The sequence below is a fragment of the Aquila chrysaetos genome, chromosome 4 (assembly GCF_900496995.4).
Source record: "Aquila chrysaetos chrysaetos chromosome 4, bAquChr1.4, whole genome shotgun sequence".
Lineage (NCBI taxonomy): Eukaryota > Metazoa > Chordata > Aves > Accipitriformes > Accipitridae > Aquila > Aquila chrysaetos.
Genome location: NC_044007.1, coordinates 42,709,506 through 42,829,626, shown reverse-complemented (window position 1 = coordinate 42,829,626; position 120,121 = coordinate 42,709,506). Strand labels below are relative to the sequence as shown.

General features: G+C 41.3%; 3 protein-coding genes, 1 long non-coding RNA gene and 1 other non-coding gene across 13 annotated transcripts; 1 reads left to right on the top strand and 4 right to left on the bottom strand.

Annotated features, from left to right (window-relative positions):
• Window positions 1-22,471: 22,471 nt before the first annotated feature.
• Window positions 22,472-27,948, bottom strand: LOC115340486. The gene is made up of 2 exons (XR_003923068.2): window positions 26,822-27,948; window positions 22,472-25,653 (listed from the first exon to the last, which is right to left on the bottom strand). It is a non-coding gene; the product is annotated as an uncharacterized LOC115340486 (long non-coding RNA).
• LYN (LYN proto-oncogene, Src family tyrosine kinase) lies at window positions 26,168-80,835 on the top strand. 8 transcript variants are annotated; one of them, XM_041122957.1, is made up of 14 exons: window positions 26,168-26,444; window positions 47,840-47,913; window positions 49,211-49,259; window positions 49,353-49,458; window positions 49,809-49,907; window positions 50,017-50,120; window positions 51,635-51,784; window positions 53,066-53,218; window positions 60,133-60,315; window positions 61,217-61,293; window positions 71,985-72,138; window positions 73,919-74,050; window positions 77,402-77,549; window positions 79,206-80,835. In XM_041122957.1, exons 2-14 carry the CDS (start codon window positions 47,845-47,847, stop codon window positions 79,267-79,269), a joined length of 1,488 nt encoding a protein of 495 aa, XP_040978891.1. In that variant the 5' UTR covers window positions 26,168-26,444; window positions 47,840-47,844; the 3' UTR covers window positions 79,270-80,835. The 8 variants fall into 8 exon arrangements, with proteins under 8 accessions (XP_040978891.1, XP_040978886.1, XP_040978888.1 ...); XM_041122952.1 differs by having other exon boundaries at window positions 26,169-26,444; window positions 47,840-47,976; XM_041122954.1 differs by lacking the exon at window positions 26,168-26,444 and adding an exon at window positions 26,610-26,728 and having other exon boundaries at window positions 47,840-47,976.
• A 712-nt stretch (window positions 80,836-81,547) lies between these two features.
• Window positions 81,548-106,562, bottom strand: LOC115340380 (kinesin-like protein KIF20A). Its single transcript, XM_030011936.2, has 18 exons — window positions 106,395-106,562; window positions 105,169-105,243; window positions 102,326-102,445; window positions 101,274-101,412; window positions 100,986-101,170; window positions 97,362-97,458; window positions 96,698-96,895; window positions 96,505-96,616; window positions 94,735-94,806; window positions 92,534-92,680; window positions 91,736-91,901; window positions 90,248-90,418; window positions 89,446-89,585; window positions 88,097-88,262; window positions 86,326-86,443; window positions 86,176-86,243; window positions 84,388-84,507; window positions 81,548-83,174 (listed from the first exon to the last, which is right to left on the bottom strand). Exons 1-18 carry the CDS (start codon window positions 106,524-106,526, stop codon window positions 82,899-82,901), a joined length of 2,502 nt encoding a protein of 833 aa, XP_029867796.1. The 5' UTR covers window positions 106,527-106,562; the 3' UTR covers window positions 81,548-82,898.
• Window positions 106,563-109,625: 3,063 nt separating this feature from the next.
• On the bottom strand, window positions 109,626-112,533 carry RPS20 (ribosomal protein S20). 2 transcript variants are annotated; one of them, XM_030012487.2, is made up of 4 exons: window positions 112,395-112,533; window positions 111,110-111,209; window positions 110,278-110,351; window positions 109,626-109,849 (listed from the first exon to the last, which is right to left on the bottom strand). In XM_030012487.2, exons 1-4 carry the CDS (start codon window positions 112,395-112,397, stop codon window positions 109,667-109,669), a joined length of 360 nt encoding a protein of 119 aa, XP_029868347.1. In that variant the 5' UTR covers window positions 112,398-112,533; the 3' UTR covers window positions 109,626-109,666. The 2 variants fall into 2 exon arrangements, with proteins under 2 accessions (XP_029868347.1, XP_029868346.1); XM_030012486.1 differs by lacking the exons at window positions 111,110-111,209; window positions 112,395-112,533 and having other exon boundaries at window positions 110,278-110,505.
• LOC115340878 lies at window positions 110,431-110,495 on the bottom strand. The gene has a single exon (XR_003923245.1). It is a non-coding gene; the product is annotated as a small nucleolar RNA U54 (small nucleolar RNA).
• Window positions 112,534-120,121: the final 7,588 nt, after the last annotated feature.

Here is a 120,121-nt window from a genome sequence, read left to right as displayed (position 1 = left end):
AGCGACTGTCCCCAAATGGGAAGCTGGAGTTCCCCAGGAAGCAGCTCTGCAGGGAACCCGGGGCCGCGGCTCCTGCTGTGGGAGAAACCATGCTCCGGGAAGTGCTTTTAGTGCTGGGTTTTGACATCAGAAAGACCAGTTCTTCCAAGAAATGCGAGTCTCATGGAGGTTCTTCACCTAATACAGAAATTACCAGCCAGGGTTTTCATTAACCCTATCTAGACGAGGTGGTGTTAAGAATCGGGTTTGAGAACAACCTTTGTGGTCATGTAACGTAGAGTGGGACATCTTCTACAAGCAAGGGCTCCTCATGGCTCAGGAATGAGCCGAGTACTGGGAGCAGGACAGATCCCAGGGCCAACTTAGCCACGTTCAGGCCGCAGAGCTGAATGCAATGGTGCCTGAATTGTAGCTTCTGCAAGAGACACTGTTTGTGTCCACTTTTGCTTCTTGTTGCCAAGTTTTGTGACTTTACTGGCAGTCTTTTGATTTTTTTCTGCAGCTTGTAAAGAGGATTGTCTGGAAAAAGAACAAGCTTTCATCCAAAAATAAATCTGTAGTCCTTGCAGTTAAAAAAAAAAATACAAACAGAAACAGCTGACACAAAAACAAGACCAAATTATAATAGTTCAGAAATCAGATAAGAATGTCCGAAATGTAACTATTTTGCAATTGCTTCATAGGCAGGTCCACCTCATGTTTTGGCCTGAGGCACAGAAATGGAGAGAGGCTGACATGATTTTTCAGCATTTGGGATTGACTATGCCGCTTGTCTCTGCTGCTGCTCTGATTTGTCAGCTTTGTTTAAAGAACTGGGGGAAATTATTATAAGAAGTAAGTTAAAGTGGGAAACAGTCTGACTTCCTGCATGTTTATTTTCTCTGTTAATGAGAAGAATGACCTAATCCAAAGTTCCTATCACTTGTTATAAAAATTCAAAGTGGAGAAATCAATTAATCTCTTCGCAAGTAGAAAACCAGTTTGCAAAGGGATGCGGAGGCTGAAGAATCAAGGCCTTCCAAGAAGAAATCCAGTTTGGCCCGTTTGGCAAAATTAACACTGTCCAGTTAGCTAAAAAAATGAGCTATGCTGGCACAGAAGACCCAAAAAACTCTAGAAGATTCATGATCTCAACTCATCGCAGAGGAAGAACCAGTGATGAGCAGCTGTTTGACAGCTATGAACCATGAGAGAAGTGAACCTGAGTATTTGGCCAGCTCAGTGCATGTGGACAGACATGATAAGCGGTGGGGATTAGGGACCTGGGAAAACTGCCAGGAGAAGAAATTCCAAGGAGCAGTGGGTCTCAGCTTGGAAGTCAACTGCTTGGGTGAGAAATATAAAGAGCCAGAATTTATAGATCACAGTTTATTGGTATTTGCTCTTGCAGAAAGTTCATGAGTTTTAAGAGAGCAAGAAAAAGCAGATCATCATGCCCAGGCTAGTGCAGGTGTTTGAGGGAATGCCTGGGAGCAGACCTGGATTACTGCACAGGTTTACTGATGCTAATGATGCTGCTGCCTTGCACAGCAGGACTATTGTGAGCAAAGAGGAATGGCAAAATCCATGGCAATTTGCAATAACTTAGATAAAGCAGTATTATCATGGAATCACAGAATGGTTTGGGTTGGAAGGGACCTTAAAGATCATCTAGTTCCAACCCCCCTGCCATGGGCAGGGACACCTTCCACTAGACCAGGTTGCTCAAAGCCCCATCCAACCTGGTCTGGAACACTTCCAGGGATGGGGCATCCACAGCCTCTCCGGGCAACCTGCTCCAGTGTCTCACCACCCTCACAGTAAAGAACTTCTTCTTTACATCTAATCTACATCTACGCTCTTTCAGTTTAAAGCCGGTACCCCTTGTCCTATCACTAAGAAAAAGATCAATTTCCTGCTGGAGTCCAGGTTGTGTTAAGCAAACACTGCCTCTTCCTTTCCTCTCTTTGTCTGCAATATGAGTTTTGTATTGCCTTTCAGGCCATGCAGTGAATTTTATTTTTCATTTACACTAGAAGTGCGATCAGATGACCTTGGTGACAGGTATCAAGTCATGTTTTTGAGACTACACGCCAAGCGGCAATGCTAGGATCCCCACCAGCAGTATCATTTTCCACAGCTTATCGCAGAGGAAGTAAATGCACGAGCTGCTCCATGCTGGCCACAGCAGGACTCCCAAGTGCTGTAGCACACCAGGCAAACTGAGTTTTAAAGAAAAATACCAGAGATGCTTCAGCCAGTAGGCCTGGGAGCCAGTTGTCCTGTGCTGGGGGTAAAGAAAAACTGGCCAATGTGACCCAGATAGGCAGCAGGGTGGTACCGGGTGCCCTCTTCACAGCATCTGAAACACTTCAAGCTCGCCATGGGTCTCTGAAGAAAGCTGGGGGAAGGAGGCAGTGCAACCAGCCGCCAGCCCCCATCTATGTGGGCTAGCACCTGTGCTGTCCTTTCCTGGTTAGTTTTTTCATTAAAAATAGGTCAAAATGAGTCAGTGGCCTGAGGCAGTGACACTTAGCTGCCGAGGTGTGATAACTGTTAGTTTTCTGGGCGTAAGAGAAAATAACAATGCTGTAGTTTGCTGCTTGCACTATAAAATGTATTTGCTAAGAACATTGGGGGTTAACACAAAGAGCTGTGAATAAACAATACATGTAAGAATATACAGTAGAAGTTTTGAAGTCATGACTTCTTGCTGATGCCTGGTTATTCTAGCTGAATGCTTACTTGGTACCATGGATGGCATGAGCCCCAAATCTCTTCTTTGCAGCCAAGGAGAGATTCCCAGTTTTCTTTCTGTCATATTGCCTTCCTACCATGGCAACCCAGATTCCAATCCCAAAATCAGTGTCCAGCCATGCAGGAGAGGTTACCAGAGCTAGGTCCACATAAGCAAGTCATGCAGCACCCTGGGAAGGGAGCTACAGGGGAAAACAGCCAGTGCAGAAGCCCCATGCGGCACACATCACTGGGATTTTATCACACACCAGTTCTAATCCAGTCCCATGAGCTGAGTGCGCATTGGTGGTTGAAGTGATCTTCTGGCTAAGTTTCCCCTGGCAGGAATCCAGCTTGCACACTCCAGGACTATGCTGCAATGTGAGCCACAGTAAGGTGGGCAGCCACAAAATTAATTTTAAAAACGTGTTATTGATCCCAATTAAACTACCAGTCTAGAGGTACCTAGAGATAATGGGTGCCTTACCCAGGGACTGAACTCCAGCTCAGCATCCTGATGCTCTCTAGCTGGAAGAACTGGAAAGCCAACCGGAGCTAAAAAAAAAAAAAAAAAAAAAAAAAAAAAAAAAAAAAAAAAATCACTGCTAGCCATCTGTGCTTCTTCTCCTAATTTCTATGTCTGTCTGTCTCTACAGACAGCAACTGAACACTTCTACTTTGCATGTCAATATAATTTCACTTTGCCTTCACTTAAAATTCATTTCAGTTTGAGCTGAGTGATTTCAGGCTGGCTGGCAAACTACCAGTATCTCATTCTCTAGGGAACAGCAGTCCCAGATGGGACTGTGAAAGCAGCTGCAGGCAAGGTCCCTGTGAATGCGGGGCACACGGGGCTGTTCCTGCTCCGAGCCGTGAGGGCTGGTTTGAAGCAGCAAAAGGCAGCAGGGAACTGGAGTATCACTGGCATAGCACAGGACAGGGAACACCCAAATCCTGGCTGCCTCTCCAAAATTATCATTCTTTCCCTTCCATGGCATTTTCTATGGACTAAAACGGTATGTCACCTCATGTGAGAGCTGCGGACATGCACCACCCTTACAGGTGTTGGCTCAGAGATTAATTTAATAATAAATATTATTCTGTTAATTATATATCTACTGTGGGGTTTCCTAAAATATCAGATGCTGCTGTGTAAACACCACAGTTATCTAGATAGGTTATCTCACACACTACCTCCACTTCTTTCCCATTCCTCTCGATCTTGTGAGCCACCGAGAGCAGACGGATGCTGTCTGTCCTTAGGCCTGCAGGTGCTCGGGACAGGGCAGCTCCGGAGCTGCAATGCAGAAGTGGAGCTGCTGGGTGTAACTCAGAAAAGAAATGATGCAACTGGGTCTAAGAAATTAATGAAGTGGTAGCAAGTAGGGCAAGATTGTTTTGAAACAAGCATGAATTATTATTGTATACTAAGCTGATTATGCATCCAGGTTGAGATGTACAGAATGGGTGGGCTACGCTATAGCTGGGAGAAGCCAGGCACACAGCCAGCCCCACACAATGTGTGTGTTTGTGCGGCTGGTGGCAAGCAAATCCGTCACCCTCACTGTAAATGTGAGCGGGGTCTGCCAGATGGCAGACATCCGGAAAGACACAAGGAGAGAGCAAAGCGTAACGGCATTGTGCGTGGCAGTAAGCACACTGGGTCTGTCCACAGATGGAAACCTGCAGATCACAGCCCCGGTGCGAGCTCACGGGAAAACGCTGACAAAGTCAGACTCCAGTTCCCCAGACTCCTCTGCGTAACTGAAAAATCAGGATGAGGGTCCAAATCGATCTCATCTTCTAAGGTTGCACAAATCTGGAGGACGTGGCAAGCCTGGCTGTGGCTGAGCTGCTCTTGGTGCAGGGCACGCAGAAGGACTGCAGGAAGGCAAACTCACTTACAGTGCTCCTGCAGCTCATTAGCGCTGGGGCTAATTAGAGACTGGATCATCCTGTAGTTTATAGCAGAATGAAATTCCAAAATCAGAAAGCACAAGGAATGCAAGTACGTTCCCTCTTCCTCCTCGCGCTTCCTTTGCTTGTCACTCTCCATGGGCAGCCGCAGGGTAAGGTATCCTAAAGCTGCTGAATGCCAATGTGGAATAGGGAGGGAGAATTTTCATGTAGCTGTTTTCTTAGTTGCATTATGCTACTAATTCCAAAAATTGAATTCCATGAAATGAAGACAAGAATGGCTGGAAGAAAAGAAAGCTTATTCCCCCCGCATCCCCGGGCCCCATCCAGTCTGTATTTGACTAAGTTTCTTGCTTCTTTGCAAAACTTTTTGTCTTTTTTCCCTTTCAAGGCAAGCTGGGGAAACAGATGGCAACACGGGACTCTTGCCCGTGTCCTCCTCCCTCACCTCGCCTGCCTTGACTCAGGAGACATGCGGGCAAGGACGAGCTGCAGCTCCCTGGGGAGAGGGTGCTTACCTGAGACTTCTGGCTCGAGCCACAAGTCTCTGCGCAGCATGCTTTCTGAATCACTCTGTGTGATAAATAGGGCCAGTCTTTCAGCTTCTGGTGTCTTTTAAGCTTTATTCTTATCCCATATGAGCCCAAATAAGAGAAGCCTGAGACCTCTGTCTGGTCCAAGTGAAAACAGGTAGCTCCGAAAAGTTAATTTGATTTACACCAATGGACAAACCTGTTTGGACAAACTGGTATGTGTTTTTGAAGCCAGCTACTGATACATTTTTTTTAAGTTCCACCTTACTCCAGTAACAAAAAGACCTAGCAGAAACACCACAATTTGGGTGTTGGGCTGTGACATATTTTAACATCTTCTGTGCAGCAGCTCTTTAGACTACATTGGGGTGTGTGTATTTGTCAAGGATTGACAGAAGGGTGCTTTGTAAAGATAGGAGGCTCTTCCACACTGCTGTGGTATAATGGGTTGTTAGTGACTTGTCAGTTCATGTTTTCAATTACTGTTATTACTATTATTTTAAAACTGTGGGTGTTTCTAAAATTGCTTTATATCAGATAATAAGTATACTCATTCTTCAGTTTCAGTAATTAGCATTCTGAGTTTGATTCTGCCACCTCGATTGCTCCAAGAGCTGGGACTGGTTACCACATACACAAAGCTCTTAGCTCTTTTCCATAAATAGATTACAACCTCACAGTTTTAACTCTTGATGTCCCAAAGACCATCATTCCTGCCTCTGTCTTTTCCATGGCTCATTCTTGTCGTTTCCTTAGAGTTTCTCTCCCACTAAGTGCTGTATCTTGCAAAGGAGTGCCTCTTTTTGACCCAAATAAAAACACAATCCCTAGGCAGTTCCCACCCCTTGGCACGTTGCTGTAGAGCACATTTACTCGAAGCGTCCCTAATGAACAGCTTCCGTATTAGCCTCTCCCGGGCCGCTCTTACGTTTCCTACCGATTGTGCATGCATTCCCCAGCCCCAGGAGGGGACACTTCTGACCATTGCCAGGCTACAGCCTGGAGCAACCTGAAAATGCTGTGCATGCACATCTAGCTGAAAACTAAGCTGGTGAGCAGTGAATAGAGCAGAGAAAAATCTTGCTTTTAAAAACTGTCTTTAAAAAAAAATCTGAGACCTAAAAAGAAGCAAAGTAGCAGAGCAAGTCAATAAGAGCAGAGGGGAGGATTCGATAGTGTCGCACTGCTGGATGCAACGACAGCTTAAGGTATGTTATTAAACGAGAAAAATGTTTTCCTGAAAAACTTACAGTATTTCACTGGAGAAAGCTCTAAATGGGCATTTCAAAGGAAGAACAAACCAAAGAAAGAAAGAAAAAAAAAGAAATCCAGACCAGATGAAACCTTGGAAGATAGTTCACAAGGACTTGCATTAAACTGAGGAAAAGTAATAGAAGTGACTGAATTTTTTTAAAAGCCTTGTTAGGAGGATGCATATGCATTTTATGGTCCACCTCCTGTCTGGGGAATATAATTTCTTGAAGAGAATCAAAATCTGGCTTTTAATGACTGGGAGATACCTAGAGCCCTGAAACTGTGGCACAGCCAGCTCTATTTAATCAGGTAAACTGCTGTCCTCCTCACTGGACTGCCTTGCACATCATTCAGAAGCTAAAGCCTGTTTACCTTGTTGCCTAGATGTTTGCTGCTCTCCTATTGCCAGACGAAGCATCTCAGCTGGTTTTCTTAGAGTATGAAAGTAAAGGACCTTCTGGCAGATTTTCATTATGACAAGTTATCGGGTTTGAAGCTCACTTCACACCTTGGGTTTGCCATCAATCAAGTCCCTTCACCTTCCAGGCCCACTACAAAGTCTGTGTTTTTTCTCACCACTGATACAGGGTTTTCTATCTGTGCAATAGCTCAAATAGCAAATGCATCTTCCATTTAGCTGCGAAGATGGGGAGAGATGAAATGGCCATATTGGAGGTCAGGACAGAACCAGGTCTGTTGATCGCTGCCTGGGTGCATTTGCACACAGGATCTATTTTGCTCCGACTGCAAGATAAAGCTGTGAACTGGTACGTGGCTTTACTAAAGGTGCAGAAAGAGCCAAACTGACTTTTTGTTGAACATGACAAGGTTAGAACACACTGGGTTTATTTTTAAGGCAAAAATATACAAATGGTACTATTTCTAGCAGGTCTGTTTGTAGCAAGTGTTTCCACCAACACTAGGAGACAACTCCCTGACCTGACCTGACCTAACCTAACCTACCAGTCCATTTACTGCGTACAACCAACACATCCTCCTTTCTGTAGCAATTGGGTGTATTAATAAAGCAAACAACAACCAAATAATAAAGGTGAGCTCAAAATCCTGCTCCTGGCTTGGCTGCTGCCAGGGGCCACATTGTAGACGTGCTGAACTCAGACACTTTCCCTTGTTTTTTATGTGCTGGGGACACCTGTCTTGGGGTGCCAGAAATGCCGTGGAAGCCATTTAACTCTTCCCTGAAGGCTTCATCCCAAAATAAATCCCCTGTCTTCAGGAGAACAGCGCCAACCCATTATACACTGCTGTTGAGGGAGATTGTAGCTCGTTAAGATGCAATGAGTAATATGTTTGAAAATGTAATTAAAATGTTTTTCAGTCATTCATGAAAACACTTTTAATGCAGTATAAAGCTTGATAATGTCTGCGGTTGTACTTTGACCTGATGAAAGCTCTGAATGGAAACTTATACAGTAGGTAATATTTACTCTGGCAGTGTGTCAGTAGGCAATGTCTACTGCTTTTATTGCTCTGTGGAATAAAGTTTTGAATTTTGTTCTGTACTGAACCATTTATTGTCTTGAAATTGGCAGCAGTAACACCCAGCTGGATGCCGGTATGTTTTGTGTTTGCGAAGAGGCTGATCCATGGGAAACAATCTAGCAGACAAATCAGCTTCTTTATGAATTAAACAAAATCTTTACTTGGGTATGAGGCATTTGAGCCTGAGGGAGCTATTATTTTGGAAAAGGCCCATAAAAGGACTTTTAAAGACATGGACTTTGTGAGTCTTAAGTATGATATTCTTAGACTGCCTTTAGTTATGCCTTGCTTTGCATGACCCAGTAGACTTTTATGAAACAATATCTTCATTGTAAATGGTGCTGGGGTGCAAAGCTCTGAGTTGAAAGTCAGAACAGAGCTCAGTGTCTGGCCAAGCTGTTGAGCTGCTTAAATTGTTCTTCTGCCTCCCACCTTTTTTCTGCCTGTCCCTAGGACAGGAACTGCCATTTCCTATCTGTTTCTCTATTGCATAGCACCGAAAAATTCCTTCTTATAAGCAAAAGAGAGGTAGAAAGTTTACCCAGAAATAGCTGAGTGCTCAGTACCAAAAATAAGCATAACATGTAGAGATAATTCTGTGTGCTTAGAGCCAGTCCTATCAACACTCACAATCTTATGAATGTCATGGGATCTGATGTTTTCTTAATTCTCCAGCTGATGGTAATCGAGGAACCACATGATAATCTTGACTTCATTAACACAATGAAAAAAAATCACATGTAAATTTTATAGCTTTGTGGTTGCTGAGAAAATATGAAGCAAGACAGTCTTAAATCCTGAAGGTAAATAAAATAATCTGATGGTCATTCTGACCCTTTATTCACTCCTCCTGCGTTAACATGCTGAATGTTTCTTGGCTGCTTCTTAGACAAGACTGCACAAAAAATTGGTTCATTGTGAAATATCCTGTAACAGTCTTTGCTCTCACCCCCAGCCAGCCACCTTTATGATTTTTTTTTCCTTTACAGGTCCAAAACTGTGTGCTGACAGTCAGCCTGCAGCAATGTGCATTGGATATTCTCACAACTTACACATGGCTTGTTCTCTCTGTAGCTTTAATAAAGGGCTCATGTGCTCTTCTTCCTTAAACGCTGCGTGCTCAGGCTATTACACTGGTACTTAATGGAAATAGGCTCCATTCTCACAGACTTCCCGCATGATTTTGGGAAAGTCACTATAAAAGTTCCTTCATTTTTTTCTGTATGAAATGAGGATAATCATATTTCCTTTCCTAGTCTGTTTTGGACTGCAGACTCTTTTGGACACGTCATTTCTTAGCACAGATCATTTCTTAGCACAGATACGTACAGGGCCATACCCAACCAGGCTTTATAAGTGATCTCTGTTTACTTTATACACCCCTTGGATCAGGGACTGGGATTCAGGTTTCCCTCCTCCCAGGCTGGTCCAGAGGAGATGTGACAAAGGGAGAAAGCAGACACCAAGCGTTCCAACAGCTGCGCACAGGCCACGTGCCAGCAGTCTACAGCCTGGGCACTCACAGGTGAGTAACCTTGCACTGGGTTCCATAAAACACGAACTGGGAACAGTTTAAGGTGGTTAATGCTGGTGTGAATTGTGGCTGGCATGGCTAACCATTCACAGACTTTTTTTAATTAAAAAAAAAAGAATCAGGTTAATAAATTCAGTATATAATCCATGTCAAAGAATATGCTCTGGGCAGGACTTTTTCCAGTGATCTGGATAATACCGTTTGCTTTCTTGTAGCACAACTTCCAGAGATGGGCAGGCACATTTTTGTCACGTGATTTTTTTCTGGACTGTGATAAGCTTTCAAAGACAGACTCAGTTACCTTATTCTTTCCTTGAATTCATGTAGCTTTAAGATGTCGCCTTTAACCATGTTTCAGAATTTGAATGCTTGATATTTTCAGGAAGAAATGTGAGAAAGAAAGAAAAACATAATAGTTTCCTATCATCAAATATTTTGGGTGAGTCATTCGCCTGCATCGCTAGATAAATGCAACAGGACATCCTGTAACCGTTGTGCAGTTTCTTTAACTTCTACTTTTTTTTCCCTACAACATGAACAGTGAAGTAGGGAAGAAAGTGGCCATGGAGTCCTGTCCGGGCACTCCTCTTTGCTTGGATCATCTCCAATATCAGGAGACGGAAGTCAGTCACCTCTTGGAGTCTCCTCCTGGCCAGCAGCAGCAAATTCAAAGGCAAAGCCTCCTGAGGGAGGTTAGAGAATCTGATGTTATTTTCCTGAGCCTTCTGCCTCATGGAGGAGTTTCTAGCATCAGAGGGAGAGCGTAGCTATGAGTCTTCACTGGAGCTTTCCTGGAAAAGACCTGGAAGGGGGGGTTTCTGGACCACCAGTCCTTTTGCTTGCTCACAGTCTCAAAACTAATCTCCCCCCAGCCATTTTTTTAGATCTTGCATGCTGGTAGAAGAATTTCTAAGAGATTTCTCTTCTTTCTTTTGGATGCTGATAAAGGGATACAGCTGACCAGAATACCAGTAAGAGTGGCATAACTGAAGTCAAACAAATCTTGCTCCCAACAAAAGGAAACAATAAATCAGAACACAATAATTCTGATCATAAAGTTGGCATATTTAAAGGTAACAGAGAAAGAAGGAAAAGTTGAAAAACTGGAAAAAAAAATGCTTTCTTCTTTCTACTCTATCTGCAAGTACAAACAGAGCTTTGAACCTTAGATCTATCAAAAGGCGATCTGAACTTACCCAAAGGCCTTGGAAAAAAAATACCTGATATCAAGTAGATAAACATCTAGTCAGAAATCTTAGAGTAAGCCTGAGAGCTTTATGATGACAGACCAAGTGAAAGGGAATTAGTGGAGACATAACAAATGAATAAAGCCTAACTTTCAGTAATAATTCCTGACAGAATTTCGGAGGCATAACTTCACATGAATAACTGGAATCTCCTGAAATTCATCTTCCTTCTCAAAATCCCTTTTCAAGACTTGTCCCTACTGTGACACTTTGAAGCCGATGAAACTGGAATGGTCATGTGTTACTGAGGTACAGAAGATTTTATTTCATTTTCCATTGCGACTTATATATTCCCTTTACTTAATGTCAGAAAATGCCCTTCTGTGTTTACACAGTACGTAGCACAGTGGTCTTCAGTTGTGGTTGTAGTTTCAATAAACCCTATTAATAATTACCAGGAACTGTCAATAAGTAAGTCTCATAACTTCATGATCTGGCAATGAAATGAGGAAAAGTCAGTGTCTAACTGCTGTCATGCATGTTTAATTCTGGCACTGCTCTTCCTCTCTCTCCCATACGCACACAGCCTCAGGAGGCAGAACAATAAAAAGGAGGCTCCTTGGTTTTTTTTGCTATTTATATCAAAATTTTCTCCAGTGTGAGAACTTCCCTGTAGTTCTTTTACACACTTCTCACACACACTTCTCCCACTCCCTCATTCTTTGAGTCTTTTCCTGACCTGGTCACAGTCATATTGGCAGCAGGCATTTTGTTCTTTATATTGGCAAACTTCTTTTTTTTCGCACTTTTCAAGCACTGATTCTCCTGTCCTCTCCCAGTGCCATCTATTTCACAACTGTTTTTGTCAACAAAACATCTTCCACTCCCTATCTGCTTTCCACATCAGATTCATGCCTTAAGTCTAGACTGGGAAGCCTCTGGGGCAGGGACTGTCTCTAGGTTGACATGTATGTATGTTTACTTACCCTCAAAAAGCCCCAGCTCCAAACCTCAAAGTCCTATTACGGTAACTAATGCCTGTGTGGATGAAAAAACTTTAACCTATTAATTCCTGGAATCACTCTAAACACTACTTTCTAGCCTCAACCAAAAGGTAGAGGCCACTATCAATTTCTTCACGGTCCTCCTAACCCTTGAGCTCTTCTTTCATCCAGCTTCAGGCTCTGCAGCGTCTGTTGAGGCTGTTTGACACTAGTAGTGCAGAGTCTTTCCCTTTTCTCCCTTTTAATTGCCATAGCCTTCCTGAATAATTTGGGGTTTCCCTGCTTTTCTTCAAGTATTACCTGAACCTTATCTTCCTCTCCTAATTGTTCTCACACTATTGTGTTCTAAAACCTTTGATTTAGTTGGCTTAGTAAAACATGCTATGAAAAATGTCACAGGAAAGAAAGTGTTGCTTTGTTCCAGATGGTCTTTTTATTTCTGTAATAGCTGGGAACTCTAGTTTACCCACTAACCTGCTTTCAGTGTTTGTTGATGGTGACTGTAGTATCACTTTTCTATTACGTTCTCATCACCAAGTCTGGTGTAATCACTGTAAACCTTCTCTTTGTAGTTCAGAGCACACTTAATACACCAGTTCAGGGTTGTACTTGTTTCTTTGATGACTGACACAGTTGAGCCAGTTCACAAAAATAGTGAGTATTTTCTGAGTAGTTAATTGAAAAGGTTTTTTTAAATCGTCACAGAAAATAAATAGTGAAGCTGGGAAGGGAAAGAGAGTTTGTGTCATGCTGCTGTTTGTTAGTTTTTACATTTATCACTGTGTGTGTTTATTTTTGTAAAGCCTGTTTCAATGTAACCTACATACTGGATAATGTCAAAAAGCATAATACTCACAAAGCATACGTAGCAGTGTGTTCAGAAGCGGCATGCTGTATTTTGCATGAGAGAGTGGGTAATTCTCCACCCGCTGTCAGTATCTAGCCTACGTCAGTCTAGCCAAAATGCATCTCTTTCAGAGAACCGGTGCATGGCTTATATGGAGGTCACCACTGTCTCCTTCCTCAAATACAGCACAAACCATCCTCAGGTTGTTTGAGACATCGTCATTTGCAGGCAATGCAGGAGAACAATAAGGAAACAAAGGAAACTGTCCTTTCATGGCTTGGCTTCGCCCCAGTCTCCTGGGGTTGGACAGTCTCGGTGATGGAGCCTGTCTGTAGCTGCAGAGCAGCAGCATCCAGGGAGGTGATGCGGCGTTACCTCGCAGAAGCTGCGGCCTGTGCCTGCGGTTGCACGAGGCTCTGGCAGATGGTGCATGACTCCTCTGCACAGGAGCTTGATCCCGGCTGACGCGCTCAGCCTCGGAAGGCGGTGGGCAGCTGCTGGCAGAGGTAGGTGCACAGTGTGGCTACCCTGTGCAGGTGCTTCCTGGCTGCCTTGGAGCCGAGGCTGGGTTGAACGCTCCTCCTCTGCATAGCCTTCGCTTCACCCACACAGCCGGCTAAACGATAATCATCAGACTGTCCTACCGATGTCTTTGTGCCTCACGAACGTCTGCCTCTGCCTTTCTTTGCCTTCATATCGTGCCAGAGTACAGTGTGGCAGACGTACTCCCCCTCACGAGCGTGACATCCAGGAAAGTGGTCCCGGGAACCTGACTGAAGCTTCCCCCCATAGCTGGGGGCTCTGACTTCCCCCCAGAACTCATCACATTCACACGCTCCCCACCTGAGGGTGCCCAAAGTCTTCAGAGCTCCCTGTCAGCTCCCTCCTGGCACATGCTACTGAAGTGGGGCTACTTGGTGGAGAAGTCCTCTACACCACTGAGTCCCTCTTTCCTCTGGCTGTCTCATCCAACTTGGCAGCGTCTTTGAGCAGTGGGAGTCTCGTGGGACTCCTTCACAGACATTTTCCGTGCTTCTCTTTTTAAAGAAGTAGCCCACGCTGGTTCCTGTTTATCTTTGTTCATACTCTCCACTACATAGGTGAGGGGGGAACCATGAGGTCAAAAGTAAATGGGCTGCTTAGTCCTTGAAGACTTTATCGGCCGTGCCTGAGGGATCTGTCTGGCCAACAACATTTCTCACTGCTATAATTTAATATTGTTATCATTCTAAGCAGCTTCTATTCTGAGCTGATTCTTTCAGAAATCATCAGCTTGCTAGGTTTCTTGGTGTGCTTATGATCAGCAAGTAGCCTTAACTTTGGCCTGCATGCCGTAATAGCAAGTTAATATCGTTGTTGGTAGTCAAAACCAGACTCTTGACAAAACTGCCTATTCATAACTTGCCTTTCAAGAAAGAATATACTGCTGACTACAGCTACCATGCAGTTCTCAGCTATTTGCTACTTTGATTTTTGAATGCCATTCAGTCTTCAAATGGAGCACAGAAACATTGCTCTGGCAGGCAAGGTTAAACCTATGCAATTTTTCATAGACTTTGCCTTAGTGATATACTTGGATGAAAACAAATGTGTCTTAATACCTTTGTTATGGTTTTATGGTTTTTTCATCAGGATATTGCTATTCTTGCCATTATACTAAATTGGATGTTAAGAGCCATATTTCTAAATCTGGCTTTTAATTATCAAGCCATGAAATAGCTGCACACAGTGTAAGACAGTGCTGTCCTATGCAAACACTGGATACAGCATCTGGATGCAATCTGGATGGGTGGGCTCAGCCTTGTATGCAACAAGCCGGGTGTGACTGTCTCAGCAGTTTTCTTATTGTTCAATAGATTTCTCCTAGCTGCTACCTGCAGAGCAGCTGAGAGCTAAAGTAACTTCTTCCAGTTCAAAGACAACTGGTGATGGGAGAGCATGATGAAAAATTGCAGAGTGGAAGGTGTGCACATGAATCAAAAGCACGGTCTCACTTTGGGGCCAGTGCTGCTGATGACTGACTAGGTAGTGCGAAACACTTGAGTGGGGTGGGTTAAAGGGAAACTTATTTGAGAAGAAGGATTTAAGAAAACAGAGATTAGCAGACCAAAGAGACTTGAAGACAGAATCACAGAATAATTTGTATTGGAGTTCAACTTCCCACTCAAATCAGGGCTAGCTTCAAAGTTAGATCAGGTTGCTGAGGGCCCTGTCTAGTAGTTTTTAATATCTCCAAGTATGGAGATCCTACAGGCTCTCTAGGCACCTGTTGCAGGTTTAACCACTCTCGTGGAGAAAGTATTTTCCTTTAGATCCATCTGGAATTTTTATTGCTGTAACTTTGGCCATAGCCTCTTGTCATTTCACTCTGCACCTCCAAGAATCCGGCACCTTCTCCTTTATAACACATCTTCAAGTAGCTGAAGACTATGATTAGACCCTCACCAAGCCCTTTCTTCTCCATGATGAACACAGGTCTCAGCTTCTCCTCGCATGTTATGCAATCCAGTTCTCTAATCATCTTTGTGACTCTTTGCTGAACTTGCTCCAATTTGCAAATTGATCCCTGGTGAGGAAAGGGTAAAAGATACTAGGAGAAAGGGTAGAAGACAAAAGAGAACGAGGAGAAAAACCTTCAAAAAGCAAAGCCCAGAGTAATTAGGATACTGTATAAAAAAGAAAATGGAAGGTAGGAAGGCAAAAAAATAGCATGAGGGAAGTGGCCACATAGTTCCAGCTGTGCCCTGTAGTAGCTCTGTTACTAGAGCATCTCAAGAATTCAGCCCCAAAAGTTTATATCTGAAAGCTCTTGTTTCACTGATTCATTTTAAAGGTTAGTGTTGACGTGGATTTCTTTCAAAAATGGCTTACTAAAAATCTAATTAATTTTTGCAGTAGTGTGCATAAATTATGGAGAGTATGAAATGGGAGGTTATTCACATAAAACAGTTACCCAGAAAAGTGAGTGATACCAGTTTTCGCATTAGTCTTATTCTCTCACAAACATGGATATCTAAGACAGACAACTCTGAGACACAGATGCGGGGCTGGCAGATAGTGATGCCCAGACTCTGATTCCTTGATTTTCTTTATTACAGCAGGCATGGCCATGAGCCTGTTGTGCAGCCACATTCCCATTTTTTTTGAAGCATACTCATCTTCTGGAAGCCACTCTCTAGCTTAGTGGCATAAGAGTCACTTGGCAGTTTTTTGCTCAAAATGGTCGTCAGGGCTGTAGCTGTCACTAATAGAAATTTCTTCTGCTGCTTTGGGACTGCTGTGAACCATTCCTCTGATCATGAGCTTGACAGATCAACTGGCTGTTGCTCAATGACCCCATCACCATAGCTGGCAGACATTGATTTGACACATCAGGGCAGGCAGCTACTTTGGAGGCCGGGTAATGTCAGTCCCTGACAACGCACTACATTTGTGCAGAGGTGGCGGTAAAGCAGAGCAGCATTTTGAGTAACGTCACCAAGCAATGGGACAACAGCTACCATGTTGTAAAACGTGTGCACTTCTGCCTTTTTAGAGAAAACATTTGTGTAGTTATCTACAAATCTAATCCTATATATGGTTTTAGGGATTGTCTGACAGTTTTTTCTCATTTAGTGTATTAATCGGTCAAGTAGATATTTTACATTTTCAACTATACCTACAAATGATGAAGCATATACCTATCTCTGCTGTGGGTGGGTTTTTTCAACTTTTAAAATCTTTTTATGAGTAAACAATCTGCTTAATCATCTAAATAAATGTCAACAGTTATCCAAAACTGTGATCTATATTGAAATAATAATAATGTTATCAATAAAAAGCATTAGAAAATTTACAGAAACAGCTAAAATCTTCATAGCTCTATATACTCTTATTAAGTCTAAATGCCAAACTGAAGAGGAAATCAGAAGTCAGAGAAGTAGGAGAACATGCAGAGTTAGGTGTGGTCAGCTGTGTCCTATGTGAGCCCATTTAAGAGCCTGAAAGAGATGGAAACCAGTTGAGCTCTTCTGATGACAATATCCAAAGTGCTGGGATTCCCTTAGCAGCTACACTTCTGGATGGTTCTGATACCCTCCATTCTCCTTGTAGCTCCCTATTTGGTGGCCTTCCTGGGAGGTGAAAGACTTGGAAAAGACATATGATCTTTTTGATTTCTCAGGCCCCAAATAATGTTTTTTCTATCTACTTTCACCAGCTTTATTTAGCACAAATCATGAGGGTGGAAAAACTGTTGATACAGTAATTTACGTAGTAGATTAGAATTAGATTAGAATCTACTGTGTATCACATAGTTAAGAATGTTAAAGATTGGGTTCATTCAGTTTGTGTCTGAGCTTGCACATTTCACAAGTACCCTCACAGCTGCACCTGAAGAAATGCTGATATATATACACACAAATAGCAAATTAGCCACACTTATCATTAGGCAATTTGCATTCCTAATGTAATGTATGCATTTCTATGCATCGGGGACTACACAGTGCACCTCTGTGTTTCTTTTTGTGGGCAAACTGCATTTACTTCTGAGTACCAGCTCACTTACATTTAATGTTTTATGAGCAAGAGGGCTGCCTTAGTGACAGCAATGTGTGCACATCTGTGGAACCTAGTTGCAGGTTGCAATAATAACCTCGTGTTAGTAGTGTGAACTGTTTGACTTGTTCATGGAAGCTGTTTGATAAAATTTTATGTTACAGTATGGACCACAGAAAAAAAATGTCCATATGCTTGCCATTTTACTTTGTATGGATGAAAATTAACCAGTTAAGAGACATCTCTTGCCATCTACAAGATTAGCCTAATCCCCCAAGAGCTCAGTCTTAAATTGCTTTTGACATTTGAGTTGTATTTATAGTGCCACCCTTGCCTCTAAGGCTGTGGTCCAATACAACAGTAAACCCCATTTTAAATACTACTGGACAAAAATTGCAGTGGCCGTCTAATACAAAGCACTGCCCTGATACATATAGTAGAAAGTTTTGATGGATTAAATTCATATCAATGAATTATAAGCTGGCTTTGCTGCAGTAAATATTCAGTGGCTCTCTCACAGCTAGCACCATCCCAAGAGTCTGACCCAATGCTCTTTTGCCTCTGTCCTGCTCATTCTGTTCAAAGATAACGATCCTTGGATGTCACCTGCAAGCTTGCAATCCTACATGTGTTGGCCATCTCTAATGGACACTCACCAGTCAGGCTTCTTTGTCATAGATCTTATCCTAGATTCCTGCCTTGCATCAGATGTCTTCATCAGATCTTTTCCTTAACCATTGCCTTCGCCTCAGCGTTCGCACAACCAATCTGCCAATACAGCACTGTCACTGACTCACAGCCAAGCTAACTAAAGTCAAGCCATAAATCTATGCAAGCCATAAATATAGCTGGTGTTCCTCAGAAACCACCCCTTACGCTGCACCGTGCTGCAGACCTTTCTGGGCAATACATATCCAGGTACAGTTCACCATTTCCCACAGATGCTTCAGTGGGGACATCAAAGGGACTTGGGAAAGTTAAGGGCAAAAGACATGTCTCTGAAAAGTTCTCCAAGGTGGTTAGGGACAACAGTGGAAAGGAAAGGATGGGTGAGATGGGTGCTGACAGGTTTACTGTCATTACGGTGGTGGACCATATCCTGAGCAGGCACATACACATGCTTTCAGAGAAGAAAGGGGACTCCATGGCAAAGAATCTAGGGTACTCCTTTGTTATACTTGAGGTCACTCACTTTAAGGTAGAGGACAAATTTGAGCACAAAAACCTGCCCACATGGAAAGACAGACAAGGAGAAATGAAATACTCTTGGTAGCCACAAGCCCCATCTATTCCCAAATGCTCTGAGAAGGCTTTTTTTTTTTTTTTCTTTTCCTGGGTTATCTTAGCATTTTTTTAGGCATTCATTCTGGTCCCAAGTAGGTTACTAACAAGCACGTGAGGAATGCTGCTCCCTAACTCTTGCATGCCCCTAAGTCTGTGCCAGAGGCTTCCGCCTTGATTTGTCCCAGGACTGTGCCGTATGGTACCTCTCCATTACTACCCAGAGTGTCCCTCCGATCCCTGCGCCACCATACCTTGTGTCAGGTTGAATTGCATGTCATACTCCTGCAAGCCTTCCAGGTCTGTGATCCCAGTATGTCCCAGTATTGCTGTCTTATCCCCAGCAGTCCCCTCCCTTGGAAAGAGCCACTTGCCACATTATCAAGAATTAGGCTTGTCTGTAAAGTAGAAGAGGTTTCACCAGTGGAGCAATTCGCCTTCCCTGCCCTCCACCTTGTTGCAAGTCCACTTATTTTCTGTCTCAAAGGCAGTAGGTCATGCCATGCATCCTTCGGGAATGTATATGCTTCCACTCATTCTAGAGGGTCTCCTTTTCCCCAAGTCTAACACCAACATAGGTTTGCCATCCCTCACTGACTCCAATCCACAGCCCTTCATGGCTTAGGAGCAACCTATTGAAAGAATATGCACATGGAGGCTGCCAACAGTTGAGCTGATCCAGGCAGGGCAGAAGCTGCTGGTGTCGACCTTCAAATAACCTTTGGAAAGGCTGATGACCTGTCTAGCTAAGGAAAGAACAAGGATTACTTTTATTCACTTACTAAACCAATTCTGACTGTGGCAGAAAAAGGAACAGCAAGCACAGGGTGTGCACGATAGCCAGTAAGCTTGGCAGTTCTGTGGCAGCAAACATGTGGCTGCAGGAAGGAGGCGGTTGTGATGATGAGAAAGAACAGACCCTGTCCTGGACTAAACAAAGTATCCTAGGACACCCAAAGAGTGGAGCCAGGTGACAAATGCAGCTGCTGTTGAGAACACAAGTGCTAGCATAGTCTCAGAGTAGGTTGGTAGTGACCACAATGAACATCAGTAATTCCTACTCCCTCAGAATCTCCTGCTACCTCAGACTTAGCCTTCCTGACCCCTTCATAGCCTATCTTAAGCACCTCCACACCAGATAACTTACCCAAGGCTCAGCAGCTGCTAAGGAACAACTCCTAATACAGCAGGCATTGCCTGCAGGAGGCAGTGTATGAGATTCCTTCTACAACCTGATCCCAGACAAGAACTCCGGCAGTGCCCATTTTCCATACTACAGTTCAAGTATGTCTGGAAATAGTTGCTGTGTCCAGTTTTGTTCAAGTTTTTATTTTCTTTTTGCCTTTGTTTTTCAGTTACTTCCTACTTTTCATTTGTTTCCAGCTGAGAGCATTATTTGGGTGCTTTCACAGCGGGGCTGGATGGCATCGGAGATGTTAAGGGTTGAAATTTCGAACATTTCAAAGCCTGGGGCAAAGAGCTGCAGAGCTGCAATGGATGGGATGGCGCAGCTGGGATTTCAAAGCCAGTAGGGCCTGGCTCCAAGAATGGGATACTAAAGGGCTTCGGGGGGAAACAGCAACTGGGAAAAGGAAAGTCAGAGAAAAGTTGATTTACTGCTCATATCCGACATATGCATGATTTCAAGTTACAGCAAGCAGCTGTCAACCACTCGGCAGAAAACAATTAGTCAGGTTGTCCCTGACAATGTGACCCTCCCAGTTTTCACAGGAAACGAGAGCTGCAGCTGGTGGAGGGACTGGCTGTAGTTCCACTTGTTACACTCCTACCCCATCACCATCTGCTCTTTTGGCTCTCCAAGTTTTTGTGAAGAACACAGCATGCAAACATGGAGCTTGGTTCGGAAGGGCAGTTCAGTAGCCCTCCCACATCCTTTTAGACATATTGCACAGCCATTTTGAAGCCCTACCCTGAAGTGGTAATGCAAGAGGTTCTAGCAACAGCTAAGTTGCTGCTAAATGTAAGAGGAGGTAAGCAGGCTCATCCAGTATGAGGGTAATTCAGCAACTCCATTGCTCCAAACGGGCTCAGCAGCAGGTTTGTACTTGGCATGGTTGCACAGCATCAGACGGGCAGGAGATATGGAAGATGTGAGTGCCATATGCCTTGCCAGACCAGCCAGCCAGCAGCGGACAGCAGATCCACGACGGCTCCTCTTTTCTGCTGATGGAAAAGCTTGCCAGGTCAGGAGACAGGGAATAAAGAGATCACCCTACCATGTTGCCATTACAGGTAGCACAGCCTTCCAACATGTCCTCCGTGTCCACAGAGGGCACAGACTGAGAACTATATGGGTGGCGGGTGGCAGGTGTCACCTCCCAACTCACACAGGTAGCTGTCACCTTCCCAAACCCAGGCTGACAGGTAATGCACCAGCAAAACTCAGGCATTTCCAGGTTTCATATAACCAAGGCTACCTTCTTGATGCTCAGTCGTACTCCGCTGACAACTATCTTCTGTCCCAGAGGAGAGCTACTTCTCACAAACCCTGTGCAACAAGGGGAGGGCGACGATAACTTTAAAGTGGTACCAAATGTTTTCATCAGTGCTACCAGCTCTGACTTCATTAACTCAATGCCCGCATATGTTGCCTGATGATCTGTGCTGTCCCAGAGGAAAATGAAAGCTGCACTTGGTACAGGGATGCCTCGTACTGCTGTATGGCTGTGACCGGGAATGGGACTGCCTTCCTACTGCCACTGCAGCTGTTCAAGAGCAGCTTGAACACTGAGCTGTTCCTGCACAGCGGCAATGCTAATGACGGTCCAGTGCCTCTCCATGTGGAAATTTTCTGTAGCAACTGGCTTATCTTGGAAAAGGAAAGCTATACTTCGACAGCAGCCCACTCTGGAAGTTGCCTCCAGAAAAACTATGTTGCTTCTGAACTAGCATGTCGTGCAGGACAGGCGAGATGCAGGCTGGACGCCCATCCCGGCTGGTGATATTAGGCATAATGCCTGGAGTATGTGGCAGCAAACAAACAAAAATATCAGCACTCTGTAATCTTGCTAATTTGCAATGATCATACACCTGCTCCTGAATTAGCTCAAATCTGTTCTTCCAGGAATAAAGTATTAGTGATCACAGAACTGTGTACTAAATTAAGCATAAATTAAACACATTCTTTAATAGTGTGGGCAGCCTTTTCAGACCAATAAGAATATCAGCAAATGGCCACAAATCTTTGAAAGCAGAGGTATGCTGGAACCACTTGTTGTCAGCTCACCCTCATCATTGCCTACTCGAATGAGCTGTGGAGAACCCATCGGTCCAGCTGCTTATTTTGGCCCTGTGAGTAAGATGATATTCATGAGAACCAAGACGACCCTTTATTTGAGCTGTCATTTCTACAGAAAGGCAATTGGGATATTCTGTAGAGCGCATGTAGGTCATTTTCAGTCTCCATCAGGATACTCACCAGTGCCGTGCCACCAACACAGCCCAGCTCATTGCAACCAGTTCTTAAATTGGCTTCCAGTGTTGGACACATTTTGATTCGCTAACTAGCAGTTTTTCTGCTCACAACCATCAAAAAAGTGGAAACGAAATGGGAAAGATTCCTGTGTATAAAAAAGGGTAATGGCAGGTGAATAAAATATGTAAAATCAGCAAAGACACAGAAGAAGCAGCTTTTATTACTTTTAGAATTGGAATACCTAAAGGCAAGCACTTTTTCTACGTGTTGTATTATTATGGGTCGTCCATGGGAATTAGAAGTAACAAGACGAAATAAAAAAGGGGGAATTTAGGATTTATAGCCAGAAAATATCAGTGTAATAAAATGTAAGCAGCTGTGTGTTAGGCAGACTGTTGTCTACAGGAAAGATGCCAGCTTTCCCTAATTTAACTTACTGAGTATGTGTAGTGTTAGTCTGAACGACAGGTCAAATGCAGGTTGGGTCACTATAGGGATCTGTGCATTATTCCCTGAAGTGTTTTTAAATAATTTTAGCCATAAAATTGGTCAATATTGTAAATTAATGTGTGATACATTGCAAATAATCACAATGGAACTACCATTAAAAATTAAGATTTTTTTTTTTTTCTCTTTAGTGTTGCAAAACTTATTTTCCCAGGCTCCAAACTGGAAACAAGAACAGGAACTGATGAATATCCACATATAAGAGTGCACTAACTTGTTGTTTCATACTTGAAAGTAACATTTATTTCCTATATTATTTTTCTTTGAACAAACAAACAAAAGCAAACCGTCTTTATCACATGAAGAGCACATTCCTCAGAATAAAATTTGTAAATATTCTTCTTACATAGGTCAATATGGATTTCTCTAAAATCGTAGGTTACAATAAGAAAAGAAACAATGCAAAATGAATGCCAAAACATACTGCTTTTATTTTCTGGGGTTTTGTTTTGGTTTGGCTTTTTTTTCTCCAACAACATTGTGTGAAGAATGACTGTGTGACTTGGTTCTCATTTTTTACAATCCACTCTTCACTACTTGTTTAAAAATTGCTACATTATTGCAAAGCAGGTTAACAATTTGGACTTTAACTACTTAGTGATAATCCCTTGAGGAAGAAATAAAATACAGAAAAACAATGCAAGCAGTGACCATGTAAATGCTGGAGTTTCTGGAGAAAAGACCTTTTACTGTGTCAACAAATTGAGAACAAGTTTCCAAAACCCTGACTCATTCAAAAAAGCCACATGTTTCTTTGCTCTCTCCTTCCCTGTTCTCCTATGAAGAATTTAAATCCTTGTAAACCTATTTTTATACAAAATTATTTTTCTCTACTTTTTTTCCTTTTTTTTTTTTTTTTTTTTTTTTAATTGAATGAACCCAGGTGTTCCTTGTGTTCTCTCTCAAATTACTGCTCTGGCTGTGGCACTTACGCTTTCATGACTAACTAGTATTCTTCTATTACTGCTCTGCTTTGGGGTTCAAGCATACTGTAGAAAGTGCTCAGCAACGATAAGATTAAGGAATATATAAAAACATAGAGTGAAGTCTGCTGTCTGTTTTCAGTGGCCGTGACAAAGTTTGATTTACTGCCCAGAGCCACTGTCCTCTATGGTTTGTGGCACTTCTTGCTCCTGAATGCAATCCAAGCAATGGTCAGCAGCTACCTACACGGGTGCATAGCTGGATTGGTCTGGAGTCTACAGGGCTACATATAGGCCAGTAATCAATGGTGCCCAAGGAAATATTGCTGGACATTCCTCTGAGTCTACTGGCAAATTGCTGGATTGATCCCTGGCCCAGGCCACTTACCTCTCTTAAAAAATTTCCAGAGCTGATCTGGAAGTCAGCCTGGGCCAGGGACTATTCAACCAGCAGTTTGGTGTAGTCCCCGCGTTCTGGATGCCAAGAGCACGGATGTGGGCTCTTACAGCCCTGGCCGGCTTCAGTACTGGAGCACTGTCTTGCAGCCACGCTTAATTCAGCAGTAGAGACACGGTCTGGGAGTCAAGCCGGCCCAAAGCAGAAAATCAATCGCTGAGCGGAACGCTAGCGGGCTAACGTGACTCACAGTCCTTCTTCATACAAGGACTTCCACTTCAGTGACAGGCTTGAAGTTTTTTCCTTGCCCCATTTTACACCACCCCCAACTTTCTTGATCCATATGACATTTAAAACGTGACTAACAGCACATCTACAGACGTAGGGAGGCTGGAACGAGCTTTCTTTCCCTTTTGGTAAATACATAGTGAGAGAGAGAGTTCCTTTCCTGCTTACACATTCTAAGGTAGATTTTTTACATATTCTTCTTATCAGTGGGAACAAGGATGCATAAACCCATGACTTATTTCAAATTATACTAACAACCTTTCTTTGTTTTTTCTTCTTATAAAGCACAGTGTATTTATTCTACTCCAACCCTTCTTCATATTAGTTCTTCCAGGGCAGAACTGATGAGTTTGTGCTATGCCTCCTCAATCTACTATTGCACAGCAGCCTATTAAGGGTAATTCAGCACGTTTTAAATTTTCCCAAATTATTCACATTATAGGTAAGATTGTCTTTTACTAGACCACTAGACTCTATCGTGCGTTTATAAAAGTAAATTTTATTTTATTTTCACTAACACTTTGATAGGAGAAGGTGGATTTTAAACCCAGCGGAACACTTGATAATGAAAAGAAGAAATAGGGAGGAAAGGAGGGAGGCCAAGACAGATATGGGATCTGTGCACCATTTCTCCTCTCCAAGAAGAAAGATACAAGATCAAGGTACTTACCCTATAGAGGAAAATGGAAACATGAGGCACTAACAGTACATTCTCTCGAGCCTGCATGATAGCACTTCCAAACAGAAATAGCTCATTTTACATAAACTTTTGGAATCCAAATTTCCAACGAAAAAATTCCCCAAACCCAAGACAATGTAAATCAGATCAGATCTTTCCCTCTTGTATAAACTTTTCATAGGGAAAAAGGTTGTTTTGTGGTTTGGTTTTTTTTGTTGTTGTTGTTGTTTTTTCTTTTTAAACACCTTTAAATAAGTTGGGGAAAGGGATAAAACATTTACCAACTTTTTATTAATAGAACTTGAAGGAATTCCTTGCTGTTTCACCCTACAATATTTTGAGAGGCTGGTCTTATACAGAGTATCTACATGACATTATTTTAATCACTGATTATGTAATTCAAAGAAGAGAAGCAACTATTGCCCACTGCTTTTCAGAGCTCTGCAGATGTCTGGGGACATCTGGGACCGATCTAGAAACGTAACAGATTATGGTTTGACTGCTTCTACGGACCGAGTCTCCTACGGGATCAAGGTAGTAGCCAGTGTGCTGGAGTCACAGACTCGAGACAGGACTGCAGCACATACTTGGGTGAAGTGATTGTGTCAGTTGCACATCACGATGAGTGGCAGGCCTCTACATCAGTGCCAAAGATCCGTAAGGCCTACTGACATGATTCAGGTTCTTCTCTTAAGCCCATAGGGTGTGAGCTGCATCGAGCCATTTTCAGCTATTTGGATGCCCCGCTGGAAGTCCTTGCCAGCTCCCCAGTCTGCTCCAATTCGCAGTTAGGCCTTATCAGTGGACTTCAAGAAAGGGTACAGAGATACCTTTGAGCATCTCGTGGCACCACTTTGTTTGCCAAACTTGTTCCGCTGTCTTCAACACTTTATATGGAAAACATAAATGCTTTTCTTTTGAAGTCCTGCCTTTGAAATCTCCATGACCTGAACTTGTCCGGGTGGTCTGGCAGTACAGATATGACACCCTGACTCTGGTTCTTGTAGCGCTGTTCGGCTGTGTCCTCTGGGTGTTACGTCCACACGTTCGTATTTCCTGTTTTGCTGACCTATCAGATTTTATTTCACTTTTCAACAGGCTCGTAAATGATTCTTAAAAGAAAAAAAAAAAAATTAAAAGGTAACCTTACTCGTTCTTTGTTTTCTTCCAACCCAGCCTCCAATGGACCCTAGAAGTTGCTCGAGTTGAGTTTTGGAGAAGTTTGTGATGTTTTTTTAGGCTGTTGGTGGAACAAGACGGCCTTTTCTGGCTTGCCTCTCAGGCTAGCACGGTTTTATTTGGTTCTAACTCCCAACGGAGGCTACCTCGCTCTCCTCAGGAGGTTTGCTCGGGGCCACGGCGGCGGGGGGGGGGGGGGGCACTCACTCCTTGACTGCGGCAGCTGTGCCGGCCCCGAGGCAGCCCGGCAGCGGCATCACCCCCCACAGCCCTTCCTCGGCTCCTGCCCCACCTGGACCCCGCCACAGCCCGCCGCCGCTCCGTGTTCCGCGCTGCCGCCGCAGGAGCCGCGCCTCCCCGCCGGGCGCCGCTGCCGGGGGCCGCCCGCCGCTGCCCGCCCGCCGCCCGCCTTTCCCTCCTCTCCTCTCCTCTCCTCTCCTCTCTCGCCCCCGGCAGCCCCGCATGCAAATCGAAGCCGGCACCAGGAAGTGAGCCGCAGGCTGCGAGCCAACCGCCGCCGGCCCTGCGAGGCTCCTCCGCCGGCTGCCCCCCTCTCCCGGCCGGCGGGGCACCAGCGCCGCGCCGCGCCCCGCACGCACAACCGAGGCCGGACCGGCCCAGCCCAGCCCAGCCCAGCCCCGCCGCCCCCGGGACACCCCTTCTCGGCGCCCCGGCGGTAAGCGTGGAGTTCGCTCGCCGCCGCTCAACTTTCGCACCCGGGAAAGTAAGTGCCTTCGCCCGTCACCCCCCCCCGCCCCCGCCGGGCGGCAGCGACGGGAGCGGCCGGCGGCGGCGGCGGGGCCGGGGGGGGAGGCAGCCCCAGCTCTGCCGGCTTCTCCCGCGGGTGCGCACCGGGAGGGAGCGGGGCGGGGGGGTGCCCGGCCGGGCTGCCTCCGTGCCCACGGCACGGCACGGCGCGGCTCGGCGGGTACAAGGTGCTTTGCCGGGAGGCTTGCCCTCGCCTCTGCCTCCCGGAGGAGGTGCCGCCGCTGCCGCCTGACCTTCCCGGTAGGACTGGATGGGGTCTTAAAGGAAATGCGACGTTTGGGGGCGAAAAAAAAAAAAAAAAAAAAAAAAGAGATTCTCAAAAGCGTGATTTACCTCTTGCCGCTTTGCCCCGCTCCGGCTATGATCTCGAGGGCTCGGGTGCCGTCTGGCTGTTTCGTGCCAGAGAGCGTGTAAAATTTGCCGATCAAAGTCTGCAGTCGGTGTTTCAAGCCAAGGCGGCAGCCTTGACTTAGGAGAGACAATGTGGCCTCTGGGTATTCCTTCTTACACTGCTTTTTTTCTAGGAGAGTAACTCCTGGAGCGTCTTCCAAGTTAAAACTGCTTCCTCTTAGCTGTATGTTCGAATGTGCTTTAGCTTAAAAGAAAGACGAGAAAACGGTACTGGGATGTTTGGTGCGTGGTGTTTCTCACCGGCTGCTGTTGTAGCGGTACTGTATGCTTAGGGAATGGTCTTGAGGGGTCTTCTCCTTCCAGTTTTAGTTTAGGATCTGAAAGTCAAGCTAGATCTCCCCAGTTGATGCCATACCTTCGGCTGTTGAAATCGCATCTTTTATGTGTTTGCAGTGAATGGGTTTGCAGGAACTTATCTTGCTGCTTCGCTCTCCTCTGTTGGCACTAAAGACCAAAGAGATTATCGCTTAAAACTTGTTTAGCCAGATCGTATTACTGTGGACATACGTAGGGAGCACAAGGGTTGAGTTCTTATAATGTTGTTTCATCTGAAACCCCAAATCAATATCCCATCTCTTGCCTCTCATTCCCACCTTCCGAAAAAAGAAACTGCCTGACCAATCTTAATGTATTTTAGCACATCATAATAGAAATTGGAAATTACATTTTTTAGCTTGATCCCATAAAGTCCCTGGAAGACTTTTGTAATTTAGAAATCTTAATGTTAGTAGCAAGTATCTGTAAAGAATGAGTGCCAAGTAGATAAGTCTGCACTCAGCATAGTATCACTGAAGAGCTAGTAAAAAAAAAAAGAAGGGGGGGGGAGATTTTTGTTGGGAAATTGCAAAGCTATGTTGGGAAAATGTAGCTCAGTTTTGGTGAAGGGATAGTCAAACTGTGTTTGTGTGAATTGTTTCCAACCCAGTATTGAATACAGAGTAGGTGTTACTTATCTTTTATGTGTTGGGACTTTGTATCTTTGTAATAGGTACCATCAACAGCCTGAAAGTATGAATGAGAAAAAAATCAAATAGTTTTCTCTGAAAAAGTAGCAACAGCCTAGAAATCAGTTAGATACTGTTAATAGGATGTTATGGAATCTTGGGTAAGGATTAAAATTAATGAACTCTCAGATGAACAGATGTCTCATTCTGTGGATCTCTTCTGAGATTTATAGCTTTATTCTTTCTCCATTCCAACTTTGTGAGCTACAGACTAGTTAGAAAAGAATTCTTGATTTAATAACCTAAAGATCTATTTTAATTGTGTACTGTTGAGATATTTTTCTTTTTAACCGTTATGGGGTAGAATGATCATCTTTTTTTTTGTACAGTAACTGGCTGACTTGAAGTTATTCTGCTTTTCTCCTGTAGGCTTTTTGAGTAAATAAGGGGGTTTTTTTCCCTGTATAAATGTACAGAGGACAAGGTAAGGCTTAGGCCTTTCCTTATAGGTTCCTTGACCGGCAGAGTTGCACGACGACATTTTCTGACGATGCAATAAGTTACAAAAGTTTCCCGTATGAATTTAAACCCCATTGCCTTTTAAGATGTTTAAGATTCCGGTTTTTAATGTTACCTTCTCAAGAGAGTTTCCATAAATGTGAAATTCTTTCTTGCATGTATTTATAATTATATAAGTATTTATGAATGTATAAGTAACTCTTTTGTAATACCTTTCCCCCCCCATTTTATCTATGTAATTGAAGTGAGCTATCTTCCTATAGCCTTGTTGGCTCTTGTAAGATAAATGGCATCACAGAACAGCAGGCGTTGTGGGAAGCAATTCCTAACGTGGGCAGTGAAAAAGGTCCAAGGTCCTCCTGGCTCAGCTTAGCAGCTGATCTTCAGTGGGATGGCTCACAAGACCAGAGATGCTACATCTGGCCCTTCTTGTGCTGCACATCAGAGATCAGCATTTGACCTCTATGTAGCTGTTCAGGAAAGTTTAAGAACTGCAGTATTTAATCTCAGATGTGATTCCGTTTCTGTCACAAAAAGGAGATGTTTTCCTATTGGTACTTTGCATGTTATTTGGAATCTTCATGGGCATCTTTGAGGCTTTTGGATGGAAACATGTTGACCATGAACCAAATTTTATTTTTCTCGAAGGGCTAGGTGATCTGGGGAGGGGGTGAGGTCTTTCTTCCTTTCCCTATGTGTATATTCTGAGTGACTGAGTGACTTTATTTCTTGTGTCCAGGGAACTGTAGAGCCAGTTTTACTCTTGGGATTCAGGGAGCCCTTTGCAGAACTGCATGAATGCAGAAAACAAGCAGATGAGGAATCAATAAATAAATAAAGGCATGGGGTAGGCATTAGGTGTAGACTAGGATTGCTAGACTAGCACTCTGCTCTAGCAGCATGGCTGTACGCAGAGGTGTATTTCTGGAGCACCGATGATCCCTGAAGGATGTGAGCTGTCACGTGCTAATGTGAGGGATGGGAGGAGAATCCATTGGCTGGGCATCCTGAGGGTTGTATGAGCTTTGTGTGCAGGAGGTGATACTTCCTTCTCAAGCTATGGAGCTCAGTGTGTAAATAATTACACCAAACCACGTGACTCTTAAGTAGTATTAATTGTTATTTTACCCCTATAGGATTTGTTTCTCTAGAAGAACAGCTTCATTCTGTAGAAGAACCCGTTGCCCAGCTGAGAATTATGATTTTTCTCCTGCTGATCATATTCCTACTTCCTATTTCTCCCATTTATTTGTGTCCCCTCTTTCAAGAGTGTAGGAACGCTAGAGATGGTATAGAGGGAAAGGCTTCCAGACTTGCCGGGCCATGCCACAGTAAACTATGTAGATAAAAAATGTAAAATTACGTTCATATGAAAACAGTCTTTAGTGAAGCATACAAGGAGAAGGAGACTGCCATACTGTAAACAATAACGGTACCTTCTCAAAGAAATCAGCTTCTACTAATAAAAGGCAAATACAATGTAACTGTCCTTAGTGTGACTGTCCCTAGTTTAAACTTAATTGTCTTTCAGGGAAGGATGGAAAGGTCTGTGCTTTCATATTTATTTTTGCCTGATTCAGATACATTTCCTGTTGACATTGCCATTAAATGCTGTAATTTCCGAGGCTGAATCATTCACAGTCGTGTTCGGCATCTTTCCTGAAAATGTGGGTTCATGGAACAAAATGCAAAGGCAGAATTCATCTTGTGTTGGAAGCATTTCCTCCAAATATTTATGAGTTACTTGTATTTGTTGTGTACCCTAAAGAACTACTCATAGAGGTAAACAGATTAGTTATTTTTGTCAGCCCAATGTCAGAAGAGAGACAGTATTTTGACAGTAACACTTTGCTGGGGAGAGAAGGAGGAGGAGAACAGGGAAAGGTGAAGGGGGGAATGGGTAGATCTCATTTCTTCAGGGGAAAAAGGGGAGACTAGCACCAGCCAGGCCAGTATGTGCTATCCCTTAGGTCAGCATTGTCTATCTTTTTCAAACTGCTGGCATCTTAAGTATCTACAATTGGTTCCTGTGTTTGCGCAGCGTACTATCTTACTTCTTCAGTTCAAAGGACTCAAACGATAAACAGTCTGAACAATGTGTCCTTCTTCCTCTATGGTCTCTGCTGCGTGTAGCATGAGGCTACTTCTTCCTGTCTAAATTGTGGTTGATACGTTGTAGAATTTGCTACTTTAATCTGCAAAGGCCTGCTTTTTACTGTGCACGGTCTTGTGGCCAAGCCATTTCTGAAAGGCAATTTTCTCTATTTTAGAGGGCTAGTGGAAGTCTAGATATGATAACAGTTTGGAGGGAATGGACTCCCTCTGGGATGTGTTCTTAACTACTCTGTTGGTTTAACAGAAAGCCGTCTCAGGAAGTTCATCAACACAAACATAGTCTGTGAAGTGGGCTTTCTGATGTAGCATCTATAATACCTTGCTTAGCTTTTCATGTTTCCTTCATTAGTTTGTGCAGATAGCTGTATACAAACCTGTTTGATCAATTTTTTGATTAAATCTTATTCAAGCTTCTTCTTGGGCATAAACTGAAACAATATGGTATTACAGGAGTTAGTGCAGAGGTATATTTGGCTGCTGAGCAGGTTTGTTTTTTCCGCGTACGACGGTACCAGGGGCTTAGAACAAAGTTGATACTAAAAGGTAAAGAGTATGTTTGAATTCCTACATAATGGTAACCTTTATAAATCAGTAGGTGTGACCTATGACTAAGTTTTACCCTATTCAGACGAAGAAAGTATCTCCCAGTACTGAGTAGGAAAAGATCTGGATAGTAGTGCATCTATTGCATTTATTGAACTTGCCTGGTCGAGTATCCCTTGCCAGCATCATGAGGCTTGCATTCATTAGATCTAGTGGACAGAAAATGGTTTTCTCCAGGGCAATCCCACCCTTACCATGTGTCTTGACGGGCTTTCTAAAACCCTTCAGTAAGTGCTGAATGCCCTGGGGTAGCTGTGATTCAGGTGTGAGCGGACGAGAGCTGGAGGACAGGGTTAAGCAGTGGCCAGAGCTGGTGTCTGTGCCATGGAGGAAGTGAAAATTTTTAGTAAACACACAGGAAGGGGATGGGCAGGAGAAAGAGGAAATCCTATGTTGGATGTTCTGGGTTCAACTTGTTCGAAGTACACTGCAAGAGTCATTTGAATGTGCCGTTATGGCATAGCAGGGCGTGCAAGTGGGATTCATAGTACATTTTTGTAACTACAGACCCACCATTGCAAAAGATCTGCTAAACTATGCAAAGTCTAGAGAGAAGCATTGCAGCCCGTGAGGGGTGTAGGAAAACTTGCCTTTTAAGCAACTCTCCTGCTGTATTGCTGGCATGGCACTTTGTCTTCCTTTTTCTGTCTTGCAAGGTCTTTGCTCTGTCACTGATTTCCAGCTGTATTTGCACTGGCTGCGAGAGAGATTGCAGCAGCTGTCCCGGCTCCAGTGGAGAAGCACTGGACCATATTGAGGTGAACACTAAGCCAGTTTCTCTTGGAATGTAGATGGCCTGATTGACGGTTTCTGCTAGGCAGGCGGCGGACAGCAGTACTGCCACTAGGCCTGACCAGGAGAGCTTGCCTCTTCTGAAAATCTCCCACTAAATTTCCTTGGTAGGAGTTCCCATCCCGCTGCCATAACCCTTGCCAGTGTGTCTGAAAAAGTCGTAGAGCCGCACTGCTTCAAACACCTTCATTAGTAATAATGTGCTGTTTGTCTGGGGCTTTTTCTCCCCAATTTCCTGGAAAAAAGGCCATGTTTCAGTCTTTATCCTGCTGTAGCAGTACTCCCTTCCTACCCCTGTTTCCTTTTTTTTTTCTCCCATCGTTCTTTCATTTGGCCAACATCATTCTGTTGATTCTTTCTCTCCAGCTTTGTCTTCAGGACTGTCAGTGCTATAAGCTGTTTATTTGACCTCTTGATTTAGATCTCTGTGCAGCAACTTTTCTTTTTCCCCTTCCAGAAAAATAAGTCTTGGCACCTTTCATAATCTAATTATAATTTGTAATCTACTTGTGCTACTTTATCAGGGAATATGCGTCCAGAAATACGTACCCCCAGCCTCTTGAAGAGGTGTGAAGTCCAAAGGAGTACAAACCTGGCAGTACTGACATGGTCTTCACAATGTTTTAAGGAGTCTGTGCCTCCTTAAATGGCAGCTTTGTACTTCTACAGATGGCCAGCAAGACTCTTCTGTCTAGAGCATGTATTAAGTGTAGGTATGATCCATCTTTAGCTGGCTTTTTAGAGCCAGTTACCACTGTTTACCACATCTGAGTTAAAATGGTGACCTCAACCTGACTTGAAACAGGTTAGCTTCTATCTTGAAGATGGTCAGTGTAGATCGTCTGCTACCCCTTCGTCTGCTGTTCTGCAATGTTGCTTTGGTCTGCTTCTCTGGTCAAGTTTCATTTCTGTTGTATGCAGGAGGTTTTTCTGTGCTGTGTAGTGGCACATGTAAAAGGTTATTGAGCCAGCATTGACCCTTCTTGTAAATACACCTGGTTCAGTGAAGCAGAGCGTGGATTTATTGGCATGTGGGCTGGCCTGTGAAGAAGAAACCGAGGCTTGCTATTGTGGGCGTGTGGTGCTAAGGCAACAGCTCTTGTTCCAGGATTTCCATGCTGCGGTCATCGGTGTCAACACGCCCTGTACGCTCTGTCCCCACAGAAAGTGAAACTTAAGAAATTTAGCTTTGGGAAGGCAGTGCAAGTTTTGAAGAACCAACTTCAGCAGAGCCAGCACCAGCAGAAAAGAAGCTTGTTGGTGCAGTGAACAAGTGGAGGAAAAGGTGCTTCAGGTGAGATGTTTCTGCTCTGGATGGAGCATTTGAGCAAGTCTGAGGGCATTGGATACAAGTGTCAGAAAATGCAAAATTCAGTATTTGAATAGCTTATTTGAATCAGAGATCAGAACAGTATTCTCTGCTGTAATGTATTTGACTATGTACAATGGCAGACTTCTGCTAGGTTTAAATGGGTGAAAAGTCCTTTTCCTTGCTCCTGCAGTAAAAACAAAAATATCAAGATGCTTGGTATGTTGTGACACAAGAAATTAATTTCTTCTGTGGGCACAGAATACAGTTTCAGTGATGTGAGTATATTATGTTTATTGCGTGTTCTGTATCTTGTCATACTGATTGAGATTATGTGTTTTCCTAGGGACTGTAATTGTCTCTACCCCATTAGTTATCATCCTTTGCATTCTTGTTTGATGTTTTTTTCTCCTTTTATCTCTCTGCTTCTGCAGTCTTCCCTCTTCATTTATTTCTCAGCATCAACGCCAATTCTGACTTCTCAGGGATTTCAGCTCCTTTCCTACACCTTTTATCATATGGTTTGTGTTGTCCTGACAACGTCCCATGCACGCCTATCAATGAAGCAGTCTTACTGGTTTTTAAAGCATCTTCTTTGCACAACGCTTACTTCTATGGAATTCAAGTGTAAGTTCATTGTGGACTCGTTACAGTTCTCCTGAAACAAACTTGGGTAACCATCATGAACACTGATTTATTCTTACTTCTTGCTAGGAAAGTTAGCTGCATGTGCCGTGAGTGCTAAAGTAACATATAAACAATGGGGCTTGTGCACAGCCTAAGATGTTTTTGTTAGGTACAGTGTAATCACATGGCCTGCCTATGAGCTATATATTTGATATTTGCAGTTACAAAGGTTATAAACTTGAATGAGCAGCCAGTATGGTTGTAATAAGAGTGCTGTAAAATTCTTGCAGTCTGCAGTATGAATGTGAAAATAATTCTTGTCATGGACGTCCAGTTTACCGTGAGTCTAAATCTGTCAAAATCATGCATGCTGTCCTACTGATTAAGATCCGTGTCCTGCACTTAGTTTAGAAAGTCCTGGCCTGAGTGTCTCAAAGTCTGTAGAGCTCCTGCAAGTTGTGTGCAGTCACTTACAGGATCAGAGCCTGGTTCAGTGGTTGTAACTGCTAGGTCTTCCTCTGCTATTGCAAGGCTCTTGACCATTAAGCAGGACTAGAAACAACAGAAACTACTAAATGCTGTGCAATCCAGTAATGACACAGTGTGAATACAGCAATGTCAGTTGTTTTTAGAGAGAAAACAATATCAAGGCAAAGTCAAAATTGTAGCAGCAAAGTATTAATCAGTTTCTGAAAATGAAATAAATTAACATATTGAGCAAATGCAGCACACTGCTTCAAGTCAGTTCTCCACTCAGAACTTCTATTTAGTGTACAATAACTTCTCTCAAATATAAAAGAACTTCAGTCAAGTTAATATTCTTGCATAGCTGCTGTCCTGGTGATTTGGTAAACTGTGTTCATTCTTGGCCTTGAGAAAGATCATCTACAAAGACATACATGTGTTTAAAATCCAAGGTCTCCAGTTCTTCCTTAGAATGTTTGAAGCAGGAACAATCAAGTGAACTGTCACACCAGTGATTCACAACCCTCCCTCAAGAGAGTTTCCAGATTCCCACTCTCACTTCTCTCTGAAAATGGAAAGAATGTAAAATATTTTTAATTTCGGTTAACTTTAGGGAAACTTCTTATTCATGTTCATGTGTGCAACAAATGTGAAAAGCATGCTTAGAAACTTGGATGTGAATTCTTACTCCATGTCCATTCAGTGACGTATTTCCTTTTACACTCTGTCACCCCAGTTTCACAAGACTTTAAAGTGTGCTTCTGCCTTTACACGCCAGGCTTTCAGACCTGAATCAGTGGCAATTTCCCATCTGTCAGGATATGTTTGGTAGGCTTATGCAGAGTGTACTCGGATGTATTAAACCCCCCCTTCCCGATCTCAAGGACTTCATCCAAAAACCTCCAAAAATTGTTCATGATATAGCTCTTTTAGTTCTATTTATCATATTTGCATCAAACTGTTGGTTCAGACAATAGCCTTTGGTGCCCCTGCATGTATCCCAAATTGCAAGAGTTGCTTAGAACAGTTTACTAAACTGGGCAAGAAATCAACTAGAACATTCCTGGTTTAGATTCACACCCTCAAAGGAATAGAATTAACACAGTTTAAAATTAAGTAAAATAAATGAGTTATAAATAGACATCCGTGAAGTGCCAGAACCTGGAGTACAGTCTTACATCCTTGAAGTTAAGGGAGGTTCTGCTGCTTACATCAAGTGAGAACACGATGAAGTGGTTCCTCACAGGAATACTTACACAGTTAGTGCTGAATGTTCTTCTGGTATCTCTGTAAAGATTAAACAGCACAAAACTTCATTTCTGCTAGTGTAACTTACTGGCACCGGATTTGACACTGTCTGATTTTTTTTTTGAGAACTCTTGCAACTTCCTCTTGTGACTTAAGAAAACTTGTCCAAGGTTTGCAACTTCCAGGAGGAACTGGACTCTGAGTAAGAGTCCACATCAGCATGAATGATTTAACCCCTAATTTTCATCTGAGCTTTGAGTTCGTTCTTAAATCTGTATTACATACCCCAGTACGATGGCCTGTGTTTCAGGAGGGTTCCTCTGTGTATATCTAATGCTGTACAGCTCATGAAACACAAAACAGTCTGCTGGAGAAGTAAGTCTTTCTTTGCAACTGAACTATATGCTGGCGTTTGAAGAGGGTGAAAAAAAAAAAATCAGTTTTTCTTTTACGAGTTATTTGTGAAATTCAGTGCTTTAAACAGGTGCTCAAGGCATAATATGATGCTATTATGACAAGAATGCTATGTTTAAGTTGGTCGTGAGTACGTGTCAGCATTTAAGTGTGGAGGTGACAGCAGATGAAGAAGCCCTCTGACCAATGGAGCAGGATGGGAAATGCAAAGAAATATGAATTAGAGAATGACCAGGCTAATACAGAGTTAAGATCCATTGACACAGAAGTCATTCTGCGCTAATTTAGTCACAACTATCTTAATCCATGTTAGAAGTGGATTGTAGAATGCATAAAGCCACGTAAGGTTTATAATAGTTGATTTATTCCATTGGGATATGGTTACCTCAATTTGAGAGAACAAAAGCTAATATGCACGAATGATCTGCTCTCCCTTTCACCCTTTTTTTAAACACACTGAAAACAAAAGAAAAACCCAAAGGAGAAGTGGTATACTTTCTATGAGGCCATGCTCAAAACCTTCCTCAGGGCTTGTTGGCTGTGAATTTGCTGTCCTCCATCATGTTTTCATTGGCATGTTGTGATAATTTCATGATCTTTGAGTTTTGTTTACAGTACAGCAATGGGTTTGAATTGCAGGCAGATCTCAAAGCAAGCGATCACATCTGCGAAAGACTCTTTATTGCCAACAACATCTTTAACTAGTTGAAGGCCACGTTCATAAATAACTATCTTCTCCCCTTAGTCATAGTAGCTATTAATGATTCTCCCTAACAAATGTCCTCTTAATACATTCATCCGGGCATGTGGAGGTTGAACATTAGGCTGCCTTTCTTGAATGAGATGAAGGTTTCGAGCATCAGCTGGTACCTGCAAATGTATGTTCCTATGCACCTTCTGGAGGGGCAGACAGAGTGACAAATTTCAGTTGAAGAGCTACTTGGGGTGCAGCCTCATGATAATGTTAGAGACACCTTAATTTTCCCCAAACTCACTAAACGTTACCAAGCTGCTCACTCCACCCCATGTTGTCTTCTGAGCCTCAGTGAAACAGGGGGAAGCTAACTCTGATTTCTCTTTCACGTATCACGTAGTAAATGCAGACATTGGGTTACTGCAAAGTAGCTCGTGCAGGGCCACTTGTTGCTCCGTGTAATTTGTGTGGCAGTGCCTTTGGTTTCAAGTACGTTTGACGGGCATGTTGAAATCAACACCTGAGTAAATCCACTGTGTGTATAAAGTAGGCATTTTAGACTGTTCTGCTAACGTAGAAACCCCTGTTGCACGCCTCTGAAGTGCACCTTGTTTTGTGCGGCTAACTGTGTGCGAGAAGGAGAAGGGGAGAGTGAGAAGATAGGTAAATACTGTTGGGACTGAAGAAGGATAGGTCCCAGATCTGTGTTCGCCAGAGAAACTGTGTGAAGCTTGTCCTTCTGACCTTGTGTTGCGTCACTTGTTATGAGGATGACATCATTTGGGCTACTTGTGGACCTCGCTCCAAAACCTTGTTGTTTTTCTGGGTAGTTTCTCATTTTCCTATGCCACAGTGATTGCTCTAGTCCTTAAAAAGGAGGGGAGAAGGATCCTTATACTACTGGTAGACATGGTCATCTATAAAGCTCAGGGCAAATATTAGACTACTGAAACTTTAGCACGCTGCCATTATTGGCCAAAGTCATCAATTTAAAGCTGAAAAAATTGTGTGTGAATCATAGATACACTCAGCTTGGAATATAGATGTAGTCCTTGGGGTTTACCAGCTGGAGTGGGACACTTCACAATACTTAGGAAAAATGTCGATCCTCTTCAATGAAGTGGTTTGGCCAAATTTTCATCTGGAAATGGAGATTGGTTATATGGAGCTGCTGTTTGTTGAGGTTTTTTACTAGTAAAGAAAATGACATTTTTACTTATAGTTTGCATGATGCTTTTAAGTCTGTAAAGTATTTTGGGAATCTTCCCTTTAAGTTGGTTAACATGATGGTACAGTTTTTCTCTGTTCCATTTCCTATGATCCTTTTGATGAATTTGATAGAAGTATTTATTCTGTTATGATAAATTAAGATGTTATTTGACCTTTTCCCCTATCTTCAAAAGATATAGTACAGGGGAAAAAAGTTGAGGAAATGGAAGATGTGGTTGCCTGAGGGCTGGCAAAGTGAATTAATTCATTGTTGATATTGATTCAAAATTCTGGAGGATGCAGTTGAGGCAATGATTGTAATAAAATGAAGCGAGTGTTGTAAGGTCAGAAAACAGATGTTAGCTTAATGTAAGACTCGGTTTAAAATCGGTGCCAAAAATACTGACTACAGGAATTTGGAACATTTTCATAATATATAAATTCTATTATGCAATGTTAACAAAATTACAATCTTGTGTGGATTAACTTTCTTGTGTTTTGGTATTTTTCTTCAATTGAATAAACAGGGAAAATGATCAGTAGTTTGTATAAATCATATTCTGCTTCATTTCAATGTAATGTTTTGTTTCAGAATTTTATTTTCATCCTTTTACAAGCATTATAACATTATTATACTACCACAATGACATTAGTTATTTTCAGTGTTTCTTCTTGAAAATTTTTTTTGTTGTTTTAATTTTTTTTTTTACCACTGCCAAAATTCCTGCATGAAACCAAGCTTTTAATAAATCTAGGCAAAACCTCTGATGGATTTATAGAAAAACAGAAGATGCTTCTTTCTTGGTCAAGACCCCCCACCCCTATTAGAGCTACCTTTCATGTCATCAACTATGATGATGTTTATTATATATGTTATGCTATCATTTATGACTTCCAACAAAGATCATGTATGATTTAGCTGAGCACTGAATAAACTTATCCTCTCCCCACAGGCTTAAAGGCAAGACAGGCAAAGGTTGGACTGTGGATTAGTATCATTTGAATATAGAAAACTGTTTACCTGAATGGATACAGTTAGTTTTAGCAAAGCATGCCTATTTCAAAGGCTGCAGAGGGAAGTATATAATCCTCAAATCTTTGCTGACCACAGCTGATTTCTATATAACTGTATTGGATCAATTCATACTTAGAAGTTTGAGTTGTGATAACGTAAGTCACATATTTTCCATGTAGTATAGCAATGTGTCAATTAATGTTGGTTATTACATAGCTAAAATGCCTGGTCTAGTAAGTAAAAAACATAAATAAATAAAAAATGGAGGGGAGGTATAGGAGAAAAGGTTTTTCCTTGTACGATGCGGTTGTGCTGCTCAGAATGGGTCTGCCTTTCCCAGAAACACATCAATACAGCATCAGTACAGCAACTCCAGGTATTTTCTCTCACCAGACGTTTCCTGTTCTTATGTCAGCTGTTGGGGAATTTTTGCTGTATGATGTAATACAGTCCACTTCCACTGTAGTCAGGTGGCAGCACACCTTTTTTTCCCCTATTCTAATTTGAATTTTTATTTTAAAAATGTTTACATTAGGAAGTGGACTTGAGTTATGAATGTTGCAGAGTCCTACCCCTGATTTCAATATGCAAGCCGATGTGGGAAAAGGAAACAGGACACCAAAGGGTGGAAGAAAGGGTGGTGAGAATGTCAATGAGAACAGTAGTCAGCTTGGTAATGAGTTCAAGAGAGGTTTCTGCCAGCCCAGATTGGTTTAGTTGGACTGAGATATTGGTGCACTAATGTCAGGAATCTGGGCTCTGAAGAGGAGGAGCAGAAGTACTGGTGCAGGGCTTAAAACTGAATGTTGCAGAGGAAGTAGAGACGTGATGGATTTATAACTGTAGTAGGAATGCAAGTGTTGGAGAGCATGAAGGTGGTAGGGTGTACTTTCTGTAACTGATATAGGAAAACCATAAAAAATAATCTGAGATGGCATGGACAAAGTAGAATTTGTCTTGGTCACAACTGCTAAGGAAGGAATTGTGAAAGAAGCTGAACAGGGTAGTGGTGCCTGCCTGCTGCACTTCCGAGGCTCTTGGCAAGACCACTCTGTGTTGCCTAATGTTATATTAGCATTAGATTGAAACTTTTTTGTTTAATACTTTAATTTGCAGTGAAAAAATAGGAGTCCCCTTGTGGTATTAGGAGGCATTAGGCATCATCACAGGCAGCTGAGAATATCGTGCAGAAATAATGGTCTGGCAAAATAATGGGGAGAAACTTAATAGCAGGGTGTTAGGTCATACCACTGGAGATATGAAAGTCTGCTGTGACAACAGTTTGTCATTATGAAAAATGAGACAAGCTTGGATGTCTTAACGGATCACTAGATGATTATAAAAGGCTAGTGTGATGAAAGTGTGAAAATAATAAATTAATTTCTGGAATTTACTGGGAGACGTATTTCTGTAGGTGAAAGAAATATTAATGCTGCTGCAAGGCATTGCTGAAAGTCATCTTGGAACACCTGACCAACTCCAGCCTCCTGTCCTTAAGAAGGATGAGTTCAAACTGAAACAGATGTGGAGAAGGGCTCCTAGGATAACCAGTGGAAATGGAAAAGACTGAGAGGGCTTGGTCTTTAAAGCCTAGAAAAGAGGCTGAAAGAGATGTGACTTCTTCCTAATTGCCTGAGAGGATGAAGGGCTAAATGCCATTATTGTCCCCCAAACATGCTTGAGAGTGGGAATTATGAGACAGCTTCTAAGCCAAGTGGAGTGAGGTTCTGAAACCTTTCAGCAATAATATTTTGTTCTTCCCCACCGATGCCCATTAACCTCTTTAAAAATGGACCATGGCAAACTCACATCTGAGATTGTACGATGTGATTGTGCTGCTCAGAATGGGTCTGCCTTTCCCAGAAAGTAATTTTTAGTCCTGTGCTCTAATCATGGGTGATAAACTAGATAGCTCTGTTATCTTGCTGTGATAGAAATGCACCCCTGGAAAATTTCAGGGTTTGACTTAAATGAAAATAAGTTTGAGGAAATCTCACAGTGATGTGCTTGTTGCATACTTTTCCACTACAGTAATATTTGGGTTTTGACGGTTACACTGGGGCTTAACTTCTCTTCTTTTCCTGTTTAAATAACTATGTATGTCAAAATATTGTTTTAACTTTGTCTCACCTTTTCCCCAAAAAAGATTGAAACAGCTAAAGAATTCCCCAAATTTTCTCCTTTTTTAAAAAAGCTGTCAGCTGGACTACTGCTTCTCACATCACAGGAACAATGGGAGTCTACACTGGGCAAGTCTGTCATAGTTGAACACTGAGTAGATTTAGGCTATCCATGCTCCTTTTTAGATGCATTGCAGGGAGCACATAGTGCTTTGTGCCCGTGTGTGTGTGTGTGTGTATATATGCCCATGTATATGTGTATCATGTAAGGGATAAATTCAGTTTGAGAGGCATAGAGTTGATGTAATCCAGACCTATTGAAATAAGCTAAACTTAAAAAGAGATTAAAATACATGAGGTGAGGAGTGACTGAGACGCATGTAACCATTTCGGCAGAAAGGCAAGGGAAGAACAAACTGCTTGAGTTCCCCTAGTTGGTCTCCAGTGCAAAAACAAGATGTAGGAAGTGAAACAAGCCCAAGATAAAAGCTGACCCAGGATTTCTGTGTTTGCAAGAGTCTAGTTTGATGAAAGTTACCAGGCAGTCAGGACTTACAGTAAAATTTAAATGCATTAGGGGATCAATTGCAGATATAAGAACAAGGCTGAGCAAAACCAGAACTGATCATTTGTGAGATAGGCAAGGAATAGGAATCCACTTCTGTTCAGTTGCTCTCTAGTTTAATTCTTTCACATTACTTGCAACCACAGATAATTTATTCTTGTCACTCATTCTCACACTGGTCTGGTAGCACATCTTCACTGGCACAAATATGTGTAGAGCGGTACTGATGAGGCTTTGCTGAGCTCTACTACGTCAAATTAAACTTCCCCTCTGGGTTCCTTGGAGGTTGCTTTGCTGTTCTGCACCATGTGATGATGGGTCAGAAATGAACGCAGGTTTCCCAGGCCCCTCACAGATGGTCCTCCTCATAGTCCCAATAACAGAGGTATAGAAGATCGTTGCAACACTCGGGTACCACAGATAATGTGGAAGAAGATCAACATGAAGTGGAAGTCAGCAATAAAGGTTAAGATAAATGAATTCCTTAAATTTAAGATTTCTCCCATTTTTTTCATGGAATGGGAAACTTGAGCAGTTGATTGAAGTGATGTAGAAAGTTGGATGGGGTACTGAGAAAGCAGGTGTTTGTGTCCTTGGGCAGCGTGGGCTTATGATTCTTCCTCCCCAGCAGTTTTAGATCTAAGTTGATCACTCTGAGTTTGTTTTTCGAGACACTTCTGCCTTGACCTTGAGGGTAATACAAGGAAATCACACACTCTTGATTATTCTGGAGGTCTGATGCCTTCATCGCTGTGTTACCTCTGGCTTTATAACTTGCGAAGTAGCAGCAAACCGGCTGGCATTAGAGGCCAGAAGGAAATGTCTAAAACAGAGGAGGGAAAAGATACTATTTTCAATTTTTGAAAGAGGTGTTAAGAATGAAAATTATTTACCCCTCTGCTCTCTAAGCTGTTTTAAAGCTCCGGGTTTAAAACCAGTTGGGTTTTTTTATATACAGGTGTAAACAATAGATTTAGAAGCTTAAATATAGAGCAATGTTCAAGACTCAGAATAATTTGGGGGTCTTGATTTTTTTTTTTTCTTTATACTTCTTAATGCACTGTCTCTCTCTTATTTGTACTGGTAAGGAACATCTTTTATATATATGCATAAGCAGTTTTGTGGCTTAAATGAAGAGTTTACTGCTTATAAACCTTGTAATTAAATACAAATTTATTTTATTTATGTACTTGTTAAAATACATATGTATATATCTGTTAAAAGCCTAAGCCTCCCACAGAATTGGTGTTTATATACACGATTACTGACCTTTTGAACAACAGATATTTACTTGATGAAATGGAGTTGTTTGTAGCTGTAGTTCTAATTATTTTTAAAAGTTACGTTATTACTAGAAAAGCCAAAGTATAATCCATTTTAGTTGTTTTTTAAATGTTAGCATTTTCTGCAAAGATTAAAATAAAGCTGCTCTAAGCTATTGAAAAATCTGTGAGGATTTGAGAATCATTTTCATGAAGATGTGACCTTGCTCAAGAAAAGCCCAGACATGTCAGATGGGTTTTTAGGAAATTGGTTCTAATGTAAATAGTGTATACCAGAATCACAAGGAGGGCAATAGTTGTGGCCATGAGCAAAATGAAAAATGAGATTGGCTTTGTAGATGGTGCAAAGGATAAGCGCTGGGAGGAAATGAAACCTCAAATGTTGCTAATGGTGGATGGACAGGCGATGGTGACACGAACCTTAACTGCTTGCAATAGGAAGTATTGTGACTTTAGACACGTTACTCTGCTGGTAATATAGCCAAGGCAGATAAAACAACAGAGTTTTGGGGGATAGACAGAAGCTTTTAACTCTAGAAAAATGTTGGACTAGTCCCTCGTAGTCTGTTTTGAAATTAAGACCCAAGTGCTGCTGTAGCAAGATGAAATAGGGGATTCAGAGGGAAAATTCAAGGCAAATGTCTCTGTAGACATCAAAATTGGTGACTGTGGAACAACCTGCTGCAGAGGCTCTGTGTGGTGGTTCTTACAGATACTCCTGTGGCTTTTCAAAGGGTGCCTGAGCTTAGATTCTTGTCACCATGTTGCAGATGTTAACTGAAGTACCTGTCTTCACCTTTTAGCCATGAAATACAATATGCTTTTTGTTAAAAGAGAAGCTGTTATGTTTTTAGATATCTGTTTATGAAAGTTAGCAGCTATGTTATATAGAGTTTCTTTTAAATAAATGCTTATCTCTCATGTCTAGAGGTGTGGACAGGACAACAAATGAAATGCATGGGTGAAAAGTACTGTCTCCTGTATGGCAAAACTGTTGGAATGGGAAACATCTGAGTAGGGACTGACAGCATTTCCTCTGATGTCTGAATTATTTTTATCTCTGATGAACAATAACATAGTTTTATTTGTAACGATGCTGCGCTCTCTGGATTGCTCTTTGCTTACCATACTCTCTTTTTCTTTATATCTGCACAAAATGCTTCCTTGATGCTCCTTGTGGTATGGCAACAGAGAGCTATGCAAATAAACACTTTACACTGAGTGAAATATTTTATTTATGCATGAATGAACTTCCCCCCTTCAGATTTTCCTTATGACTACTGTATAAACTAAGAAAGATGTACACTGCATACACATTTTGTATTTCACAGCTTCTTTTTTGTATGGGTAATTTGCTAGGGTCAAACGTTTGTAAAGTTAACTTTGATAATGATATAGCATTTTGTATTTTGAAATCCATTACAATGTGTGTTGATTCAAATTCTCCCGTCAGTGCCTGCTGTTTATAGTAGCCCTACGAATCTTTACTTTGATACCGCTCTCAAAACCCTGGGAAAGACCTGGATCAGATTTCAGTAAAAATGTATAATAGTGTACTGGAAACAAGTACATCTGGTATTGCAGATGAACTGAGCAGTCACTGAGCAGAAGCTTTTGAAACCAAGACAGTTACATTTGCTTTGGGCATAGGACTGATCTTATGGAATTTTAAATGTGCAGTCCAGAATCCAGTGCACACAGCTTTACAGAGGGCTAGCACGTACAGAAATATAAGATCTTGTGGCCTTTGAAGAGTTCAAAAATCTTTCGTTTCACAGTATCAAAAGAACATGTGCTCATTGATCTAGTTTCTACTGCTTAAAAACTATTTTCCTACTTTGTTTATGTTTTGTCTCCATTGCCTGCCTCTACTTGTTTAGAAATAACATAAGGTCAGAAAACTAAATATCAAATTATATATCATATACTTAACTATATTGATATATATTAAGTGCTAAACACTCATTTTACATTATTGCATATTTTTCATATGTTTCTTTTGCAAGATTTAAGAGGCTTGTTTTATAAAGAACCTAAAAGTCTCAGGATGGGTCTACATTAGCATTTTAGTTAGATTGGGATCCCACTCCTGAAGCAGTTGCCCCCACTTGCTAGGCTGTAGTTTGTGTTGTGGAGCAGAGTTGGAATGCAAGAATGGGACTGCTTTAGGAAGATGCAGTGCAGGGCTTACCTTTAGGTAAACCCTTGCTATGGTCTTGCTCCTACTGAATGTTTAGTCCTTGGGGCTATGCTGGAGTGAACAGGCGGCAACACCCCCCCCCCCACCCCACCCCACCCGAAGCAGGTATGGGCTTCAGCACACACTGTTGGGGCTATTTGCTAATGTAGACCTAGCTAAGTCCTTTGAGGACCATGAGCTTTCATCTCCATGAGGAAAAAAACAAAACCCAGTGCTTCGTGATGAGGATCAGGATCTTCTCTTTGTTTGGTGCCATCACCCGTGTTATCTCACGTACTGTGTTTGTGTGATTTCACACGACATCGAGTAGACTTCTGTGGGATTATGGGGCACCTCCACATTGGCATTACTGATCCGTTGTTGTTAGTGTCACGAACAAATGCTAACCTTGAGCTTGCCAGCGCAACCTCACAGCAGGCTTAAGTTACAGCTGTTCACATGCTTTAAGCTGCAGAAAAAAATCTGAGTAAAAATGCTTTTCTCTGAGTTTACATCAGCACTGGGCAAGCTGCAGTCTCTAAAGATATCTTCAGCTTTCTTATAGCAATAGGGAAAGGGATTTTTGGCTGACAACTTAGATCAAATTACCTTATGTCCTCCACTTTAGCTGTTTGTTCTGTAGAAGCACAACTATTCAAGAGCAAAAAGGTTAGCATTTAGGTGGCTAAATACCTGATCTTGCAGATACAGCAGGTAATTAAACACTGGGCTTCCTGATGTCTAGGGTGAGTGTGCAAACTCCAGCCTGCCTGTGGGTGAACAGAAATTTCCTATGAACCATTAACTACAGAACAAGTCATCTATATATCCACAATTATAAATGAATAAGTAAGTAAAATTTTAAAAAAATTCTTCTCAGTATTTCAGAACAACTGGTACGTAACCCTTGTAGAGCTGAGAATTTGGAAAAAATCTCCCAATGGGTGTTTTCACAAACTAAAATTAAAGATGTTTGCTTCTATGGGAAGATTCTGGCTGAAGGTGCCCCCCAGTTCATTCAAATGAGTATGGGAGCACTGAAATGTTGACACACAAGAAGAGGAAATTGTATTCTCTGCCTATGTGGCACGATGATGCCTGGTCAGTGCCTATTGATTTTCTGTATGATTTCTTTTATTTTTATTTCAAGAGAAGACAAGGAGAGCAATGAGTTCTCATGCTGCTTTTAAACCAGTATCACAGTTCATTGCATCACTGCTGAGGTCTTACGGACACCGAAGATTTGTTGGCAATAGGTGACAGATAATTTGCAGAAATGGTAGGATAGGAGGTATCCTCCTCGTGTTTAGAAGAAAACCTTCAGCCTGTGGATAGGACAGTGCATCTGTCATTCTGTGGTGCTTCCTCAATGGCAGGGTGGGACAATAAACGAAGGCAATGTGGGAAGTTGAGACCTGCCACATGGGACTGCTTGTGGCCTTGGTTTATTGTTATAGTCAGTTAGGATTATGATTATCATCAGTATTATTATAAAAGTATAAGCCTTAATATGAACCCAGGCCAACCTGGCTAATTTTCCTACCTACAGGCATAGGGTGTGTAAGGCACCATCCCATGGAAACCGTTGTGTCTGCAAGTGGATACCTCTACTACTTTAACCGTTTACTATGATGACCTTTTCTATCCTAGAGGTGAAGGTAAAAGTGAGATGTAGTAAAGGGTGTTTCAATCTACTTTAGCTTCTCCAGCTGTGGTTTAGTCAGTGCTGGTTAACTTGAGCCTGTATATGCACTGAGCTCTTATTTTAGGTTTTACATTGTTCTTCAAAGAACTGGCTTTAAAGATTAATTAGGGCGGGGGGGGAGTGAGAGTGTGTGCCTGCAAGGGAAAATGTGACTGTGAACCTAGCGTTAGAGCACTGACCTGAAAGGAGGGAGAGAGGAAGGAAGGAGAGGCTTGAAAAGCATTCATAGTGGATTCTTTGAAGAGTAAGTATAATTACTCTCCTCTGAGGGAGGAATGTAGAGATAGTGTTGTATATATGCTTGCTGAAGTACTATGTAATTACATCATGGGATTAGCAGTCAGGTTCCAGTCATGTAGATGCTAACAGCTGTATCTCATCTGATTTAGCATGGATGCACATCCTTAGAGAAAGATTATCCCTCTAAATTGTATTGAAGAAGAAATACTTGTGTGGTGATTTGCCATCACTGATACACACATTGGCTATTTTAGACTGCTGTAACAGGCCTGTTTGAACAAGCAGTTTTATTACTGGAGGTCACTGTAGCAGCGTATCTGTCATGGAGCTGGGACTGCACAAGTCATCAGCCTCATGTGAGATGAGGATTTGAATCAAACAGAGCTCCCTGCTAGACTGGCATATGCAAAACGAAGTGGGGAGATACAGGCGTTGCTAACTCCAGCTGCAGTTCTCATCATTTGGATTGGAATTTTTTCCTACATCTTCCAAAGCAGCCTTTTCTCTAAAACATGCAGAAATAAGTTGTCACGACAATTGTTATATTTTTCTTCTATCTATTCTGCAGCTCACAGAAGTATCAAAAAGATATAAGGGGTTTTGGGAGTGGCGGGTGGATTGGGAAGAAAAGATGATAAATCTGAAAATGTTGAAATGGTAAATAATATTTTTAAATATTTACTTCATCTGTGGATTGAGACAAGAAGTCATTTCTTTCCTTTGCAGCAGAAAAGAGCTTCAGCGTGTGTTCCTAACCTTCAGTTGTTCTCCCCATGAACTATTGTGTGTATGAAAAGGAAGCACTTTTTTTGCTGCATAGCCCAGATGATTGCATGGGAAACAGCTTGGTTTATGGCATAATGTTTTTGTTTAATACCGTTTTTATTCCAACAGGAAATATGGGATGTATAAAATCAAAAAGGAAAGAGAATCTGCATGGAGATGGGCTAGATTTGAAGAATCAACCAGTACGTAAAACTGAACGAACTATTTATGTGAGGGATCCAACGTCCAATAAACAGCAAAGGCCAGTAAGTAGATAGTCTCAGGGGAGAATTCCAGTAGCAAGATCAAAGCATGACTGGCATAACTCAAATTTCAATCCAAAGCACATGCATGAAGAAATTCAAATGATCATTAGTCCATGATTAGGCTTTTAGTGTTGTACAGTTCACCCTCAACGAATAAGTACTTAAAGAAAAAAAATAAAAATTGGCAGTTTGTTACTTTATTACTTTATGTTTGTCATAGTTTTCTGCATGAAAACAGTAATCCTTGGCAACGCTTGATCTAGATATAGCTACGTCTGTAGAAGAATGCTAGGTGACTTTAGAAAACCTGAAGTAGTTTAGAACCGTTTTTGAAAGTATCAGCACTGGATTTTTAATATCTATGGGATCCGGGTGTTGATTATTCTATTTAAAAAGGCTGAAGTAATCACAGGCAATTCTTTACCAGCTCTAGCCAACTTGCCTTTTACTGACTGAAGGCCACTACTCGACCTTGCACGAGGTGCGTAGGTAAGGACGAGAGGGGAGCGGAGGGTGCAGCGGTGAAGGGAGCAGCGCTGTGTTGCAGGAGGAACAAGCTAATGGCAGTTCCATGTGTGCTGCCTGGCACTGGACAGGAAGGGTGCTGGGAAGGGGAATCCCATCGGGTGCCAAGTAGGTTTGCTATTTTGCAGATTGACTGGTACCTTTTGTCCCCACCCTCTCTACTGTGCTGAGGAAACCGAATTTCCTGACTGCCCTTATTCAGGGCTGTGCTCTCTGCAGGTGTGAATGACACCCTTCTCTCCCCTCTCACCAGCTGACACAGTGCACTCGGCATGCTCTCAGTCAACGTACACACATCACAAACTACCTTTTTTTTTATTCTTGATTACTCTTTTTTTTTTTCTTGCACAATGTTAGCAACATAACCTGCTTGTAGTTCTTTAGCGCAATAGCTACATGTTGATAACGGTCCTTCTAAAGTGCCCTGCCTAAAGCCTTTTCAGCAGAAGTCACAAAGCTGTGAACTGCCTCCCCGCAGCTTGTGTCGCACCTTCCCAAGGTCTGAGCTGCTCAGCTCAAAATCTAGTGGGGACTTAATATATTTTTGTGTTGTAATTTGCTTTTGAAGAATCGTGGGAAAAGATTGGAGCTTTTTCTTTTAATTTAAGACATACAAGATGATACCAAAGCAACTGAATAACATGTAATTGTAATGTAAGATTGTCACAAAGATCTAAAACTGCTTAATTAAAGACCTATTTTATTGTAGGCAAATCCAGAAGCACAGCTCTTACCAGGACAGAGGTTTGCCGGTGAAGGTAGGTTTTCATAGGAATCTTACTGCTGTGTGCTATGCCCACATCAGCCTGGAAAATAATGCGAACATGCTTTTTGGCTTTCTACCTTTGTAGAAACAGAGGAGCATGGAGTTATTGTGGTAGCTTTGTATCCCTATGATGGCATTCATGAAGATGACTTGTCCTTCAAAAAAGGAGAAAAATTGAAAGTTATTGAGGAGTAAGTATGACCGTACTGATTGTGTTATAGTTTTTCTTTGGGCTCATCTAATTCATTTTATAAGGTTTTGACATCCTACTCATAACATGAGTGTATGAATGGTAAGAGAGCTCCCTTACATGTGAAAATACAAATGCACGTGGGTCTGCTGGTAGGACTTGGCAGCTGCCCTCAGTAACAGCGACCAAACACTGATCCGACGGAGCCAACGGCTTCTCGGGGGGCTTGAGTTCAAAGGAAAGATGCTGCTTCTCTCTCCAGTGCAGGCAAAGCTCTCAGCACAGTAGAACCCAAATAAAACTTTATCATTTTCCTTTCCTGTGAATACTACTGTTGTTTCCGTTTTTCAGGCTGGGAGAATGGTGGAGAGCAAAATCTCTCACGACAAGGAAGGAAGGCTTCATTCCCAGCAACTACGTAGCAAAAGTAAACACCCTGGAAACAGAAGAGTAAGTTCTCCCAGGCTCTAAATACTGGCAAACTACTTCTTCACCCTGGTGGGGTATCCTTTGTGGGTGGGAGAGAGAAATGGTTCTAACTCTTTGAAATACTTTTCAGATGGTTCTTCAAAGACATAACCCGAAAAGATGCCGAAAGACAGCTCCTGGCTCCTGGAAATAGTCCTGGAGCTTTCCTTATCAGAGAAAGTGAAACATTAAAAGGTAGGCTTTGGGGTGGGTAACTTTGGAATTGATAGTAGAGTTAAAAACATACCGTCTGTCTTCACAAAAATTGGCATCAGGTGGCACTGGGTGTGGAGTAGTTCCAGTGTGTCCTATTGTGTGAATTTTCTGCAGTTCTGTAGGAGTGAGAAGAATGAGAAAATCACCAGGGAAAGAGAGAAGAGAGTTACAGGTTAACACCCAAAGTTGAGATAGGGGGAAAAAAAAAGTGTGTGTGATTACACTGACAGGAAGCAGGAATGAATGAAGTGAGAGATCTTTTCTCTTCCTAACACTTGTGATTCCTTTATTGAAGGACACTTTTCACTGTAAATAGTAGATGCTGCATTTTATAGTCTTCCATTATTGGGTCTTTACCCATTGCTACAAGTTTTAAAGTGTAGTTGGTGCATAATGAGGGTTTGCACTTCTGCACTGTAGTGTGATTTTTTTCAAAGAGCTTTTTGCTAGAGGTTTGTGCTGTAGACAAAGCTCTTTGTACTGAAAAGCTTAGTGAAGTCTCCAGACTCTTTGGCTGGGACTTTGAGAAGGGCATAGGAGGTTCTGCCCCAGCGTCTGGACTCTGACAGCAGCCTGACTGGATACTCCAGCTGGGTATTCTAACACTGCATCCTCCAGAGGAAGATGCATGAATCCCTTCAGCAGATCGTATGTCTGTCCTCTCCACAGGGTAGCTTTTCTGGCCCTAACACTGCAGATTCTTAATTAGGTAGCTCTATGTAAAGGGCCCATATCGTTGTTTCTGTGGTCTCAAATGAAGACTCCTAAAAGAAGTTCTCAAAGGAAGACTGCTAAATTCAACATAGGCTGCTGAGAGTAAGGCAAAGTACCCCCAAAATATTTCTTTCTATCCCCTCTGTCACTGGATCTGTGTGTGGGGAGAGAGGAGGGGGTGAAGTGGTTTCTTATCCTTTGAAAACAGACAACAAGAATTGTACTAGTAGAAGAAGCAAAAAACTCTGTAGTTACGGGCAGATGCTCTGCTGCTCCATCTTAAATTCCACCTGAGGTTAGGCTCCCTAGGACTAACAGATCTGCTCTCCCTCCTGTATGCCTCAAGCCATCTCCAAACTATCCTTTTGCTAGCTGGCCCGTGACATCCAGCGTGTTCTTTTTCCAAAATGCTGATCTCCAAATTTCAGCTTCTGCCTGAGGAATGTGACAGCCCTGGCCTGGCTTTCCCAGCCAGTTCCACTTGAGCTGGGGGGACTTTCTGCAGAAGTGGGCATTGGATGTGGAGCTGCCTGGATTATGGAACTCCTGAGTTTGTTGAATAAGATTGAAAAAGAAAGTGTGACTGTAAGGACCTTGGTGAGCAGTTCAGGGCTGGCTATTGGTTAACTTCCTCCTGCTGATTGCAAAATGCTTTTTGAGGAAATAAGGGAGTAAAAAGAAAAACAGACAAAAAGGTAATTTTGTTAGGCTCAACTCTATATGCGTGGACGCTGTAGACTTTTGCAATCTGTTAATGATCATTCTTTCTTTATCCATAGGCAGCTATTCCCTGTCCATAAGAGACTATGATCCACAGCATGGCGATGTTATTAAGCACTACAAAATCAGGAGTCTAGACAATGGAGGATTTTACATCTCTCCAAGAATAACTTTTCCCAACATCAATGATATGATCAAACATTATCAAAGTAAGTTAAATCAGTTAGTGAATTACTTAATAGAATACAGTCATTATTTCCTGTGAAGGAAAAGAAATGCTTTTTTGTTTTGTTTCAAACCTTTTAATCTTTTTTTTTTTTTCTAAATAACACAGGCATGCATGCTATCAAAGATAAAGTAAAACTGGTCGGAACCCAAGTAACATTGTTGTCGTAATCAGACCTAATGCTGCTTGCTCTGTGGCGTACCATTGTGAAATAAATAATAGTTTTATAAAACAACTCATCAAAATTACAATGATGTGACGCTTTAGTAAGAATTGCCTGCATTGTAAATAAATTAATTCTGTATTTGAGAGTAAATTTGTATTCACAATTAGCAGAAATATGTGCAGGCTTGTGAATGTCTTCTTGTATCTGGTGTTGAGTGTGGAATCATTTTTATTTTTCCTATAAATTTATTTATTTATTTATTAATTGTCAATGGTGTTTTGAAGGAAGTAAAATTCCATTGACTTCAAAGAAAGAAAGTTGCACCCACATAGAATGTATACAGTTATTACTTAAAAAGGGGGGGTTGGGGGGGGTAAGGTCAAGTTTCTACCTATGTTTTAGCTACAAAAGTGACTTCATTCTGCACAATCTCCTGGTGGATATCTCAGAAATATGGTTTTTTTTAGTCTTGTAAGTGGGAAGACAGAGAAGACGAAAAATGTAGGACAGAAAATCACATAGTGATTTTTCAAAGCCACGCTGAGGACTTGGCCATGAGATGTACTCTGAATTGTTAGACATGTGTGGTAATTCTTTGGCACAGCTGGAAAACCTGAGAATTATTTGACATCTGTATTAAAGTTATAGCTGGTCAGTGTCTGGAGGAAAAATAATGGTGACCTGCTTATGCTTGCATGCGCATGAGTCTGAAACCATGCTGCAAGAAAATTTAATGACAAATTCAGAATACAGGTCCTCATCCTGTCTCCAGTGTGTATCTTCATCAACATACTGTCAGTTCAGATCTTCTATTGCATTATTTGATATAAATTGTACTAAAACCCCTTAATAATCTGATGATAACCAGAAGCATGTGACACTTTATTAGATTTGTCTCTTAATGCCAAATTACAGTTCAGAGGCTCTTAAAGTTATGTGAAAGCACCAGAAAGGTTACATTTTCATCAAAGCATCTGATTATTTTGAACATTATTTTGAGTTGGTTAGTGCTAACTTGCAGTTAAGTAATGTTTGTCTCAAGTCATGAGGCACAGAAGTGTAACGGATTTTGTATTTTGTTTTTCCTTTAAAAACCAGAGCAATCAGATGGCTTATGCAGAAAGTTGGAAAAAGCGTGTATTAGTCCCAAGCCTCAAAAACCATGGGATAAAGATGCATGGGAAATTCCACGGGAATCGATTAAATTAGTAAAGAAACTTGGAGCTGGTCAGTTTGGAGAAGTCTGGATGGGTAAGTTTATTCCTTTGAAACAAATATTTAAATCTGCTGAAAGAAGTGTCATTTCAGAGTCATTTGGAAAAACAGCGGACATGAGCCTGGTCCGATACACTTGTAAAACAGCAAAATCAGGCCCAGCATATACCTTCTTGTGAGGAGCGAGGGTTTGTGAGGGGGAAGATACCTGACAGAGATGTGGAACAAATTCTTTGGTGTCTTTTAAAGGAAAAAAATAGTGAGTAAGCACTGTAATTTAGAAGGGCAAAGACAATAAGGGTTTTTTTGGTTGTGTTTTGTGAGGGAAGTAGAAGGTTATAGTAAGATGTGACTCCCGATTCTCAAAATTGGTGGGCCTCTCAGAACTTTGTTTCAAGTTCGAAAGCGGTAAAGAACATGATACGAAAAAAAATAATGTCTTTTAGTGAATTATGTATAGGGTTTTCATTGTCTCTTAGTAAAGAAGACGCTACAATGTAATGCATGGGACTGCCGCACTGGGTGAAAAAAAGGGACACTTAATCCAAGATTATTGTCTGACAGCTTGCTGCTTAGAAAGTGCATGACTTATGTTGTAAGAAAATTAGAGACTGATCACCCCCTACCTTGAATTATCATGCAAGTACCCAATAATGAAAGTGTCATAAGACTTACAAGTTGTAAAAGTTAATATATACCCGGCAAAAAATGATAGCATTCATTATTGCAACCATAATTAGCTTTGCTTATAAACAATATTTTCCCAGCCTCAGTGACTTCCTGTGGTGAGGGGCTATGACCAGTATCTAATCACGGTCTGTAAAAATTATTTAATCTTCTTGCTTTTGAAATGTTGCTTATTCAGACATCTGAGTATTCTTTTGCATTCCGTATTGCATGTTCTGTCTACTGTTCATTACTTACACACTTGCTACCAGTTACCTTCTTGTTTGAGGTAAGCTATACCTTCCTCCCCAAGTCTTCGTTAGGATGCTTTTTCAGGCCAAGTCATTCTCTTAGCCCTTCCCAGAGTCTCCTTTTTGGACATTATATTTAAATAGTAATAAAATTGTTATGGTTATAATAATAATAGATCAGATGATGATCAAGCAAGATTCTATAGAAAGGACATTTCTGAGCAACTTAAAAGTGCATCCTAAAGCTTACTAGAAGCCACTAAGCTATGAAGGGAGCTTGGATGACCCACGGGAGTGTGGCAGTATGACAGGAATGTCATTGCTTTGAAGAGATGCTCTCATTTAGAAAAGTAAAGCAGAGAGTGGTTCTTTTTGAGTGACAAATTCCACACACACTACAGTGTCAATCAGAAAGCTCTAATCCTGTCATAGGTGCAATCTTTTGATATAAATCATGTAAAAATTATAAGCAACACTTCTCTATAATATAATACAGCCAAATTCAGCCTTTTATCTGCCTTCACGAGAAAAGGCTTAAGAAACCCTCTAGCTATGATATACGTGAGTGACAATTTACATACTAGTTAAGACAAGTGTCAGCCATTGTGCAGTTTTTTCTAATAAAGCAGGGCAAGAAATGTTTAACTGTCACTGAAATGCTATGAAAGACTTTGCGGCATAAAGTAATCACCTGCTTGAAAATGTAGATCATTTTGGGAAGTGATTACTGCTGCACACGCACACACAAAGGCATAAAACTTTAAAAGGGTGTTTCTGGGTCAAGATGTTTCCTCTTGTTTGTGTCATTATTTTAACATCTAAATTGGGCCTAACCTCTGCATCTGAATTGGTGCACTGTGAGAAAAATTAATCTACTGTGAAAGCGATGGCTGTTTTCTCTGCTTCCTTTCTGAAGTGAGAGAAGTTGATTTGCATGGCTCAGGTCCTCTCAGATCAGGAGCATGGTTAATCTTAGAACGAAGGAAGTTCAAGCTGGAAAAGATGTATTAGGTCACCTGTGTGGTGCAGGGTATCAACAAACACTGTGTATTGTAATGATCAACCAGGGACATCAGGAGTTATGTAGAGGTACTGAGAAATAACCTAGTTGTTATGTTCTCCTGTTTAGAGAGCTAGTTGTTACACTTTGTCCTCATATAGAACAACATTATTTTTCAGCCATAGTGTGAATTAGAGAGAAATATTGTTCCATGGTTTAATTACTAAATAAATTTCTTCTTGATGAAGGGTACTTAGAATTGTGATTTCCGAGGGAACAGTGTCCTATTCAGAGGAACTGGGCTCCACAGTAAAGAGAGATACAGAGCTACAGGAGAGAGGCCAGCGTAGGCCCACAGAGATGATGAAGAGACTGGAGCATCTCTCCTATGAGGAAAGACTGAGAGAGCTGGGACCATTCAGCCTGGAGAAGAGCAGGCTCGGGGGGATCTCATCAATGTATGTAAATACCTGAAGGGAGGGCACAAAGAGGACGGAGCCAGGCTCTTCTCAGTGGTGCCCAGTGACAGGACCAGAGGCAACGGGCACAAACTGAAACCTGGGAGGTTCCCTCTGGACATCAGGAAACACTGTGTGTGAGTGACCGAGCACTGGCACAGATCGCCTAGGGAGGCTGTGGAGTCTCCATCCTTGGAGATATTCAAAAGCTGTCTGGACATGGTCCTGGGCAACTGGCTCTAGGTGGCCTGGCTTGAGCAGAGGGGTTGGACCAGATGTCCTGCAGAGGTCCCTTCCAACCTTAGCCATTCTGTGATTCTGTGATATATGGGAAGATAGAGATAACAGTGTTACTGCAATGTGAAGATATGCCAGCGTATCTTTTATAGTCTTTTCTTTTTAGTTTGTGCCTAAGTACTCTTTGGGCTTCCAAGTTGACATCTTCCTCTTGCACATTTTGGAGGGAGTCAGCTTATGTTATGGGAGGACTAAGAAAACACTAGGGACAAAAAGCAGATCCCAGTATCCCCCAAGCACTCAGCTGTGCTCCTGTGTGACCAGTGCAGAGAATCTTTGTCACTTACGAAGCGGGCAGGTGAATCTCCTCCAACTCTGAAGGGTTTCTTTTACACAGAGAAAACTTCCTATAAAGGACCGTCAATTTCCCAGTTTTGTCTATCACTGCAAGTGCATTTAATTTCTTTCTTCATTACAGCTATGTGTAATTTTATACATTTTACAAAGACTTTCTGGCTTTAGGCTACAAAGTTAGTGTTTATGTGTGTGTTTCGGGCACCAGCTGTGTGGACACGATAGATGAAAACAGCATGGCAGAGCTGTGTTCACATTTTATGCACTGCACCGTGGAAGCGGTTAGAAAGCTGCAGCCTGTGCTTTCTGCCTTCATGTTTAATGGGCTGTACGGAGATGAGCTAGAGATGGAGCTACTGTTGCATTCCTCTGTTCTTCAGCTGAGAGATGGCTGTAGTTCGTGAAGGAGGAGTGATGTGCTGACATGCAATAGGATGAGAGAAGCCGCTGTTCCTCGGTTTCGTCCCCAGTACCTCCTGCAATCATAATGGCCTGAGACATTATCTGGCTTCTAACAGTGTCATACCTCTGTAGCTCAAAGAAGTTGTTCCCAGTATAACCTTGCAGGGAATTACTGCGAAAGCAGAGGAAGGAGAAAGCTGGATCTTGCAGGCTTGTTCACAAAGTTGTTCATCTTCAGTCCTGGAGATCTGGTCAGAAACAGTAGGCTCAACCTCATTATTATCTGTTATAAATTCGTATCACAGCTTGGCCTGGTTAAGCCCATGCAAGAATCTGGGGGTAACCTGGCTGTCCAAGATACTACTCTGTCAAAATAATCATAATCAACTCCAAAATAAATACCTGAAACACAGTTTTGGGGGGAATCTATTCTAACATGTAGAGAACATCATGGCACTCTCTGTAAGACATCATCACATTCCTCAGACTTGCATACTATTGCTTGTATCACATTTAATTTTTAACAGACGTCTAAACTGCAGAGAGACTTGCTTCCTGCCATGAGATGACAGGTTTTCTGACCATGGAGTTCAGTGCATCTGGGCAGCTGCTTTAGTGATGTTGATGAACCAGCGTAGCACTGCAAAAGTAGGGTCTATGTTTTATGCATTTTTGTTCGTAGTGTGCACTGATATGATGTGAACCATAATGCTCTATGGTATTAATAATCCATGAAGAGAATTCTCAAGCAGGGCTAAGAAAAAAGTTAACAAGCCAAATGGAGCCATTATAGTGTATTTTATTAATGAGACAAGCATTAATTTTGCTTGCATCTCATGTGTAAAAGATTCTCTCATTTGGTAACCCCCAAATTAGAGTATAAGTAATATGCATTTTGGATGTGTATTTTCTTATGCAGCTGTTAGAAAAATCAGAGTAAATCATACCGCAGAAATACTGTTATTAAAATAAAAGGCATCTAAAATGAACCAAGAAAACTTGCTGGTACATCCCGTCAGTATCAGAAATGGATTTTTACAGTACATACATGAGCTGAATGTTAGTTACAAAGAATCCAAGTTTTATGTCAGGTGTTCTAGATGTAAGCAAGAATTTCATTGCTTACCTATCTTTTTGAATTCATGTTCAGGCAGCAAACTGACCATATGTTCGTATCATATGGCAAGGAATACCATGACACAGCAAGCGCTGGTTTTACACCTGGAGCCAGGTTCAGTTCAACCAAGGCAGATGTTAGCAAAGGCTTCAGAGCCCCAGGTACTGTACAAAGCATGGGTGATGCAGTGCTGTAGCCACCCCTTCCCACAGCTCCCTGTGCATCACTGGAATGCTTCTGTGATGCAGATTGAGCATTAAATTTGCTGTCACTATCTGAAGTGCTTTGAGGTCACTAATTTTCCCTCCACCTGCACAAAGGCTGCAGTTTCTTACCTGTATAGTGAAAAAGTGCCTACAAAGCAGACGATCTTCATGGAAACTACCACAGAGGTTCTCACAGTAATAATAAGTGACCTGGCATGAGGACTAGGACTTTGTTAAACTGGGGTGGTACAGACACATACTAAAAAGATGCTACCTGCTCTAGATCTGATGTGGTCCTCAGCCCAAATGAAACTAACGCTGGTTTTGGTGGTAATGGGTGGGCAAGAGAGGTGACAAATTCCAGTTTTGCCAAACTATCAAGGGTCCATTTTTTACAGACGCCGTAGTATTTGCTCATAGAGTTCATGACCACCTTTCCTCAGTGTTTTGGTGTCCCATCCCTCCCGATACCTGATGAAATAAATGAACATGAGAGAGATCAGGATCAGTTATCTCTAGTGCTCTCATCAGCTACTTTGCTTTGTGTGTTAACCACCAGAGGGTCAGGGTAGACTGTTTTCCTGCAGAAAACCTCAGCATGGATGAGGCGTTGTTAGTAACACAAACATTCTGTAAGGAGAAATGTAGTTTGGTGGATCTCTTTAGTGAATGTAAAATACTGTTACATAGTTAAAATGTTAAGTGTGTTGGTCACAATTGCTTCACAGAAATAATGATAATTAGTATGTTCAGTAGAGTAGCCAACAAATTGGGAGTGATACTAGTGCTCTGCTAGTGGTAGAATAGTAGAAACAATACAAATAAGCTTTCTTCTTCTTAAAAAGAGAGAGAGGTATTTAACATCCATTTTTCTGATGGATATAAATTGTATACCTGAGGTTTAACAGCAGAATTTGACCTGTAGTTGTCATTTCTTATTATTAGATCATCCAGAGGCATATTGTTGTTATGCTTTGAGCTGACTGTGGTTGGAAAAATATATTTAATAATCATGGAGGTGACTAATTTGTAATAGACATAGTGGCTTTCCTCAGGTGATGATCCTTCTTTAAGAAAGGTGATGGAAGACCCAGTGGTTAGAGCAATCACTTAAGATCTAGAAATTAGTTCCTTGCTTTGCCACTGATTTCCTATGTTAAGATGATAAATAGTATAAGGAAATTGTGGACTTCAGTTTAGAAGTGTATCCATTGTGGTAATACTCGCTGGATTGTTGCTGAATAAGGAAATGAGGCTATTTCATTGAGTCATGAAAGTTTACCTCTTCCGAGAAATTTTGCAATGTTGAAATGGGTATGGTGGGGGACGAAAGGCTGGGGTTTGATATTACTGAAGCATTCTGTAAATGTGAAATGTTAGGGAGAGGTTGTATTTATATCCCTCTCTCTCTCTCTCTGTGCCTTCTTTTCTTTTTCAAATTAGATTACTTCACAAGATAAACTTTAGGAGCAGTACTTGCTACTCTATTGTTTTTTTAATGCTATTTTAACATTTATTTAATGTTTGGAAAACATTAAAGCAGAAAATAATTCAGTGCTTTTCTCTTTACTTTGCTTTTGATACGATTAGAATATTACATTAGAAGGTTTGATAAACAGAGAAATGAAACAACCACAGTCTATTCCACTCTTGGCATGGGCTACGTGATAAGAAGTTATCACATTTGAAATCTTGTTCTGAACGCTGCAGGATTGCAGTCCTGGCAGCATAGCTTTGTTGGTCATGAGAACGCTCATTCGACTGCACTTTCCTGTAATGCTCTGTTTTGAGCACTGAGGGTTACAGAAGGGATTATAAGCATGAGACTAGCATGCATAAAATGGCTATAATCATGGCATTTAAAAATGCTCCAGAATCTTGCAAGCAATCCATGGACTCTATTAGATTCTGAGACAGTTTACATAGACATTCATTAAAACATCTCTTGACTGTTTGAACATTTTATGGGCTACTTGTAAATGAAAACTTGGTATGAAGATAATTTGCTTTCTTTAATTTTTTTTTTCAGATAAATTATTTCTAAAAATAGGGAATGGATTATTTTTCACTGCAGTGTTGTATCAGTTGCAAAATAAAAAAGAATTCTAGCGTAAATATTTGTGCTACATCTGGCACTTGCTCTCGGGCTCTTAGCTATTACTGGAATCCAATCTCACCTGCTTTACAAATTCCTACTAGTCGGGGCGCTGTGCAGCGCAGAGTGACTTCAAGTGCACTGATTGTATTCCCACCTTTTAGGTTACTATCATAACAGTACGAAAGTGGCTGTGAAGACTCTGAAGCCTGGAACGATGTCTGTGCAAGCCTTTCTGGAGGAAGCCAACCTCATGAAAACACTTCAGCATGATAAGCTTGTTAGGCTTTATGCTGTAGTGACCAAAGAAGAACCTATTTATATTATAACAGAATTCATGGCAAAAGGTGAGAACAACATTGGATCTGCAAAGCAGTGTTTTAGGAAGCTCTTCTGCTTCTCCTAAATTAGTCACCTTTCTTTAAAAAGGAAGGAATAAAAAATGAAAGCTTGGGATTTTAGCATTATTCTTTTGAATGCTCTGATATAAAGTGAAGGAGCACCTATCCTAGAGAAGGGCTGAGGTTTTAATTTTATGATTCTTTGCTGCATTTGTGAAATAAACTTTTTACAGTTTTCTTAAATATAGCATCTTTAATTTTCAGATGCAGAACATAACCCCCAAATAGCTCTGGTTCCTTTGGGCTCCCTACCTAGCTTTTGTGTCTGGTGTCATAGTAAGGCAATTAAAACAAACCTTAGAAATTGCCTTATGTGGCCCTTGAATTGATAAATACATGTGTAATAAGGTGAGTCATGAGTGGTCCTGCAAGGATCACTGCACAACTAGAAAAGGACAACCTTTATTAGAGCATTACTATACAAAATAAGTGAGGCGTCTTTCTCAGATTGTCTTGGGTGGTATTTTTTCTTAGTTTGTTCCATTTTCAAGGAATTCTGCTGGTAACTTCATAAACAAGTGTTGAGCCACTTATTCTTTATGACTTGGAAACGATTAATATGTGTGATTCTCCTAGACAGCTTTCCTGATAGCCAGCAGACTAGGGTACTTAACCAAACTAAACACCGCTGAACTGGTGTGATGGGAGTTTTCTACACCCAGGAAAACTGCAAAGCTTGGATACCTGACATATTGTTCACGTAAAGAGACCAGCTTACTGTAGTCAACTTGAAAATACATCAAAACACTTCACTGCAAAAATTTTGTGATCCAGAAAATTGAGGACCTGGTGTGACCTTTATTTTGGTAATAAGCTGCACTGACTTAATCTTTCTCTGTTGTCACAGGAAGCTTGCTGGATTTTCTGAAGAGTGATGAAGGAAGTAAATTGTTGCTTCCAAAGCTAATCGACTTCTCTGCTCAGGTAAATTTTAAGAAATATGCTCAAAATTAAGGGGGTTTATTTCTCTCTGAGTCCAAAACTCATGCTGGGCAACTTTATCCAAATTTTTTTTTTTTTTTTCATTAAAAAGGAATTTAATTTTCAAATAAGTTTTGGTCTGAGTAAGTAAGGTTACTTGAAAGGAGGGAATAGATAAAAGATGTTTCAAAGGGAATATGTGAAGTTAGGCTTAGCTTTTAGATGCTGCTGGTGACCTGCTTGGATGGCAGTGGTACCCTGCTTGGATGGCAGTGGTACGCAGCCACTTTCCTTCGTGGAAAAGCTGTTTTCACTTTGAGCAGCTGTGAGTTGAAAGTGTAAGTACAAGTTTGTCAGTTTGTGCTTATGAGATTCCTTCAGTGTTAATAAATGTCTCATTTTTACTTCTTAAGTTAGGTCCATTTGTCAAACTTCTCTGTTAACCTCAACAGACTATTGTCGGTTTCAAATTCTTATGTAAATTACAGTGAAATAAATGAAATCCAATCAAATGATGTTTCAGGTACTAGTATCTGATTGATGAACCGTGATGATTGTTTCAAAAGTATTATACAAGCCACGCCCTGTCATAAACAAAAGCTGTACAGAGACACCCCAGGGTGATCTGTGTGTCAAAGCCTGAATCAAAGATGCCTGGACCCCAGTGTTTCGCCTCGGACAGTCACCAGCATTAGATGTCCAGGGAGGCACGTAAGAAAATAGAGTAAGAACAGCACTTTTGCAAGTTGTAGTTCATGTTACTACTAGGTAATGAAGGCATTTCTGGTAGGTTATTGTTTCACCAACCTTTTGGGCTTTTTATTCTGCATTAGAGTTTACAGACTGTTGTACCCTATTACACTAACTTGTTACAATTCATGAGGAAAGATGAGAAAACTTTAAAAAGAAGTAATAAAACATTATGGATTTATTAAGAAAATGACTATAAGATTATTATATAACTGTTTTATATAAGTATTGCTATATAAATAAATATAAGATTAGGTATTAGGGAACATTTCTTCACCGAGAGGGTGGTTAAACACTAGAACAGGCTTCCTAGAGAGGTGGTAGATGCCCCAAGCCTGGCAGTGTTCAAGAGGCATTTGGACAATGCCCTTAATAACATGATTTAGCTTCTGGTTAGAGTGGCCTGAAGCGGTCAAGCAGTTCAACTAGATGATCGTTGTAGGTCCTTTCCAACCGCAACTATTCTATTCGATGGTATATTATGTATCACATATTGTTACATAGATGTTCAACATATTAAATACAGATTTTTTATTTAACATGGATTCAATGCAGGAGCTGGTTTTGCTATAATTGTTGGTTCAGTGTAGCTATAGGCTTTCTAAGTTTTCTGAACTCTTTGGGTAACTTGTCCTTGAGAATTTAGTGGGGCAAAAGCTTTATAGATGTGGAAAACCTACTGGATCCAAGGTCATGGTCTGGAGAGGTCAATAACAGTGGGCAGAAAAAAAAATGTAGCTTCGAAAATAGTGTGTAAAATTCAAGGGAGAGAAGAACATCTGTGAGCAGTGATATGAAAGGAGACCCAGGATGTGGAGAGGAAAGCACATGTCGTTTTATAGCAGGCCTTTTTATTGGAGTTAGGGATGTTGTGTTCATTTTAAATGAATATAGTGTTTTCAGAAATTTAAGGCTTAAAAAGCTTAATGAACTAGAGAGCAACTCTAACTGTGTACAACTTGGGTAAATCACTTCCAAGATGACAGGGCTCAGCAATTGTCATTTACAAAGCTTGAAGGTTGAGTCACTTGAAATGGACATCACTTGTCACCCTGATCTGACAGCAACCTCTCAGAGCCAGTTCCTGTCCTTGGCCTCAGAGGCCAGGACCTTGTGCAGCACAGGTGGTACGAGAAGTCCCTCTCTTCACATAGGATGTAGACTACCGACAGAAATTCCCGAGAGCAAGATGTGCATCGGGTTGCAGAGTCATCTTAAAGGGGTGTTCAGGAAGGCCTCTCTGAGGATTTCTAACTGCAGCTCAAACAAAACTTTGGAACAGAGACACCGGGATTTTTCTTACAGAAAGAGTTTGTGGGGTTTTTGACCACGTTTGTAAAGAGCCCTTAATGCCACTGGGTATTAACAAGACTGTGTGGTATAGACTTGCAGGTTGAGTGTGGTTCTCAAACCAGGGATTTCCTTCTGACCAGCACAGATGTTCCACTGGTCTTCTCTAACTATGACAGTCTGAATGTTAATTGATGGGTCTTCAGGGCAAAAGACAGACAAAAAAATATTTTCAAACTCTGTTAGCCTACTGCTAAGGTAATGGTAATTTTACTGCAGACCTGTGGATCACACTTTTCCAAAATGTAGGCTGTATACAAAAGGAGAACATAAAATGTGTCTAGTATTTTTTGGTATGACCCTGGTTTGTACAAATGGAACCCTAATTTATTCTTACAGCAGTGATGTTAACCTCTCTGTACAGCCTAAGGGGAATGAAATTTGGAGAGCTATGTTAAGAAAGAAAAAAAAAATGGTTAAAGAAAAAAAAAAGCATGGAAGGAAGTTCATGGTGACCTACTTAATAAGATCAAGCATAATTTTTGCCTTGGTGGACACACACTTGAGCTCTTCATGGCTGTCTCATCACACCACTCTGGCAAGGCAGTTTACCAGACTATCCCAGCTTCTCAGAAAGACTGAAAATGCAAGAAATGAGGATTGGCTTACTTTTCCTCTCATACATCTGTGATGTTGCACAAGGCTGACCTGCTCCCAACCATGCTACACAGCTGCCTTGCTCACATCCACATGTCTGCACACAAGATATCTGTTGCAACAAAAATTGCTGAAAGAACCCGACCCACTGCCGAAGGGTACGTTACCAATGGACTTGCGTTGCAGCAGTAGGAAAATGGGCAAGAAGTGGTCCCACTTAGTATGTTGTCTTTTTATCCAGAGGAATGGCCTTTGCCACCTTACAATGGCCTTGCCAGATAAGGAGGGACTGGGAATGGGAGAAAGGGAGGGGGGGATATAGCCTCTGTAATTATCAGATAGCTGAAGAATGTAGTGCAGGTAGTTGAACATAAACCCCCAGCTGAAGCCAGTTTTCCAAGTAGTGTTGAAGAGCACTGCGCGCTGGTGTTTCCATTGCCAGACTGCTGTCAGTGCTCCACTCCCTGACTTCATAACACCTTTGGCTTGAATAGTCTTGAAAGAAATCTGCATTTACAAGGGGTGAAACATCCTGATTTTGCAAAAAGAAAAGTAAGGACTGCTCGCCCAGGTGAAATAAACACCTTTTAAAAAGATAGCATTTTTCAAGCAAGTAATGAAATATACTCCTACTCTGCTATACTGATTTTGCTGGTTTGTTAGCTTAACATCCACACTCGCTGATTGCCATTTTTGACAGCAATAGCTGAGTACTGGGGACAGGCTTTTTCGCAGGGCCTGCAGTGATAGGACAAGGGGTAATAGTTTTAAACTAAGAGAGGGTAGATTCAGGCTAGATATAAGGAAGAAATGTTTTACGATGAGGGTGATGAAGCATTGGAACAGGTTGCCCAGAGAGGTGGTAGATGCCCCATCCCTGGGAACGTTCAAGGTCAGGTTGGATGGGGCTCTGAGAAACCTAATCCAGTTGAAGACCTTCCTGCTCATTGCAGGGGAGTTGGACTAGATGACCTTGAAAGGTGCCTCCCAACCCAAACCGTTCTATGATTCTGTGATTCTACAGTTACATCTAGTGACTACTTTAGTGGACAGCTGTGGATTCAAGATTTTTATAGGATTTTTTGCTGTACTAACAATCACAGTTTACAAAATTAGGCTTGTGGAAAACATGGCAAGAAAACGCTTGCTAGGAGGGTGGTCCAGCTCCGTTTCTAAAGCAATCTGCCCTCTGAAAGAGCTGAAGTTTCTCTTTTGTGTTTTAATTAATGCGTATGAGTAGGGGCTGGGGAAATCTAGTGTCAGCTATGCCCTGGCAAAGTTGATTTTGGCCACAGGAGATGAATGCTAGAAGTCTCTGAAAGGAGTGTGTTTTAAAGGGAGCTGAGTTTTGCAAATGTCTCTTCGAGCACATACTACCTGCTTTAGTAGAGAGCAGAGCTGTGGCATGTCCTGTAGAAGTCTGCAGAATTGTCAGTATGTCGGACGTGCCAGAAACAGCCAGGAACGCAGAGAAGGCAAAATCTGATCCCACTTCCCTGCCTGCGTGGCTACTGCTGGTGCGTGCGTCAGCAGCACAGCAACCTCATCGGCCGGTCTCGCAGCTGCTGTGCGTCTGGCAGGCATTAGCTGAAACAATTGACAAGAGGTTCCCCTTCCTGGGGCTTCTGCTTGTCAGCTCAAGGAACCCAAAGGTTCTGTTAGCTGTTGGTTCCCAGTTACGAGTTGGAGAGTAAACGAATTTCCTCGTTTTATCCACGAGCTATACTGCCAAATCTTGCTAATGCCAAAACGGTCCACGCGCAGACTGCCTGCCTTTCCCTTGGTCACCCACAAGCAACGGCCTGGCTCCTTCGGCACTAAAGCAACCGGCAAACTGGATTTTACTAGTTGGTTTTTGTCTTGCCCCAGAGGTAATTTACCCAAAGAGCTCCTGATTCTTTCTTTCACAGTTCTTGAAACCGTACTTGCTTCTGTTTGATGAGATCTGCTGAAAATGTATAACGCAAATTCAGTGAACCTTTTGCATGTCTAAACTCTTCCTGCTTCTTATGCAAATCCGTTATCTACCATATAGCACACACAGGCATGGCGGCTGTGGTTAGGAAAATTATATCAGTTGTTACTGAACATACTCACATCATACCTTTCAAACTGGTCAAAGCTTTGTCACAAAACCAGTCTTCCTTCTTTCCCATGCAGCGCTGATACTTTCATTAATTCTTCTATGATCTGCAACTTCATTGGCAACTCTTATCCTCTTCTTTCTGCCTTCTAAGGCTACAATGCCATTAAAATAACAATAAACATAGAATAAAATTGCTAGAGATTTTTGATGCAGTGTTTTAATCCCTCTCTCCCATCTGTTTTAAGAGGAGAGGGGAAAGTCCTAAGTCAGAATTAATTTTAACTCTTATTTGGCATTGGGAGGTTTCCACTGCAGTCTTGCCATATTCCTTTCCAGGTTTCTTTCATTTTTAATGATACCTTCTAACATTCTAGTGCATAATTACATACGTTATTTTAATAATCCTATTTTTTCCCCTGTGGGTCTGCTTTGATTACATAGCTGCTTGACTGGAGCAAGAGGAATAGGTTTTTGCAGCCTTTCCTGACTTCACCTTTAGGATAAGCACTGCTGCAAACTGAAAATTGATGTTACACTAATATATCACTTGAAGATTAAAATGTGATTTTTTTCTCAACAGTTTTCAGTTGCCTGATATAAAGAGTCTACACCCTCTTCATAGACAAATAGTCATGTGAAGATGAACTCTCTTTTTGAAAACTCTGTGATCAAGGAGTGTATTTTATTTTATTATGCATCTGGACATTATTGAAAGGAACCTGGTTTTGGTTAATCCCAGACCAAAGACAGCCCTGTCCGGATCGATTAGATGTGTCTGCTTCAGACTTTTCAAAACTGCAGACTGTTTTTAGTGAGGCTGTTCCCTAGGAAGTAAGAATTGCCAAATTTAAGGCAGTGTGAACCTCAGGAGGCGCTCCATTATTTCCTTTGCTTAAAATTCAGCAGCAGGACGCTCCCTCCCACCGTTAAGTGCTTTGCACGCATCTCCAGTCTGGTTCTCGGGCTGCTTTACCTGCTTTGGCAGGAGCATCCCGCCGAGCCGTGGGCCCGAGCACCCCGGGTGGGCAGCCGAGAGCAGCTGTGAGGCCGCTGTCGCCCACCCGCCGAGCAAAGGACGAGGGACGCGGCCGGGATGTCCTGTGCACAGCTGGACTCCCAGGGGCAGCATCCCGGCCCCAGCGTGGCCCCAGGGAGCCGGCGCAGTGGTTCGGCTTCGCTTGTCTCACAGGCAGCAGCCATACAGAGGGGACTTTTGAAGCTGCCCTTATTCACGAATCCCTGCCTTCTACTGTCTGCGGTTTCACGGGTAGTTTTACAGTACGGATCCTGAAAAGAGTAAAAAGCGCCATCTGCCACCGTAAAGGGAAATCTTTTAAAAGTATACCTAAACCAACTCTACGTAATTGTTTCTACATGATTTTGGTTTAAAATAGGGCAGGAGAGGATTGGAGAGGTTCTTAGACTAGTTGTTTTTCAGTATTTTGGAAATTGTAGGTCATACCCTTCTGTTTTTTTCTCAGAGTTGACTTCATTTGTAACCAAAACCAACTATGCTCAACTTTAAATACTGACTCATAACTTATACTTTTTACCTATTTTGCTTGCCTGCTTTGCAGGTGAGTGGGGATGTGTGAGTTTGGATTTCCTGACAGTTTTCACATGTCTCATAAACCACTCCTATCCACTTAAACTGTCCTAACCCAGTTCTTTCCCTTTTCCATCCTGTGTTCTTACCCCTTTGTAATTCATGTTAACCATGAGTGCATCCTTGGCCTTTCAGTAGAGACTGAAGCAAAGGCAGGTATTTAAAAACTTCTCTGTAGCATTTGTATGTAGTCTTCTCCATCTGTTTAATGTGAATATTTTCCTTGGTCTTATCCTGTTACTAAGGCGCCCCTACTTATACTTACTATTTGTAGCACTTTTTGTGGGTGGGCTCTCTGAATTTTGTCATATTGGGGTATTTTTTTATATGTTGTAATTTCTGACCATGTATGATTTGGCCAAATTTTTCTCATCAGGCACTGTCTCTACAACAAGTATGATTTGCCCTTGCACTTATAATTGTTTTCTTGATGGTGTGGTTGTTCCTGAGATGTTTTTTTCCCATGAGGTTGCACCTGTCAGCCCTCCAGGTTGTTTAAAACTTGCTTTCCTGATTAAAAAAACAACCTTCATATTTTGCCATTCTTTCATTCCCTTTCATTTTCATTCCACTCTGTTTCATGATCCCTGCCATTTGGTTTTCTTTCTCAACATGATATAACACATTATCGGTATGATGTAAAAACATCCTATCAGGTTGACCTTAAGCAAACCCACCTGGCCTCTTTAGTATTCCAATTCCATATTATTACATACAGCCTAGAAATGTGCAAGCAGAATCCATTACACTGTTGTCATAACCCACTCTCTGCATGAAGAAACAGCATTGCAAACTATGTGTAAAACATGGCTTGTTTGAAATAACTCTTGCAAAAGAGGATCAGACCTTGGAATGGAAGTTGAAATCAAACATGCCTTTGAGTTGAAAAATGGAGCTATGAAGGAATCTAGAAGTTCTCTGGTTTTGTAGCAAAAAAACCAAAACAAAAGCCGAATTTCACCTTCTGAAAAAAGGAAAAGCAGAGAACTGCTCATCCTTCGACATGCTGTTTAACGTCGGCTGTGAGGTTTCACCAAGGAAGTCTGTGAGTTGTGACGAAGTGCTTTTGTTTTTCAGAACGTGAGAGTAGAGTGTCCTCTCCTGAAACTCTGGTTTATTAGGTTCTCCCCTCCCTGCTTCAAAGTCCTCTGCTGCTTTTGCTGCTTTCTCCAAACACCTTCAGAAGCTACAAAAAATGGGTCAGAAACTAGGGAACGCATGTTTTCAAAGCAACGCTGTTTGCTCCATGCTTTTGTTACTATTTTCTTTCAGGATTTTGAAAGAGTTTTATACCTATTTGTGAAATGACCCACGGGTGTTCCAGAAACTCAAGTAATTACCCTGTTTTACAGTTAGAAAGAGCAGAAACAGAGGAAAGAGCACTGCCAGCTGAAATGATGCCCTAAATGGGTGACAGAGCTGTCTGCAGAACTGCGGCTCTGAGTCATTCCTTTCTTGCGTGACTTTTAGCTGAAGCTTTACAGGACAGAGGCTGTCCTGTGGAGTGATTTATTTCTTCCAGAAGACTTTTCTTCCATTCTTACCCTGGGTTCCTAGTATTTAGAGATTCGTTGGTTGGTTGTTTTTAAAAGGATTTAACTTGGGTATTTCTAGAAGCGTGTCAGTAGTTCATTAAAGGTAAAGGGGAAACTGCTCCCTTCTTGGTAGTAATGCTTGTGCAGTATAGGCAGAATCCTCTCTTAAAGGCCACAAAACATATTCCAGAAGCCCAAATTAGCTTTCCCATCCTACTCCTGAGTAGTAGTTACATGTAGCCGAACAGTCTTGACAGGTACCAATGATCACTAAAAGAGGGGGGGGGGAAAGGCTTTAATTTTCTTTTGTTCCCATGAATTTCTCTACCTTTAACATATCATTTGGCAATGAAAACCCAGCAATTTATGATAAAGAGTTATCACATGGGCTCTGGCACCCATTCCCTTGATCAAAAAATCCTCTTTTTTTTTTTTTCTTTTCCCACAAGCAAAGGTTTAACATGACCAGATGTGTGAATTCAGTTGTCCAGTTGCTGTATTTCCCCTCCTTCTCCCATTCAAAATTCCTTGCCCATTATTCTTTTCCTACTCGGGAATTTTTTGCATGCCCAAATGCTTGCACGTACGTGGCTTCTTTGACTTTCTCTGATTCAATGCAGTCAAAACCATTGTCCTGGAATTTCACGGAAATGTAGTTTGTATTTGCTGAAAGCATAATGGATCGTTTGATGTCACGTTCTTCATCTGTGACTAATCAGATGATGACTTCAGTGAGTCTGGCACAAATAAGAGGAAATAAAATGGTCTTTCCAATGGCTTTGCTTGGTTGGCCTTGGAAACTAAATATTGCCATCACGAAAGTCTTTTTTGTGAAGTGGTTCTTCATTCCCCTCCAGCAGTTCGCCCGAATGTTAAATCTGTGCAGGGAAGCAGGAGGAAAGTTGATTCCTTTGTGATGGTTGATGTATTTTTGGTGACATTAGTGGACCTGTCTGCATTTTGGTTGTATCTGCCTAGCTGGGCAGTCCAGTCTCGGCATTGATCTTACAGCAAAACCTTCCCTTTTATCTCTCACTCCTCCCCAAACCCAAGTAATGGCATGGGAGGAGAGAGAGGCAGAGCGGGCTCTGAATCAAATACAACTCTTCTATTTTGTCTGTAAGTCTCTATTAAGACTCTCTTATAAGAGAGACTAAGGCAATTATTCACTAGTAGCTGCTTCCTTCATTATAAAACGTCTTACTTATTTCTAGAAAATGTGAAATGCAGGTGTTCTTCATTCTCTTCATCATCGGAGTTTCCTTCTGATTTAGTGTGAGAACCCCCCTGCGTTGTACAAGGGCAGCATAACACCCTGCTCTGAAGAATATATCGGTTTGTAAGAAGAGGTTTGCAGTGGAGGGAGGTGGGAGGGCAAGTGGCTCTATTTTTCCATTGCCTAAACCGAAAAAGAGGAACGAAGACCATGTGGTTTTGTGTTGTAAGTGGTGGCAGCGTGTGCCTTTGCAGTTCCCCTCGGGGACTTTTTAAAAATGGATAAGCAGAAGCGATGTTAATCTTTTCTTAAAGTTTGGTCAGGTGCTCCTGCCGGCTTTACTGCACGGCTGAAACGAGCATCTCTGGTGCTGAGAAGGGATCCGTGCACTTGTCTTCTCCTGAGGTGGGCAGGAAGGAGCCCGTGTAGGAGTGTGCTGGGGACTGGCACTGGAGAAGGACCCTTACTGCTTTACTGCTGCTTCATTAGCAAATCTGAGAGCTTGTGCATCCTCCAGACCATATGGCCGAGAGCGAGCTGTCCGTCACCCGCCCACAGACATCCTGGAGAGGTACCTGCGGCACAGGTTGGACCGCAGGCCTTGCCTGGGAATGACCCATCACCACAGTCTCACAGGGAAGAGAAAAGCTGACAGCTCACCAGCACTGGGTTTATTTTTCTGTTTTCCTAGCTCCTCTTAAACTTCTGGACAGAATATGATCTACATATCAGTTTTATTGCTCTGAGTTTAGAAACTATTATTTCAGTTTCTTTTTTTCTGTCTGAAAAGTAAAATGTTTTTCTTCGGGGAGCGGGGGGGGAAGGTAGTCTGGGCAAATACTGAAAAAGTCATCCCCAGTGCATATTTTGAGGACGTTAGTCATCTTTAATTTGGTTTGGAAATTAATTTGGGCTGCTGAAATACAAATTAAATTTACGTATGATAGTATCTGAGAGCTGGCTGTTGCCAAACACTCCTCATGTATGAACAGGTACATGTTGTTGTAGAAGAAAATAAAGATAAAGTTGTTTGCCCTACCTTAGTAATTGTTTCCGGATTGTCCAGGCCTATACTGGGTAAATAGAAAGGTGTTGTTGTTTTTTTAACTCTCTCTGCACTGTTGCTTCATCAATCCTTAAAAGAACATCTGTATCTTGTTTAACTTATTAATTTCTTCCATTTTCTTATTATTTGGAAAATAAACTGGTTAATAATTTGGGGAAGAGAATATTTTAGTAGAAATCTTAGGAACATTTTAAGATTTTGTTTCAGGAAGTGTCTCTAATACATACCTCTAATCCTGCCAGCTGTTATTCACCCAAACAATTCTTTTGAAGCTGCTACTGTAAGTATAGTTTTGCAGGACTGGATTACACATAGGTTTTCCATGGCAGTCACCATTTCCTTGCTTCCATCTAAAAAATGCTCCGAAGATACTGGTAATGAATAAATGGATGTGGCTTTGCTGATACCTTGAAAGAACAGAGAGGTTAGACCTGCTGATGGTGTTGTGTGGTGTTGAAATATCAAAACAGTTGTTTCTTTGGTTACAGATTGCAGAAGGGATGGCATACATAGAAAGAAAAAATTATATCCACCGAGATTTGAGAGCAGCCAATGTTCTGGTTTCGGACTTACTGATGTGCAAAATTGCTGATTTTGGACTAGCGAGAGTCATCGAAGACAACGAATATACAGCAAGGGAAGGTATGTATTTTTACTTTTGTCTTTAAAACTTCTGCCTCTGGGAGGCAGTGAGGCTTTATCTAACAATAATATGGTCACCGAGGACAGAAAATGCCATGATAACTTCCTAGAGGCAGCGTTCTAATACCAACAACTTTAAAATAGAATAAGGAAACAAATAACCTTTCTGTGTTCCCCAGGCTTTTTGAAAAGTTTATTTTAAATAAATTTGAAGAACGAAGAAAATTGAGACTACTTAACTGCACGCAAGTTTTTCTGAAGTGAACAAATTAATTGCACAGGCACAGCTTCCATCTTACTGACTTAAATGCCAAGAAAATGTGGTATTTTCTCTTCACATCCTTCAATGCCATAGGCACCTCCTTTCACTTAGGGAGAGGAAGGAGCCCTAGGGGTTGTAGTTGCTGGTAACAAGAAAACCTTTAGCAGGACCGCTCATCTTTTGAAGCTGCTTTAGAAACTGCAGCATTGATCTGCATGTTCAGCAGCATTGCTGCTACGTGTAGGGACACTGGAGGGCTGGGTCATGTCCCTGTTCAGCACACGGATGGGAGGTAACATTGCAGCAGGGCCAGGACTGGCAAGAGGGGAAATCATGCTATTAAAGATATTTGTCTGGGGTTTGCCATGCGTGTTTTGTGAATGTTGTCAAAGATCCTTTCAAGAAGCGCGTAGTCAGTTTGCTGCAGTGAAAAGTTTTTATTTATGCCTCTGTGCACAGATTGCATTAGGGTAACTTTTTGGAGCAGGTTTGTTGGCTGGCTTTCCCCCCTCTCATTTTAAAGACAGTACATCATATTTTCACACAGTCTGGATGGAAACTGTGATAATGTAGGACAGGAGCGGAAGAGCTAAAGTATGAGGAAGGAAGAGAAGAATGCACTACGGTTGAGAATAAAGGAAGATGAGCTATTCAGCAGTCACTGGGTAACAGTAGTTCATTCAGTAGATCACAGGGAAGGGTCTGATTAACCAGTTTTCAGAGGTACAGAATGCATATCTCTGGTTTTTAGCTAGCTCTGGACATTGTATATTGATTAAATGAACTTTTCAGGTTAAAAATTCTTTATGCCGAGTTTCTTTGATGTGTTTTCTGCCATTCAGAAAAGTTTCCTAGCTTACCTGGTATTTTGTGCCAGAATGATAGAGCAGGCTAAAAAGGGCATAGAGAGAATCTGCTTGTATTACTCTTTGTTGTCTGAAGAGCTAATGTAATATTCCCCAACAAAGGCTGCTTGAACTTTTCTTATTTAAGTGCAAGGAGTTTGCTTTTATATGGGATTTTCTGGAATCAGTTAATTAGAAGTGAAAGACAGTATTTTAGGATAAGACTTTTTAAGATGTGACTTGCTACTGCTTTTGCATCTATGGCTGAATGTGAAATGCATTAAAGTGTATGTTGAAGCTAGACTGACTTTCTTTAAAATAGGAAAACTTAAAGTCTTGCAAAGTTCCAGGTGATGGGAATTGTAAGATTGTTGCCTCACCACTGGGCAGAAGGGAAATTGGTGACTATAATTTTAGCAAAAATTCACCATACCTAAGAGTCAAAAGGTGCGATCTAACTTTCGCCATCTTATTTGCACCTCTGACACAGGACACGCAGTGTGGCAACATGCAACTTGCAGCACATCTCTGCTGATAACTCTTGGACAGAAGGAGTTGCTGGTAACTTTGCTAATTTAGGGGTATCATAGGCAGGTTGTTTAAGACCTTTTAGTGACTTGATATTGAGTGTTTAAATTTGCCTTTGACTGATTGAGACTACTTTTTTTTTTAGGTGCAAAATTCCCTATTAAATGGACAGCACCAGAGGCAATTAACTATGGATCTTTCACTATTAAATCTGATGTGTGGTCATTTGGGATTCTCCTGTATGAAATCGTTACATATGGAAAGATTCCTTATCCAGGTATGGGCGTGTGTTTATACCGTTACTCTGTTTTTGGTGTTAAAAAGCAAAGAAAATATGCCGGGAAAGAGCTGGCATCTGACAGTAGTGACAGCAGTGATTTGGAAAATGTCTTGCAGGTAATGTTATTGCTTTGAAAATGTATAGTCACCGTATGTGTCAATCACATGCCTCTCTGGGGTAAATTTTAGCAAACAGACTAATGGCACCATGAACACATAGTCGTTTTTATATATTCAAAAGGTGTTACAACTGCAGCAAATGCTGCATTGTCACAGATCCCAGCTTTACAGTCAGCAGCACAGTCCCATAGCAAGGATGCAGTGCTACAAGTTCTAATGATGCTGTGTAAGCTGCTGGATTTTTTAATATTGTAACATGTGGAAGTACTAAGAAAGCATGTTTTCACAAGCAAATAGGCTGTAATAATTTGTCAGTGTTAGCTAATCTAAACAAATATGAAAGCAGACCCTAAAGCAGTGCTGTCATACCGCTAGGAATATTTACTCTTCGTTGTTCCATTCGGTTCAGGTATGAGACCATAGAGGAGTACATCAATTATGGCTGCATTAGGTAGCTGTGGTTATGTGCTTAATCTTTCCTTTTTCTTTCTGTTAAACAAAATACATATTAATGTTTCCAGCACACAGAGATGAAGGGTATTTTTATGCACGCAAAATTGTCACATCTCAGGCATAGCTGATTAACTCCGGGCAGCAGACTGCATTCATTTAAGCTTACCGAGGTTATGGAAAATTGACCTAAATTCTCTTATCTTGTGGGCAAATGGGGAAAGTACAGCCACGTTCACCTGTACTGCACATCTCATAGATGGAATAACTTCTGAGAAGAACCCTTAGGATCCTGCAGTTTACTGGCAGTAAAGGGAGAGCAGATATTTCATCAAAGCAAAGCTTTCCCAGAGCTTCCAGTGCAGCAGCTCTTGCTGTTTAAACAGTGAAAACGTTTTCACCGCCACTTAGTGAGCAGCTGGAATTCTGCATCCTGAACTGCCAGAGACGGCAAAGGGGCAGACCCGAGTCCCTGAAATGACAGTAGGCTCAACGCCTCCGGGCACAGGGAGACCGGACCTCCCACGAGACTCGTGCAGCGGGGAAGGGGTGATGGCAGCCAGCTTTACACTATGTTATGGAAGAACATATCAACTTTCCATATAAGAGGTAGAGCCAAACCAGACATTCTCATTGCTCGGTAAGGCTCCGGTCCAGGAAAGCACTTAAGCTCAAGAGTAGCCCCCTTAAACTTCAAGAGGTGATAGGGCTGCTTGCACAGCTAAGTGTTTAAACATATGCCCTGGGTTGGTTTTTTAGGTAAGGGCTCTAAAATATGTGACTGAGTAGCACGTCCTCCCAAAGCTATTCTAAACACTGCTCATGTCCCCAGGAAGGATCAGATGGGAGTTGTGTGCAGCTGAGTAATGCACAGTCCTTCTCACGGTCGGGATACTTTTTTTTCCCCGTTAGCATGTGCTTATGTATCCTGATGCTGAGCTGGGCTCACAAGGTTATTTCTGGATGCCTTGAAAATTGTCCTTCCCTGAGCAAACCTATGAGCTCACCTGGAAACCAGCACTACAAAAATACAAAACCCAATCCAATACTTCATTCTGCAGCTAAGTCTGCTCTCTCTTTACCTCCATAAAACATATCATATTTTTATTTTAAGAACAAAATCAATCTGTACAGCAGACACAGTACTGCTATACTACTGTGGGAAAATATCTCTTCAAGGGGAAGTCTGGGCAATATTTTTTTTAATATGGGAGTATTTTTATGAGCACCATAAATAGGCCATACACTGTGCATTCATTTGTCAACCAGCAATTAGAGGCGGAAGCCTCTTGGCTGCATATGGGAAGATGTTAATAGTTTGCAGGCATTGCTTGCATTAAATTGGAAGAGGGATATATGTCTATTTTAAATAGAAGTATAAATTGAAATAGCCTTTTACATTGAAAGTTGATACTGAAGAATCAGAAGGGCAGCAAAATAAATGGGTGACCAATTCACTTTACCTGAAGAGATGTGACAGGTTTGGGCAAATTACCCCAGCATGGCAAGAGTAACCTAGTGATAGGTTGTAACCAGCAGCCACTGGAGAGAAACGGTAAATTGATTTTTCAGTTCTAATGGGAATGCTTCAAAACATTATTTTCAATTATTAACCAGCTCCAGCAACTAGGGGGTATTCAGTGTAAAGCTGCATATGAAACAGTTTGAGTTGAAACTGGAAAGTAGTTAATACCTGTAAAGAAAATCTAGGTGGGCAACTTGGTAAGAAGCTTTTCCAGCCAAGAAATTTGGAGCTTTTCTGATCTTTGTTCTTAAATTCCAACAGCTGTTTCTCTTCCTAAGAAACTCAAAGCAATTAGTGGGACTATAGTTTCAGGAACTACCTCTGAAATATAAAAAAGTATCTGATTCTCGGTCAAAGGAGTTGAAATGGTTGTTAAAACTAATTTCCAGGTGATTATATAGTATGTCAAATACTGGCAACATCCATACTTGCATTCCAATTAGGTCCGCTGCTCTTTACAAGATAGGCCACTTTCTGTACAGTGGGATTCTTCCTCCATACCACTATGTTCACATAATTTCCTGGGCTCTAACGCAAGGAAATATGTCTTTGTCTGTGAAACTTCACAGGTACCACAGCATAAATTAACAGACATGCACCAAACCTTTACAGCTGATGTCCTTTGCTAGCATTTAAGAGGGTGTAACAAACATGCATGTGGGGTATATTTCTTTTATTGATTAGGATGTAGCTTTGGTGAGGCAGGTAATTCTCTAGCCACAAAAAAATAAAAACAAAAATTTAAAAAAAAGGAAATGTTAAACAAGTAGCTATTTTGAGAATACTGCTTGGACTGTGGGGTAGACAGGTAAGCCTTTTTGTTTTAAATAAAACCCCAAACATGTGCAAGTATGTTCATGATGTATTTATTATGGAATACTGATAAAAGTATTTTCCTTTTTGTCTTGTGAACTTAAAGGGTTATTTAACAGATAGTTTTCCTGCAGGTTAGCTGAAACACAGGCTTTGTCCTTGGCATTCAGAATGTAACCCTCAGTCCTGCAGACACTAGATCTAAGCACCATCCTATACAGTACTTAAACTCACGGAATCAGCCCCGTTCTGCACAAAAGCCCAGTAGCAGCAGTCTCCTGTAGCAAGCACACAGTTAACTAAGACTTTGCATAGCATGAATAACTATTTTACTGCATACATTATATACAATCCATTTCTTTAAGCTCAAGCAGTCAGATCACTGTTCTTTATAAAATGCTTTATTGACTTTCTTCCTATATTTATTTTGTCTTTATATAGCAGTGATTCCTTATTCTGTGACAACATGCCATTCCACTGCTGCCTTCAAAATACTTTTTTTTTTTCTACACACATGTGCAGTATTGGCTCAGGGAAACTTCACTCCTTCTTCCAAAGAGGAACTAAAAATACAAAAGACGTTCCCAAAGTAAGCACTCTGATCCAGACTCAGATTACATGGCTGACGGTATTTCTAGAATAGGTTAAAGCCAAAAGGCTTGAACTGAAGTCAGCTATATGAACTACAGTCATCTTGAATAATCAAAGTAATTATACCGGATAAAGTTGTCATTTGGTTGTAATTCACATGTGTCCTTACCTGCCAAGTGGCTTAAATCATAGCTTTAGTAGTCAAGATAACACGTACCAAGATCCGCACAGTCCGCAGCAACAGAGCTGCACAGTCACCAAGTCCTTGGGGGAGCACCACGTCTGCATCTCCACGGCCGACCTTGCTCGGAGCAGGACCCGTCCTGCCTCCTCTCAGCAGAGCGTAGCTGCTCGCCCCGCACCGCTGGGGAACTGGTGTACGCAGGAGCAGTGAACGTCACGCGTGCATCTGACCAGAGGCCGAGTTGCCTGAGAAAACCATGAGAAACTGTAGTCTTAGGCGGAACTGCGCCACGTGGAGCAGTGAGCCTGAGGAGCGGCCAGCGGCTATGGGGTCTGGAATAGCCTTCTCAAAAGGGAAAGTCTTCACTGGTGGTACCAAACATCTAGGCTGAAGCACAGGTGCTTCCTGCATGCCCAGTCATCAGAAGAAACAGCATTCATTGGAGTACAGAAAGCTTAGAGTCTGTGTCCTGGAGAAGGTAATCCTGGCACAATTACTCCACTGGGCTGTGTAAGATTTGCAGAAGGGACAAGATGAAAGGCAGGTTTCTGGGTAGGAAGTGGTGAGCCTTTTTGTTGGCCCTGGCATAGCTGACCTTCTGAGAGTAGGTGTCGAAATAGTTCTGTGAACCAATCTCTCAAGGATTTAAAAAGGGGAGGGAGGGGGGGAAGAGAGGAGGTGGATGGTGTCCAGGGCAGGCCTTTCTCACGTGACGTTAGTTGGCATGTGAGGCTCAGGATGCAGTTCTGGTAGTTACAGTTCTTATCCTCTGAAAGAAAACTGTATCAGGGCAACAAAGCAAAGCTCAGCACAGCTGGCAAGATGGTTTTGCACAACAGGAATAGGATGAGGAAGAAGGGAAGGGAAATTGCCTGTTACAAGTAATGATATCACAAGTGTCTATGTCCAGTACCTTGCAATCGGCAGCACTTGCACAAAAGCTGATGTAGAAGAAAATCTGAAATTGTATTGCTACACTGGGCAGGGTGACTGGCAGCATGGTCAAACAGGTAGGCTGCTCTCTGTCTCAGCATGGATGGGGTCTACAGCAAGCAGGTTAGAAGCCCTGCAGCTAGAGACAAAGGCTGATGCCAGGGTGGGCTTTTGCTGTGAATCTCATCACTGCTGGAAGCAGAACAAATGGTGGCAGGACTGGTCAGAGGAACAGAATTGAGCTGGTTCTGGAGACAAGAATTATGATCTCTCCCACAGTCTTGTTAGACTTGGCACTGAAGAGGTCACTTACGCTCAACTGGGGAAACAGCAATCCTCCCCCCAGGATTTCCGGAGCAAGACCCTCGGTGCTGGTGTACACTTGTTTATTGAACTCATATTAGTAGCTACCTTTAATAAGTAGCAATAATCCTGTATGCTTCGGTGAAGATCTTTAGAGTGAAGTAAATAAAAAAGAAAAAATAGTTTCTTTAGGAATTGAGATAATTTCATCAAAACTTTCTTTTTTTGTTGAAGGTATGAGCAATTCAGATGTGATGGTTGCTCTTCAGCGTGGGTACCGAATGCCACGCATGGATAACTGTCCAGCTGAGCTTTACGATATCATGAAGACATGCTGGAAAGACAAAGCTGAAGAAAGGCCAACATTTGATTATCTACAGAGTGTGCTTGATGACTTCTACACAGCAACAGAAGGGCAGTATCAACAACAGCCATAGAACAAAGAACACTTTTTCTATTGACATGGATCATTGGCACAGCCTATTATTTGGACAGACTGCTCAAACCAATTACTTCATGAATTTGGATGTCTTAACTGAGTGTGGAAGCTGAAATGCTGAAGGAAAGAGTAATTCTGCAGAGAAATAATGTTTTTATTTGGTTAAAACAGTTCTTCTAAAGCTTGAAGTTCTCCTTAAATGCCTTATGTTTTGCATCTGCAGAAACATCCCAAAGCAAGCAGGCTTTTTGGGGTGGGGAGGGAGAAGGAAGGAAAGCAATCGTGCATGGGCACAGTTTGACAACACCAAGTCATGCAATACATTACAAGGAGACCTTTATAAAAGGGGCGAGAAGATGCATGAACAGCTGTTTTCAAAAGAAAAAGTCATGAAGGAGAACTTACATATTTAAGACATGGTGATGTTCTTAAATCATCTTTTGTGAAAATTATTTTTATATCCTTGTTATTTCACATTAGTATCTGGAGTACTGTCACCTCTTTTGTAAGACTTTCTAAACGGTGTCATGGTTTCCTTTAAGGAAGGGTTATGTATGTAATTCTTTACACTGAAGATGATTCTGTTTGTTTTACTGCTGTATTACTCATACTAAATTTAAAATCATTTTCAAAGCATCGCACAGCCATCTCTGATGCAGAAGTGCAATATGAACACACATGACGGCAGAAGTGGCAGCACACCTAGCTCTGTGTTCAACCTTCAGTTTCCCACGAGGCCAAAGTCATCACCTGAAGTCCATGGGAAAGCACAGGATTTTGAAGGAAGTTAATATGTTCATTGCAGTCACTGAGACTCTTACCAGTGAAAGTATTTTAATCTTAATTTTTAGTCGTCTGTGATTATTCAAGAAAATTCCTTATATTTTTGCTGCTTTAATCAACTAACCCCCAATCTGTTTTACAGCTAAAACTAGCTCTAGCTATCAAAAACAATTTGTGGAAATACGCAATATGATATCAAGTTACATTGCAATGACACTATAGGTTTGTTGCTCAGTATATAAATCTAATTCATAAAAGTGAACGCAGTTTGCTAAACTCTACATATTGAATTGTTCTATCAAATTACTTACCAAAACAGCTGAGCTAGTGCAATTGCAATGTAACTACAGCATAGATTCCCCCCCCAAAGTGATACTGGTTCTTACATCTGAAACCCAGTCCATCTTTGCCACCCCCTCAGCCCAATTTTGTAGGCAAATGGTACTTTGCAGAAGCTTAAAACCCTTTTGATAAAGCTTCAGTGTGCCTGCAGTTGAAGTTCAGCAGCATAAATATTCATTGCTTTTCTTTTCCATTGGCTTCCTTCAGTCAAACTGTGCAGTTTAAGCAGACTATCAGATAAATATGTAAATAGTTTCTATTGTATGGTGATTTTTAATTTTAATAAACACTTAATCTGAAGAAAGTTGTATGGTAGTAATTTGAGATAAAACAAATGACTGATGTTCTATCCAGAGTGGTAGCTTCATGTGGAACAGGAGAACATCTGTTCATTACCACAAACAAGATAAATGGATTCTGCTTTACTTATACACATTCAGCTTTGACAAGCTGAAAAGGACCAAACCAGCCACTCCTGCATCCTTATTAGGGTTTCTTTTTGGTCTGAAGAGCAGGAAAAAAAAGTCATCAGTCCTCCACTGTCCTTTAAAACAGCTTCTCAAAAGTCATTAATGTAATAGCAACACAGTCCACTGCAACTCTTTAGAAAACATTACAGTTAAGAATTGGTCAGTACTTCACTACAGGCTTCATTTTATTTTAAGGAAAAAAAAACCCAAAAAGCTTAAGATAATGTAACCTTGTCTTTCAAACTATTTCCTGTAGCCAGCCAAGTAGCTCTGGGAAACAGCAGTTACTCAGGGAATAAGAGGTTAATAGTTAGTGTCACAAACTTGATAACATATGCTCTCAGACAAGTGATAGACTGTCAAGGTGTAGCACTAGATCATTTGAAATGGTATTATAGAAAGTTTCCAGCATTAGCCTGTTCTGATGATTTTTTTCTTTTTTTTTTTTTAAAACTTCTGTTTGAATATTGCTGCTGTTAAAGCAATTTGTACATAACAGCTTTCTTATTCAAGGGATCAACACACAGTGTATTGTATCACTACACCAAAATATTTTTTAATAGCTGGAATAGTTTTCATGGGAGTAGAACAGCATTTTAGAAATTCTACCCTGGAGATATTATAGGCCTTTAGGACTTCTGGAGCCAGATGATAACCTATATTTAACAGAAACAGTTCAAGACATAACAGCACTGGCTCAAGTCCTACATCTCCAGCCTGGTTAAAGACATGTCAGAGTTATTACTTGTCACTGCATTTGCACAGATCAACCCCAAACTCAGAAGACCAGTCAAGAACAGTCTCACAAGAGAACAGCTGCTCTCAGTGTCACACAGGAAGGGTGCACCACCTAGTGTCCCCACAGGGAGGGTAAGGTTCTTGCTCTGAGCTGGGTCCCCTTCCACTATGAGAAACAGCATTATAGGGACTGATCAATCCAATTTACTTATGCATTCTGCCTTGTTCTGAAGCAATCCTCCAGCACTTACAGTCATGGTACTTTCACAGTAGTTAGTTAGAAAAAACTCTCACCCTCACTGACAGAAATGGCTTTAAGAAAGCTATTATTTCAAACTTTATCATGCTCCAGTCTTCCTTCCTTGAGTTACTAGATAAAGGTAAGTAATATAATCAAGGCTATGATTCTTTCAACTCGAGATCTTCATATGTCAATCACTATGATCATCTGGCCTTTAAGTTTATGATCTTGCCTTATGTTGATTTCACCGATTTTCTCACCTTTATAAAATGAACAGTCAGAACTTAATTTAGCAATGGAAAATTTTATTATAAATAGACTTTTCAAAGTTTAATGCATATTCTTAGTGGAAATTCAAATGATATTAAAACAAGTTCCTTCTTTAAAAAGCCAAGTTACCTGAAAAATAGCAAGGAGCCAGAGAAGACCTCATTTTGTTGCCTCTTTTAGCAATTTGCTCAGTTCAGTCCCAAGATGGCAGTCTCCAGGTCAAAGCCAGAATATTAACTTAAGAACCAAGCTATTTTAACTATTTGAGATTAAGCTTACAAGCCATCTGATTTCTAGGAATCAACAATGAAATTTAAAAAGGTACTGAGCAGCAGATAAGAAACATCCCACTTACTTAGCATGAATCACACATTTATCAGTATAGAAGACCATGATAGCAGTTACTCAAGAATTAAAATTATATTTCTCAAATCACATCTCTATATCAACAGTAAAAGCAGAAGTTTAGACCTAAACTTACATAGCTCTAAATTCAACCCTGATTCAATTAAAAAGTTGTGTATTAAATATTTTCATGTCAGTTAACATGACAGTGAAGATGGCATCTAAGAGTGAGAAAAAGCTATCAACAGTTTAAGATTGATAAAGAAGCCCAGTAATTGCACACTTTGATTAATCAAAGATTATTCTTTTGCTTTATGAGCAAACAGTACTTGTTTTCTTGAAAAGGATGAAGCACCTTCATAGTTCCCCCAGCCTTCACCAAGAGTTGTACTAGCAGTGGCTGCTGCTGTGGATTTCAGGTTAGCCAACAAACCTCTCCTGGGTTTTTGTTGTTTTGGCTCCTCTATAGAGAAATGCATTTTCCGTTCGTCAAGTTCTTTCTGCAGGGAAGACACTGTTTCTTCAAGCTCAAGAACACGTTTAGCCCAGTTCTGAAGACTATTCATTTCTTGATCCTATGAGGATAAGGCTGTCTTAGGTATGTGAACGCTCCAAGGTCTCTTTCATGTAGTTAATTTTCTGTTTTGGATTATTTTACTATACCAGTAAACACCCTTGTTATTGCTATGCCAAATGACTATTCAGTACCCATTCTTCTGAATTACTTCTATGTAATTTAGAGAACAGCAAACTACAGGGCCATCAGATCTAGTTAGAGACCAAGTCTAAGAAGCTGATGCTAAAATGCTTAGCCACACTATTCAAAGAGTTGCTGTTGTTCTAGGAACCAAATAAAGGCAGCTTTCCTGTCTTAACCTGCAATTACTGAAAGCAAAACTGGTCAAATCAAAACTCCTATAGTCATAAGTCTGCTAACCAGGACTGAATAAGTGCTTTGAGTGGGCAGAATACAGAGTCTTAAAGATGCTCTCTAATCCTTGTGTTTAACAAAAAGTCACCTTCCTTGTCTTAGAACCAATTAAGAAACAAAGTTCAAGATGAATGATTTTTAGTGTCAGACTTAGACTAAAAAGCATACAGAAGGTAATTTAATGTCAAAGAAAAACATCACTAAGTAGTCTTATACCTGCCTTGCTTCATTTGCAGATTACAAATGAGGCATAGATGCAAAGTGTCAAGAGTTCAAAACTTTCTTTTTTTTTTTTTTATTTAGGAATCTAGTTGATATCTGAGGTCAGATGCTGTCAACTTCATGAAATCCCTGCTTTTGAAGGAAAGATTTCTTCTATTTCAGTATTAATTAGTTTACCTGCCCATATCTCTTATCAAGCTTGGCCACCTCTGCAAGAGTGTCAGTATAGCTTTAAAGCCATAGATCCTTAGGTCTTGTTGCACTAACATTTGTGCACTGACACCTTGCTTGCCCTCAGCAAAACACAACTATGGAGTTCTGAGTAGTATTTTCTTTGCTTGACAATAATTTGTGGCACCTTTAGATTAGCAAGAGTTGTCAGCACGGAGCTACCCTATTGACCGAGTCTATCACATAGACTGAAAAATGAATCTTGTTTTACAAGATACAAAGTCAAGGAGTGAAACACAAGGGTTCTGAGCTTATAATTCAGGAAGTTAGGGATGGAAAAAATGCTAACATCAAAATAAATTAATAAGACTGAACAGTGTTTTTACACATACAAAGATGCAGAAACATCCAGTACAGCTATGGATACAAGCCATATTAAAGCTGCTTTTAAATTGTTGACAAACCTTGAGCATAATTGTATGCTTCAGTTGACTGTTCTCTTCTGCCATTTTTCTGTAGCCTTCATTAGCTTCTAGCAGGGTTTCATTTAATTTCTGTATTTTAAACTTCAGAGATTTTATAAGCTGAAAATAAAACCCATACACATTGAAGTTCTACACAGCATGTTTTACATTAATTCTGTTTATGACCAGAACTCATACAGACACTGTGAGCATTTCTGATTAATACTGAACAGTGCAAACTGCAAGATCAAAGCAATGAATATGAAGTCTGCTTCTCTCAACCTCCTGTCACAACCCATCATTTCTGGTGATAAAATACAGCTGGAGCATTCAAGAGCTATTGTGCTGAAGCTACTAGATTTACACACACCTGTCAGTCAAAGAACAGCAGCACAGACTAAGCTACTTCTGGAACAGTCCGGTCCTTTTCAGTAAAGGTAGTTAAAAGAACATTCACCTCTCATTAACACTACTCGTATAATCAATTGGAGCACAGTTACAACAGAAGACCTCACCTTTCTAGTGAGAATATTGATGGATTAAGTCCTGAGAGGGAAAAGAAACTCTGAACCAGCAAAATTAATGTTATATCATTAGTTTACTTCTACAAGGTTGCAGAGAAAATAGCTAGATTGCTAAAAAACTCACCACCTTTTGCCCATGTTTAATGGCTGAATGGGAGGAAAAACAAGTAGTGAATTACTCATCAAGCATGTACAGATATGTGAGGCAAAGCAGCAGAAGGCACGGATGGAACCAACTGCTTTAAATTGCTCTCACTTCAGTAACTGCCAGGCAGCATTCCCATCATTCTAACACTTTCTAGCCACACAAAACAATCAATAATGTATCCCCATATAAGCACAAAAGCCAAACTTTCATCAAAATTTTAAACTGACATAGGAAATGGAAAAATTATGTAGAGCTCTAAAGAACAGGAGTGAAAAACAAATGCCAGGGCCATAACATGAGACATTAAACTTGGTAAGGAAAAAGTTATTTCTGGAGTACACTTTCTCAATAGAAAGGGATTTAAGTTCACTTTCCATTTACATGGTTTATTAGAACCAGCTGGAACTATTTCTGCAACCCCTATTCCTATTTGTTGTTAGTGAAAGGAGCAAGGCTTGTCTCTTCCCCACTCCCCATCATCTTTAAACATGGGAAGCTAACTGTAGCCTTACAAGAAGTTCATTCAAGGTATAGACTAAAAATGCATACCTAAAAATAATTAGTATTTGTTTTCCACTACACAGCCTGAAGCTCCTAATTTCTACCTCTATATGCTAATCGGAACACGGGGATCTTGTTTGTTTGAAGAACAGACACATTACCCTTTACTTAAGGGGACAGTGGAGTTCAGTACTTACAGAAAGGACTGGTTTGAGGCACTATTTTGGCTCTAGATCTAAACTGTTACCAGATTCTGTAACTGTTCCCCTGCACAAGAGCAGGCAGCATTTCAGGAAGGAAAGCGCTGAGGCCATAACAGTAATCTTTACAATAAATTCTGATACAAGGCTATATACTTCCCTACTTCCAACTCACATCATGTTCACCATTGGACTTGTTACAGTAGTAGATGCCTTTACAAACTAGAGTAAAGCCAGAACACAGCCAATCTCTGGCAAAAGTCATCCACAATTGGTCAAGGGCTTTTTTGTAAATTTGACACCCATTTGCAGGAATCTTCATGCTTGTGTCTACAGTGCAGATCTTTAAGCATTGAACTATGCCAGAGTTTAGGACCATTATCCCCAGATTTGTTAAATACTAAGCAAGAGCTACCTCTTCTTTCTCTTTGCATTGTTTCTGCAATCCTTCATTGGCTCTCTTCATCATCTTGTTCATAAGATCTACAGGCAAAAGAAAAGTTTGCTTTTTTATACACAATACCAAAAGTAAATTGAAATTTGAATATCCAGATTAGATTCCTACCTAGTTCCATGTTATTTTCAGTAGTCAGTATATCTGAATTTGGACCTCCCAGAGCCAACAGCCTCCCTGACTGTTCATTAAGCTGCCTTTCCAATTGCAGTATTTTACTCTCTCTATCCTGAAAAAAAAAAAAAAGGGGGCACATGGTAGAATTTGTCTAAATTTCTGCTTAACCTGATGCACCACTGCATGTCCTTCAATTATACTACACATGTATATGCAGTTTTACAATCATTTCACAGGTGGAAGTTGTGATGGTTATGGTTGAGAAATCACAGTAAGGAATAACACTCAGATCATGAGACCTTCTAGGAGGAAGTTACTTTACACAGGAGTCAACTCTTCCAGTCTGAATATTTCCAAACTGTATTAAAAGTAGCTATATGGCAGAAAAGAAACTTCAGTACATCTGTGTTAAACATTGTTGTCAATTAGCTTGCTAAATAAGGAAGAACATATTTCATAGAACTAAATTTTAATCTCAATCTCTTTTTCAGTAACTGTCAGATTGCTAGGGTGGTATTTCAGAGTGAGAAATCAAACAAGTGTCACCATCAAGAAAACTTATTCATCTAATTCTGGTTCTCTGAAGCTGCCCACTCAGATTTCATGTTGTGGTCTCCTTTGTCAATTAAGAATTTTACATTTGGGGGATTTCATCAGTCTCTTATCTGACTTGCTACCAAGACCATCTTGTTCTTTGAATCTTCCCTTATGCAGCCTTGTGGCCAGTGTAAAAGGCAGCTATAAATACAGAGAGCACTATTAAAACTCATTTTCCTCCACCCCAACACAGTGTATAGCTAGGGCTTAAGTGAACATAAAACCAGAGTCTAAGGTGGGAAAAAAGACAAGTGTGAAGGAGCTGGAAAAAGAGGCCATTACACACTACAGTGTTGCTTGTCAGCACCTGAATGGAGAGCTGTAAACGCAGAAATGTTTATGTATCACAATCTAACAGAGGAACCCACTTCCCTCATGTCTTGAAAGGAACCTGCCTACCAGTGGAGTGAGATGTCTTATCAGTTCCTGGACAGGAGAGTGCAGTGAGAACACCTCTGGTGTACACCACAGTTGTTCTATTCTTCCACTACAGACCTTCTGAAAAGGCTTAGACCCACAGGTCTCATCTGTTGCCTGGATACACTTAGCCACCTATGCAGAGGCTAGAAGTAAAGATTGGTAGAGTTGCACATGGCTAACAGGGCTAAGTTGCAAAAGGAATAGCAACTTACCAATGCCAACTCTGAGCAGTTCTAGGTATAAGCACATTCAGGAGATTAAGTTCTCTCCTGCATAAAGTTTGATTTCTCATCACAGTTTCTTATGCCACAATCGTCCCTCTAGATCTTCAGAGCAGAAATCCATTATAGTTAAAATAGCTACCCTGTACTAAATTCCCCACTGTTCTTTCAGACTGTTTTTTTACTCTATACCCTACAATGCCAAGGATCTCCACAAAGCCAGACTGCTGCATACACCATCCCTCTAAGTGTTCCAATCATTGTACTACAGAGATAAAGATGACTTGGATTTGACTGAACTGTGCCCTCAAAGATGAGGAAGTTTAGGTATACGCTACAGGCAGTGTTAGACAGAAGGCATCTCTGTCTGTGTGGTTAGCACTGGACAACAGAACAGCTAGGCTGAACTGCTAGTTATTTTGACTGTTCAGTGTTACATTTAGGATTCCCAAATGATTCCATTGTGGAAAAGCAAAATTTACAGTTAAGAGGTTAGCATGCATTTTTTAGCAGCAGTGAAGTCGTACCTCAACTTTCTCTTGTTCAGCTAGAAATTCTTCTATGGGAACATAATGGTCTTCAATTTGTTCCATTGCACACATATATGCATGTTTCTTGATTGCCTCTTTATACATTTCAAATTTGCTCTCCAGCTTTTCTTCATAACTGTCTTTCATATCTTCCAAGCGGTTGCTGAGGAGAACATGTTAGTTTTATTTAATATATTAGCATTCCAGCTATTACAATTTGACTACATGTGTTCAACTGGCAATATCAAAATTATTCATCTAATCATAAATAGTGAAGTTAATAGACCAAGAAGTACTTTTTTCCCTTTTCTCCTTTTTATTCTCAATGATCCTACAGACCTGCACCAAGGCATAACTTCTACTTGGTATATACCAAGAAAAATGCTATAGAAGAACACATACTTAAGATCTGTCCACAAAAGTTTTATAAAAAAAAAAATCCACCAACACATAGTTGAAGCATATTTCCAGGGGGGTGTGTTTCACATTGGGTTTGGGTTTTATTTTTCCCTTAAAGATAAATGCCAAAATCATTTTGCCTTATTATTTCAATATATCACATTACTCCTGTCACAATTTAAAAAAATGCGCCAGCAGTGACACAGAACATCACCTCAACAGAGAAAAAGCGTCACTGCTGTTTTATGTGTTTGGCCAAAGGCACCCAAACAATTTTAAAGTCAGTGCAGGTGTTAAACCATAGTGTGTTCAGCTGGCAACTTAACTTGGGGTTAGTCTCTGTTAGCAATTCAAACAGCAGGAAACTGATTTCAAGAAGAAAGAGTTAAGAGGAAGTGAATTCAGCTTGAGGAATCTGGACACACTTGAAAAAGAATCCCCAAATTAGTAACATCAGTGCAGGCAGACACAGTAATTTGTAAGATAGTAAGCTAACAATGGTTCATAAGTCATCCAGGAGCAAGAATCCAGGAGAGCTCAGAGAGATACAATTCAAACTGCCTTAAGCACATGCACACATATTAACATGACCAAGTGTAAGTTTTGGAACAATCACAAGACTTAGTGGGGTACCTGTAACAATCTTCCATATCTGCTAAATACTAATAATGAGTCAGGACAATCTCCAGTAATTATAAATTAAACAGAGAAAAGTTCAACAGAAAGCAGCATTACTTTTTCATTGTACATGGGAAGAGGCTGATCTATACAAGTTTAATGTTCCTTCTTCCATTTTCATCAGAAGCTTTGAAACTGTCCAGCCCTAACTTCTCTAAATAACATGAGTATGCATGTCTTGCATATACATATATATGTGTATATATAAATGTATGCATTTATACATGTGGAATCCTTCAAGTCTTGAAGAGGACTGCAATATGACTTGCCTCCAGGCTTCCTCTGTTTCCAACAGCTGTCGGAACATTGCTTCTGCCATCTCTCTACGTATCTTCACCTCCAGAAGGAGTTTACTTTGTTTTTCTGCAGCTAGCTTCTCCTTTAGGTTCTCTGCAGTTTTCAAGAGATCCTAAATTTAACATACTTCAGTTCAGAAAACAAGCTAGAAACACATATTGATATGCATGTCAAATGAAACATTCATACAGAGCCATCCACAGAGGGCATTTCTACAAGCCTCTATTTTCAGGGGGGCTGCACCAGAGGTTAAATATTTTCAAATGTGAATTTCTACCGCAAAGACAACCTTTCTCCATCTTGATGGTTTCTGCTATCAAAAAGTTTACTACTATTTTGGCATTTAAATATTAATTTGTACAACTGTTTAATATAAAGCCTACTTGATCTTTACAGTTTATTGCTATTAGATTGTATAGCTTTGTTTTTAAAATGCTGCACCTGAACTTGTTCCTGCTGTTCCCAAAAGAGCACAAACAACTAAATAATGCTGTTTTAAACACACATACTGCCTCCTTACTCTTCTCCTTGAGCAATCAGTTGAATTCCAAATTTAGCACTTGACCTAACTAGAAAGCTACAGGCAGCCTTCCACAACTGCACTTGTTCCCTTGGAACTAGACCACTTTAAGTCTAGGTCTGCCTGACACTGAACAGAAGCTTACAGTTCTCATTTGATACAGCTTCCAGCACATCTCTTGTGTTAAAGATTCTAATATTAGCACGAATAGCAATGGCTTTCTTGGGTACAGTTTTGAGTAGATGTGTATCTACCTCATGACTCAGAATGGTGATGTCCACTTCCACTTCTGCAGAGGTTTCAGTACTGTCAGGAAAGTCATCTACAGATGTGTTAGCATCAAAGTGCACAATAGGTTTGCCGTTGCCTCCAACTAGCTTGGGTGGAAAATAACCAAAACTTTTGGGTAGGATTGTCTGGATTACCTGGAAAATCCGGAGTTGAACGCACTGATTTATCAATGCTGTCAATATTGCAGATATCAGAATACTAGGAAGAAGTGGCATGAATGCATTGTTTTATTTACATTATATTTAATATAAAAGAACATTAACAAAATTTTACTTATCTTTTAGTATACAAAAACATCTATCAATACGAATATAAGAATTCAGTACTCTAACAAAGTGAAAATGGGAAAGATAATCAACTAACAAACTTAGTATGCTTGTCTAGAAAGGTGTTTTCTTTCCCCCTAAAATATGAGGTTTTAGCGTAGTTTCCAGGAAAGTTAATGAAAAGCAGCAAATCCCTAAAACATCTGGTCCTTCCTGAAATACTGTGACCAGGACTCAGCAATTCTTGCTAGTTACGTAAATATTTTAAGTATGTATGCCATAGGACAACACATCAGAGAAGCTTGTCTCCTCAGTGCACACTCTTACCTTATGATGAAAGTTGCAGCTGAAAAGAATTAGAAAAAACTTTCTCTCAGAGCATATTAGACATGTCATTACATACTTGGAACATGTCAGAACTAATCCATGGTTCCAGACTAGAAAAGGACTTTATTTCTGCCACGAAACACAGCATAGCACACCACCCCACTCTGCAAGCAGCAGCTTCCATGGAAGCTGAATGAACTTAAGACCAAGCATCAATCCCAAGTCCTGAATTTAATGGGTGGCTGACAAGCAGAGCTAGCAGAAAAAGCATGAAAGCATGTTGACTTAGCAGAGGGGGTTTTCCCTTCAAAGGAAAGGAGCACACTACCTTCAAGCATTAACGTATCAATGAAAAGTCTTCCCTTTTTTTTGTTATTAGTTACTTGCACTTAACCAAATAGGAGCAATGCAGACACAAGAGATCTCATTTAGGCTACAAAATGAGAAAGAAGCTACTTCTTTTACTACCACCACTAGCTGTCCAACAAGTTTTGAAGAATTGTCATCTTGTGCAACAGATGTTTAACTGCACACAGGTTAAACAATTCATCAAAAGCTTGAATTGAAATCTTGCATTTGCTCAGATATATGGTATAACCAGTCATATCTGAAAGTCCCCTGACTAATTTTTACACAGAACTGAACAAGCCAGACAGCTGCAGCTATCTTAACTTCTTACCACAAATAGGTTTGAGGATGTGCGAGACTATTAGAAGCCTTTTAGAAGGAGGCCACATGCAGAAGAATTCATATAATGCATCAAAAGTCCGAATCACACAAGTCCATACAACCTGATCATTTCACAAACCAATAGTAACAAAGAATGCAGAATAGCAGAGAAAGTAGATGCACTCTTACCTGTTTGGCTAGAGCTGAAAATTTCATTACATGTAGAGTTTCATCATATGTGGAAGCATGCTGATTAATGTTTACAATCATACAAACTTTGCCTTTTCCACAAAAGAACGGCTGAAACAGACGAGTCAATTTGCTCTCTCTGAATGGAATATAGCTTGGCTTCATCCTCATGGAGAAAAGAATAATAAAATTGTGAAATAAAAAAAATTGTAAAATTTTGTGATACTGTAACTTAGCTTAATTCTGTTTCTCTTTCAGTAAACAGATTCAGTAGGATGCTCATACGTAAGCCTAAGCTATTTCACATCAAAGAGCAAGGTCTTCCCTGGATCTCATAAGCTCTCCAACAAGCTGAAGTACTTAAAAGTAAAAGTAGTATAGCGTCTGCATCGCAGTTCCCTAGTGTTACAAAGCAGATACTGGAGCGAGCCAAAAGCTAAGTACAGGACATGTCAGCTGTCTGATGAATCTACCTGTATAATTTGGAGGTGGAAGGGAAGAGGACAAAATAGGAGCTCTGTACACAAAGTGTGTTGCTCATACACACACACACACGCACACTAAAAAAAGCTTGGTAGTTTGCTGCTAATTGCCCTTTTTTATTCTCCACAAACAACAGTTTTGGAAACAAAAAAAAGTTCATTGCAGGTATTCCAGTGACATCTATAATAAAGAAGGCTTACAAGATTTTGTAGATTTCGATTTTCCTGTGACCATGCAAACCTCTCACAGAAACATAAAGGGATGCTTAGGGTTTCAACCTAAAACTTGGCATGTTGTTTACAACTTGTCACTTACTTTGGATTTTGATTTTGCTTCAATGCTGCAATGCATTTTCCAAGGATATGAAGAGAATTATTAATATTTCCTGCTTCTTTTAGTCTATCTCCAAAGGCGTGTGTTTTATTACACCTCTCTGATCCAGCCAAGTCACAGAAAGATAACCTGCATGAAAGAATTATCCAGAACAGACACATAAACTTGTTTCTAAACAGTATGAAAATAAAGAAATAAAAAAATGCAGTTCTATGTGTCTAAAGTGTAAATGAGTGACTCATTTCAGCCTACCTAGATCACAGAATAAGTTGTATTTAAATGTTGACATTTTGTCCAGGAGGCATTACGCAAGGTATTTAGGATAACAGCAATAACCTATCTTCCTGTTGTATATAAAGATACTTGAACAAGATGGCTGCTCCTAAGACAGTCTATTCAGCATATTCAAAGAAGTCTGCCCGTAGCATTCATCTAAAACTTTGTAGGCATTCTTACATAAAGAATTCAGTTTGGGAACCCAAATTGTGTGGCAATCCTAAAGTAAGCACTTCCGGACAAGATACGAGGGATTTCTGAAACAATTTTGCATAGTGGGGCTATACTACAGAAGCACTTTGACCATCACCTTCACCAGTTCCAGCACTGAAAGGATTGCAGGATAGTAGTATGCTTCAATACACTGCAGTCTGCCTCTTTTGGCTACAGAACCGTTTGTTCACTATTGCAAATAAGAGGCCAGAAGTCCTTCCCAGATCACCTTAGAGCTCTTTGTTTGGCTACAGCAATTACATGCTACTGAACTTAGACTACTGCGTTGTCCCTCATGGTACAATAGGTTACAGTCAGAAGCAATTATCCTGGATAATCAAGGAATGTCATCACTTTTGCTTTATATTAATAAAGCCCTTGAAATACAGGCACCTCTGGAAGTTCGATAGTTTATGTAACCCAACTATTAGTCACTTATACATAAATTTATTTACGTAAAGTAACACCTTTGTAAGATCATAGCCTTTCACACAGCTGAAGTAAGTACATATTAATACTATACATATTAATAACGCACAGATTTCAACAGTGTGAAAGGTTATGATCTTATGATCTTTATCCTTTTCAGTACACGATTAAGAGCTTTTTTCTTCCCTAAGCAACACACAGACTCTGTCATTCATCTAACAGCTGCTGCAAGCTCTGCCAGGGGAATACACCAAGACAGGGAACGGCAAGGAATAAAGATGCAGTCATTTCCTCAAGTTGTCTTTCCTTAGAGTATTTATCACTGTAATGTCTGACATTAAAAGCTGTTATCTCACAGTGGGGTATATTTATTACCCTCTGCTCAACAGAGACAAGAGAGAAATCAGTAGGAGCTAGGACTGAACTAAACCACTCTGTTACAAGGCTGTCCTCATTTTTCCATACCAAGCTAAATGGACAATTAATCAGGAAAAAAAAAAAAAAGCTATCTAAATGGCTTCAAATCAAAAGATTAGGCCACTTTCTCTAACCCACAAAAGAACAGAGGGCTGTAAGGACTTAGCACTGCTCTCACAGGGTGCACCTACATCAGCACTTTAGATAAGGAGAACAGTTCTTAAGCAAATCACTTGATGGTTCCCTCTTACTGTAGATTGTACCATGGAGCAGTCCCAGAGCATGTCACTTGCATTCTTTTTGGATGATAGACTTAAATTAAATTTGCATTCCAGAAGCACATCAGATATGCTGCCACAAACATTCAACCCATAAACTCTAGTCTGGTCCCAAAGTAGAAAGATACACTGGCATAGCTTGCACCTTGGGTCTTCAGCACTAATTGCTGCACTCCAACTTTAGAGACTGGCGTCTATCAGCCAGCCATTTGAATTCTGCTTACTGGAATATATAGTGTGGTACTACTTAGAACTACTCTGTCCCCACCTCCCCATTATGTAAGACAATATATATATATATATATATATTTCCCTCAATTTACATACTACTGAGAGTTTTAACAGGTTCCTTCAGCCAAACCTTAACAGAATAAGAGACAACAAAACACTTCTACATCTGTCCCTACCGGGTTTCCAGTCAGTTTTATGCAGCCAGTGGAGTTCTGATTTCCTTCTCAGCTCTCAGAGGATTTGTTTTTTAAAAGAAAGTTCACCAGTTTAACGTGCTTACACCTTATCAACTTTTCTAAAATATTTACATTCTGGTAATCAGCTGAAGCAATCACTTACTCTGAAACTCCAAGAACACGCGGCTGATGCTCGTCAGTCAGCTTTAGTAGCCTGATTGAAAATATACTGTGACTGGAATGGAAAGAAGTCCTTTTTAATAACCACAATTATGAAAATTAAGCAGTCACTGAAGCAAAATAAAATTTGTTTGCTACAGAAAGTTCAGTGATGAAGAAAGAACAAGAATTAATTCACTAATTTACATTAGTTACCTTCACAATGCATTCATTCAGCAGCAAAAAGAGGCAATAAAAGTTGTATTTTGTGACTTTCCATTTCTTTCGATGCAGGAAAGGGAAAAATATCACATGAAGCCTACAAGCTGTCTTGGAGAAAAAACAAGCTGGTTCACTGAAGTCTACTGATCAGAAGATGAGTACTCAGGTAGCCACTTTGTATGCAAACTTTAGGCAGTATCTGAACTCAGTAAATCTGAAGAATTAACTTAGAAATAAATAGGTTGCAGACAGAAGGGAATAAGTTAAGGTTCGACAGTCCTGTAATCTTGCCTACTTCAACATACACAGTTATCTGTTCTGTTGTGAAATTACTCTGTTTTCTAGAAAGGTTAAATTTGTAACACTTGAAAATCCAGTTATTCTGTTTTAAACATCAACCTACAAAGACAGTGGACATGCTGTCTGAAACCAAAGAGAAAGTCCCAGAACCAGAAGTGCCCTGTACCCAGTTTATCCAGTAAATCAGGAACAACAGAAGACAAACTTCTCTAGTATATTTAAAGCAGTGCTTTACTTGTCAGGACCAACCCACAATTTAAGAATGAAGTTTCTAACAAAAAAACCCCAACCAAACAAAAAAACCACCCAAAACCAAAAAACAAACCCAAAAATTTAGAAACAAGCTAAGTGGAAATCAGCATATTCTCTGGAGCAAAAAAGAAGACATTCTAGGTACAAAACTCTGCCAGAAAAGCACACAATTCTTTTCCACACTATTTGAGGCTTGAGTGAAATTCAGGTGGAATCAGCATGAAATTTAATGGCAGCTGTCTTTAGCTAATACAGAACAGCATAAGTCTTGCTTTTTAGAGAAAAAGCAGGCTTAGTAACACTATGAATATATTATCTAAATATACAACATGGCCTTTAAACACTTAAAGGACAAGTTAGTAACAGGACATTAAAATCAGGTAAGAAGGCATTTTCAACAGAACATATACCACCTTCTCTATTTCCTCCCACTTCATCAAGCCAGATTCTCCCTGATCCCTCTCCAGAGATGGGTAAGAGCTAGGAGCTTAATTCTTAAGATACCAAGTAAGCTCAGCTAGAACACAGCAATCTAAAAGCATCTAGATAATCTAGCAGCACTGCAAGGTACTGCATGACTCGCTCCTTCCTACATCCCCTACTGACAGGTTCCAGGTTTCCAAGAACTATACTGCCAGTGATGAAGAATTATCCAGCTTTTCTTTCAACATCCTCACACAGCCATTCCCACTCAGCACCATTAGCATTTGCCAAGATGTATAGCCCTGTTGGCACTCAAAAATGAATGTGATTTGATCTTTTTGGTTGTCCAAAGCCCTGAATAGCAATCCAAGTCCAGCTACTATTAAAGTCATAGGGCCTCTCCTAGCTTTCTTCCAGAAAGAATTTCATAATAAAACCTGAATAATCAAGAAAAGTCTTAAACTATTATTGAAGAGTGGTTCATTTTAAACATATTCTAAAGTCTTCTTCTCCCTTTCCCACCTCCCTCCCCTTAAAAGAAAAGGGACAGAGTATGCTTATAATTAGAGGAACAAACCTCCTACTTGATTGCTCATTCATTCTAGTACAAGCAAAGCTTCGGTTCTTGTTTCCTATTTTTAGTATTTTGCAGGCTTCTTCAGTGGTCTGAATGTTAATCCACTTTAAATCTGTGGAAAGAAACCTTTTACATACACTTCTGATCATCAAAGAAATTCTGTGAAACTGCTGAGGTCATAAACCGGTATTACCTTTAATATAAGAATTTCCTCCTTGATCCTCACAGATTCTTAGGACTCTGCGCTTCTGAGGTTTTGATGTAGATAATACATTTAATAGGTCATACACATATTCATTATAAATTTCACAAAAGGAAATCCACACAGATGCCTGTGTTCTTTGGTGTATATTAGTTCTATATACATCAAGTGAAACAAAGTTCTTCTCTGCTAACCCAAAACAGAGAAAGAGTTCAATGACCAAACAACTCATTTGATAAATTTTAAGTACAGTGTATAGAACCTTCTAAAAGGAGGAGGCTTGTATGTATCTGTCTTGTACAATTAGATACACAGTATTGCATAACTCTGAGTTTACCCGAGAACATTAAAACTTCTCAGCAGTCACCTGTAACCAGAATATGCCCAAGTTCTAAGCTATTGCCCCCCTCTACCACAAGTTTCCAGCAGTTTATACATTAGCTTTGCAGAACTCCCCCAAAAGGAGCAAAGCTATCAAAGTATTTTTACATAGTTACTCTTTCTCCAGAGTTCAGCCATTAAAACTTGGTTAAAAACTACATATATTTACTTTGTAGTATACTATAGAGATTTTTTAATCCACCAGTAGTTACCCACTTATATTCCTAAATTTCTATTATTTGTTTTTCCACAAAGTTTTTCCACTTTATTTTACCTAGCGAATCAGAAGGAAGACTTTTTGAAGTACAGTTCGAAGAATCCGACTCCACATCACACATATGTGTTGTAGTATTTGAGATGCTTTCTGTCTCCTTGAGAAAATAAGAGACCATTACATCCACATGAACAGACTATGAGAATAGCAGAAGTGAAAAATGACAGTAATTCCAGTATTTAAGATTTAAATATTGAAGTAGTATTAGGTGTTAAGCCACTCTTACTCTGGCTGCAAATGAAATGTTTTTAACAGTACTGAACTTAAATCAATAAATGCTCTTTCCCTCACAAGAATTATTGCTCTCTCCTACTCCCAGCAACCTGTTTTGGAGGCCAATTGCTGCTAACATAGGTAACTTACTTTACAGTTCTGGGAGAAACAAGATCCTCTATCAGACTGTGACAGCCCAGAATGCCTTTATGAACTACTGGACAAATCTGAACAGCACTTCAGTCAACCAAAAGAACTGGAGAAGCTTCTTTCAGGGGTAGACAGCAGGGTGATAGGTAGTAGAGAGACTAAAGCAGCAGAGATTCCTAATTTGCTTGCTTGTTGCAAATCACTTTTGCAAATCACAGGCTTGTGCCAGGTCTGTGAGAGTATGAGTCAAACTTACTTTAAGACCTCAGAGTGAAATGACAGCTTCATAAAGGACTTAAAAGATCTGATAAACCAACAGTCTATGTTGGTTTAATTCAGACTGAATTAAAAGGCCATTAAAAATCCTATATGGATACAACAGTTTCTTTAAGTACACACATTTGCTGAATTTCTTTACATCAACAGACTTATTTAAAAACCTGCCAAGACTTGACAAAGCATAGGCTTCAAATTACCCCTAGGAAAACTAGTGTAACGAAGTAGCAACTCCCACTATGTAGAGATTCCAACATCTCCACGTACTACCTCCCTCCCCATATTTTATACACCAATATAAATTTTCATTAGGATATTCACCGTGATTTCCCAAAACCCAATCCTGACAGAGGGTCATCCTACAAGAGAAGAGGGGAACAGGTTCAAAGAAGTAAACCATAATGTTCTAGCTATTCAAATGCAGTGCTAAGTTCATTATGGAGTGTCTACTGATGCCTGTAGACACTTGGTATATCCCAAATGGAATTTTTAGAAGAGAAAAGTATGAAGCCATACTTTCAGATCTTATATTTTAAAGATGAATAGCATGATTTTGTTGTCATTTATTTTATAAGTGACCATTTTGCAAAGACTGCACTGTCTATATGTTTATGTTTTTTGAGTAGTTACAAGTATAGCCACAAGCATGGATTCTATTCATTCTGTTTGTGAAGTACAAAGCAGAATTCTAAAGCAGGGTATGAGACTGACAGGCATGGCACATCTATATGTGTCAAAAATGGAATGGAATGTAAAAAACCCAGTACCACAGTACTTGTGCATATGATAAGTTTTTGTAAAGGTATTTCAAGAAAACTGAGTGAATTAGCTATTTTGCTATACTGTTCTTCAAATCATAAGACCAAATACAGAAAAAGAGCATGAAGATGACCGCCTGAAAACAAGTAGGAACAGGAACTGACATTGTTTCCCAGTGGCAGAAGCTGACATTTAATAGCAAATACAAGGACAGGTGGGAATAGGAATGCAAGTAAAGCAACTTTTAATCCAGTAAAAAACAGTATTTAATCCCATGAATAGAACAAGTAAAGGAAGGAAAAAGAGGGTGTGAACTATGCCAAGCAAGAGTTTTTGCAGCAGTACTATATAGAGAACATAAACAGTAGAACATTAAATACAAGGGTATTGCAGTAACTCAGAGCAGTTTAAACAGAGAATGAAAGGAACAGCAAGCTCTTTCTGCATAACATGTAAACTGAGCCTGGGAAAAGGGCCTACAGAAATCCATGTAAACCAAAACCAAGCCCACCAAACCATATCTGCTCTCAGATTACAAGCCTGAGTGAGCATCAGAACAGTGATGCTATTCATTCACTAGCTATCAAGAAGCACAGCTTCAGTACTGGGGATAGCCGAGCTATCACTATGGAAGCATTGTAACACACAAGCAAGGTCTTGTCTTGTATTATTTTCTAGATGCATTTTTACCTTTCCTTCCTGATGGTGGAGTCTTGCTTGCTTTTCACTGCAGTGCATCAGCATCTAGATCACCTACTGTAACATTCAGTAACTAAACTATTAATAAAGTCAGACTGTGATTTAACAGAAAGAAATATTTGTAAAGTATAGAGTTATCTTCCAGAAAGGAATATTTGTATAGTTATCTTCAAAGTAAGATATTTGATCTCCTGTTCTAGACCTTGAGCTCCTGCTTGTTCCTTCTTGCAAGCTTGTAGGTTCCATAAAGTTTTTAAAAATATTTACCTACTATCCTCCTGACCATCTCAATTTTTCTTTAACACCCCCACCCCCTGCACACAGATATACACAGTGCGAGTGAGCTTTTAAGACACTCTCAAAATACGCAGTCTTTAGCATCTTTTAGATTTTTCATCTGAGATTTTTCCTCAAAAGTTAACCAGACCCAGACTAAACAAAGTTTGGTTTGCAGAGTTTAAATTAAGCAATAGAATTTAGAGTGGAACTTTACATATGAATTTGATTCATAGAAGGATATTCTTTCAGAGCTAAATGGAGTACTTTAATACCAATGTTGTTAAAGACCACAGAAAAAAAGAAAACCCAGCAATTATTACTTCTATACTTCCCAGAATTCATTCAGAGTTGCTTTGAAGGATAATCAGATAAGCCCACTGCATTTTGGGATTAAATGCACAGAATCACAGTTCAGGTTAAAAATGTTTTGAACAACAGGAAAAAAAGCCAGACATCTTGTGACAATTTGCAACTGGGCTTAGAACAGTCACACACAGAAGGGTGCCCATTTTCTGGTGAGACCCATTTCTTACACTGAAAACAGAAATGACTAGATAAGGAGAACAGGAAGCTGCCACAGTAAAAACTCCTCTATTCTACCTACAATCTTCAGAGACCAGAATTAAAGATACATACGATCCTCTAAAGCAGGCTGTAATCCTTTTAGGAAATTATTTTTGTGGCATCTCACTTCACTTGCTGTATCAGGAAAGTTTCTTCATAAAGTTTTATAATCACAGGTTTACAAACTTTTTAATCTGCCTTAAGACTGTCTTCCACCAAAAGGGACTCTTCTGCCTTCTTCGCTGCCCATGCTAAGACATTGCCACCATCTGTCCTGAGGTAGTACTGGAATTTGAGCAACTGCCCTAAGATGCAGCGTGGGAACCTGACCCAAAAGAAGATTCACTTAAGAAGCAGGTTTTAGATAGGTCAGCTCTCAGAGACTTTTCAAGGGCTAGTGTCACCACAGTGTCAGAACGGGTCCTCTACAGAAATCCAGGCTTTGGCTTTGCAATGGTTTTTGGTTTGAACTGTGCACTGCCTGCTGCAGAAAGTTCTTTCAGTTTACCCTGAGCTCCAAAACCAGCCAGTTGCCTTATTATTCCAAGGTTCACCAAGTATCCATACTGTAGATTTAGATAAATCTAAAGAACCAATAGTGAAACAGAGATTTTATTAAAGATAATCTGTTAGGAAGCTTTTAAGAAGCTTCATTCAGTAGCAAGGAAGTATTTGGCCACTGACCTCTTTCAGTGATGCAAGAATAGCAGTTTTTATGGCTTCTTCTTGCTTAACTTGTGCATCTTCCAGTTTCTTAACATTGTTGCTCAAATATGGTTTGAAGTTCATCTTCAGGTAATGTCTTCCCCTTATGTGGTTAAAAACCACATCAAGTGAGCGAGGTAAAATACCAAAATCTTTTGAAGTCCCTTAAAAATAACACAAGATAAAATGTAGACAGACATTCATATAAACTTCTCATTGGATTTTTGACTTGGTTGTTATATATGCTTTTTGGCAAACATTTAATACCTTGGATGGTGAATGTCTTGCCTGCATTTGTAACCCCATAAGTAAACACCAGTCCATTCACTCCATTAACATATGCTCTTACTATCTCTTTCATTGAGCCTTCAAAAAATTCATGCTGAGTAGTTTCTGGTCCAAAGACCTTGGAGAAGTGAAGAAAAAAAAAAAAATAAAAAAAGGAGTGATAAATGGCACAAAGAAGTTTAATATATCAAAATACTAAGCACTGATTAATAGTGACTAGCTTTTCAGAGCAAGCTGAGTAGGAGATAACAGCTTAGTTTTCTGTCTTGCCTGAACCCTTTCTGATTCAGCATTTTCTATTGGGTTCTCATAGGATGCCTGCTTAATTCTGAGAGGCACTCAGGCTTGCACTTATTTTTTAATATTTTCCTACAAGTAAAATAAACTGCTCAGAATGCTACTGAGCACATACTGTTTAGCGGATACTTTCAAGAGCTCTGCTCGTGATGCACAACTCCCTCCTTACTCTGCACCAGACCCACCATTGATGAGATGAGCATTACAATGGTCTAAATGACTCAATGCCTGGAGTTGTTTATCTTTTCATACTGTAAGAACATAAGTTCTTGCAGTAGGTAACACAGTTAAGAAACTTACTTCCAGTATACAAAGTTTAAGCAGTTAGGCTACTATTCTTTCAAAAGTAGGTCCCTAAACACATGCTTACATATGTCCCTTTAAACATGTGATTTCCTGTAACACTTCCCAGATGAGGGCATCTGCAGGACCAGCAGAACCATAGTAAGTTTGTGCCTACAAGAAGCTTCTATGGCATCTAATCAAAGAAAACAACAGCCGTCAGAGAAGCTTGCTTGTCTCATTTAATATGCAACTCCACTGTAATACAGCTTTCTTGACAGCCTAACAGCAAATAATAAGCAGTCTAGTTTTTTTGCTGCAAGTACCACCACATGTAATTAAAAAAAAAAGAAATTGCACTGTATGATATAGTAGAAAATTCAATTTTTATCATCATAGTGGAAACAAAAAAACCCAAACTATAACTAAAAATTAGGAAAAAGTTTGCCTACCTGAGAAAAGGTGAACCTGTGCACAGAATGACCAATCCCTCTTTCACTGTTTTTCATTGCAGAAGACTCTTTGGGTGCATTAAGAATAACTGTCTGGGGATCTTCAATAGTTACACAACCCTTAAAAACCATAACAAGGTAAACCAAAACACCATGCAAAATTATTTAGGAAGCTAGCTATCTGAAAAAAACCAAACCAACTCAAAACAAACTAGTGTTTTCATCTATTTACCAGAGCTACGAACAGTTGCAAAATTTACATAGAATCTCTCAAGGCATGTAACAACTAGAGAGATAGCCACTTCACATAAAAGCCAGAGCATAGACAAAGTTAAGGCAATTGCCTGGAGTTTTCCAAGAGGTTTAAAAATTTTCTAGGATTCCTTCCAGCAACTTTTTTTTTTTTTTTAACTTTCTAAACCCTGGTACTTTGTGATTGTGGTTCGCAGTACCCCACACAGCTATGAAAACAAAGCTATACAGAAATTTACCGGTTTTGCACTTCAATCATTTTCAGTGTGAAACAAGCTATGACCAGCATAAAGTAAAAAAAGCTTGAAGCATTAGCCTTTGATTGATAGATGGTATTATCAACAATGAAGGAAACTGAATTAGTTTTAAGACTAATTTGATTGCCTTTTCTCAATTAAGTAAAGGCAAACTACAATTACCTAGCATTCACTATCTAGATACATATAGAATGCAGTATCACAGGAAAATTTATTTTACACTAGACAGGCTACCAAAAATACAAACCGAAGTACCAGTATAGCTTAACAGTGTCTTGAAGTACCAGCTGCAAGTATTGATTGTAACTAATCTGACATTTATGTTCAGAGGCTACATGTTCAGAGGCTGGCCAGAGTTGGTAAGACTAATAATCTATGTGTAGCACATACATAGGAAGTACTGCTCTTCCTAGGATACTCAATTAAAAAATCTGTTTATAAACTGGTATGGAAGCTCTAAGAAGCTGGGTACTGAATTTACACCAATCACTTGCTCACTGTGGAAGGCTCTAAACGCATATACTCTTTAACATTTCTCCACATTGCCAGGAACAGTCATGCTGGTCAGATGTACTAAATCCTAGAGAGCTACAGAAGAATCCAACTTCTGCAGCATGTGCCATCAGCTGCCACGGGCCTCATAGAAGCTTCTGAGTAGAGGCCCTGAAGTAGTCAGATCTGCAGAGCTGGGATCCAGGTGGTAACACGTCACTCTCGTTGCCTCTCCTAGCTAACCCCACAGGTAAGCTGGCAGGAGTTGGACCATTTCTGGCACCGTACACATCGTTTGTATCCAAAGAACACAACTTCCTGCTCTCCAGCCAGTGACTCTGGAGAATCACTGGCAGTTGTATCAAGAGTACAGAATTTCATCCAGAGCTCTTAAGCTTTACTTGCATAAATCATTATCTCTATAAGCAACAACAGATCAGTTACCCTGTTGATATTCTCTGTTTAAAGCGTCAGTCTACAGCTATAAGAAAAAGGGATTGGGTTCTACTTTCCTCTTTTCTTGTTACACATTTGGAGCAAAGATGCTTTCCTGAAAATTATGCATGGCAGGGAGGAAAAAAAGACCTAAAAATTAAGTTGATCTCTCACTGATTATAGAGATGGGAAGGGGTTTTTTTCTTCATTTGTTACCAAGCATCTTCCTCATGGATTCAAGTGATAGTTAAGAGAGTAGAAAACATTGAAGACTTTGAAGATCTTTCAAGCATTCATAGTTTTTGGAGGCTGAGGAAAAAGCCTTCATACCATGCAAAACAGGTTATACAGCTCTATGTTGGAAGATCAACTATTTCATCATGAACTACTTGAAGATGAGCTTTAAAAAAAATCTAGTACAAACTTCAACCTTACTTTTTTCCTCCCTCCCTGCTTTTAAGAACAAGTAGTTTCACTAATGATCGGGTAGTCAGAAATTTCCCATTCCAAAGAGGAATGAGGTAAACAACTCATAAAACAATTTGATTTTGTAAATCAATTTACCCTTACAGCCAGCTCAGATTGCTGAATGATACTAAACTGGAAGCACTGTGACAGTGCATAGTACTCAACAAGAACTGCCTAAGGAAAGGTGAACAGAAGTCGAGGGGGCAAAAAAAACAACAAAAAATAATCCAAGTGAAAAAAATACAAAGGTTCCAACTCTGGCAGATTAAATGCAAGAATACATTTTAAGAAAGAAAAATCGCAAGAAGCAAATCAGAACTAATATTAAATCCTTCTCCAAACAGGTCAGGAACAAGAGATCTATCAAAGACCCTGTGAGGCCCTGCAAAGATGAGGGCTGAGAGATACGCTGCAGACTTTGTCCTCCAAGCACAGCTAAATGAATTCTTTGCATCAGTGTTCACAATGGATTGGGGGGGGGGGGGGGGGGGGGAGTATTTCTGTGTGTTTGCACGTGCACATGTATGTGCGTGTAAAACCCTGAAGTATCCGAATCTGACAGTATAAACAGCAAGTCACCGGGACAAGGTAGTAGACTATTCAGGCATTCCAAAGAAACTCAAGGGCAGATACCCGAATTACTCCTAGAATTGCATAATCTCTTCCATGAAACTCCTTCAATTCTTGAGCACTGTACAGAGTCAAGAGTGACACCAACTTTTAAATAATGTACCCAGTGGAATTTTGCAGAGCTACAGGTGTGCATGTCTGTACCACGCAAATTAGTAAAAACTGTGATTTAAAAAGTTACATTTATCCAGGTGTCCACTAATTCTATTTGGAAGCAGTACATAGCTTTTATAAAAGAAAGTCCCAGCTTACAATACTAGGTGTTCTTTGGGGGAGAAGAAAAACTTATTTCTTAATTCTACAACTAACCTGAGATTCACGGTTTTCCGGCTCTGCTATAGAAAAGGGCCTCACTCTCAAAAAGACTTTCAAAGGTTGATATGCCTATTCATTAAAAAAAAAAAAAAAAAACCACACAGTTATAATGGTCACTTTTTAAACAGAACACCCCCAAATCATATCAGCACACACCTCTGATGCAGCATTTTGTGTTTTATCTTACTGCCTCACTTTTCTCCTTCCTTGTGCAGTTCAGACCCTAACTTTTTATTTGCTTCTTTACCACCTCATGTCCTTAAGTAACCCCTTTTTTGTTCCCCCCCATTAGTGTTCTTTCATGACAAAGCCAGTATCTTGATTTAGAAAGAACACACTACTGGAGGCATAAACTGCACTGCTTCCACCTTCTGGTCTCCCTCTGTATTGAATGCAAGCTGTATTTTTTAACAGCTGCTCCATAGTACAGCACTTCCATTTTGTATGGAGCATATTCAGTTAATAGACTGACACATTCTTAGCCTCAGGAGACTGCTTCATTACCACCATCCAGGCACTAGCCCCTCATCTTCCTCACAGTAACAACCATGAAACAGTTCTCAGTTGCTAAGATGGGCTTTTCCATCCTGTATCATTACACCAAAGTCTGCCCATCCAGGTGAAGTGGTAATAGCAGGGAGATTTTTAGAGGGATCCCAGCATTCCTTTCTTTCTCACAGAGCTTCAAAGTCCCTACTTTGGCAGCCAACTTGTTCATTCAGCAGACGGATTTACCACGGTTCTCCACAGACCTCCCGTGACCAGCACTCCACTAGTCATACAAAACTAAGTCACCTGAGGGAAGACGATCAGGAAACCTACCATTCTAACAAAGCAAAGATGGCTATACTATCTTTGAAAGCGTACTGCAGCACAGCATTATAGATTTTTATTTCCAAGCACCTAACAACCTTTCAACAAGGATCTATATCCTTTTTTAGTTTACTAAATAGAACGGTACAGTCACATTACGTTCAAAGAGCAGTTACTCAAGTCCTTTACTTCCTTCTCAAAAGCTTAGCCCAATGCATCACATAGCATTGACCATCTGCATTTGCTACTGGCTATGATCTATTTGCAAACAATGAGAAGTAAGCAAAAGACTCAAACACATCTTGGGGGCAGGGGAATAGAGCAGTTCTTACCAAATAAATATTTGCCAGAATTAAAGCTTAAAAAAACCCCATAATCAGAAGATGTATTATAAAACCAATCCACACCTCCTGTTCCTCTGTATTAGGCAATACCGTTGACTCCATGGGTGAGGGTTTACCCGCTACGTTCAGAAAAGAAACTGATTCCAGCGTATCAGATACTTCTGCAGAAACATAGTCTTTCCCCTCATTATCCATTGTTCTGCACAAAGGAACTTGTAAGGAAAAAAAAAAAATCCATCATTTTCTCACAGAACAGGCAAAAATACACAGGGAGCAAAACAGAGATCAGGGTAGCTTGCGTATAAACAAGCACTTCCGAAGAAAGTCAGGTCCTCTAAAGAAGCTTGGGGGGCCGAAGGAATCTGAACAACTGACAGCTGGGTTACACCCAGAAACACGCGAGTGGAAGCACAGTAACGGCCTCTCTTGGGCATTGCGCTCATCCACCTGGGAGTGCTGGGCCACGGCCTGTGACCCCCACCCCCGAAAGGCTCAACCCTTCCCAGGGGCTCGGCCATCAGGCCCGGGCCCGCACTCCCCGCCCTCAGCCCCGAGGCCACCGTGCCCCCTGCCTCGACGAACCGCCGGCTCAGACGGGGCCCCGTTTACACACACACACACACAGGGAAGGGACGGCCTCGAGGCACCGGGCGCGCACCGCCGGCCGGCGGCCCACCGGCGAAAAGGGAGGCGGCAGCCCTCCCGGGCCCGGCGCCGAGCCCCGCGGCGGCCGCACCGGGGAGCGGGGCCGGGGCACGGCCCGAGGCTTCCACCCGCCCGGCGGGGGCGAGCGCGGCACCCACCGCCGCTACCTTGCCGCGCGCGGGAACCCGCGAAACACCCTCCCCCCCGCGCGGGCGGCCGAGGGAGCATTTGGGCGGGAGAAGGCGGGCGCTGATTGGCCGAAGGCGAGGAGAGCGGGGGGGGGGGGGGGGGGGGGGGGGAGCGGCGGTGAGGGTACAGGCGCGGCTCCCTCCGCCCGGCAGGGGGCGCCGCTGCACAGCGCAAGGCAGCCGCGCCGCCGCCGGCCCCCGGGCCGCCGCCGCCGCGGGGGAGGGGAGGGGGGGGCAGACGGGGGGGGGGCAGACGGGGGGGGGCGGGCGGGGAGCGTGTGCAGCGTGCGCTGGTGACGCAGGAGGTGTTGATCGCTTTTAATAAGGCACGGGGGAAGGAAGAGGTTGGAACGGCGGAGTAAGGCGGCAGCTCCGCGGGGGGGTGGTTGGGAGGGGGAGACGCGGATACCTAAGTATTTCCATCAAAACAGTTATATAAAGTCGTTACGGGTGTTATGTAACCGTTTCGACACTACGCGGTGTTGTCGTAAACTGAGCAGAAAACAAATAAACCACCACACGCTCAGGTTACACCAGGCCAGAAGTGTGACAGGTCGAGGGAACGGCGTACCCGGGTGGGGGGGGGGACCCCGCTGAGAGGCGGGAGCCGTCCCCCCGCCGAGGGAACGGCACGGCACGGCACGGCACGGCAGCCTGCGGCCCACCGCCGGCCAGCGAGCAAACGTTCCGATCTTCCGCTGCAGGGCGGGAAACCTCCACGCGTGAGCCCGTCCACGCAGAGAGCACGGAGGAGCGTTCCGCTTCCGCACAGCGCGAGACCCAGCCGCAAAGGTAAAGTTGCGCTTGTCCTTCAGAGCAAGTCGGGGGCAGGTGAAAAGGAAGCAGCACACTGAAAAGACCACAGAAAATGTGTTTTTTAAAGAGCCACAGCTGGTCGAAGAACATAGGTGGGACTTCAGGTCATTTAGGTATGTTTAAGAGGCCCTGTGTTAAGTCTGAGGTACGGCCAGCTGTAAGGCGATAAAAAGCTGTTTCATCGCGATAGGTTTTGACTAACAGGACAGCCCAAAGACAGAAATGACATTAAAGCTAGCCAGCCCTCCCTAGATCCCTCCAAGTGCTTTCAGTCATGAAGGCTATCGGGTTAAGCAGAGGGAAAACTACTTGGGTGAAAGGTACTAGCTAATCACACACACAAGTCAGTCAGCCTCAGCTAGTAACAGTTCTAGTCTGTTACCTGTTCATCCCCTTCTAACCTGCCTGCCGTCACAAAGCCAAGTTCTTACCATGCTTTTCAGAGCACCCCATAAAATACAAATAATTTTAAAACTAAGGCCAGAAGTATTTGTCAGGCAGCTAGCGTTTGTAACATATTAGCAGAAACTGACCTTTAGGAAGACACATTTTTTCTTCCCTGCTCACACAATTCTTGGAGATGTTTCCCAAGGAAGCAGGCTTGTCACGATCTGTGTGTGTAAATGCAACTAAGTTTCTCACCTCTCCCTTCTACCAAAGCTCTTGAGGCTGCTAACTAGAGGAATAGAATCCTTCTAAGGCTTTACATTTAATGAAATTAAGACAAGTGGGCAGGTGAGGGACTCTTGAATCCCTTGAGTAAGAAAGCTCAAGTTTTGGCAACTGCTTTAGGTCTTAGCAAATACAAATGGGACCTCAAGGTCCACACAGCCACGTTTCCTCACTTCTGCTTGTTTAATTAGAATTCAAGTTCTCTACTACGCTTGAAGCAGAAGCAGCAACCTGATCCTAAATGGATGAAACAGTGTTCTTTAGGTTTAAGCACTAATCATAGTTCCTTTAAGGATTAGTTTGCAGAAGAAAAAAAATGCACCACCAAACTTGAGAGGGCTAAGTAGCAACCATGAAAATGGCTGCTTTATTGCTTTACATGTGAAGCTTACCTTTAACATTACCTTTAATACTCAAATCTATGGAAATCTAAACCTAGAAAGACAACTAGAGAGTTCCACAGCTTAGTTTTGTGACTCTACATGCAAGTCTAAAGAAAGAGCTTGCTAAATTCAACGTATTCACCACAAATTATACAGTTTTATAACTAACATACTCAGGATCCACTGCCTATGAAAAGCATGGGAAAAAAAAAAAGCCAAGTACGCTAAGTGTTAAGTTCAGCCTTGCATAGCAAAGCCTAAGAATTGAAAACTTGGTAATTTACCTAAACATCAATTTTAATGCTACTGCTTGTCTGGGTATAGACTAAGATTTCGGCCAAAGTTAAATCCTTTATCGAAAATATATTTTTAATAATTTAAGTGCTGCAAGTCCATACAGTCACCAACCTCCACTGTAATTATGATGCCCAAGTTTCATCTTCCTGACGTTTACAACTGGCATATTCTTCCTTAAGTATCATACAATCCTCTCACACAGCATTTCGTTTATCATCTCTGTTGCCCTTCTTCATGGAAATCATCACAGGGCTACCCAAGACTCTTGGCACGCATATGAAAACAAACAGTGATGAAAATTTGTAAATCAACTTTATTCAACGATGACCATCATTTAGGCATCAGCAATAGTAACTTCGACTTCTACACCTGGTTCAATGCTGATGGAAGTGATCTGCTTCACAATCTCAGAAGGGCTGTGTAAGTCAATGAGCCGCTTATGGATACGCATTTGGAAACGATCCCAGGTCTTGGAACCTTCACCACAAGGCGTCTTCCTGGTAGTGATTCGCAGAGTCTGAAGAAAAATCATAAACACGGGGTATTTAGTTGATGCATACAGAAGACTAATCTACAATCAAATCAACCCACCTAAAAATGCTGTATGGTATCTACGTCATTGGAAAGTTACTTAAGTTATATTCTACTGATGTTAACAGTCCTTCCCCATATTTAATTTAATTAAAAAAAAAAAAAAAAAAGAAATTCCATGATTAAAATAAATTGAAGGACAAAAAAAACCCTTCCATGTTCAAGATGTTTTGCACTAAACCGTTGCCCCAAGTGTCAAAGCAACTTGTGAAGTCATTATCTGTTTACACGGGGTCAGCCTCAATTTAGTAGTACTGTTTTTCATCTCAACTTTTTTTTTTTTTATAAAGATGTTTTAAGTGCACATTTGTAGAAGAAACCAAACTTTTAAGACAGGAAAACAGTGTTAAGTACCTTGGTGGGCATGCGAACAGGTCCTTTCACCTTTAGGTTTTTTTCCTTAGCACCTCTGATCAAGTCAGCACAGACTGAAAAAAAACCCACAAAATAGCTCAGGTTGGTGAGTATTTTTTTGCTTGTTTTCTTAAATGAAGATTTCAAACAAGAAGTTGGCTCAGAATAGCGTATGAAGTGATCACTGCCATTCATTTTAAGGGTTATCCTCATAGCCAACAAGTGGAAGCGTTACGCCGCGGTGAGCAAAATCACGTTACAACAGTAGGCAAAAGCCATTACTACAAGTTTAAGCTGTATTTAAGCCATTATCAGCCGGAAGATCCTGCATCAAACAGTGACTCTACAACATTTACATTATATGATTAAAACACCGGCAAAGCCAGTTTCTAAACAAGATTAAATAATTTCTTAAAGAACGTTAAGCTTCTAAACTAAACTGATAACAAGAGTGACAAAATATCAATCACGAAAACAGTGCCTTTCAGTTCTTATACATTCAAATAGTGACAACTAACCCCCCCCCCCCCCCCCCCCCCAAGAACTAAAGGGAAGAAGCTGCACTCTCTTACGTTAGTCATTATGACGTGAAGTTTTCAGCATGGTGAAAAACCCCAAACACTAGCTTCCATTAAAATGAAATTAGAACCTATTTGTCAGTGTATGAAGCGCTTTGGGTTGACTTTGTTAGCCAAGTCACACACAAACAGGCAAACGCTAACGTCTTTAATGACAACTGGTTTCAATGCATTCTGTTTTGCGATGTTGTATCATATATATCATTCATTACTTAACAAGCTACCCCAGTTAAAAAAAAAAAAGCATCACTCACCCTTCTCAAGTGATTTTACATTGCGACTTGTCAAAGTAATTCTAATGCGATGAATTGCTACCTCTTGTTCCACAGGTGCTTTGCCAGTATCTTTAAACGCCTAAAATGTTGAAGTTACAAATATTAGACACTACAGTCAACACCAACTAACGCTATCCGCAGCCTCTTAAAAACAGACTTCTAGAGCGTAAAAAACAATTTGGCTATGGGACTATTTTATTCTACTGCCTAGATGACATACCCAAAGGGTACGGTGGCATGGAAGAAATGGTGGAAACAGAAAGGAAGGGCAAAGCCCTCCCGAACTGCTTTGTGGAAGGGCAATTTTTTAAGTGTCTGACTGCACCTCACGGTGGGAAGCTGCAAGAACATCCCTCCCTGGTGGCTTGCCTGCAGGTTTGCCAACAGGCCGTCTAGCCACCAATACTCCTTGTCCTCAAAAATAAATACATTTCAAATTCCACGCATCTTACAACTTAACCTCACTGCGAATTAAGTAACGAAGGCGTTGACAGAACAGCAACAACTTAAAACAGCGAGAACGAAAAGGGGCATCTGGCCAGAAAGACTAATTTGGCCACTCAGGAAACTGATGTGCAGGGCTTATGCAACGAAGCGCTTGCAAATAATTGGGCATTAACGTGGACCAAGTGAATTGGTTAAAGAAAATAAAAGGGAAAATCCGGAGGAAGAAAGGTCTTACGAAAACCGTGGATGAACCACGGTGTTTCTCACGCTGATGAGATGCTACCTGTCGCGTTGGCCCACGCGCATTCCTCCAATAAAAGCCCATTTTAAGGGCAAACGCACGAGGCCTCGCCAGCACCACTCACGCCGGGCTGAGGTGGCCTCTTCTCCGCCCGCGCTCCCCCGCGGCCGGCGGCGGCCCCGGCCCCGGCCCCGGCCCCACCAGGCGCCGCTCCCGAAGGGCAGCTCTGGCAGGAGGAAGCGGTACGGCCGCCGCGGCCTGCTGCGTCCGGGGCTCACGGACCGCGCTCTCCGCAGGCCGGCTTTCGCGGGGGGGGGACGACGACGGGACACACGACCCGGCGCACGGCCCCGGCCCGCGGCGCCCCTCTCCCGCGCCCCCGACTGTCAAGACGCTCCGGCAGCCGCCCCGGCAGCCGGGGATCCTTCGCGCACCCCCCGCCAGGACCGAGGGCCAGCACCGGCGGGGCGCACGCGGCCGCCCGGGCCCGCCGGCCACGCGGCGCTGCCGGCCGCCACAGGAGGCGGCGGCGGCCCCGCTCCCGCCTCTACCCCCCCCCCTCGCTCCCCGCCTCACCATGGCGGCGGCGGAGCCTTCCTGACCGACTTATTCCCGGGCGAGGGGCGGCGCGGGGCCCAGCGAACAGCGGTGAGCCAGGAGGCGGCGGCGGCGGCGGGCGGCGCGGGGAGAGGAGGGTGCGGCGGACGCGGGGCGCTTATATAGCGAGCGGCGCCGCCTCCATCCGGGCGCTGCGGGACCTTTCACCCGCCGAGCCGGGGCCCGGAAGCGCCGGGGAGGGGAAGCCGGGTCGGGTCGGGCCGGCCCGGCCTCCTGCGCGGCGGGCGCCCGGCCGTGGCGGGCCCGTAGGTGCCAGTGGCGGGGCTGAGGGCGAGTAACGGGGGGAGAGGGGGCCGCGAGCGGCTCCGGCCGGGCTTGGCGGCGGCGGTGAGGGGCAGGGGCGGCTGCCGCCGCGCACCCGGCAGGGCTGAGCGCCGGGGCCCGCCGCCGCGGCGAGAGCGGTTCGTAGGGCTGCCGTGCGCCCTGCGCCGTGCCCCGGGCCCGGCCGGCGCCCTGTGGGGCACAGCGCCGTTCCCTCTCGGGCCCCGCGGGCAGCTTTGCGCTCCTGGTTGCCGTCGCCGGTAGACTTCGGCGTTCTGTTGGGGAAAGTACCGGGATTTGCTACACGAGCAAGTCTTGATTGCTTCCAGTGATAGCGAGCCCGTTCCCATCCAAGCCTTTTTTTTTTTTTTTTTTTTCCTTTTTAGTCATTACTGAAAGCAGAGGTGCAAGAGCCAAAGCTTTAAGTAAAAATGCTAGTTTGATTCATTCTCAAAATTAAGAGCTTAAATTCACTTTACTTATCGAAGTCCCTTTATTTATTCAGACCAGGCATTGGAGGGATGTTTTTTAATGAGAACAGTCATTGATTTGGCCTGGAGACTGATAACTGTCAGTCCCCAAACAAGCATTTTGCTGAGAGCGTGCCTGTTTCTAGTTGCATCGCTATTTGACAGATTTATTGAACTGGAGAAACGGATGGTACATATTAGGAAATGATGGCCTATAGTAAGGTCACTGTGACTATCTTTTAAAAATAATGTTTTAATTCTAGTTTGGAGTTTTGTCCAGTAATCAGACGGGTATAAGGCTAGCAAAACTACTGCCACGTCTAGAAGCTTAGTAATTACTACAGTTATTCAAAAAAAGCCTGCTTGGTGTTTTAATATGAACTTACTTTCAGCTATCATACTGCACTTACTTAATATAGTTTTGGGGTTTTTTTCCCCCTACCAAATGCTTTATAGTTCTCCATATGGTCCTTAAGCCTCACGTGATGGAGTTAACTTTTGTATTCCAATTATTCCATTGTGATGCTCAATTTTAGACTTGTTTTGCACTTGAGCCGTTTGTTCTCGCTCTTTGAAATCTCTGGTTTACTAATAACTTCTTTGGACTAGATGCTATATTCTGATAAAGCAGTTCCAATAAACATGGATACAGAAGTTGTCATCCTGTTGCTGCTTCCTGAAATGCAGCTATGTCTTTTGCCAGCAAAGATCTACTTGAAAAATCTGCTTTGATGATAGTCCTGTTTCTCTGGCCTCTTCCTCCCTGCATTTGGTTCTGGTGGTTTGTTTTCTGAGCCATTTAACAATTATATTAACAATTTTGAACTCATTTATGCATAAGGAACCACGTTTACTCTGTTATCAGCTATTCCAACTACTTCCTGAGGAAGTTTCCCATCTATAAGTGTTTTATATTAATTACTCTTAAATACACGACCTCACACTGATCATGCTGAAACACTTGATTTTCCAGTAATCCAGATGGTTCCCAATCAGCAATCTTGCTACGTTATTTATTGTAGCTTTTATGAATGTTCTTAGTAAACTTTATTTCCAGATAAAAAACTTAGTAGCTTGCTGCCATGAACTAATTCCTGTGGGGTTCAATTAGAAATATGTCTGACTGATTCCTCATTGATGACACAGACCTGTAACCTTAAATTTACTTACTATGAACTATATGTGCAGAGCTATGCCAGTTGCTGTGTCCTACTGAACAAGTCAACGTACAAATGTGTTCTATCAACACTGTTCCTATTGTCTACCAAACAGTATGCTATAATTGCATGAGAAAAAAAGTCAGTCTGAAAAGATACATTTTCCATACATTTAAGCTGTGTAATTTAAGTAGAATTTTCTATTTATTTCTTGTTCCTATATCAAGAAGTCAGTTGTTTGTGGTTGGTTTTTTGGTTTTGGTGGTTTGTTTTTTTTCCCCTGGGATTGATGCAAGGTTGACAGTAAGTTCCTGAATTTGTTGCTTTCTTACTTTTTTTTTTTTTTCTAGTATTGGCAACACCTCAGCTTTCTTTGAGATTATTTTTTTCTGAGCTTCCCCAGATTTCTCAAAGCTTATGGAAAATCCACATTAACAGCACACAGGTCTCCTTTGCCAGCTCTTAAAATTCTTGGATGCAAGCTATCTGGAGCTGCTGATTTAAAAACCGCCTTACTTCTGTTCCTATGTTTAAGGCTTTTCTTAGCTATTGTTAGAATTTTCTGATATATGTTGTTTTTCTCCACATATGTAGAACAGAAATTTATCTGAAGTTCCTGCTTTCTCTGAAATACGCTATGGAAAAAAAAAACAAACAAACCTCTCCTTCATGCTATGCCCATGAGTAAATATCCATTGTAAATACAACTTTTTGCTTACCTTCTGAATATTTTGTCATTCTTACCTTCTAATTCATATTTTGTATTATGCCTGGTTTTCCTTTGGTTACATATTGGTTTTAATGTAGGTTTTTCTCCCCAGCTAATGCTAACTTTAGTTACGAGATTGTGAGTTTGGACTTAAAATACACTGTTGGCATATGCTTTTTAGGTGAAGCTTCCAGGAGTGTTTTCCTCATGTCGTGTAACTAAGCAGATAAACAATTAAGAAGCAAGGCATGCTTTTAACATGACTCAGTAGTCTGTAGCAGACACAATTTAATACCAAATTTCATGATGTATCACACAGAATGTTGTTCCATGTGCATTCATGACTTTATTCTGGTTTTTTATAGTTACTGGGGTTTTCTTCTCCCTTCCTTTGACCAGTTTGTCCTTCAGAAACAGTCCTGAGTAATGAACCAAATAGTTTGTTATCTGTATATTTTCCACTAGCTTATAATAAAACCAATTAGATTCAATTTATGCTTCCAAATTAGTAATTCAGTTCCTATCAATTAAATACGTATGTGTAGGGAGTTAGGTTCTTGTCAGGTTTGTGGTCATTTGCTTAATTTTAGCCTGATCATCTTTACTTTGTGCTAGATGAATGATCACCTGATTCTTTAGCTACTTAATGCCATCGCATTTAACCTTGCTAAGTTTTGCCTGTGAAGGTTGGGGGGTTTTTTCCCTCTTTGACAGGCTAAATTATACAGCTTTTTATCCAGAAAAGTTGTCCCAATGTGCTACAAATGTAAATCCATTTAGTCCAGATGTCAATTAAGCTTCTTTCTTCCTTTGTTCATGTGACAAAAAGGATTTTTGAGATCTCCTAGATGTTCTTGTAGTGCTAGAGTGGTCGTAATTCAAGAGTAGATCCTGGTATGAGTCTGCCTATGTTACTGAAGAGTTAACTGAACAAGCATGTACCTGCTGTCACTCAGCATCTGAAGTATTGTAATAAATTCTCGAAATGAAGGCTTGTGCTGTCTTCTGGTGAATGCTGAGCTCTGATGCACCTTTGGGTAGTTCAAAAGACAGACGTATTCCCCAGGCTTTGCAAATTGCCTAGTGAACACCATTTATTCTTTTGAGTAGATTCATTCTACTTATTTCACACAGGTGGCCTGTGGATGGTTTTGGCAGGGCTCACAGTAGGTTCCTTAAATCTGCTTTGTCATTTTTCATAGTGATTATTTGATGTGGGCAGCTCCCTGGAAGCTACCTGGGTTATGCCAGCCTAATGCCTCTAGTCTTTGCTTGCAATGGTGATTAACATATTGCCAAAATATACTCCTATTTACTTCTCCAAGGTCTTGGAGATCTGAACACACTTTAAAAGATTTTGTTTGAACTTCTGGTCATAAAATACCTGTGAAGTAGGATCATACTTGAGGCTTCTCAGGCAATCGTCAGTAGGTGGTGGAGTATCTAAACCAGTCAGCAGCAATCCGATGAAAGCTATTTTCAAGCCTCTTAAGAAAGGCTTCAGCATCTGCTCGGTCTTAATTGTAGGTATCTGCCAATCCTCTTGTGTTAACTTGAAGTTACTCAGTTGTATCATGTCTCGGAACTCTCCTCCAAGTTCTCTCCTCAGCAGTTAGGTATTACCTGTTGAATATACCTTTGTCGTCTTTAGGTTTTGAACATCTGTATTTACTGTGTTTACAGGTGCCTCAGCTATTGAAACTTCCAGAAAACCCACTGGAACTGAAAATATCCCCTTTTCAAAGACTGATTTGTGTAGCTGGGTAGTTGCTAACTGGCAACTAATGTCCTCTGCAGGTAGCAGATGGACAGAAACACACAGTGCACGAGCACCAGTCTGCAGCTGGAGTTCTCATATTGCACCTAGCCTGTCCATTTTAAATTTTCTAAATTTTCATGCCAATGCTGGCATAAAGCTCACCATATAAAAATGCACCCCACCTCAAAATACTAGGCTCTCTTTACGTTAAAAATTTTTCATGTAACCATGGAAAACATGAACTAGATCCATGACTCGGAAAAAGAGCAATTATGCTTTGATGGAGTCCTTTACTGTTGACAAATGTTGCTGCAAATATTGATCGTTAAAGGACTTTTTCAGCTGGGCAGGATGAACTTCATAGTTATCATCACAAGCTCTTTCCTTCTAAATATGTACTTTATGCCTGACAGATAATACACTTGGCTTCTAATATCATTGACCTGGTTAGAGCAAAACTTCTTTGTCAGCCTGTTTTGCCTTGTTCTTCTGACACAAATCACAGTGACACAAAATACAGAGCTGCTAATACACTAGAGCATTTCTAGTGACACCGAGTCTGTGATACATCACTGCAATATGTCTTTGAACACTCAGGATTGAAACAGGATTGTACATCTGGGCTGCTTTCAGGAGGGTATTATTTTAATTTGTCCTGCCCTAGTTCAGTCTTAAGATTTTTTTTTCAGATTGATGAATTAGGTCTGCTCTGCTTTTCTGGAAGAATGTTCATTGCCTCTCCACTCCTGGCTCTGCAGATGTGATGGCTTTTGTCAAATTTGTAATAATGAAACAGCAACTTTTTGCAGAGAATAAGTGTGCAACTCGTGTCATCTTGACAGCACCAAGGCAGTTTATTGATTAGCAACATGTCATTTGCCAGTAATCAGTAAACTATATATTGTGGATCAGTATCAGCAATACAACAGAAATCACAATACTAGATGCTTACAAAGTGTTAATTAGCACCTACAAATTTCTTACGTACCTTTCTACAACTGACCCCACTTAGGTATTCACACAGTTCTATATGCACATCCCTTCTCTTGTGAGAAGTGCAGGTTACAAATGCACACTCCGGCTTTTGGGAGTGCAGATTCCCCTGTTTCTAAATCCTTCTTGTTGGAGATGTGGGGATGTGTACCTGCGCAGCTAATCCATGTGCTGGTGAAAGCATACCCTGTGAGTTCCCATATGCGCTCTTGAGAGGTGGGTCCCTGCCGCTATGCCTCATCCTGTCAGTCCCCTGGCCCGTACGGGGAGTAGGGTGGCAGCTACTTATTGTGTCCGATGGGGAGGATGCTGTCTGGCCTTGAAAGTAATAACACCTGCTGCTGTGGTACTGCTTTCCCACTCCAAGGTTTCTTCCAACAATGACAAATTCTCATGCTGCTTTTCAAGCTAACTTTTTTTTCTCAAAAGGCTCTTTGTAATCTAATCCCCTGGTTACTGTTTAATCTGGGTGGTCATTGTTTTAAGCAAGCTTTGTTATTGTTAATTTCCTCTTAGCGTTATCAGGTTTGGGGCAAACATCCTCTCAGAACATGCCAATTTGGGTATTCTGTTCACACACACTATTTACACTTACATTCCTACCGTATCATCTGTTATTATCCAGGCCACATTACCAAGAGGGGGGCATGCAATTCCTGTACAAAAGATCCCCAGCGTCAGTCCAGTGAAAGCAAGACTCGTGGGCACAGAAACAAAACTGGTTTTGCATCCAGTTTTCATTTTGGAAATCACCTTGGAAGACTTCATATGTGGAAAAGTTAATCAAGTATAAAATATGTATTCCAAACTACACAAATCTTTTCAATCCAGATTTGGCCACTTGAGGCAGCACCGCTTGGCACTGTTTGTCATGATCTGTTTTACTTTGAAAAAGTAGACAGTTCAGGAAGACTGCAATAGTTCATAGCACATGTTGAAAAGTTGCATCTACTCAAATAATATCCACGGGACTCTTTGAACACAGCAAGCTGTTTTAACAACTGAATTGGAAATGGCTTCCAGGATGCAGGTTGCTTTGCTACACTTACCTCGCTGGCTTCTCTACGGATGCTTTGTACTCGGTGTGTTTAGGAGCTAGCAGTACATGCTGGTGCATACGAACTCTTGCAATACTGTGCTAATAAAGACTTTGGAATTGCCTTTCCTCCTTATATCTCCCTCCTGCAAAGACTTTGTGGGAAGCTACCAGCAGCAGAGTGTTTGCATGGTTGGATGTCTGTCCTTGAGGAAGAAAACGTTGATTAATTTTACAGCAATTAAGTTTACCAACGTATGTAGTCCACATATATTTTTGCCCATGACCCTCTGTCTACTGTTTTAGAGCCCAGTTATGAAGTCACTGATGACATTTTTTTCTTCCAAAGATCAGTTTAATCTAATGTAATTCTTTGGCGAGACAGAGTAGGAGGGAATTGTTTCACGGTCTTGTGCTGCCTCTCTATCATGGAGCAGGGATAATTTAAGGAATGATCCTGACCTCACACTGCCTTACGACTAGGGGAAAAACTTCTCTTGATATTGAATGCATCACTGCATCATGTTTTGTTTTCTTTTTCCTGAGAAGTTTTTCCTCATCCCTTTGAGATTAGTTTCCTCTTTGTGATATTCTTGATCCAACTGGTTTCCAGATGATGAACACTTGCAAGCACAAAATTACAAAATGTAGCAAATGCTTGCCATAGATGATGAGGAGATTTAAAGCAAGGGGGAATCACCATCCTGATGGCACAGGACTATTAGAGCAGGATATTAGTTGCATCTCACAATTTTATCTAGATTACATCCAGGTGTTGGACTGACTTCTGTGGGACTTGCAAAGAGATGCCCTTCCCAACCCTGGCATTTGTAAAGACAGACTAAAGCCAATTCAGTAATGCTTCTCCTGTTGTGACCTGACCCTCTGTGAACTAGCCAAGTTAAATTACTCAAAACCTGACAGAAAGAGGAATAATAACATAGAACTTAGGATCTGGAACTAAAGGAGATACTGTGGTGTTAAAGATGTGCCGTAGAAACAGGAATTATTAGCCACTGAGGAAATCATTACACTGTGATTGTTCAGAACAGCTGGTCAGATCCACGACGTAACATGAAAGTGATCCAAGAGGCATCAAATATTAAGAAGTTTTGGTTTCAAAGGGCTTGCTAACTTCTCTAAAAAGCTAATGTGGCAAAGCGGCAGCTGCAGCTTACTATGTAGAAATTATGAGGTTGCGGTAGGGGCGCAGGAACAGCAACCGTAGAGTCTGTAATGTCATTTCATAGAAGACCCAGCAGTTCTGTTTAAGAGACCAACTTACAGGAGAGTACAGCAA

What these genes read in the sequence shown, in the direction of transcription:
- LOC115340380 (XM_030011936.2), bottom strand. Translation starts at nt 106,526, where the DNA reads ATGGATAATGAGGGGAAAGACTATGTTTCTGCAGAAGTATCTGATACG. An exon ending in TCTTCCTTCTGATTCGCTAG is followed by an intron (nt 96,896 to 97,361) that starts GTAAAATAAAGT and finishes GTTTTGGGTTAG; the next exon opens with CAGAGAAGAACTTTGTTTCA. An exon ending in AAGCAAAATCAAAATCCAAA is followed by an intron (nt 91,902 to 92,533) that starts GTAAGTGACAAG and finishes TTTCTCCATGAG; the next exon opens with GATGAAGCCAAGCTATATTC.
- RPS20 (XM_030012486.1), bottom strand. Translation starts at nt 110,490, where the DNA reads ATGAGGATAACCCTTAAAATGAATGGCAGTGATCACTTCATACGCTAT. An exon ending in CTGTTCGCATGCCCACCAAG is followed by an intron (nt 109,850 to 110,277) that starts GTACTTAACACT and finishes ATTTTTCTTCAG; the next exon opens with ACTCTGCGAATCACTACCAG.
- LYN (XM_041122950.1), top strand. An exon ending in TATGATCAAACATTATCAAA is followed by an intron (nt 51,785 to 53,065) that starts GTAAGTTAAATC and finishes TTTAAAAACCAG; the next exon opens with AGCAATCAGATGGCTTATGC. An exon ending in CGAATATACAGCAAGGGAAG is followed by an intron (nt 72,139 to 73,918) that starts GTATGTATTTTT and finishes TTTTTTTTTTAG; the next exon opens with GTGCAAAATTCCCTATTAAA.